At 46.3% G+C, this 144179-nt stretch overlaps 1 protein-coding gene across 1 annotated transcript; it reads left to right on the top strand.

The window, feature by feature from the left end:
• The first annotated feature begins 35931 nt into the window (after window positions 1-35931).
• CILP (cartilage intermediate layer protein) lies at window positions 35932-117802 on the top strand. The gene is made up of 9 exons (XM_075342854.1): window positions 35932-35952; window positions 73400-73508; window positions 78711-78806; window positions 81008-81277; window positions 106207-106392; window positions 107297-107605; window positions 108717-108825; window positions 112426-112583; window positions 114103-117802. The coding sequence occupies exons 2-9, from the start codon at window positions 73448-73450 to the stop codon at window positions 116445-116447; spliced, it is 3534 nt and encodes a 1177-aa protein (XP_075198969.1). The 5' UTR covers window positions 35932-35952; window positions 73400-73447; the 3' UTR covers window positions 116448-117802.
• The last annotated feature ends 26377 nt before the right edge of the window (window positions 117803-144179 follow it).

Genomic DNA, 144179 nt, shown 5'->3' with positions numbered 1-144179 from the left:
GGAATGCATTAATGACACTGGGTTTAAACACTGCTACGAGCATGATCCAAGTGTTACAATATGGTATTATTTGAATGCAAGAGAATCGGAGCACAGGTGCTGAGAAGATGGAGAGATTAATCTTTCCATCTCCTCCATTGCCTATCTCTGCGTATATCAGACTGCACTCAGATGACATCCGAGTGCAGTCCGATGTTTCACTCACACCCATAGTCGTGTATGGGTACACGTGATCCGAGACTCTCTACCAATCTGAGGAAAAACTTGCAGATCTGACCTGCAACTTTGACTACCAATGGTCCACGCGGAATGCGAGATTTTCTCTGTTTGCAATTGTCCGATTTAAATGCTAATGTGAACGAGTCCTCAAAATATATTCATAACAGAAAAATTCAGCTGCAGGTATCTGACATTTCGAATGCAGCAAATAACTTCCCATCATTAAACAGGCATGGTCTACATAGATATTCTTTAAATCTGATGTTATATATATACTGTATACTGTATATATACTAGCTGTACTACCCGGCTTCGCCCGGGTTAATAACTGTTGTTAACAAAATAGAATGTATTAACAAAAATTTATTCTGCACACAAAAACCACAAAACAGATAGATAGAAATGTAATTATTAAAAGGCAAAAACTAGAAGCATTTAACAACATATATTTCAACACCACAGATATTCCACACAGATTTAACTAAATTGGCCAAGTAATGTGCTGCGTCTGTCTCTTTTCAGGTCTGTCTCTTTCCCCGTCTGCCTCTTTTTTGTCTGTCTCTATCTCTCTGTTTCTTTCCCCATCTGTCTCTTTCTAGGTCTGTCTCTTTCCCAGGTCTGTCTCTTTTCCTGTCTGTCTCTTTCCCTGTCTGCCTGTCTCTGTCTGTCTCTTTCCTTGTCTGTCTCTATTTCTCTGTCTCTTTCCCCGTCTGTCTCTATCAAGGTCGGTGTCTTTCCCCATCTATCTTTGTCTGTCTCTCTGGCTGTATCTCTGGCTGTCTCCTCCTTCCCTGTCTGCCTGTCTCTGTTTCTGTCTGCATGTCTGTCTGTCTCTTTCCCCATCTGTCTCTTTCCCCATCTGTCTCTTTCCCCATCTGTCTCTATCTGTCTCTGTCTGTCTCTTTCCAGGTCTGTCTCTTTCCAGGTCTGTCTCTTTCCAGGTCTGTCTCTGTCTGTCTCTTTCACCGTCTGTCTCTGTCTGTCTCTTTCACCGTTTGTCTCTGTCTGTCTGTCTCTCTGTCTGTCTCTCTCTGTCTCCCCACCGACATCTTATTACCTCACATATAAGTTTCTTATACTATGAATGTCTTTTGTTCCTATAGCACCCAATCACAGCTCCTACTAATAACCTGTAGTTCCAGGCTCCATTTACTTTAATGGAGACATGTTTTTTGGAGAGTAACTGTAAAGCGCGGGGTTAAATTTTCCTGTCAAAACATAGTCTACGACGTTCCCTGGGTCACATGAGGTGTCTGTGCAAAATTTCGTGATTGTAAATACGACGGTGCGGACAAACTGTTCATTTCACTTTTTCCCCATTATGCAGATTGGGGAAAAATTGATTGGTAAATTGGAACACGCGGGGTTAAAATTTCGCCTCACAACATAGCCTATGATGCTGTCAGGGTCCAGACGTGTGAGTGTGCAAAATTTTGTGGCTGTAGCTGCGACGGTGCAGATGCCAATCCCGGACATACATACACACATTCAGCTTTATATATTACATATAAGGGTGTAGTCGTGGTCTCCTGCCCCAAGGGCGACAGGCTGACCCCCGGCCCGACCGTCACTAGTAAAGCGGGAGTGTTGTTGGGGCAGAGTGTGGATGGCAGGGGCACATTCATGTCAGCCCGGGTTTAGTCAAGCCCTATCTCAGGGGTTTTTTAGACTATGGGGCGGCTCCAGTACACACTACCGGCTCCGGACAAGTCTGAACTTTTCCACCTTTCCTCAAAGGTTTATTCTGTTTTCTCGCTGCGGGCGTTCCCGTCTTAAGCAGTATTCTTTTTATTTTTATCAAACAAAAAACTTTTAAAAATATCACATAAAAGCACAACGGATTAGCACACAAGTCCGGTGCCCGGAGTCCCTCCAGGGGAGCTCCCGGTCTTGGCTTTCCTCAAGCGCTCCCGGTCTTGGCTGGTCTTCTGCCCGGAGGCTCTCCTCAGCACTCCATGCATAGTCTTGCATTATTCTACTCCCGGGTTCAGTTTCTTTAACGTTGCTTCAACCATAAACAATCACTGGTTTCTAACGGTACTGGCTTTCAACGAAAAACAGGCCTCTTTTCTGGACAATTAGCTCCTCAAGCCGGCTTGTACACGAGAAGCCGCTCGACCCTCACATGATCGAAGAGGGATTGCCCGGGTAAACGGGGTAGCTGGACGAAACAGCAGTGGGCTGCCGACTTCCGCAGTCACTCCGGCCAGGCCCGGCCTACCATAAGCCCATACTCCGTCCCTGGCTTCACTCATCAGGTCCACGCAGAGCTGACGATGCCTTCTGACTCTTGCAGCGCCGCCCATGTCTCCGGACCTCTGCAGCTCACGATGGGCGTCATGGATCTTCCTGGGGCCGGTACCTCCCCTCTTTGGGCAGTGCACTTCTCTCACTCTGGGCTTCTTCCTCCACCCAGGCTAGCCCCGCACTTTGCGTTCGGTGCCAAATTTTCTTGCCCTCAACAAGTCCATAAAGACGGCTGCCATCTTGCCGCCATTTTGCGGTCCGTAGAGCACATCAAGATGTATGGTGTGCACACGGCCAAAGAAGCTTCCGAGGTGCAAATGTGGGGACCAATGTCCAGTATCACAATCAAAATAGAAACACTGCACTCTCAAGAGTAGAAAAAGTCAAGACTGAACAAGGCTTGTTCTTTGCAAAATTCGTGTAGTTTTATTTATATTGATAATGTGACAGGGGGACGTTTCGGCCCAACAAAAGGCCTTTCTCACGCCTAGTCACTTCAAATAGGAGATGGACTTTTTTTAGAAAGAGGTTCTGCAAGTGCAGGGATACAAATAATGGAGGAAATCCACCCAGAATATACTCGATTTGAGCTCACAGGGAACAATTTCTGTTTTGTACAGTCATGGCCAAACGTTTTGAGAATGACACCAAAATTATTTTTTCACATGATCTGTTGCCCTCTGGTTTTTAATTGTGTTTGTCTGATGTTTACATCACATACAGAAATATAATTGCAATCATATTATGAGTACCAAAAGGTTATATTGACAGTTAGAATGAGTTAATGCAGCAAGTCAATATTTGCAGTGTTGACCCTTCTTCTTCAGGACCTCTGCAATTCTCCCTGGCATGCTCTCAATCAACTTCTGGACCAAATCCTGACTGATAGCTGTCCATTCTTGCATAAGCAATGCTTGCATTTTGCCAGAATTTGTTGGTTTTTGTTTGTCCACCCGTCTCTTGATGATTGCCCACAAGTTCTCAATGGGATTAAGATCTGGGGAGTTTCCAGGCCATGGACCCAAAATCTCTATGTTTTGTTCCATGAGCCATTTAGTGATCACCTTTGCTTTATGGCAAGGTGCTTCATCATGCTGGAAAAGGCATTGTTGGGCGCCAAACTGCTCTTGGACAGTTGGGAGAAGTTGCTCTTGGAGGATATTCTGGTACCATTCTTTATTCATGGCTGTGTTTTTAGGCAAGACTGTGAGTGAGCCGATTCCCTTGGCTGAGAAGCAACCCCACACATGAATTGTTTCAGGATGCTTAACAGTTGGCATGAGACAAGACTGGTGGTAGCGCTCACCTCTTCTTCTCCTAATAAGCTGTTTTCCAGATGTCCCAAACAATCGAAAAGGGGATTCATCTGACAAAAATGACTTTACCCCAGTCCTCAGCAGTCCACTCCCTGTACCTTTTGCAGAATATCAGTCGGTCCCTGATGTTTTTTCTGGAGAGAAGTGGCTTCTTTGCTGCCCTCCTTGAAACCAGGCCTTGCTCAAGCAGTCTCCGCCTCACAGTGCGTGCAGAAGCACTCACACCAGCCTGCTGCCATTGGTGAGCTAGCTCGGCACTGCTGGTAGTCCGATCCCGCAGCTGAAACAGTTTTAAGATACGGTCCTGGCGTTTGCTGGTCCTTCTTGGGCGCCCTGGAGCCTTTTTGGCAACAATGAAAGCTCTCTCCTTGAAGTTCTTGATGATGTGATAGATTGTTGACTGAGGTGCAATCTTTGTAGCTGCGATACTCTTCCCTGTTAGGCCATGTTTGTGCAGAGCAATGATGGCTGCATGTGTTTCTTTAGAGATAACCATGGTTAACTGAAGAGAAACAATGATACCAAGCACCAGCCTCCTTTTAAAGTGTCCAGTGTTGTCATTCTTACTTAATCATGACTGATTGATCGCCAGCCCTATCCTCATCAACTCCCACACCTGTGTTAATGGAACAATCACTAAAACAATGTTAGCTGATCCTTTTAAGGCAGGAATGCAATGATGTTGAAATGTGTTTTGGGGGTTAAAGTTAATTTTCTTAGCCAATATTGACTTTGCAAGTAATTGCTGTTAAGCTGATCACTCTTTATGACATTCTGGAGTATATGCAAATTGCCATTAGAAAAACTTATGCAGTAGACTTTGTAAAAATTAATATTTGTAGCATTCTCAAAACATTTGGCCATGACTGTAGGTATTGTACCATTTAAAGGAAATAAACGTCCTCGAAGGTGAGTATGATTGTAAAGAAGATAATTCATACGCTGTACCTTATGTTTGTAGAGGAAGGAGAAGCCTGTTTGCAATATAGCATTAGCTATAATAAAGTGAGGGGAATTTCCATCTGTGGCTTGCTCATTAGGGGTTTGAATGGATAGGTGGACTAAATCCTCTTGCTGCCGCCTTCCCAGGATGTGGCTGAATGCCACATCCTGGGAAGGCGTGTTATCCCCCTGATAGCTGCACTCCAACCCGGGTTTAGTCAAGCCCTATCTCAGGGTTTTTTCAGACTATGGGGCAGCTCCAGTACACACTACCAGCTCCAGACAAGTCCCGACTTTTCCACCTTTCCTCAAAGGTTTATTCTGTTTTCTCGCTACGGGCGTTCCCGTCTCCCGAAGGTCCCTTCTACAGGCGTTCCTGCTGACCTCCACTTCTCTGCTAAAGCACCCACTCCCACACTCTGCCCCGTCACCTCAGACTGAGCTCTGGACCTGTATTCAGAGCCCACCCCCCAACTAGGCTACACTACTCCTCCTTCCCTGCCACTGTTACCAGGGGAACCATCTACTCTGTACTGGCACCTAGTGGGGAAAATCGTTTATCACCTAACACAACAGGTCACATTTTATTATTACTGTCGACATTCGCCACCACACCATGTGGCGTCTTCAGGGGGGAATTCTCTTCTCCTGCTCGGGGGTCCAACTACCCCCTTACATATATTTATATATATTTATAATGCTATGAGCAGAGATAGAATAATTGAGGATATTAAAGGTAGGAAGTTGAAAAGAAAAGAGAACATTACGACTTTGGCTGGAATGTAGTAGTTTCTTTATGTCTTTTTGCGTACGTTATTAAAGATCTAATAAGGTCCTGTCATGTACAGTTGATATTAGTAATGTCATACATTGGAGTGGAATACATTTTGTGGCCAGTAAAAGCAGAAGGATGCAATTTAATAGCATTACACTAAGACATATATTGAAAGCTGTAATGTGTTGTTTCAACACCCCGTGGGCCAACATAAGCTTTCAATTCCAGCACTTCCAGTCCTGTCATCCAATAATGTCATCAAAGCTTTATGGTGGTGCTAAAGCCTAACAAAAACTCTCTCCAGACATAACGAAACAGACAGGTAGAGTCCAAATTATGGGCTGGTAGGTGTTTGTAGGCTCATTCTACATTTTACAGATAAGAGCTGCCAGCAGAAACAGTGCAAATTTCCAGTCTCGGATACTAATATATAGTAAGCATGGTTACTGGTGGAAGAAGAACTGGCCATATATTGCTAACAATATTGGCAACATCAATAATGCACCAATCAGAAGAAGGCCGCAATGCCAAATGTCTCTTCTCCCGAATAACAGAGAGTAATAGAGATGGGTTTCAAAGCCGTGCCAAAGACCAACGGATCATGTAAGCTTAAGATTAATGTTGCTTTATTTCATGCACAGGTCAGGTCTACGCGTTTCAGGAGACACAGCTCCCTTCCTCAGGACAAACCAGCAAAGAAAATCAAATCTCTTTGCTGGTTTGTCCTGAGGAAGGGAGCTGTGTCTCCTGAAACGCGTATACTTGACCTGTGCATGAAACAAAGCAACATTAATCTTAAGCTTACATGATCCGTTGGTCTTTGGCGCGGCTTTGAAACCCATCTCTATTACTCTCTGTTATCTGCCTTATGGGGACTGCTGCCGGGACTTGGAGTTACATGCTGTTATAGGTGAGTAGTATTGCTCATTGCCTCACCCTATATATATTAGGGTAAGACCCTATTGCGCTTCTTTTTCCACAGTTTTTCTCTTCTTCTCCCGAATACTGATGCACAATGTAAAGCACTACATAGGGGTATATGGGACACTAGTAGTGGAGGAGGAGGCAGGAAACTAAATGCAGTAATCCCAGGTACTAGCAGATCACTTAAAAAGTACAGTGCTGGCCAAAAGTATTGGCACCCCTGCAATTCTGTCAGATAATACTCTGTTTCTTCTTGAAAATGATTGCAATCACAAATTCTTTGGTATTATTATCTTCATTTATTTTGCTTGCAATGAAAAAAACACAAAAGAGAATGAAACAAAAATCAAATCATTGATCATTTCACACAACTCCAAAAATGGACCAGACAAAAGTATTGGCACCCTTAGCCTAATACTTGGTTGCACAACCTTTAGCCAAAATAACTGCGAACAACCGCTTCCGGTAACCATCAATGAGTTTCTTACAATGCTCTGCTGGAATTTTAGACCATTCTTCTTTGGCAAACTGCTCCAGGTCCCTGAGATTTGAAGGGTGCCTTCTCCAAACTGCCATTTTGAGATCTCTCCACAGGTGTTCTATGGGATTCAGGTCTCGACTCATTGCTGGCCACTTTAGTAGTCTCCAGTGCTTTCTCTCAAACCATTTTCTAGTGCTTTTGAAAGTGTGTTTTGGGTCATTGTCCTGCTGGAAGACCCATGACCTCTGAGGGAGACCCAGCTTTCTCCCACTGGGGCCTACATTATGCTGCAAAATTTGTTGGTAGTCTTAAAGACGTCATAATGCCATGCACACGGTCAGGTAGTCCAGTGCCAGAGGCAGCAAAGCAACCCCAAAACATCAGGGAACCTCCGTCATGTTTGACTGTAGGGACCGTGTTCTTTTCTTTGAATGCCTCTTTTTTTTTTCCCTGTAAATTCTATGTTGATGGCTTTTCCCAAAAAGCTCTACTTTTGTCTCATCTGACCAGAGAACATTCTTCCAAAACATTTTAGGCTTTCTCAGGTAAGTTTTGGCAAACTCCAGCCTGGCTTTTTTATGTCTCGGGGTAAGAAGTGGGGTCTTCCTGGGTATCCTACCATACAGTCCCTTTCATTCAGACGCCGACGGATAGTACGGGTTGACACTGTTGTACCCTCGGACTGCAGGGCAGCTTGAACTTGTTTGGATGTTAGTCGAGGTTCTTTATCCACCATCCGCACAATCTTGCGTTGAAATCTCTCGTCAATTTTTCTTTTCCTTCCACATCTAAAGAGGTTAGCCACAGTGCCATGGGCTTTAAACTTCTTGATGACACAGCGCACCGTAGACACAGGAACTTTCAGGTCTTTGGAGATGGACTTGTAGACTTGAGATTGCTCATGCTTCCTCACAATTTGGATTCTCAAGTCTTCAGACAGTTCTTTGGTCTTCTTTCTTTTCTCCATGCTCAATGTGGTACACACAAGGACACAGGACAGAGGTTGAGTCAACTTTAATCCATGTCAACTGGCTGCAAGTGTGATTTAGTTATTGCTAACACCTGTTAGGTGCCACAGGTAAGTTACAGGTGCTGTTAATTACACAATTTAGAGAAGCATCACATGATTTTTCAAACGGTGCCAATACTTTTGTCCACCCCCTTTTTTATGTATGGTGTGGAATTATATCCAATTTGGCTTTTTGACATATTGTTTTTTTTTTTTTTTCCATTGAAGACAAATTAAATTAAGATAATAATACCAAAGAATTTGTGATTGCAATCATTTTCAGGAAGAAACTGAGTATTTTCTGACAGAATTGCAGGGGTACCAATACTTTTGGCCAGCACTGTACCTCCCTTGCCAAGTGCTGGCAATGCCATTGCCACCAATCCTGTATAAAGCATACCAATTTCATTATAATATTTTAGTTAGTCAAATGGATAAATTAATTTCTATGTCTTTGTTTGAATCAATGGGGTTTGCAATCCAAAGTGACACCTATTTAAAAATGTGGACATCCCTAAGGAATCTGTAAAATAACCACTAATTGACATGTGTATGTGGAACCAAGAGGTTGCTTCCAGGATACAGCGGGTCACGAATGAGAAACGAGACCAGACTAGGGCTGAGTGCAAACACGTTTACTTTATAAACTCATTTGGGAAATGGGAAATGCAACTTGAGATCACAGTTAAGAATTGCAGCAAACAAATGTACATACAACAAAAAAACAGGATCAGTGTGGTGGTCTAGGGACCCCTTCCAATATCTCAGGGACTACTGGAACACATTTTACCTAAAAGGAAAACCCAAAACAATGCTAGAAAAGCACTTATAAACTAATAACAGAGTGTAAATTACTGAGTGCTAGGACCTGTCTGTTGACTAGCACACTGATTAACAATCTTATTTATACCTCTATTTTTCTCCCTCTCCCCTCATACATGTGCACAATAGCAAATTACCTGGGGTTTAACATTTGTTAACAGCAATACAACAGTAGTTCAAGTTCAGTTTTGTGTAAGTGACTGCAGCGTACCTTAACCGTTTTGGCGCCAAAACCACTACCCCATGTGTGCACACTTTGTCAGCAAAAAAAGAAAAATGTGTGTGGGGGCCGAGCTCAGGACTTACAGTACCGATGGGTGGATCCAGGGAAGTCTCAGGTAAAAAGGGGAAATCTAGGCAACTTTCATCCCTGCAACAAGTCCATAAGGCAGTGGCAATCACAGGAACAGGTCACCTCAAGGAAGGAGCAGCGGTCCAGTGGGAATCGCCTCAGGAGTGGATCACCGAGATAACCAGGGAAACCTCTCCAATCACAGTTTTCTCTCTCCCTGGCAACAGTCTATGAACAGTAGCATTTAGCTACGTTGCCTATACTTGCATAGCAATCAGCAGGCTGTCTCCAGCAGTCCAGAAATCTCAGAGCAATGCAGCGAAAGTCAGCCACCAAACTTCAGGATCCCTTTTCCTTTGTCTCCCTATCTCCTCCCTTCCTCCTCTCTCTTGTTCCTCACAGAATCCTCCTTCAAGGCTGCGCAGACATCTCTCTGGTGGATGGGAGGAGACACTGCAACAACGCAGGTGTGCCGCCCAGGGCTATGGGGTACTCGGTCCCGGGCAGTGTTCTTCTGGGATGTGTCACTGGGTGGCTGTTGCCTGGTTCCGTGACCCTGGGGTTGCTTTTAAAAGGGGTTTATATATAAGGGAATGTTTAATTAAGTTTATGTTGTGTCGCCACTTGCGGGTTGCGGTTATGGTGATGGAACCGTCACTGCACAGTCGTTCCGCTGGGGCTGATGTGATGGGAGTCTTGATGTTGGGCCCTCCGCAAGTAGGGCCGGAGCCCCAGGGGGTAGGTGATGGAGTTAGGCGCAGAAAGAAGGGTAGGTCACACAAGGGTTGCTGTTTAACTGGTTCTCTTTATTCACTGTAGATGGTAACCCGGAGGAGGGCTGGTATTCACCTCTCTCTCCCTTAGTCCCAATGCCGGTTGGTGATCTGGTGGCTTCTTTCCCCTGCACCTTTCTCAAGTTGGTGGGTCCCCGTGACTTGGAGCATCTTGGGGTCCCCTCCTGTTTGTATCTCAGTCTCTGGTCCGTACGACGGAAGTGTGAACCCTGTAGGGACGGTGTTCGGTTCCGGTCCCTGGTTCTCCCATTACTGCTGGTGACCCTGGACTTCTAAGGTTAGTGAGGTTCTGGATGGTCCCCTCACTGTGCAGATGTTTATTAGGTCTGCCTAGAGCGTTTACCTGACCTAAGGCTTTGTGCCCCAATTGGTGCTATGGTTCCAGGAGTACTCCACCGTATTCCTCCGGCAACCACACGCCTGGGCCCTCGGGTCTCCGTTACACTCCCTTGTCAGAGCAGTTGCGTCCGTCTCCTCTCACTTACTAACTCTAACTCACTGTTTGTCCCCTCCCACCTTGTCGTTGTCTAGTGGACTGTATTGGCTCCACCCCTGGGTGGCCATCCATTGGGTCCATTTCTAGTCTGTCACCAGTCTGTGTGGATTGGGGAAAACTGGGATTACAATATGTTTTGCTGTTACCAGCACTGGTCTTCCAGGTCCCTGGGGGTAGGCCCTGCATCCTTGGTGGGATGCAGTACCTTGTAGTGCCCTGATGGGTTCAGGGGTGCAACACAGGCATCCCTCTGGTGGATGGGAGTAGACACTGCAGCTGGGATATCAGCACTCTCACATGTAGACCTACTCAGCAATATTGCAACAGTGCATGTACAGTGGTTTGCTGCTTTTGTCTTTATTGTATCAAATATATTGGGAATATGTCTTTTTATCAGCATCTTCCAGTTGAAAAACACTATGTGGTGCCCCTGAGTCTTCAGGCACCACAGAGTATTGCATCTGTCTTAAGGTGTAATGCTTATCCCGGGTAAGAGGAGGTTAACCGCTAGGGCTTGGAGCTTATACAATACACTTACATAAACACCCAGTTAGTGAGCCAGTGTGATGCTCTGGTCTATCAGGTCGTCACAAGGGTGCCGTGCAATCTGCCCTTCTGCATGGTACCCGCTCCTCCTTGGTTAGGGGTCCTGTCCCTTTGGTGTTGCTAAGAACAGGTATACACAAATCCTGAGGAACACTCTGCACCACACCCACCAGACACCCATTGGCCAGCCTGAGGGGAATAGGGCCGCCCAGATGGAGGAATGGTAGAAGGAGGGCCAGAAGTGTAAAAGAGTAGTCAGAGAGTGTCAGTAAGCCGTGACAGAAAAAGGTACCCGTCCCAGGTGCCAGACGTTGGCCTGGCCTGGAAGGAGCTGGAACCCCGGTTGCAGGGTGTAATGACAGGGGGCACGGTACTGCCACGGAGGGAAGTTCGGACTCCTTGTGCTACAACCGGGCAGGGGCCAGGGAACGACGTGGTACGCGGACCCTTGGATGGGAAGAAACTTTATGCAGCCCAGTAATTCACCCAACGAGGACAAAGTCTTCACGAGCCGTTCTCCACCCGCTCCAAAATCGGGGTACTAGCGCAACGAGGGGGATAGGACTTCCCAAAAACGTCCAGAAAATTCCAAGCGTGAACCCTGAGAGCAAGCTCACTCTGCTAGCCACGCGGGTGAGCGGGACCCGAGTAGTTTCAGGTGAACGGGATCCACAAAGAGTAAACACTGTGCCAAGGGACAAGGCTTCAGACCAACCAGCAACGCCAAAAGGGCACGGACCCAGCGTGTTCAGACAAAGGCTACAGGCCATTCAGGACTTTAGTTTACCCATTGTCGGTGTCAGCATCTCTGGACTGTGTGAGTACATTGTGCCCCTTTTCTCCCGACGGGTCCCCAGCCTTCCAACACCGAGCCCCGGGACACCTTCCCGCTGCCCACGGAGGGGTTAACATCACAAGCTGCCATCCCATCGCTCCCGGGCGCTCTATCCCAAACACAGCAGCAGTGGTATCCCACATTACCACGACCCGTGGGTGGCGTCACGAACATTACTCAATTTTTTCCACCCCTTTTGTAAATATCTTTTTCCCCTTTTTCACTTCGAGCAGCCGCGCGACCCCGCTTTGGGTCCAGAGACCCCTCGAGCCACTGCGGATCCGGATACGAGCAGCCCGTCGGCTCTCGCTGGGGCGGCACACCAGCGCTTACATTACTCAGGAAGCCAGGCTGGGAAATTCCCGGGCAGGATGAGTCATCAAAAAGGTGGGGGCTGCCTGGGAAGGGAGCGAACACACTTAATTTCACTTCAGAAGGAGTTTTACTTCAGAACAGTTTGGACGCAGGAGAGAGAACAGCTTGAGGCAGAGAAGAAAAAAGGCTTCTGGGGGGAAAACTAAACGGCCCCCCCAAGAGAGGCCAACCGGGTGCCGGGCAGACTGAGAGAGAAGCATAAGATGACTGAGTGGAGCTGTGAGACAGAGGAGCAACTCAGTAGCTGGAGGGTGAGCCCCCAACAGTCCCTTCGAGACCGGCACCAGTCAGGGTGAAGAGCCCTCGGTTAGGGGAACCTTCATGGATTCTAACAAATCTGCAGGGAAAGTGGATTTCACATCCCATTGCGCACCACCAAAAGTCCCGGGGCACAGCAGCAGATAGAGACAGGAGCCACGGCCACTTACGGGTCCATAACAAGTTTTGCGCTGCCTGCATATGGGACGGTAACTAAAGGCAAGGACACTTGGATCCCCAAGTAGCTTCTCGCCACGGGGATCTACACTACAAGGTGCAAGGAGGAAGGTCTCACATGCTTCACAACACCGGTGGTGACCTCTGCTTCATCCGGGATCAGCTGGGGCCCATCACGGCGATGACTGGTACTCTGCGGGCGCAGCACATGAACTGTAAGTAAAACACCTGGAACTACAGCCCCTGTGTGAGACTGATTTGGCTGGCGCCACCGCCCTGCGCTTCCGCACCAATGGCTCTTCCCAGTCACCACCATTCTCCCCGGGGCTCGCTCCATCTGTGGGGAGCTGGACTATCTGGGCTGCAGTAACATCAGCCACGGAGGAGAGCGACATCTCACAGCAGTAGCTAATCCCTGGCCGCGCACCACGAGTGGCACTGCAAAGGAAGCTCTCCCACCCACCTTTTTGACTCTCTTTTTGCCTGTAGCCGACGGGGCCACAGAGCCAGGTTGGGCCATTCACAGCAACCCCACAAAACCACTGGATCGGTCACAAGTTATGCCCTGCAGGTCCCGTAGGGTGCTACATATGTACAGGGGTTTGCGGCTTTTGTCTTTATTTTATCAAATATATTGGGAATCTGTCTTTTCATCAGCATCTTCCAGTTGAAAAAAACTGCACATGAGAAAGCTATATTTCAATTAGAGTAGGCTGACGCTCCTTCATGATTTTGTGGACAGAAGAGCTGTGCAGTCTGTGAGGATGGCAGTAGTGACAAGTAAGAATGCTCGCCACTGCTAGTTACTTCATGGACCATTGGGGCGCTTGGGTATTTGCTTGTTCGGCCAAGTATCGCAGGTGCTCAAATGTGTCGTCCATGAAACAACCACCACAAAGCATAGACTTGCTTCACTGCATAATGTGTAAAGACAACCTAGGGAGAGCCAATCACAGTCTGTGAATGGCTTTCACTGGGGTTAAGCTGCAGATAGCCGTGGGGGAAATGTTGTAGGGGTTGCTGGCGCTAATATGGTTGGAGGTGCCGCAGGAAATGGTGGAACCCCTGCAAGGACCCTTCCGGTGGGCACCATATTTAATGTCCTACCCAAATTTGATTGAAGGAACATGCCGTTGTTGGACTGGGTTTTGCCGCTACACAGTGTTCTAAAGGTTTATGGGATCGGTCCTGAGCTGGAGGAAGAAATTGTGTTGATGGCTTTGGAAAGAGAAACCTGTAGAGGTGTCTGCCTTCAGCTAGAAAATACACGGAGCACGCAAAAGGAGCTGGTGACCTTCCTGGAAGAGATCTATGGAGATACCGTCAGTATGGGCCATCTCCGGGTAAAATTCTTCTGTAGACTACAGCAGGAAGGAGAAAATATCTCAGAGTATGCAATGGCACTACAGGATGTGATGGCAGAAATGCAAAAGTAGGAAGGCGATCAGTCCACTGGTTTAGAATCCATCAACAAGATATTCCGCAATCAGTTCATCCTGCGGCTTTGCAATACCTCGTTATGAAGGGCTCTGTCGGAGCGTGTCCGGGTGGACCCAACCCTCTCATTCTGGAAGATCCTGTTGAAGGCAGTGACACAAAGTAATGAAGAAACCTACGTATGCTACCACTCTGCACGTCCCAGTAGGGGCACTGCATCGGGGAAGGTTCTGGCTCAGGTGGTACAAAATTTGCAGGACTCTCTGACCAACATGCAAGAGAAATTGACTCAGATGGAGTTGGACATGAAGAACAAACACAATTTGCCCAAAGGGAAACTAGAGGTACCCTAACTAAAGATTAATAAAACTTAACTTTTATTCTCAAAAATACATTAAACAGATTAATCTAAAATCTCGGCAGACAAAGCAACTTAATAGTAAGTCATGTATCCGGCCGCGGACCAGATACTATATACAAGTGGACTGATGTCCTACAGTATTATCAGATTGGTATTGCCCTACTCTGCCTATATAGCCTCAGTCTCCTGATGAAGCCAGACATGTTGAAACATGTTGGGGAGACTATTAGCTTTTTATAGGCAGAGTAGGGCAATACCAATCTGATAATACTGTAGGACATCAGTCCACTTGTATATAGTATCTGGTCCGCGGCCGGATACATGACTTACTATTAATTTGCTTTGTCTGCCGAGATTTTAGATTAATCTGTTTAATGTATTTTTGAGAACAAAAGTTTTATTAATCTTTAGTTAGGGTACCTCTAGTTGCCCTTGGGGAAATTGTGTTTGTATTAATAACCCTATGCTGACTAAGGGGCACTTTGCACACAACGACATCGCAAGCCAATGCTTGCGATGCCGAGCACGATAGTCCCCGCCCCCGTCGCAGCAGCGATATCTTGTGATAGCAGCCGTAGCGAACATTATCGCTACGGCAGCTTCACATGGACTCACCTGCCTTGCGACGTCGATCTGGCTGGTGACCCGCCTCCTTATTAAGGGGGCAGGTCGTGCGGCGTCATAGCGACGTCACACGGCAGGTGGCCAATAGAAGCGGAGGGGCGGAGATGAGCGGGACGTAAACATCCCGCCCACCTCTGTCCTTCCGCATAGCCGGCGTGAGCTGCAGGACGCAGCTAGGAGATGTTCATCACTCCTGCAGCTTCACACACAGCGATGTGTGCTGCCGCAGGAATGAGGAACAACATCGTACCTGTCGCAGTCGCGTAATTCTGGAATTCCCAGACACTATACCGATGATACGATTACGACGATTTTGCGCTCGTTAATCGTATCATCTAGGATTTACACACTACGATGTCGAGTGCGACGCCGGAAGTGCGTCACTTTCGACATGACCCTTCCGACATCGCACCTGCGATGTCGTAGTGTGCAAAGTCCCCTAAGGGTATAGATTGAGATTTCAGTGTTTGGACATGAAGGACCGCTCTGCTTCTGAAGTCCCTTACCTACTTCCAGAGTACCTCTGTCAGACATACCCACCACCTCTAGCTATGGGACCATATCAACCAGGCCCCCCATGGTCGTATAGATCCTACCAATGACCATTGGAGACCGTACCCCGCAATCAAAATAGGCCATGGAGGAGTGAAGATGTTATCTGCTGGCGGTGTGAAGAACGGGGTCATTTGGCCCCAAACTGCCAGAGGAAGCCCCCAGCTACACAAGAGCCGCCGTTAAACTGCCAACCCCTACAGTAGTGCGGAGCCCTGTGGGGTAAACCCAAAGAGAGACCGCCCCTTATGAGAATGAACATCTGGTATCAAGTAGTCCCATCATGCATGCTGAATTTGAACATGTCCTCATAGATTAATGCACTACCAGGATGCAAAGGAAGAGGCTTTCCGTACTATGGCCATATTACGTACCAATACCTCATATATTTATTTATTCTTTTGCACAGAATATTTTTTACCGGATGCAGCCAGGCCTCTTTATGTTAGGCCTTGCATACTATACTCACTGTCCCTGCATGGAGCACATATATAGTACTGGCGCAGCCCGGTTGCATCTATTGGGATGGGCGTAACTAATGGGCTGCATACCAGATACTGTGTACCTGCATGTCTGAACAGTGACCTATGCAAGCCACAAGTGTGCAATTTTACCATCTTCCTTTGCAGCTGTGATTTCTCCATTTAATGGAGGTCTTGCTGCATCCTGGTAGTGCATTAGTCTTTTTGACCTGGGCAGTTTACATCTTCTGCCATTAGTCTGTGAGTTTTTGCTTCATTTTTGGAGGATTTTTATTCCTCTTTTTGGTGTTTTTTATGTCCTCATAGATTTTTTAATTGACACTGGCTCCCAAGTGACGACTATGCCGGAAGCTTTCTTAAATCAATACTTCCAGGCCCTGGCCAGGCCCGAACGAGAGATTGATTAGTGTATCTGCTGCTAAGTAATTACCAGTTGATCCCACTTAGTGGGGTCATGTGGATGAAGGTAAACATCAGCGGGCAAGAAGTGGGGATGAGAGGGATATTGTTGGTCCCGGAACCCATCAGGGAAGATGTGCCCGTGGTCTTGGGAATGAATGTCCTGTGAGAACTGGACCAGATATTTTTTACTAAGAGAGGCCCTGGTTACTGGAAGCATAAAAGCAAGCACAAGGCCACCCAAGTCACCTTCCAACATCTGATATGGGTCTGCGGAACTCATAAGAGTGTAGTAGTAGCAGTAGGTCATCGGGTGCGAGTTCCCCTACATGCTATGAACGTGGGGCTGCAAGAAACCTCTCTGTCAGCAGGAATGGAACTGGCTCATATTTGTCACCATTGAGGTGATGTGGTGAATCAAAGGGAGGGTTCCCTTTCCCCAGTGGAGAATGTTAGCTGGACTCTGGAAGTCTCAGAAGACAATAAGGAGCAGCTGTCCCCAAAGTGGAGTGGGTGAGTGATTCTACATCAGATGGAAGTGGATAAGAAGTCCCTTGGCCCCGAGAATGTACAAGCAATAGAAGAGATGCAATGGAAGAATCAGGCTGCATTTACTCGCCACGCCGAAGATTTTGGCTATACAGATGCCATCACACACGAGATACTAATGGGGGACACACACCTGATCCATGAATGATACCGGCAGATTCCTCCCAAACTATATCAAGAGGTGAAGATATTGCTGGTACAGATGCTGGAGTCGAGGGTGGTGCAAGCGAGTCAAAGCCCCCGAGCGGCTCTGGTGGTCCTTGTCAAAAAGGACAGGTCAGTGAGATTCTGCGTGGACTATAGGAAGCTCAACGCCTGTACAGTCCCTGACTGTTACCCTTGCCCTGAATTGAGCAGTCCCTGTCCACCCTGGGAAGAGCTAAGTACTTCAATCTTGACGCTCGACCTGATGAGTGTTTACTGGCAGGTACCAGTGCCAGCCAAAGATAAGAAGAAATTAAGAAATAACGTTTGGAACACCATTCTAAGTCTGAACTGGGTGGAAAGACCCTAAAAAATGTTCACTATATAAAGAGAAGGGCTGCACACCACTGACAGTGCAAGGGGAATAAATGTAAAGCAGAAACTGCTGTATGAATACTGGCATGAAAAATACAATAGCTATATGTGAGAATGAAAATATGACAATGGAATCTGGATAACTGCCATGAAATTAAGAATAAAGAGAAATGTAGCTATTGAATTGATCAATACAACAGAGCACCAACACCTCGTCACGGTATTCTCTTAAATTGGGGTCCCTAGCTAATGTGTGTCCTCTCTTGCAGTTAAGAAACTTACCGTGTATGGGAAGCTGAGACCCAGGCTATATACAGTATGTATAATGTGGACTGGCGATAGGTGTGGGTGAGGTCGAGTTCACAAACAAAAGACTACAAACCAATTAAGCGATAACGTCTGGAACACCATTCTAGTTCTGAACTGGGTGCAAAAACCCTAAAAAACTTACTATATATACTACACTATATAGAGAGAAGGGCTGCACGCCAGTGACAGTGCAAGGGGAATAAATGTAAAGCAGAAACTGTTGTATGAATACAGGCATGAAAAATACAATAGCTATATGTGAGAAGGACACACATTAGCTAGGGACCCCAATGTAAGAAAATATTGTGCCGAGGTGTTGGGGCTCTGTTGTATTGATCAATTGAATAGCTAAATTTCTTTTATTCATATGTTTGTGTCGCCCGGGGATAAGGGGTACTCAGATCCGGGCCACAGGGTCACTTCTGTGGGTATCACGGTGGCGTGACCCAGTCTGTGATCCCAGGCTCCACAGTAAGAAGGGGATTAGATAAGGGAGATTGTCCGTGACGCCACCCGTGGTGTGCGGTGAGGTAACGTAGCACCGCCGCTGCCGGTTAATAGATCCCGGGGATGGTGGTGGTCAGCAAGGTGGTGATTTCCCTCCACAGGTAGGGTGTTGGTGTCCTGGGACCCCGGTGAGGTGGTGCAGGTGGGAGATGGAGACCGTCTGAGAGCTGTGCGCCCGGTTGGACCGGGGGATGTTGTTACTCACAGTTCGCTTTGCAAGAAAATTCACACAGAGTCAGGAATTAACCAGAAATTGCCGGAGTCCGCAGCCTTCGGTATGGATGGCGTTTAAGTCCCACACACGGTGCAGCAGCCCCTGTTCTTTCCCTGCAGCCAGGTGCCTCTTTCTCCACTCTTTCTCTTTCTTTCCTCCTCAGCCGGGAACGGGGAGTCCACTCCCCTGCAGTGATCCGGGATCTCTTTCGATACCGGCGGGCCACTACCCTGCCCCAGTCACCTCAAGTCCCTTCCTCACTAACAGCCTGTCCCGGCCCTTTTGGAGCACGCTTCTGTAGCAGCCTGGCTACACCTCCGGACTCCTCTCCTCCCCCTCTCCCCACACACTCTGCTCCAGCCCCTCCCCTGCTGCTTTGTTTAGCTCTTACACTGGGGGGGGGTGTCTGTCCTGCTGCACTGGTGTGGGATCAGGTTACCAAGGAGGAGAATAGCCTGCACTTTGCTGGATGTCTGCAGGCTCTGTGACACCATGGTTTTGCCAGGGCGTCACATATTCATGACAGTAATGCAGATTCCATTGTCATATTTTCATTCTCACATATAGCTATTGTATTTTTTATGCCAGCATTCATACAGCAGTTTCTGCTTTACATTTATTCCCCTTGTACTGTCACTGATGTGCAGCCCTTCTCTCTATATAGTATCCAGCATGCTAGTAGACAGCACTTGATGAGCCCAGCTGCCCAGTTAATCGTGGGAAGAAAGGTCCTGCAATCCCCTCCCGGAGTTAAGTGTGTACCACCGTACCGTAGAGGGGACCGGTCCTTCGGACGGAGCCGTGAGTGTACGTCTGAGTGCAGCGGTTAGGGAACTTTATTAGGCCTCCATAGTCAGATTGCGGTATTCGCATGGTCCCTTTAGGGGAGACCAGTTAGGAAAGAGGACAGAGCAGGATAGTTTCATGTTGAATATATGCATACGGCTATTCTGCTGTTAAAACTATATTGTGTCTTGTACTACCGGTAGTTGTGGTGATGTGGTCAGTCGCTTCAGCTAGAGAGTATACTGTTGTACTGAGGGGGGTTTTCCTGCCTTCACTCCTTTTTTCCCCTCCCGATGCTCGGCAGCTTGTGTTTGTTATTCCTTGTAAATAAACATTCTCCCCAGAGGGCTCTTAGTTCATCGCTTTATGATCACAGGGCACTGATGGGTTGCCATGACAGCTGAGGGTCTGCTGATGACTCCCATGCCCATCATCATGATCCTCCTGTAAACACCGGCCTTTGGCCAGCATTCATAGGGGATCATGCTTTCTGCTATACAGAGCAGTGATGATGCACTGCTGTGTATACCACAGGTTGTCAGACCATCGCAGCTTTGAGTTCCAACATACTATTAATTGTCACGCGCCGAGGTGCATCCACACCTCGGTCACCTCTGGCCAGGACCACTGCCTCCCCAGTGCTGATGTCCGGATCTTTTGTTCCCCCTCGACGGCGTTCTAGTCATCTGGCCTCTGCTCATTATGTGGGTAGGATGTTTTGGCGTTCAGAGGTTAAGTCTCAATATAGTCCTACTGCGCAGTTGTAGGCCGAGGTGTTCTTCCCTGAGACTATGTGTGCAAAAAGCTCCAGTGCATATGTGCTGGGGAGTAGCGCTGTCTGCGCATTCGTGCCACGTGGTAGTAGCAGATTGTATTTTGATACCCAGTCATGATAAAGCCCGCAGCTGGGGGCTGATATTCTCAGACTGGGGAGACCCATGCTTATTGGCACCCCCAGCCTAAAAATGATAAAATGAAAAAGAATAATAACCACCCATTGTGAGCTTCAGGCAGACAGAGCCACAGTGATGAGCAGACGTCACTCAGTTTATTTGCGGTCACAGCTGGAGGTTCCCACTACCCTTCACCTGTGATAGCAGGTAATCTGACCTCAGTAAAGTCAATGACCTCACCTCAGGAGGAGAGGTCACTGAGTTCACAGACCTACATCTCCTGACAGAAAACCGCAGGATTTTTTGTTTTTTTTTGCCAAGAGACGCAGATTTGGTGCTGAAATTTCAACAGCATATTCCTGCACCCAATCTACACGTCCTGGCAAAAAAAAGCATCACTACTGCATGTGGTATAATGTTGTAGTGATGTGATTTTTTCTTTTGCCAGGTGTAAATTTGGTGCAGGAATATGGTGTAAAAATGTCTTTGGTAAATTATAACAGCAGTTATAATCTGACAAGGCCAAGGAACTAATGCACTAGCAGGATGCAGCAAGACCCCCAATAAAGTGGAGGCATCACAGGTGCATTAGTTTCTTGGCCTGGGCAGGTTATAACTGCTGCCCTCCATTTGCTGTAAGTAATTGCTGATTTTTTGGAGGAGATTTTTTACCTCTCTTTTTGTTGCATTTTTATCTTTATACATTGTGTGCAGAATTATTAGGCAAATGAGTATTTTGATCACATGATAATTTTTATACAACTTGTTCTCTTTCAAGCTGTATAGGCTTGACAGCCAACTACCAATTAAGTAAATCAGGTGATGTGCATCTCTGTAATGAGGAGTCTCTGTAATGAGGAGGGGTGTGGTGTAATGACATCAACGCCCTATATAAGGTGTGATTAATTATTAGGCAACTTCCTTTCCTTTGGCAAAATGGGTCAGAGGAGAGATTTGACGGGCTCTGAAAAGTCCAAAATTGTGAGATGTCTTGCAGAGGGATGCAGCAGTCTTGAAATTGCCAAACTTTTGATGTATGATTGTGACTCCCTGGACTAGCCAGGTTGTCACAAGTAGGCCCTTGCACAAAACACCTACCCCCTTAATAAGGTGACAGCAGCCAAACTACAAAAACCCTTGTCACCTCCCTCCGGGTTTGATGTTCACACCAGGGGGCGGAGCCAGGTGGTTGGCTCCACCCACCGAGGAGTTCTTAGGCCCTGAGGCAGGAAGAACAGAGTAGTTCCCCGTGGGGAGCAGAGTTGAAGGGAGTGGAGTTGAGCTTTGACAGTGGACAGGGCAGACCTGTGCCTAAGTCTTCCATAGTCTACACAGGTGTCTGGGTTGGAGCCCAGTCACCTCTGGCAAGGAGGCAGACGGTGGTGGCCGCCTGCAGGAGCTGGGATTACAGCCGGTGGAACCTTAGGGACCGGAGACGGGCGGTGGCCCGCCAGTACCAAACCGGGGAACCGATTGTAAACCGGAGCACCAGGAGGGGTACTCAGACCCAGTACGAGGCCCAGAAACAACCGGGCTGAGTCAAATCAACTGATTGAGGACTGGACTTTAGGACCTGTCCGACCTAAGACCCGACTGAAGACAACAGCCCAACCATTAGGGTAACACCACCGCCCAGGCATAGAGACCCGAGGGGCCAGCGTCTGCGGGCAAAAGGGCTCTCCCGGCACATACCAAGCCGGGGAGCGGACTACCATTGCTCAGGCATAGGAGTCGACGTTTTCTACATAAGTTAGGTGCAGGAGAAAGGCGGACACCGTTCACCATCTCGCTTGGTTTACCAGAGACTCCAGCATGTTTGTGACAGTGAGTACAACAGTGCCTTCGAGCCATGCACCGCGCCGCACTGCACCGACACCCCACCGCGCATCCGTTCCCCCGCCTCAGCACCTCCCTCGGGCCCACGGGACCATCATCCCCCCTACCCATGGAGGGGGTCAACACCAAGCTGTGCAACACAGTCCCCGGGAGCCTAGTCAACGGCAGCGGTGGTGTCCATCCATTCACCACAACCCGTTGGTGGCGTCACAAACTCAAATCCCCTACAAACAACCGCGGCTCCGGCCGTGGACCTCTCCACCGAAGTCCCTACGTGTAGCGCCAAACCCCCCCTTTCAGAGCGACGTGACCCCCGGGTCCGGGAGACGCTCGAGCCACCCACCAACGAGCACGGATCCGAGAGGCTCGGCAGCCGGCCGAGCCCCGGGGCGGTACATGATCACCGAACAATCAAGCGTTTCATGGCAAATAGCCAACAGGGTCGCAAGAAGCATGGGCAAAGAAACGCAAAATAACTGCCCATGAATTGAGGAAAATCAAGCGTGAAGCTGCCAAGATGCCATTTGCCACCAGTTTAGCCATATTTCAGAGCTGCAACATTACTGGAGTATCAAAAAGAACAAGTTGTGCCATACTCAGGGACATGGCCAAGGTAAGGAAGGCTGAAAAACGACCACCTTTGAACAAGAAACATAAGATAAAATGTCAGGACTGGGCCAAGAAATATCTTAAGACTGATTTTTCAAAGGTTTTAGGGACTGATGAAATGAGAGTGACTCTTGATAGGCCAGATGGATGGGCCAGAGGCTGGATCAGTAAAGGGCAGAGAGCTCCACTCCGACTCAGATGCCAGCAAGGTGGAGGTGGGGTACTGGTACGGGCTGGTATCATCAAAGATAAACTTGTGGGACCTTTTCGGGTCGGGATAGAGTGAAGCTCAACTCCCAGACCTACTGCCAGTTTCTGGAAAACAACTTCTTCAAGCAGTGGTACAGGAAAAAGTTCAAGTATCGTTCAAGAAAAACATGATTTTCATGCAGGACAATGCTCCATCACATGCATTCAACTACTCCGCTGTTGAGTGTCATAAAGAAAAGTGGCTATATTGGTCACTAATTTTTTGTTTTTGCATGTCAGAAATATTTATTTCTAAATTTTGTGTAGTTATATTGGTTTACCTGGTGAAAATAAACAAGTGAGATTGGAATATATTTGGTTTTTATTAAGTTGCCTAATAATTCTGCACAGTATTAGTTACCTGCACAAACAGATATCCTCCAAAAATATTAAGCTTTGATATTTAGGAGTCTTTTGGGTTGATTGAGAACATAGTTGTTGATCAATAATAAAAAGAAAATCCTCTAAAATACAACTTGCCTAATAATTCTGCACACAGTGTATATCAGTGTAGGGACACACAAGCATGAGGACCCTTGACGTAGGTTGGGGGCAACCATATTCTAGCCATAATACCATCTAATACCTCATATATATTTTATATATTTTTTTTTGCACGTAACATTTTATACAGGATGCAGCCAGGCTCCTTAATGTAGGCCTTGTATATTGGAATCCCCGCGCCTCTATGGTGCACTTAGAGATAGTACCGGGCAGCCCGCCTAGTAGAATAGTATGGGCGTAACTAATAGGCTGCTAGCCAGATACTGTGCACCTATATGTGTGAACAGCGCCCTATACAAGCCATCTGTGTGCATTTTTATCATCTAGCAATTGCTCCCTCCGTTAATTGGAAGTGTTTGAGTTATTTGCTTCTCTTGCACCTGTGATGCCTCCACTTTATTGGGGGTCTTGCTACATCCTGCTAGTGCATTACGGTAGTTCCTTGGCCTGGGCAGGTTATAACTGCTGCCCTCTATTTGCTGTAATTGCTGAATTTTTGGAGGAGATTTTTATCCCTCTTTTTTTTGGTTTTTATAGAGGTGCAACTTTGGTGCTGAATTCTGGTGCAGATATTTCAGCACCAAATTTGCACCTCCAAAAACCGCACTGAAACGGTGTCAAAACCTTTTTTTGTATTTTTGGGCCGAGAGATGCAAATTTGTTGCTGACATTTTTACACCATATCCATGCACCCATCTACACCTCTTGGCAAAAAAACACATTGAAACCGCATGCGGTATGATGCAATAGTGATATGAGAGATATAGAATGGGTGCAGGCATAGGGTGTAAAAATTTCAGTACCAAATTTGCATCTCTTGGCAAAAAAACAGCTGTTTTCTGATGAGCGCATGGCTGAGGGTTGCAGCCTGTAGCTGTATGCTTTATCTGTTATGGGTATCATAATACGGGGGACCCTATGCCAATATGCCAATTTGTTTATTTTTTTATTTTTATATGACGACAAGCAGAGAGGGTGATCATGGTATGATCACGGTAGCTCCACTAAGCTTGTCTCAATTACCATTCCTCATCTCGAGGCATCCTTGCACAAGGACATTGTGAACCTTGCTTCAGCCTGTCCTTCATGTGCTTGCAATAAGAACCCTAAAAAGCTTTCTTCTGATCAACTACTACTGTGGCGCCCTGGCCTAGCCAGTTCTTCACAGGTAACACACAAACACCCCCACCCCCATTAGACAGTAACATTAGCCAAACACAAAACCCTTGTTGCCTCCCTCCAGGGTCTGATGTCCACACCAGGTGGGGCGGAGCCAAGCGGTTGGCCCCACCCACTGAGGAGTTCACAGGGCTGGAGGCGGGAAAAGTGACTCTTTAGTTCAGGAGGTTGAAGTGAGAGGAGCGAGCACTTGGGTGTCTGGGTTGTGGCCCAGGCACTGACAGCAAGGTTGGCAGACGGTGGTGGCCGTCTGCAGGAGTGGTGAAGCAACGCGGAACCGTAGGACTGGGGTCGGGCGTTGGCCCGCCGGTACCGACCGGGGAGCGAAGTGAAGCCAGCACACACAGGCAGGGCCATCGGACCCCGACCAGGCTTGGAGCCGCCGACAATAGTCAAATCCGAGTGTGACCGGAACCCCAGGGGTTTCCTAACAGCCAAAGACCCGAAAGAAGGCAACCGCCCACACCGTGAGGGTATACAGCTACCGCCTAAGGCTAGAGACCCAAGGGCCAGCGCCTGCGGGCAAACGGGCTCCTCCGGCATCCATCCACCGAGGAGTGGACTACCGTTGGGAATCCATCGTAGTCAAACAAGTACATCAAGGTGCAGGGAAAGACAGCCACCGTCACCTGTCTGGGGAGAGACACTGCAGCCAGCTGCAGGACCCGTCCATCCAGCCGTTTGGTTTACCGAGGACTTTGTGCATCTCTCTTACTGAGTGAGTACACCCGTGCTATCCGGCACCGTGCCGCGCTGTCCCAGCAACCCTGCACCTCACCAACCCTGCCTCCCCGTCTCACCACCGGGCCCCGGGACCACTGACTCCTACCCACGGAGGGGGAAAACAACATCCCAGCTGCTCCCTACCATCGCTCCCGGGATCCCCGTCACCAGCAGCGGTGGTGCCCATTTTCACCACAACCCGTGGGTGGCGTCACGGACTAAATCCCCCAAACCAACCACCCTTTTCACTCACGGGCGAGGAGCGCCGCTCGAGTCCCCGGATCCGGCCCACCGTTCGAGCCACCGAGCAGCAGCAGCCGCAGCAGTGCCGGACACGAGCGTTAGTAAGCGCGCGGCGGTGGCGTCCTCCCCGCCCGCGACATTACCCTTACCTGTGCCTTCTGACCCCTGGCATCACATCTTGATGGACTTCATCACTGACTTCCCAATGTACCTTGGTTTCTCCGTCATCTGGGTAGCAGTGGACAGATTCTCCAAAATGGCCTAGTTCAGTTCATTTGTCCAGTCTTCCTTCTACTCCTGTGCTCACCGAGCAGTTTATCCAGCATGTATTCTGCCTGCACGGTTTACCACTCCACATAATTATAGACAGGGCCGGACTGGGACTAAAATTCAGCCCTGGCATTTGAGGGTGCACAGTCCCATTTTTTGCATGGTGAATGTGTAATATCTTTGTGCACTTGTAGGTTGTGTAACACGACCATATAACATGTAGTCACGGCTGCATCCAGTATTACAGCTCAGGCCTATTTATTGCTCTCAGTAGCAGGACCTGGTGAAGCCGCTATTGTCCCTACAGAGCTGGGTCTCACAGATAATGAAGAGGATCCTGCTCTCCACATAATGCTGCGTCGTCGTCACAAAGCTGATGGGCAGGGATACAAAATCAGATCCCCCTGAACTGATGAGATGATCAGGGAAGCTGTCGTTGTCACTGGTGATAATTTTGGACACATACCACTTAGGGAATGTGCGATGACATTTTTGGGGGGCAGATCCCACCATGGAAACCACTATGAAAAAATCCTCGAATGACCATATGCCTCTACTCGCTGTGCACAGGTTCAGGATTTTGAGCATCTTTTACCAACTTCATTTTTCTAAAACCACCAAGTGATTAAAAGAAGTGACCGCTCCATTTTTTTGGGGTTTTCCACCGAAAAACGTTCTGTATGGTTTACAATGCAAATCAATAGGAAGGCTTGGAAGATGCCTGGAATCTACAACTCCAGCTTGTTTTTAACAATGGTAAGGAGATGCTGGGAGTTGCTGTTATCAGACTGCGGACCATACAGGAACCACAATACTAATAAGATGCAGGCAATATCACAAATAATCATTTACATCCAGGTACCTTTATAGGTGACATCTTCTGAGTCGTTCCCATCCTTTTTGTCTCCACGCAGTACAGACGCCATGATGAGGTTTTGTGCCCACTTCTCGTCTCTGAAGACCTCCTGGTTTATTCTTCAGCAGCACTTCCCCACACAGCACCTTTAAAAATAAAATGAAAAAACTTTACAACTCCAGCGGACAAATTTGAGGATGCAGATATATATTAAAAATTTTTTTGCATTTGCAAATCTTTATTTTGAAAAACTTCCATAAAATTGGAGCCACACTTCTGGGCGGTGAAGGAAAGAGATTAGGAGTGGTAGCCTGCTTGGACTACACGTTTCGGCGTACAAGCGCCTTCTACATGGTCTATCCTCTTTCCTTCACCGCCCAGAAGTGTGGCTCCAATTTTATGGAAGTTTTTCAAAATAAAGATTTGCAAATGCAAAAAAATTTTTAATATATATCTGCATCCTCAAATTTATCCGCTGGAGTTATAAAGTTTTTTCATTTGGATTTCCCGTGGCTGGCTCCTGCTCTGGTTTTCCGTGCGGACTATCTTCTGGATTGATACTGGAATCCACACAGAGGAGTGTACGGGTAAGCTGGCTTTGAAAACTATTTAGTTTTTTGTTTAAAAATAAAAGTATCATTATAATGCCCCATAAATATAAATATCTACCATGCTGTGCCCCTGAATAAATAATTGCTGTGCTTCCTTCAAAAAATATCCCCCCACACTGCCCTTATACAAAATACCTCCCACACTGACCCTCTCCCTAATATTCCCCCACGCTGCCTCTTTCCATAATGTCCCCATACACAGCTTCTCTCCATAATGTGCCCTCCACACTACTCTCTTTATAATATACCCACACACTGCCTCTCTCCATAATATCCCCCCATATTGCCCCTTTTTTTTATTATTATTATCAATTATTATTATTGATTTATATATTCCCCCCAAACTGCTCTTTTATAACAGACACACACACACACACACACAATACAATGCACACTTCATTATCCCACCCCCGCACACACAATACAATGCACCCCCATTACCTCTCCACACACACACACACAATACGATGCACCCACCATTACCCCTCCCCTCACACACAAACAATACAATGCACCCTCCATTACAATTCCCTACACACACAATACAATGCACCCCCATTATCCCATGCACCCCCCACACACAATACAATGCATCCCCCATTACCCCCTCCCCACACACACAAAATACAACGCACCCCCATTACCCCTCTCCCACACACACACAATACAATACACCCTCCATTACCCCTCCCTACACAAAAACACACATAATACAATGCACTCTCCATTACCACTCCACACACACACACACACACACACACAATACAATGCACCACTCCATCACCCCCTCCCCCCACACACACACAAATACAATGCACCCCCCATTACCCATCCCCACACACAATACAATACACCCTCCATTACCCCTCCCCACACACAATACAATGCACCACCCCTCAACACCTCCCCACACACAATACAATGGACCACCCATCACGCCCTCCCCACACACAATACAATGCACCACCCATCACCCCCTCCCATACACACACACACAATACAATGCACCCCCCATTACCCCTACAGACACACTCATGCAATACAATGCACCCCCATTACCCCCTCCCCAGACATAATACAATGCACCCCCCCATAACCGCCTACACACACACACACACACAAAATACACTACCCCATCACTACACACTCCTGCCTCCCCCTCTCCTTCGGAATACAGTAACCACCCCTGCCTGTCACAAAGCTGTGTTCCTTTACAAATGTTCCCCCGTTTATGTGTCCACAGCCCCACCCCACTCATCCAACTTAATTAAACTTTTCTTCTTCGACTCCTCCAGGAAGCGCTTACTACTGCCTGATATATCCTGTGTGTCTCCCGGAGCACTGTGATGACGTCAGCAAGGTGCTGATCTCATCACGTTGCTGCATGTCCGTGGCTGGGCCCAGTCCCGTCGCACTGTTCAAATTGTATTTACGTCTGAAAGACGCAAATACATTTGAATAGGATGGAAGGAGGAAGCTGAGGTCGCTGGTACTACCACCGCTGCGTTCCTCAGCAGTGTGTGCATGCCGGGCACACTATCACACAGCAAGGCGGCACAGCACAGTGTGCTGCCTCCTGGTCCTGTTGCAGCTAGTGTGCGCACGGCAGATAATGCTGCCCAACCTGCACACTGCTGAGCAGAGTGGTGGTGACTGCAGATACAGAGGCCCACTACAGGCACCGGCCCATTACAGGGACCAGCCCATCTGGCATTTGCCAGAATTGCCCTATGGTCAGTCCAGGCCTGTTTTCAGAGTCATCCAATTTACATCCATAAACTAGACAGCCATCTGCAGGCTGCTGAATGTCACTCTGGACTTCTCGTCAGCTTACCATCCTCAGTCCAACAGTCAAATGGGGCAGTTCAACCAAATTTTGACTAATTTCTTGCGGCACTCTATCAACGTACACCACAGCGATTGGGTCAAACTCTTACCTTGGTCTGAGTTCTACAACAATCACATGAAGGAGCCCTCTGCTAATTCTCCATTCTAGATTGTATATGGACAACAGCCCAATATTCATTTTCCTGTGGCTACCCCCTCGAGCAATCCTGCGGGCAATGCTACCATCAAGAGTTTCAAAAATCAGGGTGGAGACTAAGGCCTCTCTGGGCGGTCCTCAGTACGAATGAAAACGCATGCAGATAAGAGACACCTGGATCCTCCCTCTTTCAGATCTGAAGACAATGTATGGCTCTGTTTCAGGTATGTCCTTCTCAGAATGGCTTTCAACAAGTTTGGGTCCCTGTTTATTGGTCCCTTCAAGAGTCTCCAGCAGATTAGTGCCATGTCCTACAATCTAAGTGTTTCCGTCTCCTTACATATCCCCAATTCCTTTCACATGTATTTCCTCAAGCCTATCATCCTCAGCCGCTACATCCAAAGTCCTGGTACGTTGCCTTTACTGGTCAGCTCAAAAGACATCTTTGAGGTTATAAAAATCCTGGCTATGAAAAAAACGGTAACGCCTGCTAGCGTCCCCACACTTTCTTGCTTCCTCCTCCAGGCAGGGATTCCAGTGCACTCATCCTCTTGGCCACTCAGTGGTGGTGTCTTCTCCTGTCCCTGCTGCCAGCTCTCAGAGCCTGCTCACGCCGCACAGGTCTCCCAGGAGCTTGTTTAGAGCGTGTGCCACCCTGCTTTTAATGGGTCAGCTTGCCCATACCCAGAAGTGCCTTTCAGACTATGGCTGAGAGGCACTAGGTACTTAAGACATCCACCCACAAGGGGAGGTGCCTGAGCAATGTGATCTTACTGCTAGAGACACCCTTGCTAGTTGTCAAGTCCTGTTTCTTGTTCCCTGTATCCTGCGTTCACTATCAGAGACTCTAGTGAAGACGAGGTAGTTAAGCCCCTCCAGGGTAAGCTAATGCTGTAGTACAGTGGGTCCACACCCACCAGCATAACAGCATTAAGTACATTTGTATTCATCTGCCTCGTAGCTGAGCACCCCAATAAATTCTTTCCACATTTTGGAAACTAAGCTTGACTGCTAACTTATAAAGTGTCATTGGATATTGCTGTCAAATATTGGAATATGTACAATACTTAATGGTTTGCATCACGGTAAAATATTACTTTAATAAAGGTTTGAATTGTTACAAGAGGGGATTAAATGGGAACATTCAGGTCTTGGAAACATATTCCAATATAACAAATCGTTTTTTAGCTGAAAATAATGTTTGTCTTTAGTTTCTTATCAAGGGCTGTATTTACCACTAGATAATTGAGGGCAGGTGCTGAATTAGGACATTATTACGACAGAAGAATTTAGGGGTAGCACTCACAGGAATTTGTGTTTGTTGTTTGATTGTTTTGATGTGGCTGCAATAGAGGTCAATCAATTGGATAGGAGTCTACCTCACCAAAAAGTAAGAAAGGTTTTTCTAGGCAAGAGTAGTTTGTGTGCGTAGTTGTTATTGCAGGTATCGCTGTGTATGTGAGCCATAACTGAATCAAGGTTATTACACGACATCCAATCACAAAATGAGCACCGGTGTTTTTGTGACTTGTGATGGTGTTGATTTTTTATTCCAGAACCCACACACATTACATACTGGTTTCCATACTTTACCAGTATACAGTGTGCACCTGTGCCAATATATAAAGAAGGTTTTTTGCAGTAAAAATGTGCACATGGATGCCTGTTAGTTAATGAATGTGAATATACTGTATGTATGTAATGAGTGATGCATACGTGTATAGAGTTATGGCCCCCAGATAGACATTAGATTCACTTTGGCTGAACCCAACGATATCATTAGGCCAGTAATCCCCAACCTTTCTTATCATGAAAGCCAAATTCAGTTTTGAGAGATGGTCAAGAGCCACATTCAGTGATTCCCCTTCTCCCATAGTAGTGACACTCAGAGCCTGATATAAAAACATCCAAAGTTCCTATAAAAAGCACACACCAATATCTTGTACAGCCTCCATTAACACTAGAACTACTGAGCTAGTAATTTTGACTACTTTGCAGCATGTATTTCTATATAGGTGTCACGAGTCCAGTAGTTCTAGTGTTAAGGGCAATATACTAACAGGGTGGCCTACTAACTCCTGTCCAGTATTTTACATCAAGCATGTTCACCATACTATTGCATCCAACTTGAAGTACTAATCTAATTGGCAGTATAATCATATCTCCCTCCACCAGTATATGTGTATCTACATCTGCTGGGCTACTCATAAAAGTCACTATTTCGAGACCCTCTCTGCATAGCTGTTTGCTAGGCTTAGTGCAAATTTAGAAAGCTGACAAACAGCCTGAGCCACAGCTGGGAAACCCCTAGGTTAGGCCAACAGTCTAATGTATATGGGGGCCTCTGACTCTCCCCCGACATATGATGTTGAGGGAGATAAGGATCCAGCATGTCTGATTTTAAACTGTGGATACTTTAGATCTTCTGGAGATAAGCTGCTGGCATGGATGTCTGCAGGGGCGTATTGATCACAGTCACAGAGAGTGTAAATGGGCCTGTGCTGGAGGTAGACCGACCTACTTTAGCTGAATGTGTGTCCAAGGATGAATATCCAGCTGAAGTGTATTGCGTTGCAGAGACCCTTTGTTTCCCTGTAAGAATATACTCACTGCCTGCCAATCAGAGGCCAGCAGCTGACATTGGCATGCTAGACATTGGCGTCGTGGGAGCAGAGGAAGGTGAGTAGAATGAGTTTTTTTATACTTTTATTTACTGCATTAGTGAACAGTGGCAGAATGAGAGACATATACTCCAGAAAGTGGCCCAGGATAGGGGACATATATACCAAAATGAGTACCAGGATGGGTGACATATGTACCAGAATAGACCTAGATGGGGGGACATATCCAGGATGGGGAACATATGTACCAGGAAGGGACACACATACATTGGGTAAAATAAGTATTGAACATATCACAAATTTTCTATGTAAATTAATTTCTAAAGATACAATTGACATGCATTTCTCATTAGATGTTGATAAGAACCCATCTAATCCACACAGGCAAAACAATCAAGCCATAGATGTCCATAAATTAGGTTATGTGTAATAATTAGAATTGACACAGAGAAAAAGTATTGAACACATGAAGAATGATAGAAGCAAAAAGCTATGGAAAGTCATGACACCAGCTGAAATTTATCTGTAATTAGAAAGCAACCCTGCCACTGAAAAATAATATCAGTTGGTTCAACTATGACCTATAAAAGGATGTCCCATTACCAAGATGCCACACAAGAAACATCTCGTGATGAGTAAAACCAGTGAGCTGTCTCAAGACCTTTGCAACCTTATAATTGCAAAGCATACTGATAGCATTGGTTACAGAAGAACTTCTAAACTACTGAAGGTTCGAGTGAGCACTGTTGGGGTCATAATCTAGAGGTCCAAAGAACAAAATTTCACCATAAACTTGCCACGACCAGGTGCTCCCCACAATATTTCAGACAGAGGAGTGAAAATAATTACAGTTGTCTAAAAGACATAGACCACCTGTTAAGAGCTACAGAAAGACCTGGAATCAGCAAGTACAATTGTTTCAAAGAAACCAATAAGGAAGTCACTTAACCTCCATGGCCTGTATGAACACTCACCATGCAAAACTCAATTGCTAAACAAAAAGCATGTGCAATCGCTTTTAAAGTTTCCACAACAACATTTAGACAAGCCTGTGAAATACTTGGAGAATATAGTCTGGTGAGATGAGACCAAAATTGAACTGTTTGGATGCTATAATACACACCATGTTTGAAGACCAAAAAGCACTGCATATCACCCCAAAAACACACAGTGAAGTTTGGAGATGGGAACATCATGGTGTTGGGCTGTTTTTCACCATACAGCACAAACAAACTTCATATAATTGAATGAAGAATGAATGGACAAATGTACCTAGACATTCTTGATAAAAATCTATTGCTATTTATCAGGATGAAACAAGGGTGGACATTTCAGCAAGACAATAACCTCAAATATACAGCCAAGGAAACTCTTAATTAGTTTAAGATAGAGAAAATAAAGCTGCTAGAATGGCCCAGCCAATCATCTGACCTAAATCCAAGAGAAGATTTATGGAAGAAACTAAAGCTCAGAGTTCATAGTAGGAGCCCATGGGATCTTCAGGATTCGAAGAGTGTTTGTGTGGAAGAATGGCCAATATCACACATGAGCAATGCATGCCACTAGTTTTTCCATACAAGAGGCATCTTGAAGTTGACATCATTAATAGGCTTTTGTACGAAGTATTAAATACATGTCAGTAAGCGTGTTCAATACTTTTTTCTGTGTCAATACTCATTATTACACAATAAAATGTATAAACATTTACAGTTTGATTTCTTTGAAAGTCTTGAGAAAAGAGACACATTAAAAATGGAGTCTATAGCATCAAAGCGCCTAGGGCACAATAATACAGTGTGTCCACCCATATCCTGTCCACCGCCACTAACTTGAGAATGGCGACAGCTATAGGCATAGAAGTGGTGTCTAGGTATAGTAAAGTAGCCATGCGCTACGCAATGAAACCACCTATTGCGCCACCTGGAGGAAAACAGAGTTAGCATTTTTATCTTGAAAACGGAACGAGATAGAGAAAAAAAGTGAATTAAAAAATTGTAGGGCATCATCAATTCCATACGAATCGACACCTTGCATACAGAAATGCTATATGATATGAAACCCATGACCCCCCAAAACAATGAATGCTGGTCACGTATATGGATCTCATTTAACTTTGATGCTCAAAGTGGCCACCATCAGCTGCAATGCACATCTGGACAGCATACTGTATCTTGCTGCACATCGTGCAATATGGTAGGTGACACGTTTGCACAAGCATCTGTGATACGTCGTCGTAGGTCCTGCAATGTTGGTGGAGGGGTCGCATACACTTGCTGTTTGATGTGACTTCACAGAAAGAAGTCCAATGGGGTCAGGTCAGGTGAGCGTGGAGGCCACTCCATGCAGCCACCATACCCAATGACTTGTAGGAAGGTCTCCATGAGGTATCGCTTCACGTCCGCAGCCTTGTGAGTTTTACACGTTCTATTCATAGCATTTCTGGAAAGTGTCGATTCGTATTGTATTGATGATGCCCTACAACTTTGTAATTCACTTTTTTTATCTATCTCGTTCCGTTTTCGAGAAAAAAATGTTAACTCCATTGTTTTCCAGCAGGTGGCGCAATAGGTGGTTTCATTGCGTAGCGCATGGCTACTTTACTATACCTAGACACCACTTCTATGCCTATAGCTGCCACCGTTCTGAAGTTAATGGCGGTGGAGAGGATATGGGTGGAAATGTGGCGCCCCTGACCTGGTCAGGCACCACTGAGTACTGCACCCATGCTGGGGACAGTACAATACAGGTAATCCAGAAGGCTGACCGAGGTGTGACTACACAGGCGCATAGTGATCAGGTCTCACACATGTACCTATGAGAGGACCCCTGGGGATCCCAGGAGGGGGAAAAGCCTTCACCTCCACTGGAATAGTGGAGGGGGCCAAAAGCCTCCATCTCCTCTCAAGGGGTGTGGTAAGAGAGCCTGGTTGCTAGGTGGCGTAGGCAAGAACAGGAGAGGAGGAGCAGTGAGCCGGTTCAGGGCAGTGCAGAGTCCAGGGAGCTCCGAGAGGAGCTGACCCCTACCCCTGGGGCTGTTGCAGTCTGACAGCGCCCGCGCAGTGGCTACCGACGGGGGAGAACGGTCACCTAGGAGTGCTACCCGAAACCCATCTCCAGCTAGAGAGAGAGCACAGAGTGGGAAGTAAGGAGACTGCTAGGGAGTACCAGGCCCAAACGGGCGGCAGATCCCGGAGCGGGGATAGATCCACCTTTCCCTGCTAAACCTGCCGGTGGGGGGCCCTCAAAGCCCACACCACAACACCTAAAAGCCGCAGCCACGTAGCCACAGTTAGGGCCCATAGTTCACAGGAGGCAAGCAGCTGGAGTGATCTGGCCCAGGCAACAAGCAAACGGCAAACGAAGGGGAGAGAGGCTTCAGCAACTTCCCTGGGTGACCCCCATAGGGACTAAAAGTCGGGGTTACCCCAAACCACCAAGGGCTAAGGAAGGCGAGTTGGTAGTCACCATCAGAAGTCAGCCTGAAGGATACCTGGTTCCAGCCTGGTTCATCCCAGCTACGCCCGGGTTACTCACCCTGCCATCAACTGTGAGTAAAACCCCTGAAAGACATCCTGCTTGTGTGGAGTTATTCTGCGCCTTGTGGTTCTACACACCTACACAGGGCCCTGGGGCTTGCCTCACTCTCAGGAGGCTATCCCAACTGACTGCACACACCATCAGCCCCAGGCGACCCTCAACCTGCAGTGGCGGTCACCACTGACCGCAATTCTGAGAGTGGCGTCACGACAAATAGAAGATTTCCTACCTGTGACAGGATCCAGCAGAGTGGAGTCCCTGAAGGTAATGCACCGACACAGCGTTCTCGGGGCTTCACAGAAACACTGTATATGCTTGGTCTTATTTAAAGAATATTGTTTGCTTTTTTCAGTCATGAGTTTCTGTAGCACTTAGTGTCCTCCTGTCCTGAGTGATGGCATGAGATGCTTTATTCCCCTGTTATAAGTCCTATGTGGATTTCTATGCTTTTTAAGATTTGGTTTCCTCTGTGTACTGTGGTTGCCAGCCACTCCCGAGCTGTTAGCTGAGCTGCTATATAAAAAGACCCCCACACAGCTCAGGAGGAGAAACGCAGCTCTGCAGGACAACTGGAAGCACAAGCAACTTTGGTAAGACTAAATATCCGACAATACCTTTCTGAGATCATTTGTATCACACACAAGAAAATAGGGCAACATATATAAAATATTCAAGACGGTTTAAATATTAAATACATGTATATCCGAAAAGATATTGATAGATAGATAGATAGATAATAGATAGATAGATAGATAGAATCATAGATAGATAGATAGATAGAATCATAGATAGATAGATAGATATGGAATTATATTTTTGCAATATTTTCCAACTATTTCAGTCTTAAAATTGAAAATTATCTTCCCATCTATATTAGTAGGTGTATATTAGAAATGTTGAAGTTTTATAGTTACAGTATGTATTATTTTAATATGATTTTAACACATTTTTAGTAACACTGAAACAATTGTCTTGTGCAACACTTTTATTTACATACTATCTATTTATATGTCCTTGTAATTTGTCATAGTATTTATTCCTAATGTATCCGTCGATATGGTCTAAACAATTGGAAAATTAAAAAATAGGCTGAAACTTTTAATATTCTGTGTGTAAAATTCAATGGAAGGTTTATTTACTTCTTCATCTTCATAAGAGAATGGATGGATCTCATGTGTATATATATATATATATATATATATAATACATCCACATACATAACAGTGTGAATAAATAAACCCTTCTGAATTCTACACTCCGGGATTTCATTTTGACATGCAAAATTCGAGCCACCTTAATATCTTGTCGTATAAATCATTATTTACTCCAAAGTTTAGAACTTTTTTTACTTTTATTAGTGTCTGGTTAGAGCAGTATCTCTTAGCTGTGTCCCAGATGATCGATACATACACACTGGCATTATGACAGGACACTTTGGTCATCGCCTGGTTCTCCCCGATGTATTCTGGCATATATAATACACATCTAGGGCAGAAGTAAAATGCATTTATTAAGTTTATTTCCCAATTTTTAGTATTGTTTTTAATAATACAGCACTTAATTTTGCCTATAAACATAGTGGTTGGGTAAAAACTATTAAATAACGGGCTAATTTATTAGGATATTCTCACAGTGCCCAGGGCAGTACAAACAATATTCCAGGTTCAGGATGTGATAATATATATTGAACCATGGATAAAAAGGACTATATATGTATCCTAATTGCTATGAAATACTTGAAAAGCCAACTGGACTTTTGGACTAAAGGCTAATTTATGCTAAAATGTATAGACAGTGCGTCACAATGTTTACTCAGCACTGTGAGGCACACATGGTACTCATACACAAGTGCACAAAAAGACCAGTCTGACAGGTGTTTGCATGACTTAAGTGCTGTTAAACGAGAAGTAAAAGCTAAAATTGGATTATTTATTATAGGCGGCTCATCGTACGAGCTTCACTTTCAACTATATGTCAATTACAAAGTAAGAATTTAGTTCTTTGTCCAAAACTGAGCTGCTGTATATGCAATGCTAGAGCAGCTGTAGGAGTTCAAAATGTGGATAATTGGTCTCCTCAAAAGTAATGACCCTCTACAGTGATTTAGAGCAGCCTGTAGTTTGCTTATGAAGCTCAGAATACAGACTGCTGCATTATAATCCATTGACTGCATCATACTATCGAAATATACTAGAGGTGTACAGGGTGACACTGGAAAAACCATCTGGTTGTAACAGAGTAATGGACTAAGCAGGAGACAACCCCATTAAATTGGATTTGTAGCCAATTACTTGTCATGAGGATCTTGATTTATTTGACAAATTTCCTATTAGATCTTATTAATGATGTCCAATATGTTATAATCATAATCTTTATTTTTATATAGCGCTAACATATTCCACAGCGCTTTACATACATCATCACCACTGTCCCCTTTGGGGCTCACAATCTAAATTCCCTATTAGTATGTCTTTGGAGTGCGGGAGGAAACCGGAAAACCTAGAGAAAACCCACACAAAAACGGGGAGAACATACAAACTCCTTGCAGATGTTGTCCTTGGTGAGATTTGATCCCAGAACACCAGCGCTGCAAGACTGCAGTGCTAACCACTGAGATACCGTGCTGCTCATATACTGGTATATATATATATATATATATCATATATATATATAAATATAATGATAACAATAAAGTTTACGACATACTTAAAGTCTTAAAGTCGATATGCACATATTCTGTATAGCTAAAGGGTGCTTTAAACGCTGCGACATCGCTAACGATATTTCGTCAGGGTCACGGTGTTTGTAACGCACATCCGGCGTCGTTAACGACATCGCAGCGTGTGACAGCTAGGAGCGACGATCACGAACGCAAAAACGGCAAAAATCATTGATCGTTGACACGTCGCTACTAATCATAATGTCGTTGGTGTTTCATTCCGCTGGTTGTTCGTCGTTCCTGCAGTACGACACATCGCTGTGTGTGACACCGTAGGAACGTCGAACATCATCCTACCTGCGTCCACCGGAAATGAGGAAGGAAGAAGGTGGGCGGCATGTTCCGGCCGCTCATCTCCTCCCCTCCTCTTCTACTGGGCGGCCGTTTTGTGACGCCGCTGTGACGTCGCTGTGACGCCGAACGCATCTCCCCCTTGAAGGAGGGATTGTTCAGCGGTCACAGCAACGTCGCTGAACAGGTATGTGCGTGTGACGCTGCCATAGCGATATTGTTTGCAACGGCAGCGATCACCACATGTCGCACGAACGACGAGGACGGGTGCTATAGCTCGCGCCATCGCTAGCAATCGCTAGCAATATCGCAGCGTGTAAAGCACCCTTAAGAGTCTGGTTCTCATGATCATTTTCTCTGGTGGTTCCATTGACGATCACCCCAATTCTTTGGTTATACGTTATGGTGTACCCACCTCTTCCACCAAGCCTACAACCTACAATAGCCCTCAGTCCAGTAGACCACTGCGCAACCAGCTCTGTCCTCACCTATTGTACCATCACCCATTCCCTGTAGACTGTGAGCCCTCGCGGGCAGGGTCCTCTCTCCTATACCAGTCTGTTTAGTACTGTTAATGATTGTTGTACGTATACCCTCTTTCACTTGTAAAGCGCCATGGAATAAATGGCGCTATAATAATAAATAATGATAATAATAATAATGGTGTATGTATAGTAATTGTATCAGTATGAATCTGCTATTTCTATACATGCTCTGCCATGAAGGGCTTCATACTTTATATACTATCCCACATTTGTCTGAAGCCAACTTTGCAGCATCTTGGAAACATTAATTTGATTCTCAGTTTTTGACCAATGAATTCCTATGGTATGTACATATAATGTCATAAAAATAACAAACATGAGAGTGCAGTCTAGAATACATGGTATGTTGTTTTAGCTGTTTCTTTAGTTAGTATTGCTTTATTTAATCCTCCTAGCCTTATATTTTGTATGTATGTGTATGTGTGAGTGTAATAATGCCTGAAGCACACAGACCGTGGGGATGATATTATACACCTCATTTGGTTTATAGTGCTTTATAATGAATTGGTTCTGTAGGAAAAATGAGTATCATTGCCACAAGTAATTAAACTGTATAAATTGAGCGGAGATGCAATAAAAGCCACAACACATAGGCAGTCTGAAGTTGGCTTAATTAAAGGGAATCTGTCAGCCGGATTTCTTTTCTTTCAAAGCCAAATCCAGCAATACCTTTACAAGGCCGGTATGTTCCTCCATTACTGAAAAATCCCTGTTTGAATTGATATGCACATGGCTATGGTAAATATAAAGTTTCTGTCACTCCAGCTCTATTCCCTGCCTCCTTCTGTGTGGCTGATGGCTCCATTGCCTGAAGTCACACATCATAGAGGCCATCAGTAAAGAAAGAGGTGGAGCTGGGCAGAAAAAAAGAACTGGAGTGACAGAGGCTTCAGATCTAGAATCTCATTTGCATATCATTCAAACTCTGATTTCTCAGTACCAGAGCAATGAACTAGCCATATAATGGTATTGCTAGGCTTATGGTTGAAAGAGCAACATGCACATATATATTTTTTTTTGGGGGGGGGAAATTCTGTTGACAGATTCCCTTTAAAAGAATAAGTGCTGATCTGCAGTTCTAGGCATTGACTGTGATACGGAGAACAGAGCTGTGTTGTTCTACTCAGTGTTTACAGCTAACCCCTACCAGAGTGGGTAACGAGCTGGTGCTGGGTGTGGACACCAACTGATCTAATATTGATAACCTATCCATCTATGGCCAAATAACCCCTTTAAAAAATGTACCTGTAAAACATGTTCTCTACTGCAATATTACACACTAAAGGCTGCGTTACATACAAGGATATCGCTAGCGATCTCGTTAGCGATGTGACACGCCCTGATCGTTGTTACAATTTGCCGTGATCGCTCATAGATCGTTTTGTAGCGGTCACACGTACACATCTCACAAATGACGCTACATCATTCAGCAATATATTGTTTGACCAAGGCGGTCATGTGGATGTTGTTTGTCGTTGGCAGGGTGTCAAACGTAGCAATATGTCTGCTGCGTTCCAAACGACGAATAATATTTTGAAACCGAACGACGTGTCAATGATCAATGATTTTCAACCTATTTGCGATCGTTCAGATTCGCACGTAGGTGTCACGTGCAACGACGTCGGTAACGATGACAGAAGTGCATCACGAAAATCTGACATATCGTCAGATAAATTGTAGTATGTAAAGCGGCCTATAGGGGCATATTACAGAATTCTAATGTAATTGCGTCAAATTATTTTTGAAAAACTTGCACCAAATTTATTGTGTGTTTTAGGCATAAGACTTGTACGACAAGGTCACGTCATAACATTACTTCAACTGTATTGTTAAAAAGCAATTCAGAACAACAGAAATTCATCCATAAAGTGGAGGCTAAAGTTACAGAGCAGGGTCACCAAGTGCTGAGGTGCATAGTACGTAAAGTCGCCAAAGGACTGCTGACTAGTGATGGGCGAAGAGTAATTATTCATGTTCAGATAATGCTTACCGAATACCGAGGACTATTCCAATATTCGTCATGGCAAGACACATGCTCGGGTTTCCCATTGACTTGCATTAGATTGGTTATTCATGACGAATACCGGAATACCACTTTCGGATTCTTTACGAATTATCCAAATCTGAATAGTTACTACTACTGACTCTGGCATTAACATCAGTACACCGCTTCATGGCATGGGTTCCCAAGGCTGCGCAGCTGCCTTTCATATATGTTCAGTCCGCAGTCCATACAGACACGTGACTAGGACAGGCTGCAGTGTGAATTTTAGCAGAGCCGCCATTTTATCTCATTCTTGGAGAACTCCTTTAACACATGTCAAAAGCAAAGAGTTAAAAGGGTGATATAAGATAATGAAAAGTTAAAAAGAATTAAAGCATCACTCCAGCGGGGGTTTTTTTTTCAGCGCTGGAGTTGTGCTATTAATCCAAAGACCCTGCCCTTAGTAATATACTCACGAGCTGTAGTCTACACCGTTAATTGGTGCTACTCTGATCCCACAGAGACATTTTGTGAAAACACTTTCTAACTGAGAGTCAGAAGTTATGTCACAAGCACTAAATGCAAAGCTATGAGAGACAGAATGAGGCTCTCATAGACTTACATTGAGTTTTGACTCCTGGATTGCTTCAGTAAAACACTGTAGACCGAATAGAGGGGTGTTGAGAGAAGGTGATAACAACAGCATGTAAATATGAGACTAGATTAAGGACCTTAGATTAGACCCACCACTCCAGCGGTAAAATAAATAGAAACACTGGAGAGGTGCTTTAATTTATATATGCTAACCTTTTTACTCCCCACTATTTCAGTATTGTGTCCCTATTGCTCCCTGAAGGTCTGTTTCCCTTGGCTGCAGACGTCACAGCCTATACAACCCCCATGACCACTGCAGCCAATCACTGGTCTCAGCAGTCTAATTCCATATACTTTGCTACTAAGGACAATGATTGGCTGCAGTCATGGAAGTAAATTGAATGTAAATGGAAGATAAGCAGGGAGTATCGGGGAAGCAGTGCTAAAAGAGAGACTTGGGGAGGGTAAAAGGGTGAATATTTATCATGTCATTATTTTAGACATATTGCTGCCTGTTTCGGGATGTTTTATTATGTCGGACAACCTGTGTAAGCTCTGATTATAGGAAACAACTTTGATGGTCATTCTATGAATCTTTTAGACCATCATCGTTATCAATCATTATATGTCCCTACAAGTGGCATGGTATATTTAATGATTACCCTACAATGATCTGTATCTGTTTATGAATGTTAGAGATGAGCAAACCCGAGCAGTAACATTTAAGGGGGCTTTACACGGTAGCGATATCGCTAGCAATTTGTAGCAATAGCGAGTGTGTAAGTACCCGCCCCCGTCGCGCATGCGATTGTTTGTGATCGCTGCCGTAGCGAACATTATCTCTACAGCAGCGTCACACATACTTACCTGGTCGTCGTCGCTGTGATTGCCGAACAATCCCTCCTTCAAGGGGGAGGGACGTTCGGCATCACAGCGACGTTACCGCAACGTCACTAAGCGGCCGGCCAATCAAAGCGGAGGGGCAGAGATGAGCAGGACGTAACATCCCGCCCACCTCCTTCCTTTCGCATTGTGGCCGGCGGCAGGTAAGGAGACGTTCCTCGCTCCTGCAGTGTCAAACACAGCGATGTGTGCTGCCGCATGAGCGATGAACCACCTGGATAAACAACCCTTACCGATTTTTGACTTTGGGACGCCCTCTCCATGGTGAACGATTTTCACCATTTTTGAGGTCGCTTAAGGTCGCTGGTCAGTGTCACACGCTGCGATATCGTTAATGACGCCGGATGTGCGTCACTAACAACTTGACCCCGATGACAAAACATTAACGATATCGTAGCGTGTAAAGCCCCCTTTAGTGTTCATCCTGAACATGGAATAAAAAAAAACAGTGTTTGGATTCGGAGTTTAGGTGCTTTACATAGGCAAACCACTTGAACGAGCATTGCTGTGCTGGGGTGCACTCAGTACTCAGCTCAGTGCAAGCCGCTTGCATTGTCTGAATGGCAGACACTGGGGGGTAAAAACAGCATTATTGGATGTATGGATGTAATGTATCAAAAAAAAAACAACTCCGCCTTACTGCTCCGGGAAGTGTTTTGTTTATGGCTGGCTGTATGTGGGCGCAGAGACGAACTGCCCAAGCAGTGACTTCCAATGGGGTTCAAGTCAAGTCCAGGTCCCACTTTGGCTGAACCCGGCAAACCAAACATTCATCTCTAATGAATTGTCACGGATGTGACAAGGGATCCCAGGGGATCCTATACTGGCCCTAAATCTGGGGCCCATGTGCTCACCCTAACCCTGGAGGTACCCTTGATGGTAGGGAGGTCCAGGTAACCACCCTAGGCCCTATTTCTTGTCTTTGTCCCTGATGTTATGAACCCCCCTCCACAACCCACCACCCAGGGGAATGGGCCACACCCCACCAACGAATATGGACAGATACGGGCAACAATAACAGCAAAACCTACTCATACACAACTACACACAAAGGGGCCACAAAAAGTGCACAAGGAGAGACAACATAAAAGGGTGACTAAATAGACTACTGGGGAACTTCCAAACCAGAACAGACACACCTGAGAATGCTACAGCAAACTCCAATGCTGCAGCCAACAGCTCCTTCCACCTCCTGGCCAAGCTTCCTAATGATAGAAAATAACTGCCCCCCTCTGGTGGATGTAGAGGGTATTTATAGAACCTGTATCTGGTCTCTACTGGAAACACCTGACCAGGAGTCAGGAGCTGCTGGAATTAACCCTCCTCTCCCCAAAGGAAAGGGAATTAATTTAATCCGCAGAGTCCCACAAGACAAAGTGAGACTCTGGCCCAGAACAGTCACAGTCAAAAGTCTTTGACATGAATGTACCATCTTAAAGACCATATTCTGCATTTACATTGGGCACTTATCAGTGCAAAAATGTAAGCGTATCATGACAATGGCCCAGTATTCACATTTTGTTTCTTCATGTATTTCTGATTTTGGCTTGAAAAACTCATGAAAAATCGCAATAAACGTGAATAATGTGTACAAGGGTGGGCACAAGATCCAACGGAAAAAGGATTTTTTCTTATGTAGACTCCAAAGTGACTCATGACAATGTTGAGGAGGAGGCAGCTGGCAGGACACTGCATGCTATAGTGCACGTTCTCCCGAGATGTGAGATGCAATACGTCATCCAAACACATTTCATGACAATGGTGCAATGTAGAGAATGAATGCCAGGCTTCCCGAAGTAATATATTCGTAGACAAGGTTCCCTTAGACAAGGAACATCTAACTGGCTGCAAGTGTTTATCTATGTACCAACAAGTCATATGTTACACATTACTGTATATAAATACAAAAAACATAATTACACAATAATTATCATGTAAAAATGAACTGAGCACCATATGTGCGCAGAGTACATAGAGCTGAATATGCAATGGAAGAGAAATGTTGCTGCTTAGCATTAGCGTGATCAATATCCAATAGTAGTATGGGATTGTCATGTACAGATAACATCTATATGTTTGTTACTGGGCATTTTCCATTTTCTCCACTTTTTTTTCCCCTTTCAGCTATAGTCCATAAATCATTAAGCACTCATTTTCCCCACTGATACATTTGGGAACACTGGCTAACATATAAGATCAAATTTATACGAGTGTGTACATGGCAATCGTTTTCCACAATTGTCAGTTCCTCCGTGTCACCTTCATTCATGTACATACTGTTAGAGACGAGGCTTTCTTGGGACTGACCTGTAATGCCCTGTAAAGCCTGGGGGAAGAAAAGCGGGAAACAATTTATTTTCTTAAAATTCTTAAATTTTGTAAAATTAGACAAAAGCTTCTACCATCAAGTGTAAGGCTATGTGCACACGTTGCGTTCTGCCGTGACAAATATTCTGCAGCGTTTTGTTACTGCATGTGCGTTTGAAAACGCAGCCGAAAAGCTGCATTTTGGATGTATTTTGAATGCAGAATGGATGCAGTATTCATGCACTCTGGATGCTTGCGCTGCCATAGCCAGAGCGGGAAAAGCATCCAGAACACCCAAAAGAAGTCACATGTTGCTTTTTCAAACGCATCAATTTTGTCAAAAATTTGGCATCCAAAACGCAACGTGCGCATGGAATTTGCTAAATTCTCATAGACCTTGCTGGGGACGCAGGACGCATGCGTTTACGCTGCAGTATAAAACGCTGCGTAAACGCATGAAAAAAAACGCAACGTGCGCACATAGCCTTATAGAGAAAAATGTAATAAAAAAAGAGAGAAGAGAATGATTTCATTATATGATAGAATGGACGGCCTACTAACCTTGGAAAAAAGGAGGTAAATCACCAAAACTAACACCTCTACATAAGCCATGCTGGGGTTTGTTTTGTTGTTGTTGTTTTTTTTGTTTAATCAGAATAGAAAATAGAGCTATAGTTTTTTATCCAAGAAAAAGGTGTTTCTTTCCATTCTTCCAATGTGAGAAGACAAGGCAACATTGTGGGTCTGAAATTATGTAAAGGTGTCTAACAGATATTACTGAGAAAAGTAAATAGACAAAAAACCATAACATCTCCTATGATATTACTCCTACTATATTGTCACTACTACTATGGCTGCATTACTGCATCTCCAGAGTCCCCAAGACTGCTGCACCCCATCTCCATTGGGACTTCAGCTCTACCATCGCTCTCAGGCTACGTTCACATTTATAGTTTGCGATTTTCCACACAGCTTCAGGTTTACATGGAAAAAATTGCAGCTTGTGCTAATTTGGTTAAATGTAGAGATCAGACTAGTGCATATATATAGTAGGCAGCTCCTCCACTCTTCACACATAGCGCAAGACCGCAAAGTTCATACAGAGCAAATCCGCAAAGCTCACACACAGCAAGACCGCAAAGCTCACACACAGAGCAAGACCGCAAAGCTCACACACAGCAAGACTGCAAAGCTCACACAGCAAGACTGCAAAGCTCACACACAGAGCAAGACCGCAAAGCTCACACACAGCAAGACTGCAAAGCTCACACACAGCAAGACTGCAAAGCTCACACACAGCAAGACTGCAAAGCTCACACACAGCAAGACTGCAAAGCTCACACAGCAAGACTGCAAAGCTCACACACAGAGCAAGACCGCAAAGCTCACACACAGCAAGACTGCAAAGCTCACACAGCAAGACTGCAAAGCTCACACACAGCAAGACCGCAAAGCTCACACACAGCAAGACTGCAAAGCTCACACACAGCAAGACTGCAAAGCTCACACACAGCAAGACTGCAAAGCTCACACACAGAGCAAGACCGCAAAGCTCACACACAGCAAGACCGCAAAGCTCACACACAGCAAGACTGCAAAGCTCACACACAGCAAGACTGCAAAGCTCACACACAGAGCAAGACCGCAAAGCTCACACACAGAGCAAGACCGCAAAGCTCACACACAGAGCAAGACCGCAAAGCTCACACACAGAGCAAGACCGCAAAGCTCACACACAGAGCAAGACCGCAAAGCTCACACACAGAGCAAGACCGCAAAGCTCACACACAGCAAAACCGCAAAGCTCACACACAGCAAGACCGCAAAGCTCACACACAGCAAGACTGCAAAGTTCATACAGAGCAAAACCTCAAAGCTCACACACAGCAAGACTGCAAAGCTCACACACAGCAAGACCGCAAAGCTCACACACAGCAAGACTGCAAAGCTCACACACAGAGCAAGACTGCAAAGCTCACACATAGAGCAAGACTGCAAAGCTCACACACAGAGCAAGACTGCAAAGCTCACACATAGAGCAAGACTGCAAAGCTCACACATAGAGCAAGACCGCAAAGCTCACACACAGAGCAAGACTGCAAAGCTCACACATAGAGCAAGACTGCAAAGCTCACACATAGAGCAAGACCGCAAAGCTCACACACAGAGCAAGACTGCAAAGCTCACACACAGCAAGACCGCAAAGCTCACACACAGAGCAAGACCGCAAAGCTCACACACAGAGCAAGACCGCAAAGCTCACACACAGTAAGACTGCAAAGCTCACACACAGGGCAAGACTGCAAAGCTCACACATAGAGCAAGACTGCAAAGCTCACACAGAGCAAGACTGCAAAGCTCACACACAGCAAGACTGCAAAGCTCACACACAGAGCAAGACTGCAAAGCTCACACAGAGCAAGACCGCAAAGCTCACACACACAGCAAGACCGCAAAGCTCACACACACAGCAAGACCGCAAAGCTCACACACAGAGCAAGACCGCAAAGCTCACACACAGCAGGACTGCAAAGCTCACACACAGCAAGACCGCAAAGCTCACACACAGAGCAAGACCGCAAAGCTCACACACAGCAAGACTGCAAAGCTCACACACAGAGCAAGACCGCAAAGCTCACACACAGTAAGACCGCAAAGCTCACACACAGAGCAAGACTGCAAAGCTCACACATAGACCAAGACTGCAAAGCTCACACAGAGCAAGACTGCAAAGCTCACACACAGCAAGACTGCAAAGCTCACACACAGAGCAAGACTGCAAAGCTCACACAGAGCAAGACCGCAAAGCTCACACACACAGCAAGACCGCAAAGCTCACACACAGAGCAAGACCGCAAAGCTCACACACAGAGCAAGACCGCAAAGCTCACACACAGCAGGACTGCAAAGCTCACACACAGAGCAAGACTGCAAAGCTCACACAGAGCAAGACCGCAAAGCTCACACACACAGCAAGACCGCAAAGCTCACACACAGAGCAAGACCGCAAAGCTTACACACAGAGCAAGACCGCAAAGCTCACACACAGCAGGACTGCAAAGCTCACACACAGCAAGACCGCAAAGCTCACACACAGAGCAAGACCGCAAAGCTCACACACAGAGCAAGACTGCAAAGCTCACACAGAGCAAGACCGCAAAGCTCACACACACAGCAAGACCGCAAAGCTCACACACAGAGCAAGACCGCAAAGCTCACACACAGAGCAAGACCGCAAAGCTCACACACAGCAAGACTGCAAAGCTCACACACAGAGCAAGACTGCAAAGCTCACACAGAGCAAGACCGCAAAGCTCACACACACAGCAAGACCGCAAAGCTCACACACAGAGCAAGACCGCAAAGCTCACACACAGAGCAAGACCGCAAAGCTCACACACAGCAGGACTGCAAAGCTCACACACAGCAAGACCGCAAAGCTCACACACAGAGCAAGACTGCAAAGCTCACACACAGCAATTCTGCAAAGCTCACACACAGAGCAAGACCGCAAAGCTCACACACAGTAAGACCGCAAAGCTCACACACAGAGCAAGACTGCAAAGCTCACACATAGAGCAAGACTGCAAAGCTCACACAGAGCAAGACTGCAAAGCTCACACACAGCAAGACTGCAAAGCTCACACACAGAGCAAGACTGCAAAGCTCACACAGAGCAAGACCGCAAAGCTCACACACACAGCAAGACCGCAAAGCTCACACACAGAGCAAGACCGCAAAGCTCACACACAGAGCAAGACCGCAAAGCTCACACACAGCAGGACTGCAAAGCTCACACACAGCAAGACCGCAAAGCTCACACACAGAGCAAGACCGCAAAGCTCACACACAGCAAGACTGCAAAGCTCACACACAGCAAGACTGCAAAGCTCACACACAGCAAGACCGCAAAGCTCACACACAGAGCAAGACCGCAAAGCTCACACACAGCAAGACTGCAAAGCTCACACACAGCAAGACTGCAAATCTCACACACAGCAAGACTGCAAAGCTCACACACAGCGGAAAAACACAAAGCTCACAGTCAGCAAGACTATAAAGCTCACACACAGAGCAAGAATTCAAATCTCACACACAGTAAAGGCCCCGTTACACGCAACGACATTGCTAACGAGATATTGCTGGGGTCACGGAATTCGTGACACACATCCGGCCTCGTTAGCGACGTTGTTGCATGTGACACTTACAAGAGGTCGCTGACGATCCCAAATACTAATCAAATCGTTGATTGTTGACACGTCATTCATTTTCAAAATTTTTGTTGCTCGTTTGGGACGCAGGTTGTTTGTTGTTCCTGAGGCAGCACACATCGCTACGTGTGACACCCCGGGAACGATGAACAACAGCGTTCCTGCGTCCTCCGGCAACGAGTGGGAGTGACGTTCATTCGGCTGCTCTCCGCCCCTCCGCTTCTATTGGTAGCCTGCTGTGTGACATCGCTGTGACGCCGCACAAACCGCCCCCTTAAAAAAGAGGTTGTTCGCCGGCCACAGCGACGTCGTTAGGAAGGTAAGTTCATGTGACGCGTACCGGTGATATTGTTCGCCACGGGCAGCGATTTGCCCGTGATGCACAAACGACGGGGGCGGGTGCTATCGCTAGCGACATAGCTAGCGATGTTGCTGCATGTAAAGCAGCCTTTAGACTGCAAAGCTCACACACAGAGGAATAACGCAAAGCTCACACACAGAGCAAGAATGCAAAGCTCACACACAGAGCAAGACCACAAAGCTCACACACAGAGCAAGACCACAAAGCTCATGTGTCGCCCTGGACAAGCCAGGGGACACAGGTAACAACACACACACACCCCCACCCCCAGCAGTTCACAGCAGACATCCCCAAAGTGACCTGCTTTCTGCCTCGGGCTGACACACCAGGTGGGCGGAGTGAGGAGATGGGGACGCCCACCCTGGAGTGAGCTGACCTGAGACAGGAAACAAGCCCAGTCTAGTCCTAGGCGAGGAAGAGTGAAGGTCTGCAGAGAGGCAGACAGAGCCCGGGGCCTAGGTTGGAGCCTAGGGCCTCGTACAGAGAGTCCGGCAGACGCTAGGTGCCGTCTGCAGGGAGCCGGGGAGACAGCTGGTGGAACCGCAGGTAGCCGGGGCTGGGCAGTGGCCCCCCGGTACAGAGTCGGGGAGCCAGCTGGAAGCCGGAGTGCAAGAGAAGGGTGCACGGTAGTGGAAGAGAGGACTTACACCACCATACTGGGTCAGGGAAGAAACAGCAACCGCAGCCGTCTGTGGGTACCCGTCCATCCAGCCGAGTGTTTTACTAAAAACTGTGTCATCATCTCAGGCTGAGTGAGTACCACAGTGCCGCAAGGAACAGCGCTGCCCCCGCGTCCCTGCGCCCATCAGGCCCTGCATCTCCCATCTCATCACCGGGCCCCGGGATCACCAACCCCTACCCACAGAGGGGCAACACAACACCTGGCTGCTCCGCATCACCATCCCCGGGATCCCCATATTGAGCAGCGGTGGTAAAATCACCACAACCGTGGGTGGCGTCACGGACAATAAACAATTCCCACACCCAACAACCCCCTTTCACTCACGGGCGAGGAGTGCCGCTCGAGAAACCCCCGGGATCCGGCCCACAGCTCGAGCCACCACTGAGCAGCAACCGCCGGACCCGAGCAGAAGGGGTGAGCGTAGTGTGCTGACACCCTCCTCCCCGCCCGCGACAACTTGGCGTCACGAACAGGATCTTACCGCTCTGCCGTTGGGTAGAGGTGCGCCTTGTGACCGCCGGAGGTATCCGGCTGAAAATTTCCAGAAGTCGCCATCTTTGGCGCGAAAATTTCCCGCTCGAGCGTGTTCCCCGAGCAGGAAAGGCGCGAAAGTGGAGCCCCGCCCCCTGAAGAAGGAAGGGCTAAAAAGAAGCTAAGGGGGACGGGATGGCGCCCGGCCGCATGTGAACCGCGGCTGTGGAAGCAGGGACGCCAGGACTCTGCCAGCATTTGGTTCCTGGAAGAGGCCGCCGCAGTGATGCACCGACCCGTTACCCCTGTTACCGGTAGCGGAGCCCGCAGCGTCTGTGGGGGAGGACCCAGACCTGGGGTCCCCAGGCCTCACCTTTGTCACCACCCTGCCACCGGCCCCGGCAGTCCGCCCAGCCGCGACGGAGATGACGACGGCTCCGGCAGTCCGCCCGGCCGCAACGGCAGCGAAGTACCGGTCCCGTTGACTAATCTGGAGCCGTTCCTGGACTGGGGTCAAGGGGTGCTGCCTGGGCTTTAGGGGCAGCACCAAGGCTAGGTTATTTGGGTGGGTGACTGAAGGACCCGTTGCCGTTACTAAAAGTGTTTAGTGTTTGATGTGCCTCCCGTTGGGATGATGTTATAAGTTATATGTGTGTTATCTTTTTACATTTTCCAGAAAATAAAACCGGTGATGGACGAGCAGCCCGAGGACGGTCTGCATTTTGCTAAGGGGGAATGTGTCGCCCTGGACAAGCCAGGGGACACAGGTAACAACACACACACCCCCACCCCCAGCAGTTCACAGCAGACATGCCCAAAGTGACCTGCTTTCTGCCTCGGGCTGACACACCAGGTGGGCGGAGTGAGGAGATGGGGACGCCCACCCTGGAGTGAGCTGACCTGAGACAGGAAACAAGCCCAGTCTAGTCCTAGGAGAGGAAGAGTGAAGGTCTGCAGAGAGGCAGACAGAGCCCGGGGCCTAGGTTGGAGCCTAGGGCCTCGTACAGAGAGTCCGGCAGATGCTAGGTGCCGTCTGCAGGGAGCCGGGGAGACAGCTGGTGGAACCGCAGGTAGCCGGGGCTGGGCAGTGGCCCCCCGGTACAGAGTCGGGGAGCCAGCTGGAAGCCGGAGTGCAAGAGAAGGGTGCACGGTAGTGGAAGAGAGGACTTACACCACCATACTGGGTCAGGGAAGAAACAGCAACCGCAGCCGTCTGTGGGTACCCGTCCATCCAGCCGAGTGTTTTACTAAAAACTGTGTCATCGTCTCAGGCTGAGTGAGTACCACAGTGCCACAAGGCACAGCGCTGCCCCCGCGTCCCTGCGCCGACCAGGCCCTGCATCTCCCATCTCATCACCGGGCCCCGGGATCACCAACCCCTACCCACGGAGGGGCAACACATCACCTGGCTGCTCCGCATCACCATCCCCGGGATCCCCATATTGAGCAGCGGTGGTGAAATCACCACAACCGTGGGTGGCGTCACGGACAATAAACAATTCCCACACCCAACAACCCCCTTTCACTCACGGGCGAGGAGTGCCGCTCGAGAAACCCCCGGGATCCAGCCCACAGCTCGAGCCACCACTGAGCAGCAACCGCCGGACCCGAGCAGAAGGGGTGAGCGTAGTGTGCTGACACCCTCCTCCCCGCCCGCGACACTCACACACAGAGCAAGACCACAAAGCTCACACACAGAGCAAGACCACAAAGTTCAGTGCTAATCTGAATTTAGCCTTAGGCTATGTGCGCACGTGTGCGTATTGCATGCAGTTATGCTGCGCTCTGCACTGCAGCGTAACTGCATGTGTCCTGCATCCCCAGGACAATCTATGAAGATTGTGCATGAGACGTGCGCACGTGGCATATTAGAACGCAGCGATTCGGCTGCTGCTCGAAGCATGCGTTCTAAAAAGTGACATGTCACTTCTTTCGTGCGCTTTGCATGCTGTCTATAGGGAGAAGCAGCATGCAGAGCGCACGTTCTCTGCTGGCACCATGCGCTTCAGAACGGAGCTTTTCAGCTGCGCTCTGAAGTGGACCTTTTGTGTGCGGTGCAGAGCGCACACGTGCGCACATAGCCTTAGTCCTTAGGTATTTTACATTGGAATTTGTAAGCCAAAACCAAGAGTGGAACACAGAAAGTGTTATGGAAAAAAGTGGACTTCGGTATTCTGGCCATACTCCTAGTTTGGGCTTCCAAATATTAAGGTAAAATTCTGACCAGAATACTGTCATGTGGATGTGTGATGCCCCTGGACTATCAGGTCGTCACAGGGTACTGCACAAGCTGCCCTTCCGTGCAGTATTCCGCCTCCCTCTTGGTTCTGGGTCCCTACTTAAGTGGTATTGCCTCTAACAGTAAATCAAAATCCACACCCTGCACCACACCCACCTGACACATCAGTGGACAGCTTGAGAGGAATAGAGTTGCCCACCTGGGGGGTCAGGGAGCGGAGGTGAGGAAGGGTAGTGAGTTGAGTTAAGTAGAGTCAGTGAGTTGAGAAAGAGGTGGAAGTAGCCCTCGAGCTGAGAGGAGCTCAGAGGAAATCGGAAGTGGGGACTCCCAAAGTAACTGCCTAGGTTGCAAATGGTGGTCTGGGCCTAGAGGAGTCGGACCCCCGGTCGCAGGGGATTGGGGCAAGGTGCTTGAACCCGTCGAGGAGGACGAGGTGCTCAGACCCGGCGGTCCCTGGCCCTGTCACCGGTCCGGGACCGAAGGCACGATGGGGTACACGGACCCTAGTTCGGGGAGTAGCTTCAGGCAACCCAACAATTCACCTGAGGAGAACGGAGCCTTCACGATCCGTTCCCACCTGCTCCAGAATCACCCCGATTAGCGCAACGAGGGAATAGGACTTTCCAACCAAAACGGTCCAGAAAATCCCAAACGTGAGCCCTGAGAGCAAGCTCCCTTACTTGGCCATAGTAGGGAGCGGGGTCCGACTAGTTCCAAGCTACGGGGCCATCAAGTTGAAGTCTAAACTAAGTGCCAGGAGGCAGGTCACGGACCACCAGGCAGCACCACTTGGGGACGGGATCCGGACGAGCTCCCCTCAGCATCAGCGGTACCCAGAGACTTGGTTTACCCGGTTGTCGGTGTCTGCTTATGAACTGAGTACGAGAGTGACCCCTTCATCCCCATGGCACTACCCCCTTCACCAAGTTCCCTACTCGTGTAGGGTTCCAACACCTTGCTGCCCCGTTCCATCATCCCCAGGTACTCCCTACAGCAGCGGTGGGACTCCTAATTACCACACACAATGGGTGGCATCTATAATTCCCCTGTAAATACCCCCCCCCCCTTTTTATTCGAGTGGCCGCACGACCCCCGAGTCCAGAGACCCTCGAGCCACAGTGAACCTGGATCCGAGCAGCTCGGTTGCTTCCACGGGGGTGGTACAGATGCGGCTTAAATGTGGATTCACACGTGTTCTAATTTTACACATTACACAGTCTATTCATTGTTACTTTTTATTCAAAAAAGGATTTAGTTGACTTAAAAAACACAAAAAAACCACAAACTTAATGTGTGATTCCAGTCTTATGGCAGTGCATTCTTGCATAAATAATTACTCATATAATAGAACTTGTACACTAGTACTCAAATTTTAATATTCCACCTATATATCTATTACTCCTATTACAGCAATTCACAACTACTGAAATCATAACTTTTTCCAGATATCGTAATTCTGTGGTATTTTATTATTTTTTCAACCTCAAAAATGATACCTACAAAAGAGGTAATACTTAAAATTATCTAAATAGTAAAAAATATAACCTTGGAAATTGGTGTTTAGTAACGGAACTTTTTTTTATAGAATGTCATCTTTTACATAGCTATTAGATTCTGCTACTCTTTTAATTACAAACATTGTTGTATTAATGCAATAAGTTTATTTTATCAATGCTACCTGCTTATATAGCGTCATTAATTTCCACTGCACTTCACATACATCATCATCACTGTCCCCATTGGCACTCACAATCTAAATTCCCTATCCGTATGACTTTGGAGTGTGGTAGATAATCCACGCAACCATGGGGAGAACATACAAAACCTTTGAAGACTTTGTCCTTGATTTCATTTAAACCCAGGACCCCAGCGCTGCAAAACCACTGTGCCATCCACAGTAAAAGGGTTATTCCCAAAGTCACAATGGTATCTTATAATAATGTTCATATATAGTTTTTAATCTGTGCCAATATAACGTGTTGTTAAATATGCCCCGTATTGCACATATCCCTTTAATGAAGCCCCTCCAAGCTCTAGTTAACCTCCATTTGCCATTGGATCTACCCTGCTGTAGTTCCTCTGCTCTTGGATGATCATGCGCAGTGGGGTCACGGAATTCATGACGCACATCCGGCCTCGTTAGCGACGTCGTTGAGTGTGACACATACGAGCGACCGCTAACGGTGCAAAATACTCACCAAATCGTTGATTGTTGACACGTCATCTATTTCCAAATATTGTTGCTGGTGCTGGATGCAGGTTGTTCGTCGTTCCTGAGGCAGCACACATCGCTACGTGTGACACCCCAGGAACGATCAACAACACCGTACCTGCGTCCTCCGTCAACGAGGTGGGCGTAACTTTCATGAGGCTGCTCTCCGCCCCTCCGCTTCTATTGAACGCCTGCCATGTGACGTTACTTTGACGCTGCTCGAACTACCCCCTTAGAAAAGAGGCTGTTTGCTGGCCACAGCGACGTCACTAGGAAGGTAAGTATGTGTGAAGGGTACTAGCGAATTTGTCCACCACGGGCAGCGATTTGCCCGTGACGCACAAATGACGGGGATGGGTGCGAACGCTAGAGACATTACTAGCGATGTCACAGCGTGTAAAGCCCCCTTAAGGCCTCTTTCACACGTCAGTGAAAAACACACACGCTTTTCACTGACGTGATTAAGATGCATACAGTCAGGGCCAGAAATATTTGGACAGTGACACAAGTTTTGTTATTTTAGCTGTTTACAAAAACATGTTCAGAAATACAATTATATATATAATATGGGCTGAAAGTGCACACTCCCAGCTGCAATATGAGAGTTTTCACATCCAAATCGGAGAAAGGGTTTAGGAATCATAGCTCTGTAATGCATAGCCTCCTCTTTTTCAAGGGACCAAAAGTAATTGGACAAGGGACTCTAAGGGCTGCAATTAACTCTGAAGGCGTCTCCCTCGTTAACCTGTAATCAATGAAGTAGTTAAAAGGTTGGGGTTGATTACAGGTGTGTGGTTTTGCATTTGGAAGCTGTTGCTGTGACCAGACAACATGCGGTCTAAGGAACTCTCAATTGAGGTGAAGCAGAACATCCTGAGGCTAAAAAAAAAGAAAAAATCCATCAGAGAGATAGCAGACATGCTTGGAGTAGCAAAATCAACAGTCGGGTACATTCTGAGAAAAAAGGAATTGACTGGTGAGCTTGGGAACTCAAAAAGGCCTGGGCGTCCACGGATGACAACAGTGGTGGATGATCGCCGCATACTTTCTTTGGTGAAGAAGAACCCGTTCACAACATCAACTGAAGTCCAGAACATTCTCAGTGAAGTAGGTGTATCTGTCTCTAAGTCAACAGTAAAGAGAAGACTCCATGAAAGTAAATACAAAGGGTTCACATCTAGATGCAAACCATTCATCAATTCCAAAAATAGACAGGCCAGAGTTAAATTTGCTGAAAAACACCTCATGAAGCCAGCTCAGTTCTGGAAAAGTATTCTATGGACAGATGAGACAAAGATCAACCTGTACCAGAATGATGGGAAGAAAAAAGTTTGGAGAAGAAAGGGAACGGCACATGATCCAAGGCACACCACATCCTCTGTAAAACATGGTGGAGGCAACGTGATGGCATGGGCATGCATGGCTTTCAATGGCACTGGGTCACTTGTGTTTATTGATGACATAATAGCAGACAAGAGTAGCCGGATGAATTCTGAAGTGTACCGGGATATACTTTCAGCCCAGATTCAGCCAAATGCCGCAAAGTTGATCGGACGGCGCTTCATTGTACAGATGGACAATGACCCCAAGCATACAGCCAAAGCTACCCAGGAGTTCATGAGTGCAAAAAAGTAGAACATTCTGCAATGGCCAAGTCAATCACCAGATCTTAACCCAATTGAGCATGCATTTCACTTGCTCAAATCCAGACTTAAGACGGAAAGACCAACAAACAAGCAAGACCTGAAGGCTGCGGCTGTAAAGGCCTGGCAAAGCATTAAGAAGGAGGAAACCCAGCGTTTGGTGATGTCCATGGGTTCCAGACTTAAGGCAGTGATTGCCTCCAAAGGATTCGCAACAAAATATTGAAAATAAAAATATTTTGTTTGGGTTTGGTTTATTTGTCCAATTACTTTTGACCTCCTAAAATGTGGAGTGTTTGTAAAGAAATGTGTACAATTTCTATCAGATATTTTTGTTCAAACCTTCAAATTAAACGTTACAATCTGCACTTGAATTCTGTTGTAGAGGTTTCATTTCAAATCCAATGTGGTGGCATGCAGAGCCCAACTCGCGAAAATTGTGTCACTGTCCAAATATTTCTGGACCTAACTGTATGTTCTTCCGTGTGCTGTGATAACACATGGAGATCAGGGACTTCTATACTCACCTGCTGTCCATGGTGCTGAGTTATCTTGCGATACTGTCTCCGGCTACTACTGTCTCCTCGCTGTTGTTACTTCCGGGTTGCTGTGCAGTGCATATTCATGAGCATAATTAGCCAGTCTGGAAAAAGACTCAAATAGGTACAAGGCACTCTCAAGGGTTAATTTTCATAAATTTATACCAAAAGACTAAAACATGTGACGTTTCAGCCACTAGGTGGCCTTCATCAGACAACTGGTATCATAAACTGGCCAAAATTGGAGTGTCAAGGCAGCGGTGTCCACCGCTATGCTGCGTTGACACTGCTGCCTTGACACTCCAATTTTGGCCAGTTTATGATACCAGTTGTCTGATGAAGGCCACCTAGTGGCTGAAACGTCACATGTTTTAGACTTTTGGAATAAATTTATGAAAATTAACCCTTGAGAGTGCCTTGTACCTATTTGATTGACTTACGGTTTGGAAACCAACAAGTGCACCTCAATATACCTCCACTATATTGGCTGTGCCTTATTCTTCTACAAGTCTGGAAAGAGACAGCAGCGGCCAGAGAGAGCAGCACTGGAGAAGTTTTCTCTAGTACTTCAATTATAACCTCAGCAATAATGAGACAAATAGGCTATGTGCGCACACAGCGGTTTTTTTACGACGCTACGTTTTTGTGCCTTTTTGGCTGCTAAAAACGCACAAAAACGCACCCGCGGAAACAACGCACAAAAAATGCACGGCGTTTTGGTGCGTTTTTGGCTGCGTTTTGGTGCGTTTTTGATCACTGCGTTTTTCTGCATTTTTCCAATGCATTGCATGGGGGGAAAACGCAGAAAAATGCAGGAAAGAATTGACATGTCCACTTTTTTTAAGCTCAAAAACACAGCTTAAAAAAAAAGTTGTGTGTGGACAGCAAAAATGAAAACACATAGACTTTGCTGGGGAAGCAAAGTCATGCAGTTTTGAGCCCAAAAACACACCCGAAAAACACGCAAAAACGCTGCGAAAAACGCACTGTGCGCACATAGTCATAGAATTCATGAATGCTACAAAAAGTAAATAATTTTTTTCCGAATTGACACCACAGAAAATATCCAAAGTCGACTTTTCAACCTGTTCAAGGTCTTTGTCAAGGATATCTGTGCACAGGGAGCCAGGCTGTGACAGGGGGCGCTGGATGGGGGTATCGCAGCATGAGCTGCAGGGGATCCACCATATATATGGAGCGCCGGATCTGGATCAACATAGCTGCCTGTGTGTTTTTGCATCATTGATCTGTTAGCAGTTTCCAGCAGAGATCAACAGTCAGTTTCTGCTCAACAAAGCTAGTTATTACTAGGCACAGTAGGGCTGACACAAGCAGAGCAGAGCTGTATTTGATGCATTCGGCTGACAGATCAGTGATCTACATAAAATATTGCTATAAATGTAAAAAAATGTAGGTACTTAGGGATTTTTTGATCAATGAGCACAAAAGTCATATAAGCTGTGTGTAAGATCATACAATGCAGAAAAGAATAGAATGTATTGTAAACATAGATTAGCTTAATGAGGTGCAAAATATCTGATGGATGAAGCAGACCACAGTATTGCATTCATAAGTCCTGCACACAGGAGAGTGAGGGGACTGTAGCACTGAGGAGAAGCAGGAAGCTGTGAGGAAATATAGACCCAAACAATAGAAAGAAGTGGTCCACGCTGTGTCTCGCACTGGTGTCAGCAAGGAGTAGTTTAGTTCAAGTCGTTCCAGGAGGTAGACTGGCCATGGGTGCTCATTGAACAGAGGAGTTTTCTCATAAAGCCAGAAAATAGATAGAAAAACAATGGCACATACCAAAGAAGATCCAGATATTAACGTTCTTTATTTCATCCAACGGTGCAGGTAAAAAGCGGGAGGAGAGCTGGGTGCGGGTCCCCTCAGGACGGCCAGCTACCAAAACAGCCTACACTCATCAATTCAGAAAGGTGCACACAGGAGAGTGAGGGGACTGTAGCACTGAGGAGAAGCAGGAAGCTGTGAGGAAATATAGTCCTAGCAATGTAAGAATAGGACCACCTAAATTTAGCTATGCGAGATGAAAGACAAAAAAAATCTTTATGCTAAAATATAAACAAAAAACATGTTTTTTATGTGTATTTTTTAAGTAATGTGATTTGTGGGAATAATACTTTAAAATGGAGATTGTCAATGCTATTGCCAGCAAGCCAGTTAACGAGAGGAAATGTGAGGCGTCCTCATTAGACATTGGCAGACATTCCTGAAAGATGTGTTTATACCTAAAAATGCCAAGGATACCAATGGCACGTAAAGCAGCCTGTTAGGGATGTACAATAATTCTGCTCCATACAGATATGATTAAATGTTTATTTTTATTGGAAGACTTGAAGAAAACTGATTCTGGCCTTTTAACTCTGGGATACGGAAGAAGTTGCCAACAGAGCCAAAAATAAGAAATGAAAGAGCCAGACGTTCGTCTTAAATCTCCCCTCTACTAGATGAATGGATCCAGAACAAGAAAGATTATAAATAACTTTACAGTCCAATGAAACATATAGCAGAGGATAGTTCTGGAACGTCGCCTTAGATCTGAATGACAGGAGAAGCATTTCCTTAGAGCTGATGTGTATAGCAGCCTGTGTTCTGCTGACATCTTTACACAATTGTGCGGCTTATGGCATGATGTCACACACCTTCGTGCAGTCAGCTGGTTAGGACTCATGATTAGATGCTTGGTTAACAAGCAGCACATTTGCTTTCTACGTCTGGATTTTTCAAAGCTCAGCTTCAGCTCGATGGATTCTTACTTCAAGGCAAAGAAAGTTGAAAGTTGTCCGACATGCCAAATATAAGTCTTCCTTTTCTTGATTTTTCAATGAATGGGATTTAAAGATTTTCTTAAGGAGGATTAGTGAATTATAGCAGGGAAATTGGTGCAGTCTCAACTTTGGCCCCCAGAGAAAACAATAACAGGGGATTACAGTGTTTTCACTTGAGGTGTAACATGAAGCTCATGGGCCTCAATATAAAAGCTCCAATTATTTCACATCTTTAATTAAATTAGTCTTTTCATATAGGTCAATGGAACTTTTGGGGCCCCCGATTTTTACAATTGCAACCCCTGCGCCCATTGTAGTTAAGCCCCTGGTTTTCACATAGGGTTCACTTCTGATGCATTTTCCCTGCTGTTTTTAGCCTTGTTTTTGTTGAAATGTGTTATTTTGAAGAGGATCTGCTGACTCGCCCACCCCAGGGCTATGGGACACCCGGTGCCGGGCCGGACTAGTCCGGGGGTCGTCAGTGGTGGCGGGGCCCGGCTCTGTGGCCCTGGTGGGTGTCAATTAAATATGGCTGGTGACTTGGGGTGAATAAAGTTTGTGTTCGTGACGCCACCTGTGGTTTGCGGCTATTAAGCCGCCACTGCTGTATGAGGCCTCCGGGGTGATGGAACGGCAGCAATGGTGTTACTGCTCCCCACAGGTGGAGCGGTGCCCCGGGGCACAGTTGGTGCTCATGAGAGTCTATGGTGTGATGTGTGAACAATACGGTGCAGGGCCGACAGGCAGTGAAAGAAACAGGCACAAACAGTAGTCTCTTTACCTTCTCCTCTTTTACTTGGCAGAAGTTTAGTCCAGGGAGACCTTCACAGATGGTAAAGATGATCCGGCCGGCCTGGAAGTGCCTGGGGGTGATCTCTTTGGCCAGTTGAGTATGAGGCCTACTCCCTGATCTTTCTTTTCTTCTACAAGACCCTGCACTCTGAATTTAGCAATGGCCCTCTTGCTGCTGGGACCGGTGGTTCGTCCCTTTTTCTGTGTGGTAGGCTGCGCAGGCCCTCTCTGCTGCTTCTCTGCAGGAGTCCACACCGGGCCCTGGTGATGCAGCTGTACCTTCAGATTGCTTCTGGGCCAGGGGGCTTGCAGCTCTCCTGCCCTCCGGATTTGGCCACCAGGGAAGGATTTTATACCCTGGCAACCACAGACTCCGATGTCTGAGTCTCTTCTGTGCCTCTCTGCAAATCTTGCTTCACTGGGCCAAGCTATTCCAGCTCCAGGCCTCAGTTCCACAAGACTGCACTACTCTGCGTCTGCTCTCTTTGCTTTCTCTCTACAGACTGACCACTAACTCCTCCCTCAGGTCAGACTTGAGGAATGCTCCCTGGAACTCCAGGTTCAGAGCTCCCCCTCCTGGCCTGAGAGAGGATGGTGTTGGGTGTTGGTACCTACTGGCCAATAGACCTCCCAAGTACCTCCAAGCTCAGCATCACCCCTGGAGGGGCAATGCTGTTGTGGCGACCAGGTCCTGGGGTGCCACACTGCCACTTCCCATATGTATGTGTAGCACCCCACGGCGCAGGCGCTTTAACCTACTCCTCGCCGGGCCGGGGTGCAGACTCTTCTTCGTCGTCACTGGGTGGCCTGGCCCGGTTCCGTTGCCCCGAGGCGTACAGGAAAGGGAAGAAGCCTCCCATTCTTTGGTGGCGTCCAGCTGCTGCTGCCTTAGATGCTGGGTCATAAAATACAAAAAAAGACAGTTTGCACTCTGATAATGCTAAAGTATGGAAACCATGAATGTGTGACTATAGACCTGCATTACTGCTAAGGAAAATCTAAGAAAAATGAGATATTTAGCATATAGAAACTGCCTTTTGTATATCTACCCAGTTGCCACTTCACAGCATATCTCGTTACTGGATACCTACTAGAGATGAGCGAACTGGCCGTTGTTCGGCTCGAGTTCGGTTCGCCGAACAGAGGTCTCGTTCGAGTTCGGTTCGTCGAACGTTCGACGAACCAAATTCGAACCTATAGGATATAATGGGAGGCAATCACAAACACATAAAAATGCATGATAAATGTACACAAACAGTTAATAAACATTGCCATAACACTTACCGGTCCCCGCGATCCCTCCTGCACTCTGTCTCCTGCCGCTATTCCATCCGATGATCGCTGAATCCTCCCGGTGACCAGCACTGCCAGCAGAGATGCAGGACCTATCGTGACGTCAAAATAGCCATGTGACCAGTCACGTGGCTATTATCTCATTGGCTACAGACTGGTCACATGACTATGACGCGTCATGTAGGACCCGCGAGTGCATCTCTCCGGTACACGGTGCACATTTGTGTATCGCCGTGTACCGGCGACATGCTCTAGCACACGGTCGACTCCCCGTTCCATTAGGGACCGGCTGACACAGCCGGTCATTAACGGAGATCACCGTTGCCATAGCAACGCAGTTAGCGGTGACGTCACCGCTAACCGCGGCTCCGGGAGCACCGTTGCTATGGTAACGCCTCTGTCAGCGTTACCGTTGACAGCCAGCAGCACTGATCACTCACGGAGTGAAGGCTGCACGCTGCTTCCCGTGCAGCCTTCACGGAGTGAAGGCTGCACGGGGAGCACCAGCGTCTTCCCCATGCAGCAGTGATGGAGCAGAGCTGCATTTGTTGAACGAGGAAGACAGAAGACCATGAATCGTGGAGGGCTGACAGGGGGTAATAAAGATGGAGTCTCTAATGTGTCTGTGTATTTATTTCTATTAAAGTATTTTTCTCTGTGTGGTGTCTTTTTTTTAACCCTTTATTGGAGATTCTTAATGGCCGGGTCAAACGTGCCTGACATTAAGAATCTCTGGCTTAATACTAGTTAGTAAAACAAAGCTAGTATTAACTCATTATTACCCAACAAGCCACCCGGCTTCAGGGCTGTTGGAAGAGTTGGATACAGCGCCAGATGATGGCGCTTCTATGAAAGCGCCATTTTCTGGGGTGGCTGCAGACTGCAATTCGCAGCAGAGGCGCCTAGAAACCTCTGGCTAACCTGTGCTGCGGATTCCAATCCCCAGCTGCCTAGTTGTACCCGGCTGGACACAAAAATGGGGCGAAGCCCACGTCACTTGTTTTTTAATTATTTCATGAAATAAGTGAAATAATTAAAAAAAAGGGCTTCCCTATATTTTTGGTTCCCAGCCGGGTACAAATAGGCAACTGGGGGTTGGAGGCAGCCCGTGGCTGCCTGCTGTACCTGGCTAGCATACAAAAATATGGTGAAGCCCACGTCATTTTTTTGGTGGGCAAAAAACTTCTGCATACAGTCCTGGATGGAGTATGCTGAGCCTTGTAGTTCTGCAGCTGCTGTCTGCTCTTCTCCAGACAGACAGCAGCTGCAGAACTACAAGGCTCAGCATACTCCATCCAGGACTGTATGCAGAAGTTTTTTGTCCCCTGAAAAAATGATGTGGGCTTCGCCATATTTTTGTATGCTAGCCAGGTACAGCAGGCAGTTACGGCTGCCCCCAACCCCCAGTTGCCTATTTGTACCCGGCTGGGAACCAAAAATAAAGGGAAGCCCTTTTTTTATTATTTCATGAATTTCATGAAATAATTAGAAAACAAATGACGTAGGCTTCGCCCCATTTTTGTGTCCAGCCAGGTACAACTAGGCAGCTGGGGATTGGAATCCGCAGCACAGGTTGGCCTGAGCTTTCTGGGCCCCACTGCTGCGAATTGCAGTCTGCAGCCGCCTCAGAAAATGGCACTTTTATAGAAGCGCCATCTTCTGGCGCTGTATCCAACTCTTCCAGCACCTGCCTGCTATACCTGGCTAGCATACAAAAATATGGCGAAGCTCACGTCCTTTTTTGTAGTTTTTTGGCAAAAAAAATAAAAAATGCTTCCCTGGATTTTCCATTGCCAGTGAAGGTAACACCAAGCAGTGGGGGTTAGCAGCCAGTAGCTGCTTGGATTACCCTTAGCTAGCAATGCAAAAAATGCAGCGGGAGCCCATATATATTTTTTTTAATTATTTATTTAAATAACTAAAAACAAATTGGGCTTCCCTGTATTTTGATTGCTGGACATCACAGTGCTGTTAAAATAAATCTTTAAAAAAAATGACGTAGCGCTCCGTGGAATATTTTGGTTCTCAGCGCAGATAAAGCAGACAGCTATGGGTTGCGACCCCCATCTGCCTGCCGTTACCTTGGTTGGCAATCAAAATACAGGGAAGCCCATTAATTTTTTCTATTTAAAAAATAGTTAAAAAATGACGTTGGGTCCCCCCATTTTTGATAGCCAGCTAGGGTAAAGCAGACGGCTGTAGCCTGAAAACCACAGCTGGCATCTTTACCGTGGTTGGGGATCCAATGTGGAGGTCCCCCCAGGCTCTTTTTTTATAATTATTTTATAAATATTAATAATTACACAATAAAAGTAGGGTCCCCCCCAAATTGGATCACCAGCCAAGGTAAAGCAGACAGCTGGGGTCTGATATTCTCAGACTAGGGAGGTCCATGGTTATTGGACTCTCCCCAGCCTAAAAATAGCAGGCCGCAGCCGCCCCAGAAGTGGTGCATCCATTAGATGTGCCAATCCTGGTGCTTCGCCCCAGCTCATCCCGCGCCCTGGTGCGGTGGCAAACGGGTAATATATGGGGTTAATACCAGATGTGTAATATCACCTGGCATCAAGCCCTGGGGTTGGTGAGGTCAGGCATCTATCATATACCCGACATCACCAACCCAGTCAGTAATAAAAAAAAATAGACGACAAACACATTTTTATTTGAAAAAATACTCCCCAATACATTCCCTCTTTAACCAATTTATTAGAAAGAAAAACAAATCCAAGTCTGGAGTAATCCAAGGGGTTGCCATGACGATCCACACTGTCCCAGTCAATGAAGAGCAGGATGTTCACCATTGGCTGGGAGAGCAGTGCAGTGACCTGAGCTAACATCAATGGGTCAGCCCAGGTCACTGCAGGGCATGACAAGTGCTGCTGTCAGCGAGGTACATTACCTGCGCTGATCTCCTGCACTGCTGACAGCCCCTGCCACTGAGTTCAATGACCGCCGCCTTCACAGCCAAGTATCGCGAGAGGCCCGTGACGTCACCGCTAGTCAGTCTCGGGTCGGAAGCGAGAGAAGGTGATGTGACAAGCGGCGGCCATGGACGACAGTGACAGCGCTGAGGTCGGGACTTCATCACCGCAGGTAAGCCGAGCGGGACCATATGTGCAGAGTGCCAGGATGACGGACGTGTGTGTGTGTGTGTGTGTGTGTGTGTATGTATGTGTACATGCCGCGTGCAGGAGGGGGCGGAGCGAGCTGAGCGGGGAAGTGTGGGCTTCCTGCACGTAACTAGGATAAACATCGGGCTACTAACCAAAGCGCTTTGCTTGGATACCCGATGTTTATCTTGGTTACCAGCTTCTGGCAGGCTGCCAGCGATGGCTCCTGCACACTGTAGCTGTAAAAAGCCCTGCTTTTTGCTGCTAGAACCGTTCTCGAACGTATCTAGAACTATCGAGCTTTAGCAAAAAGCTCGAGTTCTAGTTCTATCTAGAACATTCCCCAAAATCACTCGAACCGCGAACTGGAGAACCACGAACCGCGCTCAACTCTAATACCTACACTATGTTGAAGCCTCTCTCTGGGTTAAAAACCTCCTGTGTATGGGCAAGTAGGAACCTGATATATAGGATAAGATTACCTGTGGCAAGTGGGGGAGGGGTGCACAGTCAGAAGGTATGACCCTCTTAATATAGACAAAAAGACTGACGGCACTCACCAAACTGAGGTGCGAACAGGTGCATATTATTAATCACAGAAAAGAAAATTACTCCTAAAATACAAATTTTATTGAGGCACAAAGTTAAAAGGTAAAAAATTAAATGAAAAACAAACTCCCAATAACACAAAATGTGGAGAGAACGCCCACTGTCCAATAAGGAAGGGGGTATGGTGAAGAAAACCAGCTGGTTGAAAGTGAACCTGTAGGTGATATATCCGGATAAGGATAATTATACCACAACACTGATTAACTAATGCTAATTAGAGAGGCTTCAGCATATTGTAGGTACCCAGTTACGAGATATGCCGTGAATTGGCAACTGGGCAGATATACAAATGGCCATTTCTATATGCTAAATATCTAATTTTTCTTAGATTTTCCTTAGCAGTAATGCAGGTCCATGTTCACACATTCATGGTTTCCATACTTACATAGCATTATCAGAGTGCAAACTGTCCTTTTTTGTATCTTAGATGCTGGGTCAGGCACAGCACCTCCATCTCTAGGTCCTCCGGTGTCCACATGCATAGGTGCACGGGTTTACCCCCTTGGCAGCCGGGTTCTGCCATACTGGGAGCTCTTCAGCGCATGGAGCTAAAGTGCGATCACCTCCGTTGAGCTCCAGGGACATCTCTCTCTTTTGGTCATCTTTAGTTTCGATTCTCCTCTCTGTTGGCATCCGAGGGCAGAGCTTAACTTTCGCGCCACTCCAGCCCGCCAGCCCGCAAAGAGCGGGAATTTTCCCGACACTGGTATTCTGTAATGGTGGCTGGCTAAGTCCAAAGTTCAAATAAACAGTTCCATTTCCATAAGGTGCATAGTATCCATTTGTTGCAGGCATGATTATCCTGCACATGACGTCAAATGTAGCACCGCACATGGCAAGCGCTTTGACCTACTCGTCACCTGGCCGGGGTGCAGATTCTTCTGCGTCGTCATGGGATGGCCTGGCTCGTATCCGTTACCCCAAGGCATACAGGAAGGAGGATTGGAGTGTAGCAGGGAGGATGAAGGTAGTAGTCGGGGGTTTAGGAAAGTCTATTAGGATCGTGACGCCAACTGTGCTACGTGGCCAGGGATGGGGGCTGCCGCTACAGGGTCTCTCACCGGGGAAGATGTCAGGTGCAGCTGGGATGGTGTCGCTCCCTACAGGCAGAGCAGGATTACCCCGGGAGGATGGCGGGGATAATAGTGGTTCCCCATTGGCGCCGCAGCGCTGGGCGACAGCACCGGTAAAAGAGAGGCAGATACAGGGGCTGCGTGCGGTTTGAGGTGTTTTTACTCACAAGTCTTTCAGACGCTGCCCGAGGTGTCGTTCTCTGCCATGATGGGCTCCAGCCGATCCTGGATCCGTGAAAGGTCAAGTCCGGTGTGTGTGTGTCAGCCTGTGAGCTTTCTCCTCCTTTTATGCACTAAGTATCGGACTCCCGTGGCGTGAAGCACTTGAGGGTCCCACTGTCAGTAAAGTGTCCCGTTCTGTATGCTGATAGCGTTTCCGTTATGGGGCCGGTCCTGAACCCTCGGATCCTATGTGCTATTTGCTGCAGACTCATGGGACGGGTCTGGTGACTTTCTGTAGCCATTCCCCGTGACCCTTGCAGAGTTGGTAGATAACTTGGAGTATGCCTGCTGTAAGAATCTGTATCTCGATTGCGCCAGTCCTGTGGAAGCAGCTGCTCTGCTTCTCCCCAGCGACTGTGTTGAACGCCTTGGCCCACAGAGCTGCACGCGGCACATCCACTCTGCTCTGTGTCTGAAGCTGAACTCTCTGTTCTGGTTGTATTGTGTGTTCTGAGCTGTTACCTACAGCCGCTGCCACCGGCTGGTTCACTACTCTCACTAGGTCAATCTGTTCGTCCTACTGTGCTCCTAACTCCCCCTGGTGATTGATTCTCCCTGATCCTGAGTCCCCAGTCCAGTGGATCTGGGGAGCCCCTTGTGCAGTGGCGTCCTGTAAACCCACCTCTGTAGTGACCCCCTACTGTGATCCGACCCTGGCCCAGTCCCCATTGGGGAAGTAAACCACTGACTGTATGTTTGTGTGTGCGGAAACCGCCTTCGACCTTCCTCTGACCCAGGATGAATACTACACCCTAATTGGGGTGCAGTACCTTGTGGTGCCTGAAGCCGCAGATGCGCCGCATACAGTACAGACCAAAAGTTTGGACACAACGTCTCATTCAAAGAGTTTTCTTTATTTTCATGACTCTGAAAATTGTAGATTCACATGGAAGGCATCAACACTATGAATTAAAACATGTGGAATGAAATACTTAACAAAGTGTGAAACAACTGAAAATATGTCTTATATTCTAGGTTTTTCAAAGTAGCCACCTATTGCTTTGATTACTGCTTTGCATACTCTTGGCATTCTCTTGTCTCTTGTCTTGTCTTGGCATTCTCTCTGTAGAACAACTGTTAAGAGGAGACTCTGAGCAGCAGGCCTTCATGGTAAAATAGCTGCTAGGAAACCATTGCTAAGGACAGGCAACAAGCAGAAGAGACTTGCTTGAGCTAAAGAACACAAGGAATGGACATTAGACCAGTGGAAATCTTTGCTTTGTTCTGATGAGTCCAAATTTGAGAGCTTTGGATCCAACCACCGTGTCTTTGTGTGACGCAGAAAAGGTGAACGGATGGACTCTACATGCCTGGTTCCCACCGTGTAGCATGGAGGAGGAGGTGTGATGGTGTGGGGGTGCTTTGCTGGTGACACTGTTGGGGATTTATTCAAAATTGAAGGCATACTGAACCAGCATGGCTACCACAGCATCTTGCAGCGGCATGCTATTCCATCCGGTTTGAGTTTAGTTGGACCATCATTTATTTTTCAAGAGGACAATGACCTCAAACACACCTCCAGGCTGTGTAAGGGCTATTTGACTAAGAAGGAGAGTGATGGGGTGCTACGCCAGATGACCTGGCCTCCACAGTCACCAGACCTGAACCCAATCGAGATAGTTTGGGGTGAGCTGGACCGCAGCGTGAAGGCAAAAGGGCCAACAAGTGCATCTCTGGGAACTCCTTCATAAATGTTGGAAGACCATTTCCGGTGACTACCTCTTGAAGCTAATCAAGAGAATGCCAAGACTATGCAAAGCAGTAATCAAAGCAAAAGGTGGCTACTTTGAAGAACCTAGAATATAAGACATATTTTCAGTTGTTTCACACTTTTTTAAGTATTTTATTCCACATGTGTTAATTCATAGTTATGATGCCTTCAATGTGAATCTACAATTTTCAGAGCTATGAAAATAAAGAAAACTCTTTGAATGAGAAGGTGTGTCCAAACTTTTGGTCTGTACTGTATGTAATATATTAACTGGTGTAAATGTCACTGTTTCCTTGAATCTGACAATGTTCTTCTGTTCCCCATGCTCCTCTCTATTCCACAGATATGACTTATTTTTCTCTGTATAAAAACCTAGTCTTTTTAGCCAAATGGGTGTTGTCCTCAAGAATATGCCCACTGAAGAATCACACCCACTTGGCTTTAAAGACCAGATTTATATACATGGTATGAAAGCCCATATCTGAAGCACCAGCATCTCTACAGAGACACCAACTTACTCACCACCCCAGCCGGGTCACATCCTCCTCCACACTTTCCCGGCCATCCACGTGTGCTGCTGCCTCCTTCCCCTCCAGGGCCCTGTACATGCTACACAGGATTCCCCGGAGTGCACCTAAGTAGCGCGTACACCGATTCTCCTCTTAAAGGGCCAGTGCACCATTTCCAGGAAATGCTTTTCAGCCTATAGCTGAGAGGCGTGATGTATTTAAGGCACTCTCCCATTAGGGGAAGTGCCTGCGCAACACATTCAGTCAGTATACCAGTCTGCTATCTAGTTGTCAGGTCCTGTTATCCCTGTGTCCATCACCTGAGTCTGCCTTCCCATATCTGTCTGTCCCTGTTGTGCTGTGTCCACCATTTCTGTCCATACCAGCCTGTCCATCCTGCCTAAGTCATCTCTCCTGTTCCTGAGTCCGTCTCCAGTGCTGGGAGCCAACTGCCACAGTCCTGGTCACTGCCCTGGGAGTGGTACCTGGTGTCTGCCTCATAGTAGGCACTTAGTTAAGCCCCTCCCATTATGAGGTATGCCTGGGTCCCCCCTGTGGTGCAGTGGGTCCACTAACCCATCTCGCTGCCCCTACATCGGCTGCGAGCGTTACAATATCTATACTATGGAGAGGTGCAGGGTCAAAAGAAAAACAACGCCAGATTCAAGAGAACAGCGGCACTTACACCAGGTAAAAGTTACGTATCTACGGCAAAATACAGGTCCTATTTAAAGCCTATAGTAAAACCTACATACACAGTAAATAGGCTTTGGTGACTTTAAAACTGGTGTTTTTTCTTGCATTTTTTCCTTTAAACGATTAAAAAATAAATAAAGAAAGAAATATACACAAATCACAAAATAAAAATTGTACCAAAAGATAATGCACAATAATGCTACTAAAAGTAATGGAAAGCATGGCATTCTTTAAATGCATGTTAAAATGCAGAAAAAAAATATATGAGAGGAAATGAACTTGACTCTGAAAGGCTGCCTGGAGCTAAAGATCTCACAAGCCGGTAACATTATTATTGCTTAGTAGTGGAGTCTGATGCTTGAACTCCCAGACCATGGCACTGAGACCAAACCAATGTGCGCTTGATGCCTTGTAGTATGTTATTATGACCGTAAGGCAAGAGATAGTTAGTAGAGGAAGTGAAGAACACAAGATGATTGATGCTTACCAGTTTGGCATGTTTCTTATAGCTGAGGGGCAAAAATAGCACATGGTTTTACCATGAATTTATACCATTTGATTAATTTTAATCATGTACTGTAATCACTATATCTAAATAACCCCTGCATTTATGATCACCCGGGAGTATTTTTACAGGGCATTTTAAGAGGATTCTACTCCCAAATGCAAAAGAAAAAAAAACAAAAAAAAACTTTAAAAACATTTTGAATAAGCATCCTATTTATTTTTATGGAAAAACCTATAGTGCACATGTTTCACAGTAGTCTCTCTGTCTTTGGAAACTAGTGACAGGTTAAGGACTAGAGTCACTCATTACGATCTAAGGCTGTACATTTAAAAGTAGTTTCATTTCTTTTGGTGCCTAAAAAGTTAATGTCAGTTTTGGTTGCCAGCAGCTCCCAGCAGAGCATTTCAGCTGCAGCTGCTTTGTAGCCACGCCCCTGTTAGTTTAAGTAGTGGTGTTTCCCAGCAGTCCCTGCTGAAGATACAAATCCTTTGTACTCAAGCCGCCTTGGTGGAAGGTCCTGTTGAAGAGTGTTCCTTAAGTATGACTTTGTCCTTTTTTATTGCTGTTTTCCCTTGTTTGTCTTGCCTTTCCTTGTGTTGTATTAGTACAGTGGTGGGGCTAGCATCCCTCACCTGCCAGCGCATTAGCCAGGGCATCTACAGGGTTTCTCAGGGTCACTGGTTCATGCTCAGCGACAGTTAAGAAGATTGTATGGGGACTGGCTAGAAGAGTAGGGACAGTTGCAGGTGAGTGCAGGAGGTGTCCCATCTATCCCTCTCACTATTGCTAGGGCCCACCATTGTTCTAGTGTCCCCTGTGTTCCCCCATACATGTGGTATTGTCTGTTGTATTTTTGTTCTGCATTAGGTTTCCCATAGATCTGAACACGTGCTATGCTTGTCTTACCCAGAAAGCCTGACAACATGGTGATGTTTTTCACACAATTTTTTTTCCACATTGTAAAATAAAAAGCAAGCATGACAATACGTGAGTTTTTTGTAATTTTAAAAATGCTACAATCTTGACTACTGAATCAATTAAAGTAGAAAAAAACACTATATAAACAAAACAGCATAAAAACACATCATAAAATGTAAATAAAGGGCTGTGTTCTGGAAAATGAAAAGTTTATGTATTTTTTTTCAATTATGCGAACAGTGTATCTCATGAATAATGTATGTATACAGATGAACAGACAGGCAGTTCCTTTGCTGTGGTGCACGTTTTCTGGGGTGGGAACCCCAAATATACATGTCGAAAGAGATCGGCACTCACAATTATCTTCAATTATTGTTCATTTATACCGTACTCTAAATCTTTTGTTTTTGGAATAAATGAAAAATTATTGAAGATAATTGTGAGTGCCGATCTCTTTTGGCATGAATAATGTATGTAGGGATAAGGGGTTGGGTCTCATTTTTTGGACACTGTTTTTGAAAAGGAACATTAAATTTATATTAGCCATATGTTCCCCATGAAGAATCTCTTGTAACAACTATTTCTTTTTTTCAGATATGTTGCATGTTTCCTACAAAAAAAAATGATTACTCAGATGTCCCTCTTTATACCTATTTCTCGGTGTTTATCAGAAGTAGCAGTTAAAAGGTCTTTTTTTATTGCCTGAGGTTTTTCAGCTTCTGGCCTGAAGCTTCTTCCACCAGATGCTAGTCTGGGCGTGGGATGTAGTTGACTTTATGGTATTTCCACGTTATGTGAGACATAGTTGTAGACAGAGTGAAATGTCAGAAAAAGCTGGTCACCTACGAAGGTTTAAAGAAGCATATCAATTGATGTAATGTCTAATCTGACGTTAAGGAGTTGCCTTGGCCTCAGGTGGATCTTTGCTTTCAATGGAGGTAAAGCACGTGGGCAGCTCCTATAAAACTCTTCAGTTTGCTCCTAGTTCGGTTTATTTAATGCTGAATGTCATATGTGTTCATTGGCCTATATAATTGCAATGAAATATGGCCAGTCTGCAGGATTTAATTTCCAGTTCAGATGTGGAAATGTATATTGTGGAAGGTTCTCAAATTTAAAGCGGAAACTTAGACTGCTGGCAAACTGCTGCCTTAAATTATCTGTCAAATACCGTTATCCACCAGGGACATGCAAACCTTTAAAGGGAACCTGTCACCAAATTTGGCGACTATAAGCTGTGACCACCACCATTATTTACAGCATTCCAGAATACTGTATATAAGAGCCCATACCGCTCTGTATAACATAAAAACACTCTTATTATACTCACCTAGGGGGTGGTCCGGTCCGATGGGCGTTGCTGTTCTCTGGTCAATCATCTGCTCTCTGTGGCGATCACCATCTTCCTTCTACCCAGCCCAGTATGGATGACGTGTCCTAAGTCATCCACACAGGCCAACATTGCGTTCCTCATTGCGCAGGTGCACTTACATCTGCTCTGCTGAGGGCAGATCAAAGTACTGTAATGCACAAGCACAAGGAAAGGTTAAAGATCGCCCGTGCATGCACACTACAATACTTTGATCTGTCCTGCTCAGGACCTCAATGCCGGGCAGTGTGGTTGACGTAGGATGCATCATGCACACAGGCCTCAGAAGAAGGAGGATCACTATCATCGCAGAGAGGAGGCGCCAGACTGGAGAGCAGCAACACCCTTCAGACAGGAATGTCTCCTAGGTGAGTATAATAAAAGTGTTTCACGGTCTACACAGCGGCCTTGGGTCTTATATACAGTAATCTAGAATGCTGTCTATAAGGGCTCACTGGTGGGGGCCGCGGAGTATAGTCGCCAAATCTGGTGACAGGTTCCCTTTAAAAACTCTATAAAATCTGAAGACAAACTTTTTCAAGTTAGATGTAATGTATTTTCTGTCTAAAGAAAGAAATATAAATCATTCCGAAGTGGTGTCTCCTATTATCAGTATTCTGAAGGAGATGTATGACAATGGTGGTGCAGACTTCAAATAAAGTAACAATAAGTGACAGTTCCTAGTAATTTATACAAAAAAAAATCTAAAAAAATTGCTTTGGAAAATGTGTTAACAGGTATCTAGTAAATGTGAAGAAAGACCAAGACTAAACAATCAGGGGAAGATGAGACCTGGCCTATTGATTTGCCTGCTGCTCTTGGAGTTGGCCTATGTGTACGGACAAGGTATGTATTCATTTTACAAGATGTCATCTTAATCTGCTAACATTTATACAAGGAAAATTATTTACACTGGTTACAGATGTCTTGAATAAATCAAGAACAAGGAACATAAATTCCAGATTTATCTACAGCCATTGGGGGAATATTACTATATACATTGTGGGGATAGCTCCACTTGCAGCTGCATGAAGCATGTTTCTTTCACACCTGTATTAACTCAATGTCTTATATTTTGGTTACATTAATAAATAACTGTGCAGCAATTCCCATCAGGAAATGATTAAGACTTGTAGAACTGATTACTTATTGATAATATTCATAGTAATACACTTCAAAATGTCATCTAGCTTGACTGATTGCTGCAGACACAAATGAGACTTTGTCACGGAGCCAGATTTAGATGTATAAAAATATCCTACAGTTATATCTAGAGCTCCTACGCAGAACTGTGAGTCTTCATGATTACAAAAAAACCCTGTGCTAACATACTATCCAAAAGCACTGTTCGTGGCAGCTTTTAATAGGGCTTCCATGGACAGGCTTGACCACTCCAATTACCAGATCCCAGGGCGTATCCTAGCCTTTGACTTTTTGACTGCTGAACTGAGATCTGGACTTACATAGGGGCCCCTTGGTCAGGGCCATGGAAAAGGCTGCTGGCCGGTGAAGCAAGCTAGCAGCAAGAATGATCTTCATTTGTAGTCTGTACAAAGATGTCCTATTTGGGACAGCATCAGAAAACAAGTGGGTCGTCAACAGACAGGGTGAGGTCCAAAAACAGAATAATCAACACAGCACCACAGAAGCAACGAGCAGAAATAAGGTGAAGAGGACCAGGTAATCTGGACTCATTAACTGGCAATATTGAACTGGAATACATGACTTAAATAGCAGCATCCTGGTCAGGTTTAAGGGGTACTTCTCACATAGCGAGATCGCTAGCGAGATCGCTGCTGAGTCACGGTTTTAGTGAAGCACCAGTGACCTCATTAGCGATCTCGCTGTGTGTGACACTGAGCAGCGACCTGGCCTCTGCTGTGAGATCGCTGCTCGTTACACACAGTGCTGGTTCATTTTTTGCTCGTTGCTCTCCCGCTGTGAAGCACACATCGCTATGTTTGACAGCGAGAGAGCAACGATCTGAATGTGCAAGGAGCAGGGAGCCGGCGTCTGGCAGCCTGCGGTAAGCTGTAACTAAGGTAAATATCGGGTAACCAAGCGAAGCCCTTTGCTTGGTTACCCGATATTTACCTTGGTTACTAGCGTCCACCGCTCTCACACTGCCAGTGCTGGCTCCTTGCTCCCTGCACAAGTAGCCGGAGTACACATTGGGTAAATAAGCAAAGTGGTTTGCTTATTAACCCGATGTGTACTCTGGCTAGGAGTGCAAGGAGCCAGCGTTAAGCAGTGTGCGCTGGTAACCAAGGTAAATATCGGGTAACCAAGCACTTGGTTACCCGATATTTACCTTAGTTACCAAGCGCAGCATCGCTTCCACGCGTCGCTGCTGGCTGGGGGCTGGTCACTGGTCGCTGGTGAGATCTGCCTGATTGACAGCTCACCAGCGACCATGTAGCGACGCACCAGCGATCCTGACCAGGTCAGCTCGCTGGTGGGATCGCTGGAGCATCGCTAAAGTGTGACGGTACCCTAAGTAGCAGAGAGTAAACATAAACTAGAAACAGAAGTAACCTTAGATTAGGGTCAGATTAGAAAATCGAATCAATTATGCCAATCATACTTTGATCAAAGTCTGATAAGAGCTTGATTAAAAGGTGATCCGATTTTCTCGGACATGGAGAAGATAGAAAAGTGCGGTCTGATTTTTCCACAGACCCATTGACTTGCATGGTCAAGTGGGATCCGAATTGCTTAGACCAGTGTTCCCCAAGTCTAGTCCTCAAGGACCACCAACAGTGCATGTTTTCACGATTTCACATGTGATAATGTAATCACCCACACTGGTGATGATTCCAAAACCTGTGCATTGTTAAGGAAATCCTGAAAACATGCAGTGTTGGTTGTCCTTGAGGACTGGTGTTGGAGAACAATGACTTAGGCAACGCGGACACACTGCAATTTTTTTCCTCGGGCAGACTCGATCCAAGGAAAAAATCGGACTTATGCACGGCCCCATAGAATAACATTAGCCCAAGTGCAATCTGATGTTTTACTGGATCACTCTCGGACTGAAAATATGGTTATGTGAGTGAGCCCTTAAGCTCCTGGATGGCACCAGAGAATACACACAATTTGTATGTTTTGGGCAGCATGAGTCTCCTGTAAGGCTCCCCATTACCCCTTTACGACATCCACCGTATATGTACGACACAAGTTGGAAGCGAATTTATGTAGTGGGCTCACGAGATGAGTTCACTCCATACTTGGAGGTAGTGGCTGTGTGTTAAACCGAGGACCTGCCTCTAACATACGGGGGGGGAGCTTTGTCTGCCCGCGATTGTTAACTTGCATAAATGCCGTTTTCAAACACTGACAGCAACATTTAATGCACATCTGCGGATTGAGGTTAGGATCTTGGAGATGGGGGTAGCCTTTTAATGTATAACCAGAGTCACCTAAGGAATATAAACCAGTATACAATATCAGGGGCAGACACTGAGAGTAAGGGCTCCTGTGCATGTTTTTTCTATGTCATAGACTTGCGCTAGGGAAAAATAATGTAGTCAGACTTATTCATCTTCCCCTGGTCCAGTGTTGCCTCTCTGAAGTTAAATGCGAGTTTAATGGAACTTATTTAGTTTGCTTAGGTTGGAAAAAGGAGATATTCAATTTAGTCTTATATTGTGCATTGGAAACATACCAGAAAGTACTATACTTGACCACTGTGTGGAATGACAAGGGAGGATGTGTTCACGAGCTCAATTATTTAGGGTGCAGTATATACTGCCTGATTTAGCTGTTTTTACAACTTAGCAGCTGTTGCATGATTTCTAACACTGCCACCCATCCCTGGAATTCACCACTAAGGAATTATTCTTAAAGCCCTGTTCCCACTAGATGTAAATATAGATTGCTTTAGATCAGGTGGCCCCGGCTGTATTTTTGGGATCTTGACATTCATTGGATGTCAAATAATAGATGAAGAATTGTCTTCTTCAAACACATGACGATGTTGTGTGGGTCATCCTTAAATAACCAGCTAAACCAGTCTATGGTAGAAAGGCTCTCCAACATTGGTTTATATTTTATTCTAACCACTACATTAGTTTCTATACTGTGATAGGTTGGATTATTTTAATGGAAATTCTAGCGGAAATAAATATAATGTAATTTAGAGACCTACTTTCATGGTAATGTTGGCTAAAAATGACAGCACCAAAACCTGAGCCCGCTCTACTGGACTGATGTCAGGAAGCTTTATGTTAGAAAATATGCTCGGGCACACATACATGACAAAAAGAAGGAAAAGAGATTGTTGTTATTGAAAGTTTTATGTTGTCTCAGGGAAATTGACCAACAATGCGTCATTATTGGCCCATTCTTTGTCAGTCTTATTTCATTTTGAGGCAGGTTTACAGGGTACTTTACACACTGCGATATCGTTAGTGAATTATCATCGGGGTCATGGTGTTTGTGACGCACATCCGGCGTCATTAACGATATTGCAGTGTGTGACAAGTACGAGCGACCTTAAACGATCACAAAAGCGGTCAAAATCGTTTGCCGCGGGGAGGTCGTCCTGAAACCAAAAATCGTTCTCTGCTTATTAGCGATGTTGTTCCTCATTCCTGCGGCACCACACATCGCTGAGTGTGACACCGCAGGAGCGCCGAACAACTCCTTACCTGCTGCACCGGCAATGCGGAAGGAAGGAGGTGGGCGGGATGCTACGTCCCGCTCATCTCCACCCCTCCGCTTGTATTGGACGCCTGCCGTGTGACATCGCTATGATGCCAAACAAACCGCCTCCTTAGAAAGGAGGCGGTTCGCCGGCCAGAGCGACGTCGCAGGGCAGGTAAGTCCGTGTGATGGGGTTAAGCAAGGTTGTGCGCCACAGGCAGCGATTTACCCGTGTCGCACAACCGACGGGGGCGGGTACGCTTGCTTGCAATCTCGCTAGCGAGATCGCAGCGTGTAAAGTACCCTTTAGTCTACAATTGAGAATTACCAGTCAATTATATTCTAGACACACCAGCCAGTAAGATCACAGTCAGAAAAACGTCTGAGTAATCTCATTAATTCTACTAATACGCTAGAATTTAACCTCAGTAAGCGTTTTTGCACCAAACTTATCTACACATTGTATGCTACTTTAATCATTTTCTAAATTAACAAAAGTATGGTACTTTTTGGTTCGTGTTGTATATATAAGTTAGACAACTTCCTTAAGCCACTTTCCGTTTAAAATTACCTTAGCTAATAGGTTTCACACAGATGTAGTCGACCAACATTTGTAATAAATTTCACAGAATCTAGTGAAATCGAAAAGAGGCAGCTGAAGCCGCCCCAGTCCGGAGTCAAGGGAAATACAAAGATAGGATAACATCTTAACATGTTCCATCACTTTCCTGGAACTCTCGAGAGCTTCCTCTTCAGGATCTTGAAAAATCTGTTTTCTTTTATAAATAATCCTTCTTGAAATTAACAAATCCTTATTGGAAGTTAGAGCTGCCAGCAACATATGGACTTTATAACCATAATGTTGCCCTTGTAAACTGGAGAGTTAGGCTAGGTTCGCAGACTGCGTCTTTTTGATGCTGCGTTTTTGTGCGTTTTTGGCCGCTAAAAACGCACTAAAACGCACCTCCGTCAAAAAAACGCATCAAAAAACGCATGCGTTTATGCCGCGATTTGGTGTGTTTTTGGCTGCGTTTTGCTGCGTTTTTGATCTGTGCGTTTTGCTGCATTTTTCCAATGCATTGCATGGGAGGAAAACGCAGAAAAACGCAGGAAAGAACTGACATGTCCATTTTTTTTTTTACCCAAAAACGCAGGTAAAAAAAACAGATGTGTGCGGACAGCAAAAATGAAAACTCATAGACTTTGCTGGGGAAGCAAAGTCCTGCAGTTTTGAGGCCAAAAACGCACCCGAAAAACGTGCAAAAACGCCGCGAAAAACGCACTGTGCGCACATAGCCTAACAGAGAATCTTCTTAAATGCATGGCTAAGTTGTCACTTTATCTATAAATGTTGGAAGGTTTAACAAATTGACCGTACTCTTATAAACTTGTTCTGACTTGTAGGACCCCGGAAAAACGATGCTGTGCTAAATCATTCCACAAGGAGAATTCGCACGGGGAAAAAAATCAACACCGCTCCAATAAAAGTCAAACTCGATGGTAAATAACTTTCTTCTATAACCACCTATAGTATCACATTGAAAACAGAAATTGAGATAGGACAAAGATTCACAGTAGATAATTTGAGAAAAGATATATTTTTTATATGTAACATAAAGCTCTGTTCTGATTATGAGTGGATCTTTTTAAATTTGAATTTGGTGGTTTCACCAAATTTTCCCAAATGATTTGATTTACAACCAATCTCATAATTTAAAAAAAAACCTTAATTGTCTGAAAAATGTCTATAACACTTTCAGTTCTTCTTCGAGTTTATTGAAAGTTTTTTTTATGCTTCTTCAATGCAAATAAAGCCTTTGTAATATCCATGTGACTTCAATATAAATGGTTATATGGCCTACTTAACCACACCCAGAAGACTTTGCTGGCTACTTATATTATATAAATGGGCCATAAATTATTTATTTTGGGGGTAGAAGAATGGTTCGTAGTTGTTTATACAAAGGTGATGCAAATGAAGGCTTTTTGTATAAGCAGTCCAAAAAATATCCCTTTAGTTAAGGAGAAAAGATGTACTATTTTGAACATGAAGAAGTTATTGTTTCTCAACTAGAGGTAAACAATTATCGTTTATGGGGGTCCACAACTGGTTTGCTAATCACAAACTCATTAGGCAGTTACAAGGGCTTTTTATCAAGCTGTCCAAAAATTATTCCTGTTTTTCTGGAAAAAAAAACCATAGACTTGTTTTGAACAATAAAGAAGCTATTGTTTCTCACCTAGGAGTGAAAAGTCATCCTTTTTTGGGGACTGCAATTGGATTGCTAGTAGTGATACGTGAACCCAGACTCTAAAAGTCTGGATCCATGCGATTTCAAAAGCATCCAGATGCTAGACCCAGGCCCGGAGTTCTCAGAGAACTCCGGCTATTGATCCAGATCTGGCAACTTTGGAAAATTAAAACAAAAAAAAAAAAAGTAAAAGTAAAAATAAAAATAAAGCAAGCACGCTGTACTTACTGAGTCTCCGTCACACCTGTAACTGCTTTCAGGCCGCTCATCCTTCTTTCGTGGCAGCTCATTCACCTTCATGCATATTCACTGCTTCCCCCACCCACCGAGAGTCCTGGTGTTTGATTGGTTGCAGTCAGAAAGCGTCCCCAGCCCGTGTTATGACGTGTCTGACTGCTTGCAATCAGAGACGCTGTCAGAAAGATATGCCCCTAGCCGTGTGCATATCTTGGCTGTGTATCAAAATAAGAGGAACCGCATGAATAATCTTTAAAAACTGACGTGCTATCCCCCTCCCCCAATTTTGATACCCAGCCATGATAAAGCCCGCCAGCTGTAGCTGGTATTCTAAGGCTGGGGATACCATGCTTATTTGGCCCCTCCAGCCTAAAAACAGCAGCCTGCAGGTGCACCAGGAATGTTGCATCCATTAGATGTGACAATCCCAGAACTTTTCCCTTCTCTTTCCAATTGCCCTGCTGCGGTGGTAATTGGGGTAGTGAGGGGTCAATAACAGCTCAAACCTGCCACTAAGCCCTAGATTAGTAATGGGAGGCATCTGAGACCTCTCCTTTACTAATCTGTAAGTGAAAAGAAATAAACACATACACCAAAAAAATCCTTTATTTGAAATAAAATACCAAAAAACCCCTCTTTCACCCTGTTATAAACCCCCGAAACACCCAGTTCTGACGTAATCCTCATGAAATCCCACAAGTATTCCAGCTCTGCTACATCTGAAGTCCCAGTGTGTGGCCATAGAACATGACTGTGATATCCAGCCTCCCTTGATTACCAGGGCTAGACCTTGTGATCTGATAGTAGCAGGGAATTATGAGGAATCCCATGCTGCTGCCCGCCCCTAATACCATTAGCACATTGAGTCTTCATCAATGTGTTGTAAAATGTCAGTAGGCATTTTTTTTTTTGCAGATACTCAGAAATCAAATCGCAGATTGTTCAAACTGGCGTGGAACCCCAAATTTAATTGAATTTGACCTGAACACAATCCTCAGTGGATTGATGAACTCATCTCTACTCTATACTCTGTTCCCACCTTTTCCCTTTCTTGTAACATTTCCACTACACTGCTTTATTTTATCCAAAATATGGATGTCATAGTTGAAGGCCTCTCACTTGGATATAGTTTTAATTTGCTAGTTTATAGTGATAGTTTAATTACCTTTGTCATATGTGAGATACTAATTCCTTTGTTCTGTTACTGCTTAGAATTTCAGCAATGGACAACATGGTTCAACATTGATCATCCAGGTGGCAATGGAGATTATGAGCGTCTGGATGCCATTAGGTTCTACTATCCTAATAGAGTTTGCCAAAAACCTCGACGTATGGAAGCACGGACAACAGAGTGGATCCCAGCAGGAAGGACTGGAGAAGTGGTACATTACAGCCTGACTAAGGGATTCTGGTGTATCAATACAGAGCAAGAGGAGGGCAAAAACTGTTCTAATTATTCAGTACGCTTCTTGTGTCCTGTTGGTGAGTTCAACATTTCAATATTTTTTTTGTCATTTACAAAACAATAGTATTATCACGATTTCAGGATTCATTGAGATCATCGAAAATATGTAATAATGGAGCATAAAACATTTTGTGGGCTGGTATTTTACAAGTTTCTATTGCCTTAAAAATGTAGTGTTTACAACTTCATATTATATTTCCACTGAAGTTCAAAAACATAGATAACTTATACAGTATATAAAAGCACTGAAACCAGTGCTTTCAATTGTAAGGTGTTGCTATCACAAATTTTCCCTTCCTGTTATCACACCATGACTAGAGAGTGATTGGAAGTTGGCCCTCAGACTAGGTATACCCTGAGCTGACCCTTAACCCAGAGGTACACTTTATGGTAGTGAGGTCTGAGCCACCAACATTTCCCTGTCTCCTGTTCAGGCCCTGGTGTAACTCCCTCCACACCCACCATCTAAGGGACAGACCGAAACAGTAGACACAACCCCACAATGGACACACAAAATGAGGGGTGCAATCCAACTAAAGCATACCACTACTAAACACACAAAGGTAGACACAAACAGTACTAAGAAGGAACATAAAGAAAGGGAAAAAGTTAGAAATGAAGTGGTAACTATCACACAATCTACAAAAGACAGCAGGGGATATTTATCCGAATTGGGAGTGGTTATCAGCAGAAACACCTGGCAGACGCAAAGAGCTTGCTGCTAGCGGGGAAAACTGACATTAACGCCGAGCATAACAAAAGGAAAAAACACATTTAATGTGTAGAGACTCAGATTGTAATATGACACTCAGGGCCTGAGCCTGTGAAAGACAGACGACCGTGACACCTGTGCTGCTGCACAGTTATCCAAATTGGGTCAATTTAGAGATGCAGATTTAAGATTCCTGGAGAACAAAACTTCTGGATGACGACCCCCAAGGCAACACACTCATTGTATCCTTGATGCAGGTTTTCTCGCTGTTCTTTCGCAGTGTGCGTGCAAGATTTTTGCGGCATTTCTGCTGCATCCTGCATTATGTTTTAATTGCAGATTTTGTAGCAAATTTTTTTGAGAATTTCACCCTATGGTTGCAAGAGTGAAAACTGCAATGAATTTGCACAAAATACTGACATGCAGCAGATAGTAAAATCCCAACAGCAAAAGATTTATGTACAGAATTTTTTTTGAATATGTAGATGAGATTTTTAAAAAGAGTAACCAACACCAATCTGGAACTGCCATTTTATTTAATAAAAGAATGGGCAGCCCCATATTGGTTACTTTATTAAATATTAGTCAGCGTCAAAAATGCTCCTTAGTGCTTCTAATGTCCCTTAAAAGGACCTGAATTTCTACCAAAGTTGGGCCTAACGGCTGCTTTACACCCAGCGACATCGCTAGCGATGTCACTGGTGAAAGCACCCGCCCCCATCGGTTGTGCGTCACGGGCAAATCGCTGCCCGTGGCGCACAACATCACTAACACCCTTCACACGTACTTACCTTCCTAGCGATGTTGCTGTGGCCGGCGAACCGCCTCTTTGCTAAGGGGGCGGTTCGTGCAGCGTCACTAAGCGGCCGCCCAATAGAAGCGGAGCGGCGGAGATGAGCGTCCGGAACATCCCGCCCACCTCCTTCCTTCCTCACTTCCGGCGGCCGCAGGTACGATGTTGTTCCTCGTTCCTGCGGTGTCACACATAGCAATGTGTGCTGCCGCAGGAATGATGAACAACCTGCGTCCTGCAACAGCAACAATATTTGGGATTAGAACAACGTGTCAACGATCAACGATTAGGTGAGTAATTTTGATCGTTAATGGTCATTCCTGCGTTTCACATGCAACGACGTCGCTAACGAGGCCGGATGTGCGTCATAAATTCCGTGACCCCAACGACATCTCGTTAGCGATGTCGTTGTGTGTAAAGTGGCCTTAAAACTTCCAGGTTGTGAGATCACACCAGGATCCCACCACCCTCCGCGACCCCTCTCACTGTGATAGAGATCATGCTCTTTGCATTAACTCAGCGCTGATATGTACTTTACTAAGCCAATACTGAACAGTAGCGTCATTACTGCAGATAGTGTTAGGGAGCAAATTAGTAAAGTACATATTAGTGCTTGGTTAGTGCAAGGAGCATAATCTCAAGAGGTAGTGCAAGAGCAGCCATGGTGGGTGGTGGGATCTCCCTCTGCATGCTGATATCCCACAACCAGGATGTTTGGGCTTGACTTTAGTAAAAAGACAGACCCTTTGAGGAGTATTAGAAGCACTTATTAGAGCTTTTGAAACATATGTGTGATGCCCCTGGACTATCAGGTCGTTACAGGGTACTGCACTCTCTTTCTCTTTAGTGCAGTATTCAAATCCCTCATGGTTCTGGGTCCCCATCTTGCGGTGCTGCCCCCAACAGCAAATCAAATCCTAGATACACCCTGCACCACACCCACCAGACACACCAGTGGGCGGCTTGAGCAGAATAGGGTCGCCCACCTAGGGGTCAGGAAGGGGAGGTGAGGAGTGTCAGAGAGGAGAGTGGAAAGGAGAGTGAAATAGAGTTGTGAAGTGGAGGAGGCAGGGAGCGGTGACTCCCAAGAGTTGCTGTCTAGGTTGCAGACGGTGGTTTGGACCTAGATGAGTCAGACCCCGGTCGCAGGGGATTGAGGCAAGGTGCCTGGACCTGTCAAAGAGGATGGTCAGCAGCCTGGTCCTATCACCGGTCCGGGACCGAAGGTATGGCGGGGTACACGGACCCTAGGTCAGGGAGAAGCTTCAGGCAACCCAGCAATTAACCTGAGGAGAACGGAGCCTTCTTGGACTGTTCCCACTAGCTCCAAAATTGGGGCACTAGCACAACGAGGGGGATAGGGCCTTCCATACCAACAACCCACTAAAATCCCAAGCGTGAGTCCTGAGAGCAGGCTCCCACACTTAGCCATAGTGTGGAGCAGGGCCTGGCAAGTTCCAGACTACCAGGCCACTACTGTGAATTTAAACTTTGTGCCAGGAGGCAAGTCACGGATCATCAGGCAGCACTGTAGGGGACGGGACCCAGATGAGCTCCCCTTTGAACGGCAGCGGAACCAAGAGACTTGGTTTACCCGGTTGTCAGTGTCTGCTTACTGGCTCAGTGAGTACATGAGTGATCTCCCCGTCACGGCACCCAGTATCATCATCCAGAGTCCCGGGACATACGCCTACCCATGGAGGGTAACGACACCTTGCTGCCTGATTCCATCACCCCGGGTACTCCCAACGGAAGCGGCGGTACTCCCAGATACCGCACACCATGGGTGGCGTCACGAACTATAACTCCCCTGTAAATATCCCCCTTTTACTTTAGTGAGTGGCCCCTAAGCCCCCGGGTTCGGAGACCCTCGAGCCACAAACGCACACTACCCCCGGATCCGAGTGGTTCGATCCGCTGCTGGGGGCGGCACATATGCATATTTATAAAAAATCACCGGGTTAGGGTTGTCAACACTTTTATTAAATAAAGGATAGCCTGGGGATGTGGCCTGAAGGTGAAGCTGAATGAATGGCCACATCTTTCTGAGCTCCTGCTCCGCACAGCCTGAAAAAGTAATTTTAACACAATTCCAGAAGACCCAGGAGTAATGAAATTTTACTGAACTTTCTATCAGCCGTCTAAACCAAATTGAGACTTATTTGATTTCTTTTGGATTAAATGTTTTCTCTGGCTGGTCTCCCTGAGATCAGTGATTGTTTTGTCTTGCTGGTCTACTAGGCATTGCTCCCACCTAGCCAGAATCCTACTCCACACTGATGAGGGCCAACACCCCAAAATATCTGGCTATTTTCCGTGTCAAGACTCCTAACAGAGGCTCCATGGACCTTTTTGATTTTCATACTTCCCAGGGGGCAATGCACCTAGGATTTCACTGTGTTGAGCGCCTTCGCTGGTTGCCGGCAGTGTTTTCTGTGGCTGGTCTCCCCGAGATCAGGGATTGTTTTGTCTTGCTGGTCTACTAGGCATTGTTCCCACGTAGCTAGAATCCTACTCCACACTGATGAGGGGTAATACACAGAAATAGCTGTCTGTGGATGGATACCTGGCCTTGGTATTTCTCTGGTCATATCTTTAAACTCGTCAAGAGCTGGATATTGACTAGAAGGGACACTTAATATGGTGGTTATGGTGGTCTCCTAACAAGAGACAATCCTTAGCTAGGTCCTTCCCGGAGGGATATCTGACTATTTTCTGTGTCGAGACTCCTAACAGAGGCTCCATGGACCTTTTTGATTTGCATACTTCCCAGGGGGCAATGCACCTAGGATTTCACTGTGATGAGCGCCTTCGCTGGCTGCTGGCAGTGTTTTCTGTGGCTGGTCTCCCTGAGATCAGTGATTGTTTTGTCTTGCTGGTTTAAATAAATGCCTCAGACTAAGAAGAAAACAAAAGGAGAAAGTGCTGAGTCATGAAATTTGTCTCCATCTAAAGAATGAAGAATAGCAAAGGCTCTTCGTCTATCAAGGTTATGTCTCCTGCAAGAGAATGGCTATGCTGAAAGAAGCTGACCCTTGCAGTGAAAAAGGAAATGGAGCCTAATTTGTCAGAAAAAAAGAAACTCCTGTCAAGAAAAAAGAGCCTGTGTTCCTTGGAAATCCTGATGATATCACCATCTCGACCAAGATTCCCCTTCCCCTTCGCAGAACCAACCGATATGCTGCCGGCACGGACACCGAGCCCTGTGCTTCAGCGTGCACGGTAAGCTCAGATGCTAATTGAGACAAGGAGTGCCTACCCTGCCATAAAGAGTCCCTGCTTCAGGGAGATTCTGGAGTCACCATCACACAACACAGAGCGTTGCCCGCACTGCAGGAAGATAAAGTAGTGGTAGATGTCGGCACTTGTGCAAAGGTGAATGCTAGTACTCAAGCAAGCTACCACATAGATTAAAAAAATAAATTTTTCACCATGGATCATCCTAAAGTTTTTCTATCAGCTGAAGAATCGGAGGAAGACATATTAAACACAGCTATGTCTATTGGCAGGCAGACAGTCAGAAAGTTGCCCTGATGATTCTCCCAATATAGGCCCGATAAATAGTGCCCTAGTAGGGCTATGGTAATTGCCCTATATACTCTAAAGGGGGCATTACAAGCTGCGATATCGTTAGTGAATTATCGTCGGGGTCACAGTGTTTGTGACGCACATCCGGCTTCATTAATGAGATCGCAGTGTGTGATACCTACGAGCGACCTTAAACGATCGCAAAATAGGTCAAAATCGTTTGCCGTGGAGAGATCGTTCTGAAACCAAAAATCATTGTCTGCTTATTAGCGATGTTGTTCCTCGTTCCTGCAGCACCACACATCGCTGTGTGTGACACCGCAGGAGCGACGAACATCTCCTTACCTGCGTCCCACCGGCAATGCGTAAGGAAGGAGGTGGGCGGGATGTTACTTCCCGCTCATCTCCACCCCACCGCTTTTATTGGACGCCTACCGTGTGACGTCGCTGTGGCGCCGCACGAACTGCCCCCTTAGAAAGGAGGCGGTTCGCCGGCCAGAGCGACGTCGCAGGGCAGGTAAGTCCATGTGATGGGGACTAACGAGGTTATGCGCCACGGGCAGCGATTTGCCCGTGTCGCACAACCGACAGGGGCGGGTACGATCACTTGTGATCTCGCTAGCGAGATCGCAGCGTGCAAAGTACCCTTTAGTCTACAATTGAGAATTACCAGTCAATTATATTCTAGACACACCAGCCAGTAAGATCACAGTCAGAAAAACGTCTGAGTAATCTCATTAATTCTACTAATACGCTAGAATTTAACCTCAGTAAGCGTTTTCATAATCCATGACTAGCATTAGAAGAGGTTAAAACGAAAATAATAAAAACAAAAGAAAAAATTTGGTAATGTAACCACCAAACAAAACGTCTTAAGAAAAGGGCACAACTCTCTGAAAGAAGAGGTCAAGTTGCTGGAAGCAAAAATCAATAAACTTGAGGACGGAAATAGGAGTCATAAATAATCTAAAGTTTAGAGGAATCCCCGAAGATATTACTCCAAATAACCTGTCCCCATACATACAACTACAATATGTGCACGGGTTGCAAACGCACCTGGGCCCTGGAGCTTAGGTGTCCAAAAAGTCTCTTTTACCGATATAAAAATACCAATGCTATTAAAGATTTGCAAAAATTGGGGGCCCAGGTAGAGCTTTTGCATTGGGTCCATGAGTTTCAAGTCACACCACTGCCTACAGGGGTTATTTATCCTCCTTATTTTGACTCAATATACATTTCATATATCTTGGAATAAGGTATTTTTAATTATCTCAATAAAATATTTTTTTTGTTTTATCTTCGTTGGCATTTCTTTCAGTCACTCCAGCCACGTATGTTGTTGTCTTGCTATTCTTAGGAGTATTCCATCATATATGATAATAGGGGCACCTATCTCTATTGAGAAGGTTCCTGACCTAGACAGTCTATTTGTGCTTTATGAATCTGGTGTTGATAACAATATAGATAGAGCACACAGATGGCAAAAAACAAACTTTTTGCCAAAGGAATCCGCCAATGGTGTAATAGTAAGAAAGCACTTTTTCCATCTAAAGGAACAGTTATTGAGACTTCTGAGGAAAAATAATACTTGCCTGCTCCCTACGAAGATTTCAACGTTTTTCCTGATTTTTCGGGGTAAACCCTTAAAACAAGGAAAGGTTTCGCTGAAACAATTGCATTGATAGAAAACAAAGTTATTAATCTTCTATCATAGGAAATCAACCACAATACAGGATCCAGAGGAAGGGAAGTAATTCCTCAAACATATTAACATTCCAGTAAAAGACATCACCACCACTGGAAGAACAAGATATGTAATATCCTAGATTTATTCTATTGTAGGACCTAGTGAAGATAATTATATATACGCATATTATTAGAAGCAGCCGGCACACAGAATGTTTTATCAGATTAAATAAATTGTAATGTGTATTTTGTAAATGGCCATGAGGTGGCAATGTGGGTTAGTGACGGCTGTCCTGGCACCTAGGTAGGTAGGAAAAGGATTAAGTAAAAGGAGGAGTATAGGGTACAAATAGGACAGGATGTAGAAGGAGGGTAGGAGAGTCCCCAGTAGGAGAAAGAGAGAACAAGACAACTGATTTGATTAACAATCCTAAGGGTCAACCCTTTGACACCGGATATGTGGGGTAGTGCTCTTGAGAGGGCTGTTGGAACTGTGTCCCCAGAAGAGGGGTTGAGTCTGGTCGGTCGGGGTGGCGCCTGTCTTGCCTAGATTGAAAACCCAACAAAATGGCCTGAAAAACCAAAGGTCAGTGGGCTCTTAAAAGGAGAAGAGTAGGTCCTGGCCAGAAGCACGGGTGGAGGAGTGCTCTCATAATAAACCCCTTCAATAGCATCAGCTAAATCCTTGTGGGTGGGACGGAGAGGCTAAAGGACTTTTTGAATTGGCTAGTGCAGTGTGATGTCAAACAGGGTAATGAGGGGCCTAGTAGTATCCGAAGGAGCTCAGGTGCCAGGAAAGCGGTTGGCCAGTAAATTAAATTATGAAACGAAGTCTGAAGGGAACCCAATTGGGTTAAGAAGTGGTGCCCATGTCATGCGAGAGAAAAGTTTCCCTGTAAAGAATCCAAGTAAAGCTCAGCTGTTGGAAGACAATATATCTGGGTCTGATTTATTGACTCAGTGCAAGCGAGGACTGTGGAGAAAGCATCCTTGCAGTGGAGTGGTGACCAGGAGGCAAGGGGTTACCAAGCGGCTGTGCTGCGACCTGGCGACCCCTGCACACACGACTACTACTGCCTGCCCCATCCACACCACAGTGTCACAGATCGCACCATCGGGTCATCTGAGATGTATCAGATGCCAAATGTTTCTCTATTTTTTATGCTTTTTTGCGTTAATGTTTTTATTCTTCAAACTAATCATATGAATGTCTTTTATTCTGTCAGTATCATCACTTTAATTTCACTAAACGGTTTTTTAATGGCAATTGTTTGAAACGCCTTATCAACGTTTTCTGGTATTCAAACATATCTCTCCTCTATATTATAAAAGGTTTATGTCCCTGAATATTAAGGAACTTAATAGCCCAATGAAGAGGCAATTTGTCAGGTTTCCGGGTTTTCCAGTCCTCTTTTGAAAAAGCTTGCCCTCGGTTAACATGGAGTTTTGTGTTCTGTTGCCCTACTTCCTGTCCAGCTGCTTAAAAGGCCGCCTCTAAGCTTAGTCCAGTGCCTGAGTATACTGCTTGCTGTGTGCTCCTGCTTTGCTGCTGCTGCTACTTGATTACCTTTGGATCCTCCTGGAAATCTACCGACCGACTCTGGACCATACCCGGTTTCTTCAAACTGTGCCCGGACTCCGTCTGCCGTCTTTTGTCAGCACGTCTGCCCGGTTTCTTCCGGTTCATAACCATTCTGGACTTTCATTCCGTACGGACACTTCTGGACTTTACCGCTTGCCCCTTGTGTCCCGGCTGCGGCGCATTTAGGCCTTCCGGGGTTGATTGCCGGACAGTCCCTGTATAGGGGTTCGCTCTGGTGGTCTCCCTGGGGGAGTCTGGTGCGTGGCCCCGGGAATCCCCTTCGCTCCGTTTCAGAAAGGTATTATTTTTGTGTTTGTTATACTGTGTATTTCCGTTGTGTATCTACCGTGGTTACATATCATAAAAACATCTTGTACCACAAACTCGTCTCTGGCTGTCATTGCCCTAACGCTATCGAAATCCTCAAAACATACAATAGTATTACATTATACTCAGGCCGCCATAAGAGGATTTCGCTGGGGCAATGACTGAGACACGAGTAGATCAGCTCTTTTCTATGATTAACTCCTTGCAGCAGGAGATGGAGGTGGTGCAGACTAAACTTAGAGATGTGGAGACACAGCTGGGCCATGATCACCAGGTACTGGGTCCGGCTATACAGGATTTGCAAGTCAGAGTGGAGGCTCAGGAAGCCGGCCCCACTACGTCCGTATCAGCTGCCGGTATGCCTAGGTTACCCCCATTCCGTTTCAATGGTGACCGTAGTCAGTTTCGTGGATTTGTGAACCAATGTATACTGTTTTTTGATGTACATGCTGATTATTACCGTTCTGACCGGTCCAAAGTGTTATGTATAATTATGTTATTAACCTCACGAGCACTGGCTTGGGCTAATCCTATGATAGAGAACCGGGACATCCGTTTAAATCACCTAGAGGACTTTCTGACCGCAATGGCGCAGATGTTTGATGATCCGAATCGCCGTGCTACCGCTGAATCGGCTCTCCTTTCCTTACGTCAGGGAAAGCGTTCTGTCGTTGAATACGCCACTGAATTTAAGAGGTTAGTGGTAGACACCGACTGGGGAAACAATGCATTATTGTCTGTTTTCAGAAAGGGTTTGTCCGGTACCATCAAAGACGAGTTAGCTCGTTCCGAATCTCCAGGGGAGTTTGAACAGTTTCTCCAGCACTGTGTGCGTATTGATACCCGCTTGACCGAACGTAGACAGGAAAAATGGGCAGCTGTAAACCGTGTAAACAACTTTGCCTTTCCTTCCAGAGAACCCGCTCTCAGGACGCCACGGGAGGCCGAGGACGTTCCTATGCAAGTGGACTCTCTGCAAAAGCGAGAGACCAATGAACGTCGCGAACACCGGCTCCGTGAGCGTTTGTGTTTCTATTGCGGTCAATCGGACCATTTCTTGATCGACTGCCCGAAACGTCCGAATCGCCCAAATAAGGTACTGGCAGCAATGGCAGAGTGTGACAACACGGACGCAGAGTCCGATATCTCTGAGGCAAGTGGACACCTGGATGCGGTATTTCCCTTGACTGTAATGTCAACCTCACCGAAGGACTCGGAAGGGAAATATACCCATTGCTCGCTCCCCATGCAGATCCGGTGGGAGGGACAGCTAATACCTACCTCTGCAATGATAGATTCTGGGGCAGGGGGAAATTTCATGGACTCCTCTTTTGCCAGGAAACACGGTATCCGGACTCAGCAAAGATCCTCACCGGTTACCATGGAGACGGTTGACGGATCTCCGTTAATCTCTGGACCAGTTGATCGGGAAACCGTACCGCTAGAATGCGTCATGAAGCCAGGTCAGCAGGAGACCCTTGTTTTCATGTTAATTTCTTCTCCTCATTTTCCGATTATTCTAGGTATTCCGTGGCTACGGTCTACAAATCCGGTCATCGATTGGGAAACTAAGGAAATATCCTTCCCACCGCAGAGTATTCCGACCATTAGTCCAACTGTTCCGGTTCCAGTAACACCGAATGCGGAGGGCACTGTACAGGTACCTGTTCTACCCCCGGTGTATAATGACTTTGCGGATATATGCGACAAAAGAAAAGCCGATCGGCTTCCCCCGCATAGACCGTATGATTGCCCCATAGACTTACTCCCAGGGGCGGAGATCCCGTTTGGTCATGTCTACCCGTTGGCGGCACCTGAGCTAGAAGCACTAAAAGAATACATTGATGAAAGTCTAGCTAAGGGATTCATTCGTCCGTCTACCTCACCAGCAGGGGCACCCATCTTTTTCGTGAAAAAGAAAGAGGGGACTCTGAGACCCTGTATTGACTACCGGGAACTGAATAAAATAACTATCCGGAACCGGTATCCGTTACCGTTGATTCCTGAGCTATTGGAGAGGGTCCAACAGGCAAAAATATTCACCAAATTGGATCTCCGTGGGGCATACAATCTACTCCGTATACGTCCCGGAGACGAGTGGAAGACCGCGTTCCGATGTCGGTATGGACATTTTGAGTACCTAGTGATGCCTTTTGGACTTTGTAACGCTCCCGCGACTTTCCAACATCTAGTTAACGATATTTTTAGGGATATCATGGACCAATTCATGGTGATTTATCTGGACGATATCCTAATCTTTTCTGATTCCCTACAGGAACACCAGGAACACGTCAAGACCGTACTTACCCGGCTGAGGGAAAACCACCTGTACATCAAACTGGAGAAATGCGAGTTCCACTGCTCATAAATACAATTCTTAGGTTATGTCATCTCTCCTCAGGGACTGAACATGGAGTCTGGCAAGATACAAGCAATTCTAGACTGGACGGAACCGGGGAACATCAAGGAGGTACAACGCTTTGTCGGTTTTGCCAACTTTTACCGACGTTTTATCCGTAATTTTTCAGAGATCGTTCGTCCCATCACTCTGTTAACCAAGAAAGGACAGAAGTTTGTGTGGTCCGCCCAGGCCCAGGAAGCTTTCCATCGTCTCAAGGTTTGTTTTACCTCAGCGCCTATATTGGTACATCCGAATCCCGCACTTCCCTTTATCGTGGAAGTCGACGCTTCCGACTACGCATTAGGGGCCATCCTTTCACAAAGGACTGGGGACAAAAGTCTCTTACATCCGTGTGCTTTCTTTTCCCGCCGGTTGTCCCCTGCAGAAAGGAACTATGACATTGCGGACAAGGAATTGTTAGCGATTATTTCCGCTTTCAAGGAATGGAGACATCACTTACAGGGAGCCGCGCAGCAAGTGATAGTACTCACAGATCATCGTAATCTGGAATTTCTTAAGTCTGCCAGGTGCCTGTCTCCACGGCAAGCCCGTTGGAGCCTATTCCTTAACCAGTTCAATTTTGTCGTTACATACCGTCCAGGTTCACGTAATGGGAAAGCCGATGCCTTGTCCCGAATCCACGCCGTGGACTCCGTGCCTGGAACCCCGTCTCAGACCGTGTTATCGGATGCCAATTTCGTTGGAGTAATCCAGGACCAGGACTTGTGGAAGGACATCAAGCTGGCCTATGATGGTGACGTATTTCTTGCTGCCCCCCCGAATGATGTAACTCTTGTTCTTCGGAATGGTGTGTGGTTGAGAGAGCGACGCATTTATGTCCCGGAGGCCGTAAGACTTCGGGTTCTCAAGTTGGTCCATGACTCCGTGTTGGCTGGTCATAGGGGGGTACAGAAGACGCAGGAATTTCTGAACCGTTTTTTCTGGTGGCCTACCTGTTTAAAGGACGTAAAGGACTATGTCCACTCATGTGTGGTTTGTGCCCGGTGCAAGGTCCCTCGTGTGGCTCCTACAGGACTCCTCCAACCGTTACCCGTGCCATCTCGCCCTTGGGGGTCTATCTCAATGGATTTTATTGTGGAGTTGCCCGTCTCAGATGGTCACAATACCATTTTAGTGGTGGTGGATCGGTTGACTAAAGCTGCTCACTTTATTCCGTGTGCCGGTCTTCCCTCAGCCGCAGAGACAGTGGATCTGGTTATCCAGAACGTATTCCGATTGCATGGGGTACCAGACGAGATCATCTCTGACCGGGGCGTGCAGTTCATGTCTAGGTTCTGGAAGGGGTTTTGTACGGCACTCCAGATTGATGTCTGTTTGTCTTCTGCATACCATCCTCAGACAAATGGGCAAACCGAACGGACCAATCAAACACTGGAACAATACCTTCGCTGTTATGTCAGCCATCTGCAGGACGATTGGTTGAAGATGCTTCCGTTGGCGGAGTTCTCGTATAACAACACTCAGAGCAGCTCCACTAAGGTAACGCCCTTCTTTGCTAACTTGGGTTACCATCCGACTATTTTGCCTAGGTCACCGGTTGCGGTCTCAGTGCCTGCGGTGGAGGACAGATTAACAGAGCTACGACAAAATCTGGAGGTTCTGAAGGACACTGTGGCTACAGCTCAGGAGCGTTACAAGAGGTCGGCAGACGCTCACCGGAGACCGGCACCCATGTATAAGGTAGGGGACTCTGTATGGTTGTCCACCAAGAACCTGAGATTGGGTGTTCCTTCGCAGAAACTGGGACAAAAATTCATCGGTCCGTTCAAGATCACCGGGATCGTGAGCCCTGTGGCCTGTCGGCTGCGGTTACCGCACCATCTAAAGGTACACCCGGTCTTTCATGTTTCTCTCCTCAAATCCGTCTCTCCCAATACGTTTCATGGTCGTGTCGTGCCTCCTCCTCCGCCTGTGATGGTCGACGGCGAGGAGCAGTTTGTGGTTGAGGACATTATTGACTCCCGGCTTCATCGTCGTCGGCTTCAGTATCTGGTACGTTGGCAGGGTTACGCCCCCGAGGACGATTCCTGGGAACCGGTGGGTAACATTCGAGCACCACGGAAGATCGCTCAGTTTCATCGACGGTACCCGGACAAGCCGGGCCCTGACCCGTCCTGAGGCCGTTTCTGGGGGGGGGGAGTCATGTCAGGTTTCCGGGTTTTCCAGTCCTCTTTTGAAAAAGCTTGCCCTCGGTTAACATGGAGTTTTGTGTTCTGTTGCCCTACTTCCTGTCCAGCTGCTTAAAAGGCCGCCTCTAAGCTTAGTCCAGTGCCTGAGTATACTGCTTGCTGTGTGCTCCTGCTTTGCTGCTGCTGCTACTTGATTACCTTTGGATCCTCCTGGAAATCTACCGACCGACTCTGGACCATACCCGGTTTCTTCAAACTGTGCCCGGACTCCGTCTGCCGTCTTTTGTCAGCACGTCTGCCCGGTTTCTTCCGGTTCATAACCATTCTGGACTTTCATTCCGTACGGACACTTCTGGACTTTACCGCTTGCCCCTTGTGTCCCGGCTGCGGCGCATTTAGGCCTTCCGGGGTTGATTGCCGGACAGTCCCTGTATAGGGGTTCGCTCTGGTGGTCTCCCTGGGGGAGTCCGGTGCGTGGCCCCGGGAATCCCCTTCGCTCCGTTTCAGAAAGGTATTATTTTTGTGTTTGTTATACTGTGTATTTCCGTTGTGTATCTACCGTGGTTACATATCATAAAAACATCTTGTACCACAAACTCGTCTCTGGCTGTCATTGCCCTAACGCTATCGAAATCCTCAAAACATACAATAGTATTACACAATTCATCTGGAAAGAGGCTAGGAATTCAAAATAAAGCAGCAAAGATCCAAACCCAAAATTCTGTCTACTAAGATGGCAAACAAATCACCCCAAAGACATCTCAAAGCTTTTGAATAATTTTAATCTTCCTTATATAGACAAACTCTCCAAACCAAGAAAATTAAACATTAATTAATGTCTTACTTCCTAAATTAATTAATGTTCATCTCTTAAAGGGAACCTGTAAGGTCAATAAAGCGTTCTGACCTACAAGCAGGAGCCTGTGTGAGCTATTAACCTCTTACTACCCATCCCTGTGTTGTTATATTGTGTAATATGAAAGTAATAAAATAACATTTTCTCACTCTCATATTCCCTATGTAAATAGCATAGGTCTCTAGCCCCATGGGCGTCTCTACATGCTTTCCATGGTATCACACCCCTGTGGGCGTGATACCATGGATTTACATCAGCGACGTGACTGTCACTACTTCAGAATCTCGCGCATGCTTACCATTCTCGCCGCCTCATCCTGGTGTTTGTGTGTCGGCTTCTGACGCGCACTGCACATGCTCAAAAGATGCCTGCGGTTCCAGTCAAGCGCAGTGCACGTCAGAAGCCGAAAAGCAAGCGCCAGGATGAAAAAACTACGAGAATGGTAAGCACGCACATGCGAGATTCTGAAGCTGCAGAAGTGATGCCGCTGATGTAAAGCCATGGTATCACTCCCACAGGGGCATGATACCATGGAAAGCATGTAGACGCCCACAGGGTGATGAGACGCCCGTGGGGCTAGAGACCTATCCTATTTAGATAGGGAATATGAAAGCAATAAAACGTATTTAATTACTTTCAAATTACACAATATAACAACACAGGGATAGGTAGGAAAGGGTTAATAGCTCACACAGGCTCCTGCTTGTAGGTCAGAACGCTTTTTTGACCTGACAGGTTCCCTTTAAGTTTAAACTCCCCATTCTCAATTTCTGAAGTCAATTCTATTATATCAATAATGAAAGAAATCAAATCCCGTGGACCCGATGATCTGACTAACGAGTACTACCAGAAATATAACTGTTATCTTCCTCTATGACAAATATCAAACAGATGTCCAAACAGATCAATGATAATGCTATATCTCCACAACAAAATCTTAAAGCCATTATCTCAGTGATCCCAAAACAACAAAGCGATCCAACTCTGGTATCAAGCTATAGGCCAATCACCCTGTTAAATACAGATATTAAGACTTGTGCAAAACGTATTGCAAATAGATGGTCAGAGATTCCCCCTAAGTTGATTCACTCAAATCAGTTGGGATTTGTTCAGCGAAGGCAAAGTTCGGATGATATAAGAATCATAATGGTCTTGGTCTCATATTTGGATGAAAAGAGAATCCCCTCACTAATCCTTTCTTTAGACGCTGAAAAAGCATTCGACCAAATTCATTGAAAGCTACCATTTGAGACATAAACAAAATTTGGTTTTCATGGGTCAATTAAGCTTTACTGTACAGTATATGCTCTTTAAAATTGTTCTATTCTCAGCTTACCTTATTATCACATTAACTGACCCATTAAATTCTATTAGAGAAGTTTCCAAATTAATAAATATATTCTCACAAATTTCCTATTACAAAATTAACCCATCCAAATAAGAAATATTAAGTTTTTGCCTGGTCTGAAAATTATTACTATAAACAAAATTCCATATGTGTGAGAGAACTCCTATATTACTTATTTAGAAATTAAATTAACAAAATCAAGTTATAAAATAATACAAACAAATCTGTCCTATATCTTTAAAGAATTCCAAGAAAGTATAAACAACCTAGAGAAAATTTAAACATTCTGGTTAGGTAAATTAATCCGTTACAAGATAAACTTACTACCCCACCTTCAATCAATCTTCCGTGCAATTCTGATAATCATCACTGATTTTTTGATAAATTAATTGCAATAACAAGTAATTACCTTTATTTGGAGTTCAAAACCAGCCAGGATTTCTAAATTAATTATTTTCAAACACAAAAAAGAGGAGGAATGGGTCTTCCATTCTGACTTCTGACTGTGCACCGCTCCCCCATTAGCCACAGATGATTTTATTGTCTATTAGCAGATCCCTATTTGCCCATACACATGGAGGTTTTTTAACCCAGTGAGAGGCTTAAGTTCAGAATAGGGACCCAGTAATATGAGATAGCCTTGACATGGTTGTTAAACTCCTGTATGGCCTTGGCCACCATGCTGCAGCTCAGTTTCTGGGTGCTGGCATTAGTATTATAGCCTTGGCCATCTTTACACAGAGGAATAATTCATTTTTTCAGATCCTCTGAGAATTATTTGCCATGAGGAGCCATGTTGAGCTTGTAGTGATCAGTATGGGAGAGTGTGAGTGATAACACCAAATGTAACACACCTGCTCCCCATTCACACCTGACACCTTGTAACACTAATGAGTCACATGATACTGGGGAGGGAAAATTGCTAACTTTGCACAATTTGGCCATTTTTACTTAGGGGTGTAATCTCTTTTGTTGCCAGCGGTGTAAACATTAATGGATGTGTTTTGAGTTAGAGGACACGAAATTTAAACTGCTATACAAGCTGTGCACTGACTACTGTACATTGTATCAAAGAGTCATATCTTCAGTGTTGTCCCATGAAAAGATATAATAAAACATTTACAAAAATGTGGGGGTGGACGCACGTATTTATATACTTAATAAATATGATGTATGTATATATATATATATATATATATATATATATATATATATATTTTATTTTTTTTGTTAAATGTAAGAAATTTATTTTTATACATTTCTAGTTTAGTCATTCTCCCTTTAACAGATGAAAATACAAAAATTGAGATGGGAAAATTTATGTTTACTGTTTAGTTGCATAATAATTCTGAACACTTATAGTGCTGGCCAAAAGTATTGGCACCCCTGCAATTCTGTCAGATAATACTCAGTTTCTTCTTGAAAATGATTGCAATCACAAATTCTTTGTCATTATTATCTTCATTTATTTTGCTTGCAATGAAAAAACACAAAAGAGAATGAAACAAAAATCAAATCATTGATCATTTCACACAAAACTCCAAAAATGGGCCAGACAAAAGTATTGCCACCCTAAAGGGCCAGTTACACGCTATGATATATCAAACGATATGTCGTCGGGGTCACGTCGTAAGTGACGCACATCCGGCATCGTTTGACATATCGTAGCGTTTGATAGCTACGAGCGACTGTGAACAAGCAAAAAAACTCACCTTATCGTCGCTCATTTTCAAAAAATCGAATGTCCTTCTGCGTGCCGATTGTTCATTGTTCCTGAGGCAGCACACATTGCTCGGTGTGACACCCCGGGAATGATGAACTGCAGCTTACATGCATCCCGCCGGCAATGCGGAAGGAAGGAGGTGGGTGGGATGTTACGTCCCGCTCATCTCAGTCCCTCCACTTCTATTAGGCGGCCGCTGTGTGACATCGCTCTGACGCCGAACGTCCCTCCCCCTTCAGGAAGAGGATGTTCGCCGCCCACAGCGAGGTTGTTTGGAAGGTAAGTACGTGTGTGACGGGGGTTACCGACTTTGTGCGACACGGGCAACAAATTGCCCGTGTTGCACAAACGATGGGGGCGAGTGCGATCGCACATGCGATCGCACGATAAATCGCAGCGTGTAAATCGGCCTTTAGCCTAATACTTGGTTGCACAACCTTTAGCCAAAGTAACTGCGAACAACTGCTTCCGGTAACCATCAATGAGTTTCTTACAATGCTCTGCTGGAATTTTAGACCATTCTTCTTTGGCAAACTGCTCCAGATCCCTGAGATTTGAAGGGTGCCTTCTTCAAACTGCCATTTTGAGATCTCTCCATAGGTGTTCTATGAGATTCAGGTCTGGACTCATTGTGCTGACCACTTTAGTAGTCTCCAGTGCTTTCTATCAAACCATTTTCTAGTGCTTTTTGAAGTATGTTTTGGGTCATTGTCCTGCTGGAAGACCCATGACCTCTGAGGAAGACCCAGCTTTCTCACACTGGGCCCTACATTATAGTGCAAAATTTGTTGGTAGTCAGACTTCCTAATGCCATGCACACAGTCAAGCAGTCCAGTGCTAGAGGCAGCAAAGCAACCCCAAAACATCAGGGAACCTCCGCCATGTTTGACTGTAGGGACCGTGTTTTTTTCTTTGAATGCCTCTTTTTTTTTCCTGTAAACTCTATGTTGATGGTGTCGCGGGCGGGGAGGAGGGTGTCAGCACACTACGCTCACCCCCTTCGCGTCCCCCTTAGCTCTTACCGGCCACTCCTCTTTCGGGGTGGGGTTTTGGCCTTCGCGCCTCGGCTACTCGAGAAGACCCTCGAGCGGGAACTTTTCGCGCCAAAGATGGCGGCTTCTGAAATTTTTCAGCCGGATACCTCCGGCGGTAACAAGGCCCACCTCTACCAAACGGCAGAGCGGTAAGATCCTGTTCGTGACGCCAAGTTGTCGCGGGCGGGGAGGAGGGTGTCAGCACACTACGCTCACCCCCTTCTGCTCGGGTCCGGCGGCCGCTGCTCAGTGGTGGCTCGAGCTGTAGGCCGGATCCCGGGGGTTCTCGAGCGGCACTCCTCGCCCGTGAGTGAAAGGGGTTGGTTGGGTGTGGGGATTGTTTATTGTCCGTGATGCCACCCACGGTTGTGGTGATTTCACCACCGCTGCTCAATATGGGAATCCCGGGGATGGTGATGCGGAGCAGCCAGGTGTTGTGTTGCCCCTCCGTGGGTAGGGGTTGGTGATCCCGGGCCCGGTGATGGTGTGGAAGGTGCAGGGCCTGGTGGGCGCAGGGACGCGGGGGCAGCGCTGTGCCTTGCGGCACTGTGGTACTCACTCAGCCTGAGACGTTGACACAGTTTTACGGTAAACCACACGGCTGGAAAGACGGTTCCCACGGACGGCTGCACTTGCTCTCCCAGTAGGTGACGGTGATGTCCCTTTTCCTTGCACCTTTGTTTCTATGTTGGTCGCGATGGGTCCCCACCGGTAACCCGCTCTCCGGCTTCAAGCTGGACTGGAGGAGCTCTACTCTTTGCCCGCAGGCGCTGGCCCTGAGAAACTGGTGCCCTGGCGGTGGCGGTGCTTCTGCTACAATGGTTGGGCTGTTGCCTTCAATCGGGACTTGGTTGTTGGGGGATCTACGTCCCCTTCAATGACGGATTCGGCAAATTATGGCGACTCCTAGCCTTGCCGGGGTCCGAGAGGCCCCTGCCCTGGTGCTGACTGTCCTTTGGTACACTGCTCCAGACCGCCGGGCCACCACCCGTCCGCGGTCCTTCCAGGAACTTCCACACAGAGTCCCTCCAGACAGTCACCGCCGTTGCTGTCCTTGCTGACTCTGTCCTGCACACAGCTGGACCACTTCAGGCTTTTCTTTCTGTCACCTTTCACCTTACTTCACTCCTCCTTTACCACTTCACTTTCACTTAGCTGTTTACTCCTTTCTGTCCCTAGCTGGACTCCTCACACAAGCCCTGCCTGGGCTCAACTGCCTGGTTTCTCCCGCCTCCAGAGCTGTGTCCTCCTCGGTGGGCGGAGCCAACCGCCTGGCCCACCCCCTGGTGTGAACATCAGCCTCTTGAGGAAGGCAACAAGGATTTTTGGTTAGCTTTGGTGTGCCTAACTGGGGTGTAGGGTGTGGTGGTGCAATGACCTGTGACCCCTGGCTTGCCCAGGGCGTCACATTCCCCCTTAGCAAAATGCAGACCGTCCGCGGGCTGCCCGTCCAACACCGGTTTTATTTTCTGTAAAATATAACATTGTAAACGGTAACATATATACATTTTTAATGAATCTTCCCATAATGGGAGGCACTTTTATTTGAACGTTTCAAACGGTTTACGGTTACGGTTTCCGCTCTCTCCCACCCAAGCAACCTGGCCCTGATGCTGCCCCTAAAGCCCAGGCAGCACCCCTTGACCCACAGTCCAGCACACGGTACCCGAGCGGGATCTGTCCTTCCCCTCCAGAGGGTAGCCACCGGTTCCTTTGGTGGCTGGGCCCCAGCCTGCTCCGCTGAGGGCCCTCCCTCCAACCTGCCTCTCCGGAGGCGGCATTGCGGAAACGGTAACGGCAAACAACATATTTACAAGCCACTTAACGTTTGTGGTTGCCCTGCAAGTTCACGGGCTTGTCCATGGATAGTTCCCATGCAAACAACTTTTTAAACGGTCCCCACGGGGACAACGGTGCCGGCTCCAGCCGGTTGCAAATCAAGCAGACAATCAGGTAAAGTACTCGGTATTATCATTTTTCATCATTCTCTGCAAACTTTTCAAACTTTTAAACAGAAACTCACACAACTTTCTGGTGGTCCCTACGGGGACTGGACAACGGTGCTCCGCTGCCCTACTCCAGGCCTTCAGCTTCATCCAAGGGAGGGGGTGCAGGACTCACTCTGCTCTCCTGGCTGCCCCGCAGTTTCACATCCAGGGCAAACCACCCCCTCTCTCCGCAGTGTCGGGTATACTGGACGATGTCTCCCGGCATTAGGTTGCGGCCGGGATGCTCCTCAGGCAGGTGGGCATTCACATCCCGCCGGGCCACAAACACTTCGGCCTCCAGGCCCGGTTCATAGATAAACCCGTAGCCCCGGTGGACATCAAACCGCCTCACCTGCCCCTCGTACAGCGGACCCCGGACACGGAACGTGGCCTGGCGGAGATTCTCCTTCTCTCGGATAGCTCGGGCCACCAGCTCGGCCTTCTTCCGTTCCCTCTCAGCGATCTCCAGGCCCAGCGGTACCGGCTCCCTATCCCAATACGGGGCTGCTGCGAGCTCCGGCGCACGGGTCGGGCCCCGCGGGACATTCTGGACGTTGCCCACTGTCAGGAATCTGGGCGGTGTGTCCCGCGGTGTCTTGGCCTTGGGCGCTGCCTTACAGCAACAACCCGGCGCTACCTCAGCCGAGGTGTGGGGGATGGGCATAGGGGCTTTCCGCTGCTGGACCTTTGGCTCGGAGCGGGTCATCGGCTCCGGCTCGGGGGACTTTTCAGGGGATGCCTCCGGTTCAACCTTCGGAATCTTCCACGGCAACACCTCCGGTTTACTACGGGCTCCGGCTACAGGTTGGCCCGCCTGGGCGGGGACGCTGGGTGTTGCTACCGGTTGCGGTGGTAGCAGGCCTAATGGTGGGGTCACGGCCTCCGGGACGGGTGGCGAGGGAGGCAGCGGGGAAAGAGGGCTTGGACCGGGTCCCTCAGCCGCAGAGACCGGTCCCTCGGGGACATAGGGGCGTGGGTCACTCACCCTCCCTTTCTCCGCTTCCTCCTCGCGTCTCCGCACGGTGGCTATAACGTCCGCCATGTCGGCCTCCCACTCCTCCATGAGGAGCTGCATCTTCACCTGCAGCCGTTGGTATAGCTGCGCGGTCCGGATTTCCACCCACGCCGCGGTTCCAGGCGCGGGGGCTACGGTGTCGCGGGACGGCATCCATATGGTGACTTCTTCTTCTTCCAGGAACGGTATGTCCGTAGAGTCCTGGCGTCCCTGCTTTTATAGCTGCAGCTACATGAGGCCAGCCGCCATCGCGTCCCCCTTAGCTCTTACCGGCCACTCCTCTTTCGGGGTGGGGTTTTGGCCTTCGCGCCTCGGCTACTCGAGAAGACCCTCGAGCGGGAACTTTTCGCGCCAAAGATGGCGGCTTCTGAAATTTTTCAGCCGGATACCTCCGGCGGTAACAAGGCCCACCTCTACCAAACGGCAGAGCGGTAAGATCCTGTTCGTGACGCCAAGTTGTCGCGGGCGGGGAGGAGGGTGTCAGCACACTACGCTCACCCCCTTCTGCTCGGGTCCGGCGGCCGCTGCTCAGTGGTGGCTCGAGCTGTAGGCCGGATCCCGGGGGTTCTCGAGCGGCACTCCTTGCCCGTGAGTGAAAGGGGTTGGTTGGGTGTGGGGATTGTTTATTGTCCGTGACGCCACCCACGGTTGTGGTGATTTCACCACCGCTGCTCAATATGGAAATCCCGGGGATGGTGATGCGGAGCAGCCAGGTGTTGTGTTGCCCCTCCGTGGGTAGGGGTTGGTGATCCCGGGGCCCGGTGATGGTGTGGAAGGTGCAGGGCCTGGTGGGCACAGGGACGCGGGGGCAGCGCTGTGCCTTGCGGCACTGTGGTACTCACTCAGCCTGAGACGTTGACACAGTTTTACGGTAAACCACACGGCTGGAAAGACGGTTCCCACGGACGGCTGCACTTGCTCTCCCAGTAGGTGACGGTGATGCCCCTTTACCTTGCACCTTTGTTTCTATGTTGGTCACGATGGGTCCCCACCGGTAACCCGCTCCCCGGCTTCAAGCTGGACCGGAGGAGCTCTACTCTTTGCCCGCAGGCGCTGGCCCTGAGAAACTGGTGCCCTGGCGGTGGCGGTGCTTCTGCTACAATGGTTGGGCTGTTGCCTTCAATCGGGACTTGGTTGTTGGGGGATCTATGTCCCCTTCACTGACGGATTCGGCAAATTATGGCGACTCCTAGCCTTGCCGGGGTCCGAGAGGCCCCTGCCCTGGTGCTGACTGTCCTTTGGTACACTGCTCCAGACCGCCGGGCCACCACCCGTCCGCGGTCCTTCCAGGAACTTCCACACAGTCCCCCTCCAGACAGTCACCGCCGTTGCTGACCTTGCTGACTCTGTCCTGCACACAGCTGGACCACTTCAGGCTTTTCTTTCTGTCACCTTTCACCTTACTTCACTCCTCCTTTACCACTTCACTTTCACTTAGCTGTTTACTCCTTTCTGTCCCTAGCTGGACTCCTCACACAAGCCCTGCCTGGGCTCAACTGCCTGGTTTCTCCCGCCTCCAGAGCTGTGTCCTCCTCGGTGGGCGGAGCCAACCGCCTGGCCCACCCCCTGGTGTGAACATCAGCCTCTGGAGGAAGGCAACAAGGATTTTTGGTTAGCTTTGGTGTGCCTAACTGGGGTGTAGGGTGTGGTGGTGCAATGACCTGTGACCCCTGGCTTGCCCAGGGCGTCACATTGGCTTTTCCCAAAAAGCTCTACTTTTGTCTCATCTGACCAGAGAACATTCTTCCAAAACGTTTTAGGCTGTCTCAGGTAAGTCTTGGCAAACTCCAGCCTGGCTTTTCTATGTCTCGGGGTAAGAAGTGTGGTCTTCCTGGGTATCCTACCATACAGTCCCTTTTCATTCAGACGCCGACGGATAGTACAGGTTGACACTGTTGTACCCTCGGACGGCAGGGCAGCTTGAACTTGTTTGGATGTTAGTCAAGGTTCTTTATCCACCATCCGCATAATCTTGCGTTGAACTCTCTCGTCAATTTTACTTTTCCTTCCACATCTAGGGAGGTTTGCCACAGTGCCATGGGCTTTAAACTTCTTGATGATACTGCGCACCATAGACAAAGGAACTTTCAGGTCTTTGGAAATCGACTTGTAGCCTTGAGATTGCTCATGCTTCCTCACGAATTGCATTCTCAAGTCCTTAGATAGTTCTGTGGTCTTCCTTCTTTTCTCCATGCTCAATGTGGTACACACAAGGACACAGGACAGAGGTTGAGTCAACTTTAATCCATGTCAACTGGCTGCAAGTGTGATTTAGTTATTGCCAACACCTGTTAGGTGCCACAGGTAAGTTACAGGTGCTGTTAGTTACACAAATTAGAGAAGCATCACATGATTTTTCAAACAGTGCCAATACGTTTGTCCACCCCCTTTTTTTATGTTTAGTGTGGAATTATATCCAATTTGGCTTTATGACAATTTTTTTTTTTTCATTGAAGACAAATTAAATGAAGGTAATAATACTAAAGAATTTGTGATTGCAATCATTTTCAAGAAGAAACTGAGTATTATCTGACAGAATTGCAGGGGTGCCAATACTTTTGGCCAGCACTGTATAGTTGTCCAATAATTCTGCACACATAGATTTTCACCTAAGAAACACAAATGCTCTCTTTTACTTTCTGAAAAGGAACATTATAGCTGGCTTTCAGTCAGTGCGGGGAATGTGGTTACAGCCTCTGTTCCCTATCTCATTCCTCACATCAGTGACTGATTCGGCTCCAGCGCCACCCCCGTGAATGAAATCTGAACACAACTGGTAGGAGTAAAGGTAATTTCCTCCTGCTGCGGGGTTCAATGTGCAGGCGCTTGAAAAGTTTAAAACGTTATTAACCTGCAGAATAACCCCATATATTTAGGATGATAGCATTTTTACACATGACAGGTTCCCTTTAAATATTCAGGTTACAAATTTATTAACCATTTGGATTGACCGACAGCACTGTAGTTTTTCAATAATAAAATTAATCATCAAAAATACACCTAATATGCCTAATTGTGCACATAGTCTACACCCCAGAACAAACTACTAATAGCTGAAGGTGCTACAGAAGAACTTGTCCTAAGCTTTATGGTTCTACTAATACTATAGCTCTCCTATCATCAGAACTGTCACTTAAGAAGGAATGCTCACCCCCTAGAAAGTAGAAAGTAAGGATCCTGGAAATGTGTGAGCTGCCTAAGGCTATGTGTCCACGCTGCGGAAAATGCGCAGATTTTGCCGCGGATTTCTCGTGGAAAAGCCGCGGATTTCCCGAAAATCTGCAGCACTGGCACTTCCCAGCCATTTCTATGGCATTTTAGAAATGCTGTGCCCATGCTGCGGATTTTTCCGCAGCGGATTTCGTGCGGATTTTGGTCCGGAAAAATCTGCAACATGTCAATTATTGTTGCGGATTTTCATCCGGATTTTGGCTTTAAAATTGGGGAAAAAAAAAAATCCGCACCAAAATCCGCATCAAATCCACGGCAATTCCGCGGTAAATCCGCGGCGAATCCGCACCTTTGAAAAGGTTTTGCGGGAAAGCTGCGGATTTTGATGCAGAAAAACCCGCAGCTACATTCTCTCGTGGACACATAGCCTAAGAGACAATTTAAGAATAATGCTTTAGCAAAAGTGCAAAGAGAAGCACCCTCATATTGCCATTGTTTTGTGCAATTAGGCTCATTTTGTGTATGTACTGTATATGTGTATATATATATATATATATATATATATATATATATATATATATATATATATTCACGGTATATATATTAACATTAAACTGATTCTTCTGTTCCAGTTTTTCAACCTACAGTTCCAAAAGAACCATGGTCAGAATGGTCACCATGGAGCATGTGTTCAGCCAGGTGTGGTAGTAATGGCATGCAGATTCGAAGAAGGACCTGTTTAGCAGAGGATCAGTGGCAAGAGCACTGTAATGGACCCACTGAGGAAGGGCGCAGATGTACAGGTGCCCCGTGTACAGGTAAAAGAAAATTAACTACACTCGGCTTTTCTTATTATTGTTATTATTATTATTATTATTATTATGCCATTTATTCCATGGCGCTTAACATATGAAAACAAATACAATAATCATGAACACTGCAAGGCGCAGACTGGTAGAGGAGGAGAGAGGACCCTGCCCGCAAGGGCTCACACTCTACAGGTTATGTGTGAGGGTACGGTAGGTGAGGGTAGAGTTGGTTGTGTAGCAGTGGACTGAGCGTTATTGCAGGGTGTAGGCCTTTCAGAAATGGTAGGTCTTCAGGTTCCATTTGAAGGTTTCCACAGTAGGCGAGAGTCTGATATGTTCAGTTAGAGAGTTCCAAAGTATGGGGGTGGCACAGGAGAAATCTTGTATGTAATTGTGGGAAGAGGAGATCAGAAGGGAGTAGAGTAGAAGATCTTGTTGGGATCGGAGGTTGTTTGCAGGTAAATACCGGGAGACTAGGTCACAGATGTATGGAGGACACAGGGTGTGGATGGCTTTATATGCCATGGTTAGGGTTTTGAGCTGGAATCTTTGGACAATGGGAAGCCAGTTTAGGGAATGGCAGAGTAGAGAGGCCAGGAAATAGTGAGAGGACAGGTGGCTTAGTCAGGTGGCAGAGATTAGGATAGATTGGAGGGGAACAAGAGTGTTAGAAAGAAGGCCACAGAGCAGGAGGTTGCAGTAGTTGAGGCGGGAGATGATGAGGGAATGCACTAGTGTTTTTGCAGAATCTTGGTTAAGGAATGCATGGGTTCAGAAAATATTTCGGAGTTGGAGTCGGATGATTTCAGATTAATAACTAATTACTAATAAAAAAAACTAACATAATTGTTGTTAACACTTACCTTGTGGTTATAAAGTTGCATGTTGCATTCATCCTTCTATTTTCTCATAGTATGCAGCCTCACCTGTCCTATGGGCAAAGCAAGCACAGACTGCAGTGTGTGTGAATGTAAAAACCAAATACTGTATGGAACAGTCACACTTCCAGACGGAGCTCCCGCTGCTGGTGTAAATGTTTATGTTATCTCAAAAAAACCCAGAGTGAAAGCAGTATCTGATGGCCAAGGGCAGTTCCGTGTAATTGGGTTGTGCCCTAACAGCACATTGCAGTTGAAATTAGAAAAATACTCTGTAGTGAATGTGAATGTTCCTGAAAGCAATGGATCATCCTCATCCATCAATATTAAAATGAAGAGGAAAGGTAAGAGTAAAGTGACTTTATTGTATTTTTTTATATCTTGAATGTCAGGGATGTTATTACTCATTTGTGAATGATGGGCCAAGTGCTTCCCTTCGTGCACTTTTAGTGACTCCATTGTGTGTGGTTTCCATGTGTACGAGTTGTTGTAGTTGTTACCTCTGTTTTGTACACATTTATTGGTGTTGTGTTGACTTCTGTTCTTACCCCTCCCCCGGGTGGTGGGTTGTGGAGGGGGCTCTTATCATCAACGACAAGGACAGGAGATATGGCCTAGGTTGGAGGCCTTGACCTCCCTACCTTCAAGGGTACCTTCGGGTGTTAGGGTGAGCGCAGGGACCCCAGCCTTATAGGGCCAGAATAGGTTATCCTGTTTTCCCCTAGACACTCATGACAACAATATCTATAAGGAGTTTGTATGTTCCCCCCGTGTTTGCTTGGGTTTCCTCCAGGTTCTTAGGTTTCCTCCCACACTACAAAGAGATACTGAGGGAATTTAGATTGTTGGATATAGTGGAAACAGTGATAAAGTCTTTAAAGTGCCATGGAATATAAGTAAAAATAAATAAAAACTACAAACAAGAAAACTTTGATTGGGTTTTTGCAATTATAAATCACCAAAATTCTGATTTACAAAAAGATTGTTGGTTTCCTGGAAGTTTCAAGACCCACGACACTGATTCTATTACTATCTACCTAATAATAAACTAGAGCAACCTACAGTATAGGGTCCACTGGATAATGGACGGCAAGGTGAGCATTTGTTTACATAAGACAGAGAGATCCAGAAAGAAGAACCACGTTAAGATAATGTTTGACTGCCTCAACAAATAGGTTGTGATCAGATACCTTCAGCAGCACCTTATAGCATAAAATAATAAAAGACAGCCCTAAGGAGAAAGCCGTGAAGTTCCCATACAGTTATAGACTAGTTGACCCATGCTATGAAAATTGGTGGCTCCAGACAACTTTTACTTTAATTTTTTACACTAATGCTACATGAAATGGATCTTTATTTTACCAAATATCTTTGGAAACCATCTATGCTTATACAATATAATCCCCAATTTTTCTCATTTACACTTTTTATCCTTTCTGATCCTTTTCTCCCCAGAAAAGCCTTATATGCTAGAAAATCCTAAAGCCAAGGTGAGGCGAGTGGGGCAAAGCGTCACATTTTGCTGCAATGCTGAGGGAGAGCCAGCCGTAGAGCAATATCTATGGTAAGTGGCACTGACAAATTTATCCACACAGTTTTACTTAAATGCAACCAGCATTCCTGTGTGAATTAGGCATGTGTAATGAAGGCATCAGCGGTAGAGATGAGCGGACCCATGGAAGTACAGTTTGGCAGGTTCAGCCGGACTTTAGATAAAGGTCGATTTGAGATCTAGACTTGACCTGAAACCCATTTAAAGTCACTGATTGATTCCAAGAGGTAGAGCAGAAAGCAGGTATCAAAATCTGCGCCAAACCACAGAGAGTCCAGATGCTTGTTAATGAATCCTTTCTTTCTTTATTTTTTACACAGGTCTACGCGTTTCGAGGACATATCCAACGGATATGTCCTCGAAACGCATAGACCTGTGTAAAAAATAAAGAAAGAAAGGATTCACTAACAAGCATCTGGACTCTCTGTGGTATGGTGCGGATTTTGATACCTGCTTTCTGCTCTACCTCTTGGAATATATCTACACTGCGGGACCGCTGCCTTCCACTTTTACTACGTGACTTGCACAACCCCATCAGATGAGTGTTCTAACCCACACTTGCCCCCACGTGTCATACCGGGTAAAACCCTATTTTTACGCCTTCTTTTTCCACAGTTACCCTCACCAAAGTCACTGATTGGGCAGTTCGGGTCTTACATGCAGCCAACCATAAGTAGATCACTTCCGGGGTGGGTGGGCAGGGTTATTCCATTTTGTTTTGTTAGTGTATAGTAAATCTGATCATGCTGTTGTTACCCCAGTGCGAGCCGTTAAAACACCACAAGTGCCTCGCACTGGGCCAAGCACCAAGAGTACCCGAACACAGCGATGCTCAATCAAGTGGTTTCCATACATAAAGAACCGATTTCCGAACACGAACTCTGTTTTCTTGGTAAAGTCAATGTTTTGTGCGAACATCGAACACCGTTAATCAACAACATTTCAGTTAATGTTGAAATTTGTGAATATAATGGTTTGTAGCAGGATTCTACAAGTGCATCTCAATAAATTAGAATATCATCAAAAAGTTTAATTATTTCAGTAATTCAATACAAAAATGGAAACACATATATTATATAGAGTCATTACACACAGTGTGATCTATTTCAAGTGTTTATTTCTGTTAATGTTGATGATTATGGCTTACAGCCAATGAAAACCCAAAAGTCATTATCTCAGAATATTATATAAGACCAACTGAAAAAATGATTTTAAACTCAGAAATGTTGGCACCTACTGAAAAGTCTGTACAGTAAATGCCTCAATACTTGGTCGGGGCTCCTTTTGCATGAATTACTGCATCAATGCGGCGTGGCATGGAGGCGATCAGCCTGTGGCACTGCTGAGGTGTTATGGAAGCCCAGGTTGCTTTGATAGCAGCCTTCAGCTCGTCTGCATTGTTGGGTCTGGTGTCTCATATTCCTCTTGACAATACCTTGACAATACCCCATAGATTCTCTATGGGGTTTAGGTCAGGCGAGTTTGCTGGCCAATCAAGCACAGTGATACTGTGGTTAGTAAACAGGTAATGGAAAAATTTCCTGTTAGACGCCTGCTCTAACTTCGGTCTTGATAAAACACAGTGGACCTACTCCAGCAGATGACGTGGCTCCCCTAACCATCAATCATTGTGGGAACTTCACGCTAGACCTCAAGCAGCTTGGATAGTGGCCTCTCCACTCTTCCTCCAGACTCTGGGACCTTGATTTCCAAATGAAATGCAAAATTTACTTTCATCTGAAAACAACACCTTGGACGACTGAGGAACAGTCCAGTTCTTTTTCTTCTTGGCCCAGGTAAGAAACTTCTGGTGTTGTCAATTGGTCATGAGTGGCTTGACTCAAGGAATGCGACAGTTGTAGCCCAAATCCTGGATACGTCTGTGTGTGGTGGCTCTTGAAGCACTGACTCCAGCAGCAGTCCACTCCTTGTGAATCTCCCCCACACTTTTGAATGGTCTTTTCTTAACAATCCTATTAAGGCTGCGGTTATCCTGGTTGATTGTGCACCTTTTTCTACCACACTTTTTCCTTCCACTCAACTTTCCATTAATATGCTTGGATACAGCACTCTGTGAACAGCCAGCTTCTTTAGCAATGATCTTTTGTTGCTTAGCCTCCTAGTGGTGTGTTTCAATGACTGCCTTCTGGATATCTGCTAAGTCAGCAGTCTTCCCCATGATTGTGTAGACTACTGAACCAAACTAAGGGACCATTTTAAACACTTAAGAAGCCTTTGCAGGTGATTTGTGATAATTATTCTAATTTTCTGAGATAATGACTTTTGGGTTTTCATTGGCTGTAAGCCATAATCATCAACATTAACAGAAATAAACACTTGAAATAATTCACTCTGTTTGTAATGACTCTATATAATATATGCATTTCCCTTTTTGTATTGAATTACTGAAATAATTAAACTTTTTGATGATATTCTAATTTATTGCGATATACCTGTAGATTTCTAAACTTCTCAAACCCAGGTCATGATGTTTATTATGAGCAGAAATGGAAACTATAACTGTTTACAGCATATTCACCTCTACTAAAGATCCAGTTTTTTGTCTAAAATTGGTGCTAAAGAAAAGTATACATGAAGCAATTTATGGCAGAATACTCGTACTAGAGTAAGACTATTAGAAATAGTCATGGATTTCTGTGTCCACATAAAAACACAAGGCAGCAGGCCACATCAGGGACGGACAAACCATTGGTGCAACCTCTGCAGCCAGAAAGCAGCTTCTTTCACAAACACATAAAGGGGTTCATTATTGGACTGCAAAATGGCCATATACTATTCTGCCACAAGGCTCCTCTTCTCTGTGTATGCTCAAAAAATATACACATAGCATTGATCCGCAAAATTTGTTTGAAATGTTGTTACATTTTTGTAAATCTTGTATTGTCGCTATTGGGGGTTTTAGGAATTTTGACCAGGTCCGTCCAATTTTTTAAAAAGTGGGTAGATCCTTGCACACCAGACAAATTTATCTTAATTTACACCACAACAGTGAAATAAATTACGGAGTACATTTCTTTTAGGGGCTCATCTTACTTAACCCCACCATTTATTAAAGAGAATCTGCTAATTACAGAGGGGGTGGAGTCTGCCTTGAGCTCACACACTCCAGAGTCCACTAATGATAAAACTACTGAAGCTTAACTTAACATTGCAGGTAAAGAAAAACATACTTTGTGATAAGAGAAACCAGGCTGTAATCTGTATGTTAACCTTTACAGTATGCTGTCTTCAGATTACATAGCAAAACACTGCTGACAGATTCCCTTTTAAGACTCAGTATTTGATTGTAGTTTACTAATTATAACACTTGTTTTGTGTGCATAGATGGTCAGTCCTATTCAGATTGATGGGTTTCAATGGGAATACAGAAAAAGCTTTCAATCACTGATTAGGACCTCCCACTTGATGCAAATTAAACTAAATATTTTTTCTATTTTTTATAAGAATCTGCTTACCTTCTGCTTTATAATATGGGAAGATCAGATTGCTAGTTCAATGTGACAATTTCAATTTAAGCATTTTAGTCACATATTTTCACACTTTAGTGTACTAATTGAAGTGATTATTTACAATTGTATAATTTTTTTTCAGGTACCATAATGGAACTCTTTTGGAGCAAAATATCCATAAATCTAGTAACCAGCTAATCCTTCGTAAGCTCAAGCCAAGCCAGGCGGGAGAGTACTACTGTAAAGCTAAAAATGATGCTGGATTTGCCAAATCCAATCATGCTAGACTCACGCTTATTGGTAAGTTGCAATTTAACATTATAAAAACAACTATAGTTTAAAAAAAAGTGTTAAAATAATACTTCCTTCAATAATCCAAAAACTATTGCTTTTACATTGAACACATTTGAAAAACACAATGATTTAAATTTATTAAAAGGGGTTTGTCAACAAGTTTTTGTCACCTAATTTGAGTGCAACATAATGTAGAGACGGAGAAACTGACTCCAGCGATTTGTCATTTACTTGTAAGTAAATCTGCTGCCATATTCATTTGCAGTGAATAACTCCACCCCCAATACTGATTAGCTTTCAGCCTATGCACTGTGTACACAGAAAACAACCAATCTGTGATGTAGGCGAGGTTTTACAGAGCTCTTCATTCAGAGAATTGGTAGATCTTCAACAGATAAAACAGAGATTTAGAAGTACCTGATACATTTCTGAAATCAAGGTATCTGACTCTACATTCTATTGCTCTCAGATAGGGTAACAAAAACCTGGTGACAGATTCACCTTAAAGGGACCCTGTTAGGTGCAATATGCACCCAGAACCACAAGCAGTTCTCTGTGAATATTGCTAATCCCTGCCTAACTGTCTCTGGATCTAGTACCGTACATAAAGATATCTTTAGATAATGTATTTCTAAAGATTCTTTATAATATGCTCATGAGGCCAGCAACTAGTAGCAAGGGCGTTATTTCCCTTGGCTAGTCGGCCCCCTTAGCATCGTAGCACGTCCCTGTGGGTGTGCTAACATGCTAATGAATGCACAGCATTAGCAGCATGGTCCCCCTCACCTCTCTGCTGCCACCACAGGTTTTCAGCTCAGTGCACATGATCAGAACGTCCCCGGACTTTCGGTCATGTGCACTACACCAGTTTGAAGCCGGGACAAGTACACCCGGCTTCATAGTGCACATAGCTGGAAGTCTGATACTTCTGATCATTTGCACTGAGCTGAAATCCAGCGTCCGGCGTGGTGGCAGCAGAGAGCAGTGAGATCGACCATACCTATGACTCTGTGCATTATTAGCATGCTAGCACGCCCACAGAGGCATGCTTACATGCTAAGGAGGCCAACTAGTCAAGGGAAATAACATCCTTATGACTAGTCGCTGGCTTCATTAGCATATGATAAAAGATCTTTAGAAGTACTTTTCTAAAGATCTCCTTATCTATGCTACTAGATACAGGGACCATTAGGCAGGGATTAAAAATATGCACCTAGAACTCTTCGTGGCTCTTGGTGCGTATTGCACCTGACAGGTTCCCTTAAAGGAAAAAGGAACAATAATTCTGGTTTAAATTGAGATTTTAAAAAACTGTTGTATTTCTTATACACTATTTTCTGTTCTAAATATGATCATGTGTTCATCCTCTAATTGTAAAAATAATTATTCTTTATTTGTTTCTAACAATACTTGTTATCACTTAATGGTCGAAACTTCAACGAATCTGTCTATCTCTAGTGTGATAAATGTGAAGTAGTAAATTATCAGTGAAGTGTCATTATTAAAACTATTTTTTTTCCTACAGCTCAAGATGGTGATGCCTGCAGCCCAAATCCAGAGAATCATCTCATCCAACTTCCTCATGACTGTTTTCAAAATGACACTAATTCACTCTACTACAATGTTGGGAAATGTCCCTCTATATCTTGCCCCGGGGATCTGGACAATGGACTGCGATGCAAGGACACTGTGCCCTACTGCTGTGGAATTACTAAGACAGAACTAAAAGAAGTCTCCTGCCAGGGTTATGTTCTCCCCATTAAAGTTGCTGTGGAATGTGGTTGCTTAAAGTGTACGGACAGCAAAATAATTGTACGTGGAAGAGCAGTGGCAGCAGATACTGGAGAACCAATGCGATTTGGACACATTTACATGGGAAAAAACAGGGTTAGCATGACAGGTTATAAAGGTACCTTTTCAATTCAGGTTCCTGCAGAAACAGAGAGGTTGGTTCTTACGTTTGTTGACCGACTACAAAAATTTGTCAATACCACAAAGGTTCTTCCATTCAATAAAAAGGGAGGTGCTGTATTTCATGAAGTCATTCTTCTGAGGAAAAAAGAACCTGTAATATTGGACTCTACAAGGACAAACCAGATATTATTAGGAGATGTAGAAAACAGTGATCCTATAGCTGAATTGGAAATTCCACCAAATTCTTTCTATCGACAAAATGGAGAGATCTACAATGGACAAGTAAAGGCAAGTGTTACGTTTTTAGACCCAAGAAATATATCTACTGCACAAGCTGCACAGAGTGATTTAAATTTTGTCAACGATGAAGGTGACACCTTGCCCCTACGTTCATATGGAATGTTCTCAGTAGACTTTACTGATGAAAAAGCCACTGAATCTTTGAATGCTGGAGCTGTTAAAGTATACCTTGACTCTTCTCAGGTCAAAATGTCAGAACACCTTGAAAGAATGAAATTATGGTCTCTAAATCCAGAAACTGGACTTTGGGAAGAAGAAGGAGATTTTCAACAATCAAAAGTTCAAAGAGGTAAAAGAGAAGAGAGGACTTTTCTTGTGGGTAACATGGAAATTAGAGAAAGAAGATTGTTCAACCTCGATGTTCCTGAAAGTCGGAGATGCTATGTGAAAGTTCGTGGTTATAGAAGTGAAAGATTTTTGCCAAGTGAACAAATAGAAGGTGTAGTGATGAACCTAATCAACATGGAACCTGTGTCAGGATTTTCATCCAATCCTCGTGCTTGGGGACGATTTGACAGTGCTATAACTGGTCCTAATGGGGCATGTTTACCTGCATTTTGTGATGACAAAAGCCCTGATGCTTACTCTGCATTTGTAACTGCCACGTTGGGAGGAGAAGAATTGGAAGCAGTAGAATCCTCTCCAAAGTTTAATCCTAATAGAATTGGTGTTCCACAACCTTACCTAAATAAATTAAATTACAGAAGAACAGATCATGATGATTCCAAAGTCAAGAAGACAGCTTTCAGCATCAATGTGGCCAAACCAACTCCAAATGTTGCAGAAGAGAGCAATGGTCCTGTTTATGCATATGACAAACTTCTGGAATGTGAAGAGGCTCCCCACAGTGCTGCACATTTTAGATTTTACAGAATAGAAGGTGACAGATATGACTTCAATACCGTATCGTTTAATGAAGATGACCCAATGAGCTGGACTGCGGACTACTTAGTATGGTGGCCAAAGCCAATGGAATACAGGGCTTGTTACATGAAAGTTAAAATTGTTGGGCCTCAAGAAATTATTGTAAGGTCCCGAAATATGGGCGGCACACACCCAGAAACAGTTGGCCAACTATACGGCATTCGAGATGTGCGGAGCACCAGAGATCTAGACGAATCCAGCATTTCTACAGCATGTGTGGAATTTAAATGTAGTGGTATGCTGTATGATCAAGACAGAGTAGATCGTACACTTGTGAAGATTGTTCCTCAAGGAAGCTGTCGAAGGGATGCCATAAACAGCATGCTTCATGAGTATCTTGTGAATCATCTACCAATGGCAGTTAACAATGACACCAACGAGTATACTATGCTTGCTCCTCTTGATCCACTTGGACATAACTATGGCATTTATACTGTTACTGATCAAGATCCAAGAACCGCTAAGGAGATTGCACTGGGTAGATGCTTTGATGGCTCATCTGATGGGACTTCTAGGGTGATGAAAAGTAATGTAGGGGTAGCCCTTACTTTCAACTGCTTAGACAAGGATGTCGGACATCAAAGTGTATTTCGGGGAAATGGACTAGCAGCTTCAAGTGCCGCCAGACAAGGAGGAAGGCTTGGAAGGCAAGAAAGAGCAAGTAGTAGAAACAGATCAACAAGCAGAATAAACTCTCTTTTAACAACAAGACAACGCAGCTCAGATGAGTAGAAAATTAATGAATGCCAGAACAGACTGATAGTACACTCCTTAACTTCATGGGTATTACAAAGTTTTCGGAAAATTCCATACTCCAATTTTTTATGCCATTTTTAAAGTCATCTACCTAAGTGAGGTGTACAGAATTATAGCTGAATGTATCTACATATTATTATTTTTATTCTCAGTTTCTTCTTTATTAGAAGCAGAACATCGAGAAGTATCCTAATAAAACTGCAATGACATCTAACATAGAAAAAAACCAACATATCACATGACTCTTAACTTTTACAGCAACAATAAATTTAGAAACCATTGCTTTTTTTTCCTTGGTAATTCAGTATGCTGAAACATTATGGTACACATGCTTTTTACCTACTTACATGCTTATATCATCTGATATATGTATCAGACTTAATGGCTTCCTTCCTTCTGTCACACTTTGATTTGTACCTTCCAGCAGCCAAAATCAATCCTTTCCTTGTGGAAACTTGTTAAAATGATATTTTGTTTTTCCCACTACTTGAAACTAGTACAAAGCAATAGTATATAGTATCTTTCCAGATGTGAGGATGTAATGTGGAAAGCAGAACTAGAATGTGACCAATATTTTATACATTGGGAAACATAAATGACTTCCAAGATATTTTACCGAAATCTTATAGAAAAATCCTAAGGCAAAATGCCTACAGTCTATCCAAGGAGACAATGCCTGTTTTGTTCTATTGACTGCATAATAAGGTTTCAAAACCATAGCCAAAAAGTTATAAAATGTTATAAAGTTAGTACCTTGACATTTACATGTTTTTCAATTTTCAATTATTTTTCCTGACAAACAAATCTGTAAAAAAAAATCTATACATTGAGTTCTGTTTGGAGCTGAACTATGTTTATTCCTAATAAGTGAAAGGTGCTTTCCGTTACTGACACGAAAAAAAGGTCAACGGGACTCAAATTGAAATTACAGTGAACAGAGCTAGTCCTGGCCTCAGCGTCAGGAGTGAGGTGGCTATTTGCCAACACTACTAAGAAGGAAATATGGTTTCAATCAATGCTCAGTCAAAAATGCTGTCTATCAGTGGAGTTGTGCAGATTAGTTGCTTCCTTTCTTGAATTGGCTATTACCCAGAGGAAGAATAAATTCCAAACTGTAATACCGTACTTGAAAATGTAAATAACATTTTATTTATTTTCTTTTTTATTATTTCTTGTAATTGTAACTGAATCTGATTTTTTATTTTTATTTTTTTTTTTTTTGCTTTACTGGATAATGTGGGAGCGGTAAAATGTTACTGTAATTATTATAACAGCTAAGTATTAAATATGCCTCGACTAAAAAATAATCTGTTTTTAGTGTTTAAAAGTCAAACTATGTTTAGACGTTGTGCTTCGTACTATTATTTCTGACTCAGAGTTAAGGAAAATACAATCATATGGTTAAAGTATTCGAGTGCAGATTTCAGCTTGAAAAAAATGTGCAAATAATCAACTGCTTTATTAAAATGAAGATCTCTGCACTGAAGTCTTTATAAAACGGCCAAAAAGACTGAGCTTTTAGGGTTACAGAACTAGTAATTGAAATCTTGGTCTTCAGTACTGTTAGGTTATGCTCACAGTAGCATATAAAAAAATTTCAGATTATCATGCAAAAAACTTAGATATGCGTTTTTCAACCAATTTTTTAAATTCAAAACCATATTACTTAATGGCCATTTACCGCAAACATTGGTGATCTTGCCAAGGATCAGTAACTGTTCAAATAGCAAAAATCATCCTCTCCCTGCCCAATCCCAGTCATGTAAAGTATTGGCATGTCTGTGATTGGCCACTATAAAAAAAAACGAAGCAAAAGGGTTAAAGCAGTACATACTTACCGAGTCTCTCCGCAGCTGCAGCACTAGTTCCGGGGCTGCTAATTATCCCTCAAATATATTCACTGCTTTCCAAACCCACTGGCATCTCTGATAGGCTGCAGTCATACCGCACCCCCACTCTCTCTGAAAGCGTTATACTGCAGGTGTAAGGCTGCTTTCACACTAAGTTTTTTTAACATCCGTCATGAACGTTTTTTTAACGCAAAAGCGGATCCAGTGCAAATGCGTTTTCATTTCAATGCATTTGCAATGGACTCGCGTTAACATGCGTTCACCTGCGTTTGCGTGCGTTATAGTGAGGATCCAGCGACTTGCAGTTTTTTAACATCTTTCAAAAACGCTACTTGTAGCGTTTTTGAGCTGCGTCCAAATACTGCAAGTCACTGGATCCTGACTAAACAGCACGCAAACGCAGGTGAACGCTGGCATGCTGATAGACAGGATCCTGCTTGCTCTACTGAGCATGCACAGAAGCCAGCCCCGTGATCAGTCTATCTCTCTCCTACCTCTCTGTCTCTCTCCTCCCTCTCTCTCTGTCTCTCCCCCTCCCTCTCCCCCACCTGAGAGCTGCGGACACTCGTAACCAACGTAAACATCGGGTAACCACTTATCTTAGTTACTCGATGTTTACGTTGGTAACGTGTGCAGGGAGCCCGGCTCCTAGCAGCTGCAGACGCTTGTATCCAAAGTAAATATCGGGTATCCAAGCAAGTATACCCGATGTTTACCTTGGTTACGAGCCTCGTAGCTGTCAGATGCCGGCTCCCAGTCTGGCACGTTTAGTTCCCATCACTCCCGATCACATGACTCCAATGCCCGCCCCTAAACATCCAGTGACAGGATCCTGCAAAGTAACACATGCGTTTGCATGCGTTTTTTGCTGTAAAAGCAGGATCCGCTTTTGCAGCAAAAAAACGTTCAGGACGCATGTTAAAAAGACGTAGTGTGAAAGCAGCCTAAAATAAATAAATACTATACATATAAAACATGCTATGTTGTCCCCCTATATATTGATACCAGCACAGATGAAGCATATGGGTACAGGCTGCAACCCCAGCCATTTGCTTATCTTGGCTGTGTATCAAAATAAGGGTAACCGCATGCAGCTTTTTAAAAATGATTTAATTAAACCATTTTAAAAACCGTGGTGGCAATCGGGGTAATAAGGGGTTAATGTCAGCCTACAGCTGCCACTAAGGCCCCTTTCACACGTCCATGAAAAAACACGCACGTGTGTTACGTCCGTTTTTCGGGTCCGTCTTCCGTTTTTGTGTCCTTTTTTGGTGTCCGTGTGACATCTGTGTGAATGCCGTATGCTAGCCGTGTGCGCGTGTTGATTGTCCGTTTATGCGTGAGAGAAATAACTGACATGTGTATGTGTTGTCCATGTGAACTTATGCGTGTTTGTGATGCACAATGTCGTAGATACATACCCGCTGACAGCAGACAGTGTCGCGCGTAGAGAATGAACTGGGGTGAACTTCACCCGACTTCATTGTCATACCGCGGTTCTGTCTGTGTCGCGTCCTGATTAGCGGTCACCCGTGAAGGACTCACCGGTGACCGCTAATCACCAGAATGACTGAATGGAGTACCCCTCTCGCATACTCACCGTTACCCGATCTCCGGCGCGGCGCTGCACGGCTGTTCTCTAAACTCCGGCGGCTTTTCCTCTTTTGAAAAAGCCAGCCGCTCATTAATCAATCACGTATTCCCTGCTTTCCCCGCCCACCGGCAAATATGATTTGTTGCAGTGAGACACGACCACACGCTGAGTGACAGCTGTCTAACTGCAACCAATCGCAGCCGGGCGTGTCACTATGGAGCAGAGAAATAAATAAATAATTTAAAAAACCGGCGTGTGGTCCCCCCCCTATTTTAATACCAGCCAGATAAAGCCATACGGCTGCAGGCTGGTATTCTCAGGATGGGGAGCCCCACGTTATGGGGAGCCCCCCAGCCTAACAATATCAGCCAGCAGATGCCCAGAATTGCAGCATACATTAGATGCGACAGTTCTGGGACTCTACCCGGCTCTTCCCGATTTGCCCTGGTGCGTTGGCAATCGGGGTAATAAGGAGTTAATGGCAGCCAATAGCTGCCACTAAATCCTAGATTAATCATGTCAGGCGTCTCCCCGAGATACCTTCCATGATTAATCTGTAAGTTACAGTTAAAAAACAGACACACCCGAAAAATCCTTTATTAGAAATAAAAAACACTAACAAATTCCCTCCTCACCAATTTATTAACCCCAACAAAGCCCTCCATGTCCGGCGTAATCCACGGACCTCCAGCGTCGCATCCAGCTCTGCTGCATGAAGGTGACAGGAGCAGCAGTATACACTGCCGCTCCTGTCAGCTCCACGCAGCAAATGAGGTGAGTAGCGCGATCAGCTGCTGTCAGTCAGGTAACTCACGGCCACCGCTGGATCCAGTGGTGGCCGCGGGTAACCTCAGTGACAGCTCATCGCGCTAAAAGCACAAAACATACAGGGAGCAAACAGAGATGCGTCCGTGTCACTCGGACGTGCGCACAGACTCATTGACTTTCATTGGGTCCATGCTGCGTGTTGCGTGCTGAAAACGGACATGCTCCCGTGCAAGACGGAGACACAAGCGTAGCACGCACACGGACACACGGACATTATGAAATAACGCACGTGTGTCCTCAAACATTGCATAACATTGGTGCACGTTTGGCCATGTCTCCGGTATATACGGAAACAGACCAAACACGCACGTGTATCACGGACGTGTGAAGGGGGCCTAAGCCATAAATTAGTAATGGGAGGCGTCTATGAGACCCACACACATTACTAATATATAAGTGAAAAGAAATAAATACAAATGCCAAAAAAGTCATTTGAAATAAAATGCAAAAAACCACCCTCTTTCACCACTTTATTAACCCCCAAAACACCCAGGTCCCACGTAATCCACACAAGATCCCACAAAGATTTCAGTTCTGCTACATCTTAACTAACAGTGAGAGGCCATAGAACATGAGCGCACACTGTAACTTCAGGCAGAGAATGAGCCACAGCAATCAGCAGTGATTTCACTCAGGTTGGTTGCAGTCACAGCTGGAGGTTCGCACGGCCCTCCACCTGTGACCGCAGGTAACCTGACCTCAGGGAACCTCATAGGTCCTTCTAAAGTGAGATCACTGAGGTCCCCTGAGGTCAGATTACCTGCAGTCACAGGTGGAGGGCCATAGGAACCTCCAGCTGTGACTGCAACTAACATGAGTGACATCACTGCTGATCACTGCGGCTCCATCTCTGCCTGAAGTTACAGCAGGCGGTCATGTTCTATGGGCTGACGCTGTTAATTCAGATGTAGCAGAGCTGAAATCATCATGGGACCTTGTTTTGATTACATTATTTTTTGGAGGTTAATAAAGGGGTGAAAGAGGGTGGGTTTTTTGTATTTTACAGTATTTCAAAATAAGGATTTTTTACAGATTAGTAATGGGGGTCTCATAGACTCCTCTCATTTCTAATTTAGGGCTTAATTGAAGCTGTGCACTGTTATTAACCTCCTATTAAACCAATTGCCACTGCACCAGAGCAATCGGGAAGAGCCAGGTAAAGTTCCGGGATTGTCACATCTAATGGATGCAGCAATCTTGGGTGGCTGCAGGCTTCTATTTTTAGGCTGGGGGTCCCAATAAGCATGGATGTCCCCAGCCTGAGAATATCAGCCTCCAGCTGTAGGCTTTTGTCATGGCTGGGTATCAAAATTGTTTTGTTTTTGTAATGTATTTACATAAATATTTTTTTTTAAAAAGTCGTATGCGGTTCCTCTTATATTGGTATACAGCCACGATAAGTGCACGACTGGAGGCTGAAGCCTGTAGCTGTATGCTTTATCTGTGCTGGTATCAATACAGGGAAACCCTACATTTTTTTTTTTCAAATATACCTATTTATTTATCAAAAGTATAATGACACAGATAGCGTGTGTGATTCCAACCAATCTCAAACACTGTCTCAGAGGGTGGGGGCGTGGTCCAACGTCAGCCAATCAGAGACACTGGTGAAAGGGTAAAGCAATGAATATGTATGCGGGATAATTAGCAGACCCGGAAGTAGCATTACAGCTGCCAGGAGACTTGGTAAGTATGTTCTGCTTTAACCCTTTTTTATTTTCTTTCTTTTACAGCCCTCCTACACCATTTTACAAAATCACTTTTGCCTCCCATTTAATTTAATGGGTTCAGCTAGGATCAACGATAGGATTGACTAGGATCGCTGATCCTATCGGTAATCTCAGGTGGGATCGGCGATCCTGAACTGATCCAATCGTTGGCAGGATCCCTCATCTGTATTGGTAACCATATAAAACACCACTTTCAAAGGCCCTAAAGCTGGAAGCATATCCATATTATATTGAACATCCACATTTATATATCCGAGCTCATTAATTTGTTTTGGGAAAACTTCAGAAATAGCCAATAGAAATGTATCATTAACCAAGACTGAGCAAGTCTTTTTTTAACTGGGTACTGTTGAGTATGGGTGAAGGAGCCCAACCATTCAGTAACTAAGCAGGCAGGAGTATGGGTCCATTCTTTCCTCTGCCAGCACCAGAAAAGAGGCCATGAAATTCTAGCTTACTGCTCCTGAAATTCTATCTCTGCTCCTGAAGGTCCCAGGTGGGAGATATTACCGTCATCTTGTCTATCATGAATTTACCTGTTCATAGATAGGTGATACTAGCCATGTCATGTTTCCTATATGGCTAATATCCATTTGTTTGGATTCTGGCCATCGCCTGGTGAAGCAAAATGATTGTGATATTACCAAAGGCCCTGAAGTCTGGCAGAGTATAAGATCTGTGGTGAGATCACGGCCACATGACTGATAACATGATCGTGATATCACCAAAGGTCCTCAAGCAGCCTCCACATTAAAAGCTACACTGATTAAAAACAAAGTACCTCCTGCTATAGACGCTGGGGACCCCAGGGTCCCACTTTGCTTAAAACCGGTCCTGCTCTCACCTATAATACGTGATTTCTTTGTCTAAAGGGCACTTTACACTCTGCGATATCGGTACCGATATCGCTAGCGAGCGTACCCGCCGACGTTGGTTGTGCGTCACGGGAAAATCGCTGCCTGTGGCGCACAACATCGCTTACACCTGGCACACGGACTTACCTTCCCTGCAACGTTGGTGTGGCCGGCGAACCGCCACATTTCTTAGGGGGTGGTTCGTGCGGCGTCACAGCGACGTCACACGGCAGCCATCCAATAGAAGCGGAGGGGCGGAGATGAGCGGGACGAACAAACAACCTCGCTACTGAATAGGCAACGATTTTTGGTAAGTGAACGACGTCTCACATACCAACGATTTTTGCCTCTTTTGCGATCGTTTAAGGCCGCTCATAGGTGTTACATGCTGCCACATCGCTAACGACGCCGGATGTGGGTCACAAACACCGTGACCCCGACGATATATCGTTAGCGATGTCGCAACGTGTAAATGGCTCTTTAGACCCAACAACTGGGTTATAGCTGTACACAAGTTCTATAGTTTGTGTAATTAGGGAGATATATACATATATATATATATATATATATCTATATATATATATATATATAGATATATATATATATATATATATATATATATATATATATATATACACAGTATATATACACTGATAAATACTTTTTAAGGGGATTTTTTTTTCTGTAATTTCTCACTTGTCCTGTCAATCACTAAAATAGCATTGCCCTGAGCACATAGAAAACCAGAGGGAAGACATAAGACAAATCCATTAAGGAATATTATTGAGCTCTTATCATTGTAAAGTTAAGATTCTTGAGCTTAATAAGACAGCATGATATAAGCATTAGTCTTTATAACAGTCACAAAATCCACTTCATGGTTAACCTACTCCCAGTAGGTATCAAGTCACATAGGATAGTGCAGCCAATCGGGGGTAATATCTCAAGGACTATAAAGGTGTGAGAACAGGTCTGAGAAGTGCTCACAGCTCATCTTTTAAAGATAGGGAACAAAATGCGGATATGGTGTACTACAGAAGCTCTGGGGAATGTGGAAAATGGATGGGAGTGATTTCTCAGTCTGTCAATAATAATGGAGACAGATTCAAGTTACAAGGAAGTGCTGAACCTGCAGAGTCTGTGTGACTGTGAATTGATTGATCCATGGTATACTGCAGTACAGCACCTCAATAACACCTTTTTTTCATTCTTAAATTTACACTACAAAAAATGTTTATGTTCCTTCAGTGCTAATTTTCATTCTGAAATAAAATATTCACACCAAAGGCTGGTCAAGCATCTGCCCCCCAAAATAGATGTTTTTTTGACAGTTTTTATAATTTAAACAACAAAAAAAAAATATTGCTGAATTGTTTTTAAACTGGCTATTGGTTACCACCAGTTACGATTGATTCGTTTTATCCTAGGCAGATAAGTTGAGGTTACTAGGACAAAAACAGGAACTTCACAGTGAATACATGCTGCCCAAAGCATGTATCAGACACTGGCTGTGTGATTTCAGTCATGTAAGTTTGACTCTGAAAGCTGTGATCTTTCAGAGAAAAACTGTCATGATGACTATGGTATAGCAGGGAATCTGGGCTCCTAAGCTGTCCCTCAAGCTAGTGGGCCCTATGCTATCCATAATCTCAAGGATACGCTTGATGGTGGAGAGGCCTGAGTCTCCTTCCTGGCCCTGCTCCTGACCAGTCCTGGTCTCATTCCCCCTCCCACCAGTTAGGTGAAGAAACTCACAGATGAATACAGACAGTGAAAACCAAAATTCTGTCACTCAGCACGCCGCACACACAACAGTAGAAAAGATAATAAGTGGTTTAAGAGAAAAAACAAGAGCAGGAAAGAAGCTACAAAACACCAAGCAATAAGCACAACTTTCACCTGAGAGTCTTGGTTACCACACCACACAGACCAACATAGAATAAACTATAGCTGACATTGGAAGGTTTCAAATGGCATAAATACGACGGAAGAAGATGTAATAGGCCTCCCCACAACATGTGACCAAAGAAGCAAGGAGACCAGCAGGTCAACACCCGAGTCTGCCTGTGTAGATCTTAGACACCAGAGAAACCATTGGGCGGAGTGTCAAAATCTGCAATCTGAACAGCACCCAACAGGACCATGACATTCACCAAAGTTTGTGCAAAACTCCATTTGACAAAGTGGATAGAGTGCTCGCCTATGAAGCATGAGGGTGTGAGTTCTAGTCCCAGTAAAGTATTTCTTTTTTTTTTGTAATATATTTATAATTATAATTTAATTATGCACTGAGGGCAGGAGCCGGACATCAGCTGTGAGCTCTCTCTCTCTCTCTCCTTTCTCTCTCTCTCTCCTTTCTCTCTCTCTCTCCTTTCTCTCTCTCCTTTCTTTCTCTCTCTCTTTCTCTCCTTTCTCTCTCTCCATTCTCTCTCTCCTTTCTCTCTTTCCTTTCTTTCTCTTCTTTCTCTTCTTTCTTTTCTTTCTTTTCTTTTTCCTCTTTCTCTCTCTTCTTTCTCTCTCGCTTCTTTCTCTCTCTTCTTTCTCTCTTTCTCTCTCTCTTCCTTCTCTCTTTCTCTTTCTCCTTTCTCTCTCTCTTCTTTCTCTCTTTCTCTGTCTCTCTTCTTTCTCTCTTTCTCTCTCTCCTTTCTTTCTCTCCTCTCTCTCGCTCTCCTTTCTCTTCTTTCTCCTCTTTCTCTCTCTTCTCTCTCTCTCTTCCTTCTCTCTTTCTCTCTTTCTCTTCTTTCTCTCTTCTTTCTCTCTTTCTCTCTCTTTTTTCTCTCTTTCTCTTCTTTCTCTCTCTCTTCTTTCTCTTTCTCTTCTTTTTCTCTCTCTCTTCTTTTTCTCTTTCTCTCTCTTCTTTTTCTCTTTCTCTCTCTCTCTTCTTTCTCTCTTTCTCTCTCTCTCTTCTTTCTCTCTTTCTCTCCTCTCTCACTCTCCTTTCTCTTCTTTCTCCTCTTTCTCTCTCTTCTCTTTCTCTCTTCTTCCTCTCTCTCTCTTCCTCCTCTCTTTCTCTCTTTCTCTTCTTTCTCTCTCTCTTCTTTCTCTCTTTCTCTCTCTTTTTTCTGTCTTTCTCTCTCTCTTCTTTCTCTTTCTCTCTCTCTTCTTTCTCTTTCTCTTCTTTTTCTCTTTCTCTCTTTCTCTTCTTTCTCTCTGTGTCTCTCTCTCTTTCTCTCTGTTCTTTCTCTCTCTTTCTCTCTCTTCTTTCTCTCTTTCTCTTTCTCTCTTCTTTCTCTCTCTTTCTCTCTCTTCTTTCTCTCTTTCTCTCTCTCTTCTTTCTCTCATTCCCTCTCTTCTTTCTCTCTTTCTCTCTTTTTTCTCTTTCTCTTCTTTCTCTCTCTCCTCTCTCTTTTCTCTCCTCTCTCTCTTTTCTCTCCTCTCTCTTTTCTCTCTCTCTTTTCTCTCTCTCTTTTCTCTCTCAGCTGACCACGCGATTCACTTGATTGCTACGTAGAGCTGATTGAGCACTCGTGTTCTGTAGCAGAGCTGACAGTGTCGTGTGGATTACGTTGGACCTGGAGGGGTATTGGAGGATTTTAATAAAATGCTGAATGTGTTTTTTTGTCTTTTATTCCAAATAAAGGATTTTTCGCGATGTGTGTTTATTTACTTTCACTTTATAAATAGATAATAATTATAATTTAAAAAAAATAAAAAAATTCTTTACCGGGACTAGAACTCACACTTCTTATGCGAGAGCTCTATCCAGAAGTCTCTGCTGACCGCACGATTGCTACGTGGAGATGATCAGAGCACTCGTGTTCTGTAGCAGAGCTGACAGTGTTGTGCGGATTACATCGGACCTAGAGGGGTATTTGTGGGTTAATAGGTGGTGAAAGAGGGTGATTTGTTTTGTCTTTTATTCCAAATAAAGGATTTTTCGGTGTGTGTGTTTCTTTACTTTCACTTTAAGTTTAATCATGGACGGTATCTCGGGGAGACGCCTGGCATGATTAAACTCATTATTACCCCGATTGCCACCGCACCAGGGCAATTCGGGATGAGCTGGGTAGAGTCCCCCGGGACAGTCACATCTAATGGATGCGGCTATTCCGGCCGGCTGCTGGGTGATATTGTTAGGCTGGAGGGCTCCCCATACTGTGGCACTCTCCATCCTAACAATACCAGCCTCCAGCCGTGTGGCTTTATCCTGGCTGGTATCAAATATGGGGGAAACCGCATTTTTTTTTTTTATTATTATTTATTTATTTTACTGCACGATATAGACCCGCCCGCCGGCGGCTGTGATTGGTTGCAGTGAGACAGCTGTCACTCAGCTTGGGGACGTGTCTGACTGCAACCAATAATAGGCGCCGGTGGGCGGGGAAAGCACGGAATAACTAATTGACTAATGAAGCGGCAGCCATTTTCTAAAGAGGAAGAGACACCGCAGATTTGTGACAGACGTGGAGCGAGACGCCCGTGATCGGTGAGTAGGAAAGGGAGAGGGATTGTTCTGGGGACGCAGGACGCATTCAGATAGCAACATGTGCACATAACCTTACTGTGAAAAGCCACGTTTATGGTGATCGAACCGTTCTCGAACGTAATTCGAACTGTTGAGCTTTTAGCAAAAAGCTCGAGTTCGAGTTCGATCTCGAGCACCCCCCAAAATCACTCAAACATGAAATTGGCGAACCTCGAACCTCACTAGTCCTGAGTCCAAAGACACTGGCAGCAGTGTGTAAGATGAATGGTTTATCAAATGCTGCATAAGCTAGGATAGCGGCTGATGTCAGGGCTTTTTTCAGGGCCTGGAAGGCCTCATCTTGCTTCTGCTCCCAGGGTATGCTTTGATTTTTGGGTGCCCAAGCCATCCCCCTTAGTAGCTCATTCAGAAGGCCCTCTATTTTCACATAGTCCTTGATGAACCGTCAATAAATGCCAATCCAAGGAAGACTTTCAACTCCTGCAGGGCTCTGGGCATTGGCCATTGCACCTTATGGCCCAGGTACTCAATTTCTTTCTTGAAAAGATAACACTTTTTTGGCTTTACCTGCTCAAGTCTATTGAGTTGTTCTTGAAAGGTAGCAGAGTACACAATGATATCATCCAGGTATATGAGGGTAGCTTCAAAGTTCAGATTGCCCAGGCACTTCTTAATCGGCCACTGGAATGTACCTGGTGCATTGGATAGTCCAAATCGCAATTTGTTAAATTCAAATAGCACCATGGGGAGTCTTTGAGTCTATGAGTCTTTGCCTTGTCTTTTTCTGCCACCAGTAGGTAGAAGTGTCTGCCAGCTAAATACAGAATGGAGAAGTATTTAGCTTTCCCTAGGGCCGTCAGGGACTCCTCGATGCAAAGCAGAAGGTATGAGTCTTGCACAGTGCACGCATTCAAACTCTGGTATTTCACGCAAAATCGAATAGTTCCATCCTTCTTGACAAGCACCACTGGGTCTACCCATGGACTTTAGCACTCCTGAGTCCAAAATTTGATTCAATAACGTCTTCCCCTCCTGGTATGGCTTGGGAGGTATCTGTTGATGTGTTTCTCAAATAGAAGTGTCCCCCATTGGTAATTGATGGGTGGTATTGTCTGTGTAGCCAAATTTGGCGGCATGGCGTGCAAACATGGCCTGATTCTCCCACATCATTGCTTCAACTGCTTGCATATGATCCAGACTGAGATTCTTCACATCCACCTTCATTTGGTCCAAGATGGCTCGCCCATTCCATTCTGGGTTCAGGGTCTCTTCTGCTTCAGCAGTGACTGCTAAAGTCCAGAAGATATCATCTATCGGAGCTAGGGTCACTTCTTTCCAACTCAGCACTTCGCCCTGATGTAGTTATACAAGAGCCAGCTTCACTCCCGATGCAAAGGAGACTTCTCTATGTCACACAGCTCTGATGCATACTCATCCATTATGGACCACTGCCAGTGTACAGGTGACTAGGGCATACTGGCCTCTCTCTCCTAGGCTCACCAGTTCGATGATCACCTCCATACCTTCAAGGTTGCGGAAGGTCCCCACAGGTACTGGCAGGATAATCTCTTGAAAAGTAGGGAGGATGAGAGTACCCCTTCTCGGTACTTGGATACCTCCTACAGACTGGTGTACTGGAACACTCTTTTGTATCCCACAGATACAGATCAGTCATTGGAATGCTTTGTGTGTAGGTTTGTGCTGAGTGGTCTGTTTCCAGTAGCCAGGCCCCTGTTTAGTGAACATAATCTGGTATAATTCTTGCAGCATATTCATACTTTTATCACTGGTACATTTTCTTTGAATGGCTCGGGAACCATTAGGATGCTTTTTTTTCCTCACATCTTAACCACATAGCGGAACATTCATCCACATGATCCCCGTGACTGGAATTGGTTGCAGATTAGCCACCTTTACCCAGCTCAGCATCTCCCTCTCTGGCTTGGCCAACACTTGAAAGTATCAGTTGAATTACGACTCGGTCATGGTCGTTACCTGTGACCCGTTATCAACTCTACTAAGCAGTCAGTGGGATGCCTTCAAACTCATCTTGTAGGATTGAACACCCAGCGACAAGATGTTTGGAGCTGTGTTGGGTGGCTTGCGAGGGCCGAAAGTTTAACTGCGACTTTCTGTGTCCTGGCAGATTACTTCGACACCCTCTAGAGGTGTCCTCTAATTCCATATTACCAACATTGTGCATGATAACAGTCCTCTCTTCGCTTGTGTACAAGAGACTCCATTAGAACCTGACTGGCTGGCATCGTGGGTGAATGCTGGGATCCCGGATGTATAGGCTCAGACCAAGGGCATGCCGATGAAAGATATTGAGGAACTTGGTGGAACGGTTCACAAACAGGCATAGTAGGTGGAGGACTGTAGGGGTTCGGCAGACTTGAGTAGTGAGGCTCAGGTACAGGGGCCGGGGGGAGGCCCGATAAGGATATTGTAGGTCCGGGTAGGCCTCAGGGGCAAAGCAGATCCTCATTTGCTATTCCATCTGAGTCAGCTTCTCTTGCATATGTAGCGCGCCTGAAGCCATCAGGGACCTACAAGGTACTGCATCCCCACCAGGATGCAGGGCCTACCCCCAGGTACCCAGAAGACCAGTACCGGTAACAACAAAACATTCCAGTTAATCCCTGTTTTTCCCCAAAGACTGGTGACAGACTAGGGTTGGACCCAATGGATGGCCACCTAGGGGTGGAGCTGATCCAGTCTACTAGACGACCAGGTGGGAGGGGGCAGACAGAGGAGAGAGAGTCAGTAGTTAGGGTAGTTAGGCAGTGACAGTGAGAGGAGCTGGACGTCGACACTGACAGGAGCGTGACGGTGACCTGAGGGCCCAGGCATGTGATTGCAGTGGAGTACTCCTGGAATCATAGCCCCAATAGGGTACAGACTCCTAGCTCAGGCAAACGCTCCAGGCAGACCTGATAAAATCTGCACAGAGAGAGGACCATCCAGGACCTCGCTGACCTTGAAGTTCGGGACACCGTAGAAACGGGAGAACCGAGGAACCGGACCATAGAAACTGGCCCCACAGGGTTCACACTAACGTCATACGGACTAAAATTGAGAGACTAGCCTTCCTCGGGTGACCAGTTTCCATCTTACTGTGAGTAAAGGAACCAGTTACACTGCAACCCCTTGTGTGGCCTACCTTTCTTTCTGCACCCATCAACATAATCTATCGTCTGGGGCTTGGCCCTACTTGCGGAGGGCCCAACATCCAGGCTGCAACTAACACCAGCCCCAGTAGTGAGAACTGTGCAGTGACGGCTCCACTAAAATAGCTGCAACCTGCAAGTGGCGTCACGATATAAACTTTTACCTAAACTCCCCTATAAATACACCCCTTTTAAAAAGCGTCCCCAAGGTCACGGAACCGGGCAACGCCCACCCAGTGACATCTCTCCAGCAATACATCACCCGGGACCGAGTACTCCATAGCCCTGGGTGACACATAATATTCATGGAACTCTAAAGATCTTGTACTACTCTGATCAGAGTCTCTGTATTTCTTGTACCATCGAGGGTTGTGATGGTCTGGGTCCGAACCACTCCGGAAGTATAGCTTTTTTCTTTGCTTTGGGCCATCGCTTCTGCTAATGTGCCGCCCCTGTGCCAGCAGCCGGTCGCTGCTCAGGCCCGGACCTTGAGGGGTGGTGGCTCGAAGGTCTCTGGACCCGGGGGTCTCACGGACACGCCGAATAAAATGGGGGACGTAGATGTATGGGCTAGGCCGTAATAAATTTGTGACGCCACCTACGGTGTGTGGTGAGATGGGGCACCACCGCTGCTGTTTCGGGGCACCCGAGGGAGATGTTGTGCAGCAAGATGTTAACCCCTCTGTGGGCAGGGATGGTGGCCCGGGATCCGATGGCTCTGGTGCAGGGGGAATGACGACTGCAGGGGGTGCTGGTGTACTCACTTTCAGTAAAACACAGAAGTCTCTGGTAAACCAAGGTGGTGGTGGCCGGTGCCGCGGCCGGTTGCGTTCGGGATCCCCCACCCGGCTGGTGGTCTCTATCCTTTTCCTGCACTGTTTAAGTAGAAAAGACTTCCCAGTTTGAAACGTAGGAGTCCGCTCCCGGCTGGATGTGGCCTAAGGAGCCGTGCCTGCAGACGCTGGCCCATGGGATCTATGGGCCCTGGCGCTGATCTCTTATCCCTAATCGGTGGGCTGTTGTCTTCTATGAGGGACTTTGGGTGGGACAGGACCTCTAGTCCTGGGCTCAATTGGTTAATTAACCAGCTCCAGTTGGTTCTGGTCCTGGCTTCAGGGTCCGAGTACCCCCCTTTGTGCTACGGTTTCTGGGTCGGTTCCTTATGTCGGTACCGGCAGGCTACAACCCTGGCCCAGTCCACCTCGGTTCCACCGAGCCATATTAGGGTTTCCTAACAGCCAAGACAGCGGCCTGCAGATAGTATTAGAGACTATGCCTTGCGCCTGCAAACTTCCCTCCGTACACTGAAGCATTAATGATGCGGACAGCAACAAAATGTTAATCGAGCAGTTCATGCAGGGATTGAGATCCCCAGAGGACCGCAAGCAGCTCCGGCTGTGGGCCCTAGAACACCCTAACGTGGACTTTGCCGTGCTGAAAGAACGGGCCATCAAAGCTCTGCAGCCCCCAGCGTCCGACGTCCCTGAAGCGACCCCATGGCCAGCTAAGACGACTCCCATCTTGGTAGCCCCTTCTCCCCCAGCTCCCTTGGCCCCTGCAGCCCTTGGCGGAATGATGGAGGAGCTGGCTGCCCAGGTCCGTCGCATGGATGGAGACCTCGCCAAGATCCTCGCCGCACTCCAGCCCCCGACGAGATCCAAGCCCCCGGGGAGGATGCAGCTCGCCGACAGCCCGGAGGACATCCTCTGGATGCAGCGGAGAAGGGCCAATGACTCACGGTATGGACCTCCAATTTGTTACAGGTGTAGCAAGCCCGGCCACTACTCCCAACGGTGTCCGTTAAACGAGCAACCCCTGGAGCCAAGGGCCAATCCTCAGGAGTAGAACCCAGTGCCCCCCCCCCGACTCGCGGGACCGGTACATCGGGGCCCGGCCCATTATCCCTCTGGCAGTAGCCGGCATCCCGCTGATGGCCCTCCTGGACACTGGATCCCAGGAAACCACGATACCATAAACACTGTATCAGCGGTATTGGGGAAATGATGAACTTGCCCCCCCAGACAGTAGCATGACACTGATCACAGCTGATGGACTCCCCTTGACCCAAGTGGAGTACAAACAAGTGGCCATGACCGTGGGACGGGCTGAACTGCAGCACCAGGGCATGATTGTGATAATGAATGAACCCAGCGACCATAACCCGAAGGTAGTGCTAGGGACTAATGTGATGGAGCATTGCATGAGTGATGTGCTGACTCTACTGCAGCAGCTGGCCACCACCGCAGCAGGAGGCCGACAGAGGGCTGTGCAGCGTGAGATCTGGGCCTTGATGTATCGGCAGCAAGTGAACTCAACAGGAGGGGAGATTGGGGGAGTGAGAGTGATGGACGCGGCCCCTTTGATTGTGCCTCCCAGGAGCGAAATGATGATTTGGTGTAGGGCGGCGGTAGGTCCCCAGGGGCGTGATTACCCAGCCATGGTAGAGCCCATGCCCTCCGAACACTGGCCCACAGTAATGGCCGCCCGAGGGGTAGTAGACGTTAAGAAGGGGAGAGTGCCCGTAAGGGTGTTAAACTGTGGGGAGGAGGAGGTCAGGCTTCCCCGGTACGCTACCCTTGCCAAGCTGCTCACCCTAGATCCCCACACTATCCAGGAGGCTATTCCCCCGACCTCACCGCCTTCTGCCAGTCACTACACACCCCCTGAGCGGTTAGATGAGTGGTGTCAAGAGTTACAGTCATATTAAAAAGTTTGGGCACCCTTATTAATGTTAACCTTTTTTCTTTATAACAAGATCAACATGTTAGGCTATGGGTTGAACTAGATGGACTAAGGGGCACTTTGCACGCTGCGACATCGCAGGCCGATGCTGCGATGCCGAGCGCGATAGTGCCTGCCCCCGTCGCAACTGCGATATCCTTGTGATAGCTGCCGTAGCGAACATTATCGCTACGGCAGCTTCACATGGACTCACCTCTCCTGCGACCGTCGTTCTGGCCGGCGACCCGCCTCCTTATTAAGGGGGCGGGTCGTGCGGCGTCACAGCGATGTCACACGGCAGGCGGCCAATAGGAGCGGAGATGAGCGGGATGTAAACATCCCGCCCACCTCCTTCCTTCCGCATATCCTACGGAAGCCGCAGTGACGCCGGTAGGAGATGTTCCTCGCTCCTGCGGTTTCACACACAGCGATGTGTGTTGCCGCAGGAGCGAGGAACGACATCGGACTGTCGCGTCAGCGTAATTATGGATTACACCGACGCTGCACCGATGATACGATTACGGCGCTTTTGCGCTCGTTAATCGTATCATCGAGCCTTTACACACTACGATGTCGCATGCGATGCCGGAAGTGCGTCATTTTCAATCTGACCCCACCGACATCGCACCTGCGATGTTGTAGTGTGCAAAGCCCGCCTTAGAGTCTCCCTTCAACCTTAAAAACTATGAAACTATAATTTGGGTTTTTGCAACAGCTATTTCAGTTTCATATATCTAATCACTGATGGACTCAGTAATATTTCTGGATTGAAATGAGGTTTATTGTACTAACAGAAAATGTGCAATCCGCATTTAAACAAAATTTGACAGGTGCAAAAGTATGGGCACCTCAACATAAAAGTGACATTAATATTTTGTAGATCCTCCTTTTGCAAAAATCACAGCCTCTAGTCGCTTCCTGTAGCTTTTAATGAGTTCCTGAATCCTGGATGAAGGTATATTTGAACATTACTGTTTACAAAACAATTCCAGTTCAGTTAAGTTTGATGGTCGCCGAGCATGGACAGCACGCTTCAAATCATCCCACAGATGTTCAATGATATTCAGGTCTGAGGACTGGGATGGCCATTCCAGAACATTAATTGTTCCTCTGCATGAATGCCAGAGTAGATTTGGAGCGGTGTTTTGGATCATTGTCTTGCTGAAATATCCATCCCCTGCGTAACTTCAACTTCGTCACTGATTCTTGCACATTATTGTCAAGAATCTGCTGATACTGAGTTGAATCCATGCAACCCTCAACTTTAACAAGATTCCTGCTGCCGGCATTGGCCACACAGCCCCAAAGCATGATGGAACCTCCACCAAATTTTACTGTGGGTAGCAAGTACTTTGCTTGGAATGCCGTGTTTTTTTGTCTCCATGTATAACACCTTTTTGTATTACTAAACAACTCAATCTTTGTTTCATCAGTCCACAGGACCTTCTTCCAAACTGTAACTGGCTTGTCCAAATGTGCTTTTGCATACCTCAGGCGACTCTGTTTGTGGCGTACTTGCAGAAACGGCTTCTTTCGCATCACTCTCCCATACAGCTTCTCCTTGTGCAAAGTGCACTGTATTGTTGACCAATTCACATTGACACCATCTGCAGCAAGATGATGCTGCAGGTCTTTGGAGGTGGTCTGTGGATTGTCCTTGACTGTTCTCACCATTCTTCTTCTCTGCCTTTCTGATATTTTTCTTGGCCTGCCACTTCTGGGCTTAACAAGAACTGTACCTGTGTTCTTCCATTTCTTTGCTATGTTCCTCACAGTGGAAACTGACAGTTTAAATCTCTGAGACAACTTTTTGTACCTTCCCCTGAACAACTATGTTGAATAATCTTTGTTTTCAGATCATTTGAGAGTTGTTTTGAGGAGCCCATGATGCCACTCTTCATAGGAGATTCAAATAGGAGAACAACTTGCAAGTGGCCACCTTAAATACCTTTTCTCATGATTGGATACACCTGCCTATGAAGTTCAAAGCTCAATGAGATTACAAAACCAATTTAGTGCTTCAGTAAGTCAGTAAAAAGTAGTTAGGAGTGTTCAAATCAAGAAATTGATAAGGGTGCCCATACTTTTGCACCTGTCAAATTTTGTTTAAATGTGGATTGCACATTTTCTGTTAGTACAATAAACCTCATTTCAATCCAGAAATATTACTGAGTCTATCAGTTATTAGATATATGAAACTGAAATAGCTGTTGCAAAAACCCAAATTGTTATAAAGAAAATAGGTTAACATTAATAGGGGTGCCCAAACTTTTTCATATGACTGTACATGTAGGCACTGATGTTACCCCCACACATCACAAAGAAGGGGTATACCGGGTGGTGCAGGAGTACGAGCAAGTTTTCAGCAAGCATTCACTAGATTTTGGGCGGATTAAAGGGGTCCAACACCACATCCCCACCGGCAAGCATCCCCCATTAAAGAGAGATACAGACCTATCCCACCAGCACACTACCAATGCACCAAGGACATGTTGAGGAACATGAAGGAGGCAGGGGTTATTCGGGATAGCTGCAGTCCCTCGGCCGCCCCGCTGGTGCTAGTAAAGAAAAAGGATGGCACCATGAGGATGTGCGTGGATTACCGGAAGATTAACCAGATAACGCATAAAGATGCCTACCTCCTGCCCCGTATTGAAGAGTCACTGGCCGCACTGAGAACCGCTAACTACTTCTCCACCCTGGACCTCACCAGTGGGTACTGGCAGGTGGCCGTGGCACCTGAGGACCGTGAGAAGACTGCCTTTGTTACACCCATGGGGCTCTGTGAGTTCAACAGCATGCCGTTCGGGCTGTGCAACGCCCCTGGAACCTTCCAACGGCTGATGGAATGCTGTCTGGGACATCTGAACTTTGAGACCGTCTTGCTGTACCTGGACGATGTAATCGTATACTCACAAACGTATGAAGCCCACCTGGAGCACCTAGCTGAGGTGTTTGCGTCCCTTGCCAAGTACGGGATGAAGCTGAAGCCCTCCAAGTGCCATCTATTGAAGCCCAGGGTGCAGTACCTCGGACATGTGGTGGGCGCAGAAGGCGTCGCCCCAGATCCCGAAAAGATCACTGCCATTCAGGACTGGCCGAGGCCGACCACGGTGAGAGAGGTGAGACAGTTCCTGGGCCTGGTGGGCTACTATCGCTGCTTCATTAAGGGCTACCTGAAGATGGCTGCCCCCATGCAAGACCTCCTCGTGGGACAGACCAAGGGCGGCAGGTCCCCTGGAACCCCGTTGGTGTGGGAAGAAAAGCATGAGGAGTCCTTCCGCCAGCTGAAGACGGCCTTGACCAGGGAAGAAATCCTGGCGTACCCCGACTACAGTCTCCCATTCATCCTCTACACCGATGCCAGTAATGTAGGCTTGGGAGCAGTCTTATCCCAGGTCCAGGATGGAAGGGAGAAGGTGATCGCTTATGCAAGCCGGAAACTCTGACCTACGGAAAGGAACCCTGAGAACTACAGCTCTTTCAAGCTTGAGCTCCTAGCATTGGTGTGGGCCATCACCGAGCGATTCCGCCATTACCTAGCGGCAGCCAAGTTCACCGCTTATACGGACAATAACCCGCTAACCCGCTAACCCAAGGGACAAGGCCAGCCAGAAGGCCCCTTTGCGCCCAATCATTACGCATCAGCCGCTGGAGTTGGTTGCCCTTGACCACGTGAAGCTCACCCCTAGCCGAAGTGGGTACACCTACGCTCTGACCATTGTAGACCACTATACAAGATTTATGGTGGTTGTCCCAGTCAAGGACCTGACCGGCCGTACAGCCGCTAGAGCATTCCAGGCCTATTTCTGCGGACCGCACGGGTACCTGGAGAGGGTGCTTACCGACCGAGGCCCGGCTTTTGAAGCGGAGGTGTTTCAAGAATTCTGCCAGTTGTACGGCTGCAAGAAAATTCGGACCACGCCTTACCATACCCAGACCAATGGCATGTGTGAAAAAATGAACCACCTGGTCCTGGGTCTCCTCAAGACGTTACCGCTAGAAGAGCGGAACCTGTGGCCAGAAAAGCTGCCTGACCTGGTCGATATGTACAACAACATCCCTTCCAGCTCTACCAAATGTACACCAGCGTACCTGATGAGAGCTCGGCCAGGCCGGCTGCTAGTAGACCTAGCAATGGGTTTGAAAGCCCCAGAAGGCCTCCCTTCGACTACTGGATGGGACACCCGGCGGAGGGCGCAGTACCGACAGGTCCAAGAATACGTAGAAAAGAACTTGTGCCAGAGTCGGGGACAGCAGGAGCAGTGCTTCAACAGGAAGGCTCCTGCAGGTCCCTTTCAGCCTGGGGATGTGGTACTGAAGCGAAAGAGAAGAACCCATAAGCTGGATGACCAATGGGAAAGCACCCCGTATGTTATACAACCCATTGAATGGGAGAATGGGAAGGCCTACCAGATTAGTCGTGACCAGGGGAAGACTTCGGCCACGGTTTCCAGGGATTACCTGAAGAGATGCTCACCACCGTTGAGGGTGGCAACTGAAGCTCCGGCCCCCAGGCCCGCTGGGGAGAAAGACAAAGAGGTAATCCACACCATGATGGGCGATTTCCCGGCAGATTGGCCTATGCAGAACGGCGCAGTGATTCTTCCCACAACCTGTGGAGGAAAAAGAGATGGAAGTAGCCGCCAATGAGCCAGTGCCCAGGCATGCACCTGTACCCAGCCCCCCTGTGTCTCCGCCTGCCCCACACGATAGACGGGAAGAGGAACCAGTTGTTTCCTCCGCCCCACTGCCTGTCACCACTGACATTGGGCCCCGAAGGTCCACACGCCCCAACTTAGGCCGACCCCCACTTAGGTACAGGGAAACCACCATTTAGGGGTGTTATACGTTGAGTGTGTAAATAAGAAAATGAATGATAAGACAAATCAAACTGAGAGAATGACCTGATTGGCACCGTGATTGACCCGGCCGTTGCCGGTAAGTTGACCCGCAGGGACCCTGTGTTACCGTTGCATGAGGAACTCTTCATGGACATGCCTGAGAACTTGCAGGGCGCCCACGAACTTGTGAGATTGAAAATAAGTTGGGGGCATGTTTTCCGTTGCCGCCTCCGGAGAGGCAGATTAGAGGAAGGGCCAGCAGCAGAGCAGGCTGGGGCCCGGCCACCACCAGGACCGGTGGCCATCCTCTGGGGGTCAGGGGTCCCCCATGGATGTGGGGTCCCCTGAAGTGACAGCAGGGTGCGAGACACCGTACCCGTTCCCGCTCGGGCAGCCTGAACCTGGACTGGGGTCAAGGGGTGCTGCCCACTTCTTAGGGGCAGCATCAGGGCTAGGTTGCTTGGGTGGGAGAGCGGAAGTCCGTCCGTCCTTTGTTAATAAAAAATGTACATATGTTTTGCAACGTTCAAGTGACCTGAAAAGTATGCTTGTGTTTTAAATGTTTTATCTTTTTCAGTTGTGAAAATAAAACCGGTGATGGATGGGCATCCCACGGACAGTCTGCATTTAACCAAGGGGGAATGTGGCGCCCTGGACTAGCCAGGTCATCACAGGTACTACAACATACACCCCCACCCCGAGACAGGCACATCAGCCAAACACAAAATCCTTGTTGCCTCCCTCCAGGGGCTGATGTCCACACCAGGTGGGATGGAGCCAGGCGGTTGGCCCCACCCACTGAGGAGTTCACAGTCCTGGAAGCGGGAAAAGGGAGCAGTTCAGTTAGGGAAGTGGAAGAGTGAGGAGTGAAGTGAAGAAGTGTAGGAGAAATCTGACCGTGTCCGGGTGTGTGACCCGGGCACTAAGAGCAAGGTTGGCAGACGGTGGTGGCCGTCTGCAGGAGAGGCAGATCAACGCGGAACCGTAGGACCGGGGATGGGCAGTGGCGAACCGGGGAGCGAAGTGAAGCCAGCACACACCGGCAGGGCCTGCGGATCCCGACCAGGCTTGGAGTCGCCGTTAAAGAGGTCAAATCCGTTAGTGACCGGAACCCCAGGGGTTTCCTAACAGCCAATACCCGATAGAAGGCAACCGTCTGACCAGTAGAAGGAAATACAGCTACCGCCACAGCTAGAGTTCCAAGGGCCAGAGCCTGCGGGCAAAAGGTCTCCTCCGGCGCATATACACGCTGGGGAGCGGGTTACCATTGGGAAGCCATCGGGACCAAACATACACAGAGGTGCAGGGAAAGGCAGCCACCGCCAACTGTCTGGGAGAAGCCACAGCAGCCGGCTGCGGGACCCGTCCATCCAGCCGTTTGGTTTACCAGAGACTTTGCGTGCATCTGTTGCTGAGTGAGTACACCAGTGCCATCCGGCACCACGCTGCGCTGTCCCCGCGACCCTGCACCTCACCAACCCTGCCTTCCCGTCATCTCACCGGGCCCTGGGACTACCAACCCCTACCCACGGAGGGGGAAAACAACATCTCAGCTGCTCCCTGCCATCGCTCCCGGGATCCCCGTCACCAGCATCGGTGGTGTTCAACCTCACCACAACCCGTGGGTGGCGTCACGGACTAATTCCCCAAACCAAACCACCCCTTTCACTCACGGGCGAGGAGCGCCGCTTGAGTCCCCGGATCCAGCCCACCGCTCGAGCCACCGAGCAGCAGCAGCACCGGACCCGAGCGTTAGCGAGCGCAGTGCCCCGCCGCCCGCGTCATATACCCTCACGGTGTGGGCGGTTGCCTTCTTTCGGGTCTTTTGCTGTTCGGAAACCCCTGGGGTTCCGGTGACACTCGGATTTGACTATCATCAGCGGCTCCAAGCCTGGTCGGGGTCCGATGGCCCTGCCTGTGTGTGCTGGCTTCACTTCGCTCCCTGACCTTACGGTTCCGTGTTGATTCACCACTGCTGCAGATGGCCACCACTGTCTGCCAACCTTGCTGTCAGTGCCTAGGCCACAAACCCAGACACCCAAGTGTTTACTCCTCTCACTTCCACCTCCTGGACTAAACTGTCACTTTTTCCTGCCTCCAGGCCTGTGAACTCCTCGGTGGGCGGGGCCAACCGCTTGGCTCCACCCCACCTGGTGTGGACATCAGACCCTGGAGGGAGGCAACAAGGGTTTTGTGTTTGGCTAATGTTACTGTCTAGTGGGGGTGGGGTGTGTGTGTGTTACCTGTGACGACCTGGCTAGTCCAGGGCGCCACATTCCCCCTTGGTGAAATGCAGACCGTCCGCGGGCTGCCCATCCATCACCGGTTTTATTTTTTTTATTTTCAAAACTGTAAAATATAAATTACATGTAAACATTTTAAACACATAAGCATTTTTGTTAGGACACTTCAAACGTTGCACATATAAAAACATTTTAAATAATAACGGACGGACGGACGGATGTCTTCTGCTCTCCCACCCAAGCAATCTAGCCCTGATGCTGCCCCTAAGAAGTGGGCAGCACCCCTTGACCTCAGTCCAGGTTCAGGCCCCTGGTATGGCCAAAGTCGTCCCCCGGTTCGAGTCTCCCGATCCTTGACCCTCTTGATGATCTAAATTGGCAACCGCCGCACGAGTGGTATGCCTGCCGCATTCATCCTCCTTCTCTGATTTATGTGCAATCTGACATGACAGATGGCACAGATGGTCCTCCCAGGTCACTCCCTGTCAGGCTGTCATGCTTCCAGTCCTCCTCCGGTCTCCCGTTACCTGATGCAGCATTGATCCCACGCGACCCCTTCTCCTTGTCTTCAGAAGAAATGCTGTCCGCATGCACAGAGCAGCTCTCAGCCAGTTCCCTGTGAGCAATGATGTTACTGCAGCTCACACTGCCTTCAGTTGTCCCAGGGCAGTGTGAGTGCAATATTCTCAGGTCACTGCATCCACACTCCTCACATGGAGGGTTTGCACTTCCAGAAAAAGGGAGATACATTTCCTGAGTTTTCCCCCATATCCTGAAACACAGAGTCATCGTGGGACCTCCAAAGAGATTACAGCAGACCAGATTTTTTATCTTCTTTTTTTCAATAAATTGGTGAAAGGGAATGTGTTGGGGAGGGTTTTTCAAATAAAAACATTTTTGTTGTCTATTTTTTGTTATTACTCACTGGGTCAGAGATGTCAGGTATCTGATAGACGCCGTGATATCACTAACTCCAGGACTTGATGCCAGGTGACATTACAGCTGGTATCACCCCTTATATTACCCCATTTGCCACCACACCAGGGCAACAGGATGAGCAGGGAAAAAGCACCAGGATTGGCACATCTAATGGATGTGCCACTCCTGGGGCGGTTGTGGCCTACTATTTTGAGGCTGGGAAGTGCCAATAACCATGGACTTTCCCACCTTGAGAATAAAAGCCACCAGCTGTCAGCTTCACCTTTGCTGGTAATCCAATTTGGGGGGGACCCCACTTTTTTCATTTATTTATAAATAATTATAAAAAGCAGCCTGGGGTGTCCTCCAAATTGGAGCACCAGCCAAGGGTAAAGCTGCCAGCTGTGGTCTGGAGGCTGCAGCCATCTGTTTTACCCTAGCTGGCTTTGCTGTGTGCCCAGACAGTTGATTTCCAGCACATATGAGGTATCGGCAAACTCAGGAGAAATTGCATTTTTTCCTGTTACCCTTGTGGAAAAAACAGCTACCTGGTTGAAGTAACAATTTTGTGGTAAAATTGTATTTTTTTATTTTCACAGCTCAATGTTATAAAATTCTGTGAAGCCCCTGGGGGTTCAAAGTTCTCACCAAACATCTAGATAAATTCCTTGAGGGGAGGTTTCTGCTGTTTAGGTATTTTAAGGGCCCTACAAATACAACATGGTGCTCGCAATCTATATCAGCCAAATTTGTGTTCCAAATTTCAAATTTTTTCTCCTTCTGTTCTAAGCCCTCCCATTTGTATAAACAGAGGTTTGAATTGGGGCTAGAGTGACATTTTTAGGTAAAATTATTATTTTTTTTTCATTCCACATTGCTATTAATTCCTGTAAGGCACCTGAAGGGTTAATGAACTTCTTGGATGTGGTTTTCAGTACTTTGAGGGGCTCAGATTTTAGAATGGTGTCACTTTTTGGTATTTTCTGTCACCTAGGCCTCTCAAAGTCACTTCAAATGTGATGTGGTCCCTAAAAAAATGGTTTTGTAAATTTTGTTAAAAAAATAGGAAATTGCTAATGAACTTTGAATTCTTCTAACTTCCAAACCCCCAAAAAATGTTATTTAAAAAATTGCACTGATGTAAAGTAGACATGTGGGAAATGTTATTTATTAACTATTTTGTGTGTCAGAACTCTCTGGTTTTAGGGCATAAAAGTTTGAATATTGCTAAATTTTCTAAATTTTCGTAAAATTTCCATTTTATTCACAAATTAAAGCAAAAAATATCATCCTAAATTTATAACTATCCTGAACTACAATATATCATGAAAAAACAAAGTCAGAATCACCGGGATCTGTTGAAGCATTCCAGAGTTAAGGCTACTTTACACACTGCGATATCGGTCCCGATATCGCTAGTGTGAGTACCCGCCCCCATCCCTTGCGCGACACGGGCAAATCACTGCCCGTGTCACACAACAGCCGTCACACATACTTACCTGTCCGGCGGCGTCGCTGTGACGGGCGAACCGCCTCCTTTCTAAGGGCGCTGTTCGTGCGGCGTCACAGCGACGTCACTGAAGCGTCACTGAACCGCCGCCCAATAGCAGCGGAGGGGCGGAGATGAGCGGGACGTAACATCCTGCCCACCTCCTTCCTTTCTCATAGCGGCCGGGAGGCAGGTAAGGGGAGCTTCCTCGTTCCTGCGGCGTCACACGCAGCGATGTGTGCTGCCGCAGGAACGAGGAACAACTTCGTTACTGCTGCAGTAACGATTTTTAAGAATGGACCCCCATGTCGCCGATTAGCGATTTTGCACGTTTTTGCAACGATGCAAAATCGCTTATCGGTGTCACACGCAACGGCATCGCTAATGCGGCCGGATGTGCGTCACAAATTCCGTGACCCCAACGACTCCGCATTAGCGATGTCGCAGCGTGTAAAGCCCGCTTTATAACCTGTGATGGTATGATTCCACTTGCAATTTTCATGTGCGAGTGCAATCTGATAAAACATCGGACTGCACTCGCACCAGTGCAAAACTATGGGGCAGTGTCTATCTGCGATTGATTTCTCATGCCACAGCGGCATGAGAAATGAATTGCAGCATGCTGCGTTTGACAGCGAGTCTCAGCTCACGCACCCACATGCAAGACTATGGGGGGCGTGAAACATTGCACTGCACTCGCATGTTATACGACTGCAGTGTGATGTACGCAGAGGCAAACAACGGAGGAGATGGGGAGAAAGTGCTCCCTCCATCTTTTCCACAGCTGTGATATGATTACAAGATCACATCACAGTCGCATGATCCTCAGCTCACACTTGAAGCAGAGGGTCATTAGCATATTGCTTCCTATGCATTCGCATCAGAAGCTATGTACAAGTGGAAAAGTACCCTGAAAGTGACACTGGTTAGAATTGCAAAAAATGGCCTAGTCAGACTGCACAGACAAAAACAAAGAACCATTGCATCCAAATAAAGGCCCGTCCTAATGAAATAAAGACAGACACCATTTTGTTGGCAGAT

The sequence above is a fragment of the Anomaloglossus baeobatrachus genome, chromosome 4, assembly GCF_048569485.1.
Source record: "Anomaloglossus baeobatrachus isolate aAnoBae1 chromosome 4, aAnoBae1.hap1, whole genome shotgun sequence".
Lineage (NCBI taxonomy): Eukaryota > Metazoa > Chordata > Amphibia > Anura > Aromobatidae > Anomaloglossus > Anomaloglossus baeobatrachus.
The sequence above is the reverse complement of the archived record's forward strand: the minus strand, read 5'-3'. Positions and strand labels throughout refer to the sequence as shown.

Excerpts from the sequence above, each read along its gene's own strand:
- CILP (XM_075342854.1), top strand. The coding sequence starts at position 73,448 with ATGAGACCTGGCCTATTGATTTGCCTGCTGCTCTTGGAGTTGGCCTAT. Across the intron at positions 81,278-106,206 it reads ACGCTTCTTGTGTCCTGTTG|TTTTTCAACCTACAGTTCCA; the intron begins GTGAGTTCAACA and ends CTTCTGTTCCAG. Across the intron at positions 112,584-114,102 it reads TGCTAGACTCACGCTTATTG|CTCAAGATGGTGATGCCTGC; the intron begins GTAAGTTGCAAT and ends TTTTTCCTACAG.